This window comes from Phalacrocorax aristotelis, chromosome 1 (assembly GCF_949628215.1).
Source record: "Phalacrocorax aristotelis chromosome 1, bGulAri2.1, whole genome shotgun sequence".
In the NCBI taxonomy this organism is placed as follows: domain Eukaryota; kingdom Metazoa; phylum Chordata; class Aves; order Suliformes; family Phalacrocoracidae; genus Phalacrocorax; species Phalacrocorax aristotelis.
The window spans coordinates 160,241,395-160,382,603 of NC_134276.1; the positions used below are offsets into that span (position 1 = coordinate 160,241,395).

A 141,209-nucleotide genomic window follows, 5' to 3' on the forward strand; every position below is an offset into this window, starting at 1 on the left:
GCTGATTTAAGAGCTTTTCCAGGGCTTTTCCCAAGACCACCTCCACCTGGTCGTGACCCACATTTTCAACCCCTTGTTTAGGTGAGTACTAAAATCATTCCAACCCGACTTCCATGAAAAATAAAAGGAAAATTGAATTTAAAGCCAGAGAAGAGACCATTAGGATCCACTGATCTCACTCATGCACATGACAGACGATAAATGTCACCCTCCACTTCTTGCACCAATATGCAGTAGGATTAAAATGTCTTTTCTGGAAAAGGTGCTTGTCTGGAAGATGATGAGCTTCCTCAGCTCATCATCCCATTAACAACTTCAAGGACTCTTTAGCATTTTGAAGTATCTTATGAAGGTCTGGAAACCTTATGAAGCTAGAGCAAACAGCTGGAAGCTAGATTTGCTCACAGACAACCAGTACTGGAATATCCCTAGAACATGTAGACATCTTGTGTACACCAGTCTTGATCTCTACATTATGCTCTTCACTGTCCTTCTGGACTGGCAAAACAACCAAGGTGAAAGTCCAACACACAAGAATGCTGTAACCTACCACATGATATTCTCAGAAAAGGGGAAGAATCTTTCTTGACAGTTCGAGCCTTAACAGTGAAATTCATGGCTAAATATCTGCCAAGTTGCATGTCTGGACAAGTGGTTCAGAAAGTAAGTAAAATCCAGGGACCCCAAAGAGCATGAGATGGTAAAACTGAGATGAACATGACTGTAGAAAAGTGGTACAAAGAAAATGCAACATCCCAGACCAATTTCTGCCACTTTCTGTCAAAACAAATCTGAATAGACACCGGCACTCTGTTAGCCATGAAGCTGTAATACAAGTAATGATATATTTGCACGGCTTCTGCCAGGGTTAGAGCAAGCCAAAGCAGTAGGTAGGAAATCCAGCTCCTCACATGTGTTGAATATACCACAATGAAAACACAGGCTTGATATCATTTAACACCACATAACCCCTCAAACTTAGGAAGATGGCTCGGGCAAAGCTGAAAGTAATATTCAGTCTATAATCATGTGAGATATTTGACAGACAAAGCAGGTGCATAGTAAGATTTTTAAATGACTCATTGGAGGAAACCTTAAGCAAGAGACAATATACACAAGCACATTAAACAAGACAGCATCATGGTTTTTCCTATTCCCTTTTTAATGTACAAGCAAGCAATCAAAGAGAAAAAGATTCCTTAACTATTGTAATAATGCAGCTCCTGTCCACATCATAGGAACACCAGCTGGAAAAAGACAGATAATTCACCTCCATTTTCATTTGATAAGATCAGAAAATCAGATGAATTGTGATGGTGTGCAGCTTTGGGTCACAAGAGTAAAATCTGCACTGTTTGTTCTCTGCGGTCAGCATTGATTTACCCTCACTTGAACCGAGAGGTTATTTAAGCAGTAATTTCAGCTTCCCGCAACTCAGAAGCAATAAATGGATGCTCTTGTGGATTTGAGGCATTTTTACTAAGCACATTCATGGGGAGAAAACTGTTGATTATACTCCAAAGGCATCTGAAATAATAATTATGATAACAAAATGTCACAAGAAAAGCATGCCTTCTAATGGCTTTCTAGCACACCTGCTACTTGTTTCTCTTTTATCTCTCTGACACACTCATAAATATCCACCTTCCTCTTTTTCCTTCTTAAGGCTCCAGGAAGAGAGGTGGCAGGGTGGGGAGAAGGGAGTGAGATGCAGGCAGCGAGGCTGTTTGTGTCATCCCCGGTGACTGGGGTAAACGGTCCTTGTCATTCTTTAGTATGTGTTGAGCAGCTTCATGGCAATGGGAAGTGCTGTTGTACAAAAGATTTGGGAGTTCATTCCTTTTCCCCTGTGGGACCATTTGGCCTGTGCTGAAGAGCCTCCATCCAGTACATTGCTTGGTTGTGCTTTAAGTGGGCCAAGAAGCCCGGTCCAGTCTTGAAGTCACAGTTTTCCCCTGCCTTCAAGGGTACAGCAGGGACCACAGCCTAGTCCTGTGCATCAATGTGCCCAAGTTCATGTCGGGAAATAATTACCCTGCCAGTTGCTTTGTGGTTTGTGCAACCTGATTTCTTCCAGTCCCATTGCCAGAGGACACGGGAGGGCTCATCTACATGGGCCACGAGAGTCCACCAAGAAGACAGCAGCACAAACAATTCCCATCCAAGCAATGGGGACATGTTTTAGTGGCAGACTTGGTAGTGTTAGGTTAAATGTTGGACTCAATGATCTTAAAGGTCTTTTCCAACCTACGTGATTCTATGATTCTATAACACAGCCTGAGGCACAAGGAGCAGTCCTTATGCAGGCAGGCACAGACCCTTGCTAGCTGGGCTGCACCGCTTCCACAACCTAAACCCCAGAAACATTTTGTGCTGCATGGATGTAGGGAGCTCAAATAAATGCTGGCTCTGAGACAAGAAAAGAGACTCTCTTCATTCCACTGCACACTATATGTGCACCTTATTACCACCATCAGGCATAAGACAGCAGTGTCTGAGCACTGCACAAGTGTAGGATCCCCTTCCACCTACTGTCTCTAGACCAAAAATTATGCCTTGCACCAGGAAAGTAAAAATGTGCCTTATGTAGCTGAGATTGAGCTGTGAAAGTTCACAGAGTTGCCACTCCATCCCCAGCATTGGGACTACGCACCACACCACTAAAGGAGGGGGTGCACCTGACTGACTCCTGCTTCCTCAGTGCACCCATTCTTGAGCAAAGCATCCCTTGCTCATACTGTGCTAGGAGTAGTTCCCTGGCTGACTAAAACACTACAGTTTGCAGAACTGTCATTTTGGCACTGCTCACCATTGCTAAATTAAATTTTGAAAAGGAGAAAACAAAAGGGAAGAACATATATGTTGGTTCTTGGCATTAATCAGTGAAAATTACTTCACTTCAGTGGGATCAAATGAATGTAAAGGTAATTGAAATGCAATGGCCAGCAGGCTGACCACCTCAAACTCAACAGCAGTATAGCCTTTGTGCCAATTTAAGAATTATTTGGAAATTTCTCAGGGTTTTTTCATATGCACAACATTTGCATATAGGACCCACATAATATGCCAAGCCAACAGCCCTAAAGACTGCAGTCCTCTGTTCTGAAACAAAACAGATTCAATCCAGGGAATAGATGCTGCCCCCTCAGGGAGTCTCATCCTGTCCATCAGAGATACAGCTCCTCTAGATTATTGTATAGTTACTGACCACCACTGGTACAGGTGCTAGAGTAGTTTGAGCAAAGATGTTTATCCCCATGTCTGTATTTTACCACCTCTGGGCTTTAATCAGGAGTAACCAGCCTGTGGTTCTTGAGTCAACACTCGCAAGCAATTCAAGTGCAGCCCAAATGTGGGATCTATCCCACAACAGAGGCATGCCAGTGCAGTAGCTGCAGGTAATCCATATCCCCAGATGTGACGAGAAGTGGATTAAACCACCATAGCCCCATCCTCACGTCTGAGTTAGACTGGTCCCCTCTCACCATGGACAAATAGGACTCCTGGCCAGGCTTGGTCAACCTCCTAACATTTCTCTCAAGCTTGTCTTTAGGAAGTATGTATTGTCTACTGGCTCTTTGCCGGGGAAAGATGTTGATATGATTTTGTAGGGTCAGGAAAACTGGACACTGATACTATAGGCAGTATTTAGTGATCAGAATATTTCTAAAGAAGGTCCTTTGGAGGCAAGGGGACTGCCCAGTCACCAGTCCTGCTTAGCTCTTAGCCAGTGTCCACAGTGCTCATATATGAGATGCTAGTGTTTCTTTCCATGACTAAAGAGTCCACAAAGCACAGATCCCAAACACAGAGGCTCATGGATTGCAGGGGGTTTGCTGTGGCTGTCTTTATGTGGCCCAGCCTATGACGAGCAGCAGTGCTGACCTCACCCAGGTCACTGGTTCCTCTCCTCCACACACATTCAGATGCAGCCTTTGGGGATTTGAACCAGCACAGCTCACTGTTTCACACAAAGCCATGTCATCTCTCCTCAGAATCAGCTGGGTGTAGCATGAATGCTGTGTGTAAAATCAGGAAACAAGGACCCAAGGGCTGACCAGCATGACTACCGACGCAACAGTCTCATTTCATAAAAACTTACCGATGAGTGTGACTGGCACTTGATCACCTCCAGTCTCCTCTGAGTCTGAGCCGTGAGAGTGTTTTGTTTTTCATTCTTAATTCCTCAAGCCCAACCTATCTTGCAGTGAGTCTGCTTCTGAGATTTCTTGCTTGGCAGAATGAGAAAACTGGCTTGTTAAAACATCCAGACGCTGAGGGCTAACTGCACCGAGCATCTCCTGTATCTGTAATTCAGGCACAGAACGGTGGGTGCGACCACAGGGCATGGCAGAGCATGCTGATCATTCTGTCAGGAACAACTAAGGCTGGCAAATTTTAAGCCCTTGCTTCTGATCATGAAATGCCTGCCAACACATAAAGATTTTAGCACCTGCACTCATTATTCAGAATTATTTGATGAGCATTTTGTGCAAACATGTTTAACTGCACATGGATCATTCGTAAATCATTTGGTGTGACCTTCATTCAAGAGTTCAACATACACAGACTGCCAAGGGACCTGTCAACCACACCGCTCTTTTCAGCCTTGATTTCTTCAGGCTGAAAAAGGGGAACTGTTCCCAGGAAGGATCAGAGGAGAAGACAAGCGTAAAAGATCATGAGACATTTGGCTTTTCCGTGAGATAAAGTATGCCCTCAGACTGTGAAAGCAGGGTTCAAATTAGAAATATTTTCATCCCTTCCTGAATAAAGGATCAAGAAAGCCATAAGGCTGATTGATGGGCTGTTTGGAAAACTTTGCCTCCCATTTTCTCTTCATGGTCTCAAAAAGTAATTGCACTTGCATACATGAGGGTGATTGTCTTTGCAGTTGAATATCTCTTTCTCCCTGCCTCTCACATCTACTAATTGCTTTAGCACTGGGGGTCTGGCTAGAGCTATTAAATGGCCTGCAGTGCCGTACAGTCCCCTTTGCAACAGCTCCCACAGATGCACCCACTCTACCCCTCTGTATTTGCTTGTTTTAATTTTGCTCTTTCTCCTGCAGCCAGAAAAGGAGGAAAGAGGAAAGAACCACCTGTGACAGACACCAGTGATACTGCTTGATAAAAGGTGCTCCTACACCATAGTGATGGGTGAGAGGAACCCAGAGAAAATCAAATTTGACTGACAGCATCAGTGCTGGAACTCTCGCCTGCGGTATTTGCGTTATAGTGCTAAAGGTCCCATCTCTAACACAATAATATTTCGTATACCTGCCAAGCATGCTGATTTGAATGTATTCATCTCCCACTTTCTGTCACCACCTATCATGGTTCATCACAGTCACTGTTGCATTATTAATAATCCTTCCTCTGTGCATCTGTATGTTTGTAGCCCAGATGGAAAAGAGCCCCACCCGATCAACAGAAGTCTCAGTGGAGGGCACTATACGGGGATTTGGGAAAAATTCACAGGAAGTCTGCCCTGCTTCATCAGTTTGAGGAACAGTCCACCAGTAGTTAAAGCATCCTCTCCAGCTGGCCATGCACAATACAGGTGAAGGATGACGTGTCAGGGTTGAGAATAAGGGTTTACACATTTAAATGGTACTTATCAGGAAGCTATCCTGATAAGATCAGTATGTGAAGAGTGTGCAGTTGAATGGGGATTTTACCTCAGAACTCTGCAGGAAATCAGACAGATAACACTTTGCCCAGCCAAAGTGGTCACTGGGAAGACATCATGCAACATTTTACTGAGCTGACAGCATTGTCAATAGGATGACATTATCCCATGATTTCTGACTGCTGAGGTGGAAAAACTTATGTCTGGTGGCAGAGCAGAGTAATAAAGAGCCTCAGCTATTAGTCATGGCTGCTGTCAGGGAAAAAAAAAAAAAAAGAAAGACTAGCCAGAAGACCACTGGCATGAAAAGAACTGTTAGGGGCACTGACACATAATCCCTATTTCAGAAAATAGTGGGAAAGAGCAGTAAGTGCCCTGTGTTTCCCTTAACACTGGAAATGGCTGATGGCTCTCCAGGACACAGGGATGTGACCACTGATGTTTCCAGTGAAGACTCCAGTGCTAACAGACTCCTCTAACCCATGTTTTGACAGTGGACAAGCTCTCTTTCAAACAACCATACATGTTCTATTGCCATCTTCCTTTGAAGACAAGATTGTAAACAAAACCAAATCCCAGCCCTCAGACAAAAGTTAAAGCCCAGCTTTAACTTTTACTCTGTGTGAGGTATATATGGCACATTAGAAGGCTCTAATTTTATCTTTAGAGCCCAGCTGTCCAAATGGTGAGTTCTTCATCCTTGTAAGAATTGCCCTGGGCCTCATGTCACAGCAGATTTTCAGCTTTACCTGTCCATTGTTCACTATTCTCCCAGGCAGATGGAATTTCATGGCCAATGAATAATGAAACCATCTCTTTCCAAAGAACAAAACATGATGGTTACTACCTTGCTTAAGGAAAGACAAAGCCAAGATAAATGTGAGAGCTGAGTCCATGCTTCAGCTCTGAACCTAGATCCCAGTCACTCTGGAGACCACTCAAGAGCCACGCGCTGGGCTTGGCATGTATTTATTTCTTTGACAGAGGGCTCATCTTGTCAGTCTGACACTAATGTTTGATTCTCACAAGTGCTTTGCAAACCAGCATGTACATCTTTGACATCCCTCCCATCCATGCCTTGCGGTATTTCCCATCCTGTGCCCACCTTTCCACCCTGACTGACTCTTTGGCTGCAGAAACACCACTACGCTGCCTCTGCAGCCATCTTCTGCTCTGGCAGTGTCAGGTTGTCAGTGGTGGAACTGAGCACTGGTGTCCCTAGTGTTGTTGCAACACCCTGTCTTTGCTGCATCAGGGGAAAAGCAAAAGAAGAATCACTGGATAAATAAGAGTGCCCAGGATAACTGTGGACTCAGACAAATAAGCTCTGCCCAGTGGAGTCATATCAGGTTAAAGAAGGGCTGTCCCTTGCCAATCCCCTCACCCCTCTGCTGCAGCTGACAACCCTGAGGCACAGGGTGCACCAATTCATGGCTTAGGGCAGCTGCGAAGGTGAGTTTCTGTTAAGATCCCATCCCGGGAATGAGAGAAGCTGAGCTGAGGCTCGTGGTCCTTTCAAATGCCTCCACAGCAAGGCAGAAACCCCTCAAAAAAGAGTGGTGCACAGGGGTGGGCATGTTTAAACTCACTCTAGCTGCCTGCCATGCTCTGACAAGGACATGTCCATCCTGCCTCAGGAGCAGGATTTCTGAGGTTTTTCCCCAAAGGATATGATTCAATACCTGCCCTTTTTGCTTTGCCTCTGGTAACCACAAATGTTGTAAAGGGCTGTGAAATTAGTCTGGCCCCTTTAAAATCCGGTCACAGCTTTTGCCTCCACGACCTCAGGGAGAGGGACAGTAAATTCCATGGATAAACTACATGCAGCATTTTTAAAAGAAGAAAGATTTCTTTTTATCAGCTGTAAAGCTGCTGCCCTTTAATTTCAGTGAGTGACCCCTTGTTCCTATGTTGCAGGACAGAGTTTAAAAAAAAAAAAAAAAGGAAGGAAGGAACAATCAATTTCACTTTCCATCTTTAATCATTGTGAATGTCTCAGACAAGTCTCCCTCTAACTAGTCATCATTTCTGGCTAAAGAGTCCCTGCAACCTCTCATCATCTATAAATTCAATGACACTTCTATCTTCATTGACCTTCTCTGGACCTTTCAATTTCTCCTACATTTTTCTTCCCCTGACAAACAACAATTTCTGACCCACCATTGGCTCGATCCTTCCTGTCCTCCTCAGGAAGGGAGCCTGCTGCATTATTCAGCCAGTCCCTGACTATTGCTTCCTTTCTGCTTATTTAAAAGTAGGTACTAGAGTCTCTGTTTTCAAAGCAGTCCTTTATTTTAGGCAGATTGTCAGTCTGAGAACAAGTCGATAAAATCTCTACATAAACCCCAGAAGAAAGCTTTCAAAGTGAGTTATCCCTTCATTCCTACTACTAACATACATGCAGAGCTGGAACCTGATATTGCTGTTGACAAGCCTGGAGAGAACAGCAGGAGCAGTTTTCATTGCTATGGCATCAATGTGCTTTGGAAGCTGCTCATAATTTAGCTCTTTTCAGCTTATTTGCCCTTAAAGGAAGCTGTAGGTTTTGGGTCAGGCACAATATGGGTCACAGAAAACACAGTATCTGTTGCTAGCAGAGATTGTGAGCACATTGCTCTGTGTATTCTCATGCCTCATAGTCCCTCTGTATAAAATAGTCAATGATGCTGTTGACCTGCTTTGAAAAAAACATTGATGGCTGCTAATGAAGAGCTCTAGGAAAGAGCTGGCTGTTATCTCACCGGCTTTCCCTTAGCTTTGGACTGAGGGGCATACAGAAGAGCCACATCTCCAGAACATTACATCTCCCCATCCTCATGGGACATGAAAACAAGGACATGTTCTCCCCCCAGCCCTACCCCCTGCTGTCTTACAGCATGTAGCCCGAAGCATTGCTCAGACCACTGGTCTGTCTGAGAAAAACACAGGAACCTTTGTAAGCCTGCCCTTCTCCCTCTTCTCCCCAGGCTTCATTCAGCAACAAAACATTTAATGTCAAAGACACTGAAAGTGTCAGTGCTGGCTGTGGAGATGGCACCTACTGAAACAAATCAGCATCATTCGTATACTCCAGCTGCTTTTGCAGGCTGTCTGCAAACTTGCTCAGTGCTGCAACACTGGACTTGCTCTTTCATTTGAAATTTGCTGCAGAGCCCTGGCAGCAAGGCACTTATTTTTATCATGAAACCTAAGATGGTGAAAAGCAGCTAGAGGCTTCTGCCAACCCTTTGCTTTCATGTCCTTGCTAAGGCTTCCTTCTTCCCGCAATACTACTGCACTAACACTCAAGCTAACCCAGCTTAACTAGTTTCTGTTGCCAGCCCTCCACAGGACAGGTCTATCATAGTGCAGGGATTGAATGAGAACAGAAAGTTTCTTTGCTATGCCTGACACTCGGAAAAGTGGCTGAGAGCAATAATTATCAGGTGTTGTGCTGGCAACGGCTAGGAACAGTGACCTTCTGGAAATCCAGTGCCATATCCTTTTCGTTCTGTGAACCGCTGACCTTGAGTATAAAATAATCTGCCATTGAGCAACATTACAATGGAGTACATGCAACGTGGGCACCTCTGCTGATATTTGCCTGCCTTTGTTTTACTATTTATATCTGTAATTGTCCTGGAGAGAGAAATTAATTACAGCCTGTCTCCCCATCCAGAGATTCTGTTCATATTACAACCCCCTGAAAGAGCAACTCAAGCAGTTTCTGATTATCAGTGAAAGCCTCAAACTGGAATACAAGCTTCTTAATTAATCTCTCCCTCTCTCCCTCCTTTCGAGTGATGATTTCATGAAGTTTATGAAAAAAATAGAAGATGAAGAAGAAAGCAGCAGTGAGAGATCGAGAGCAGAAAACAATTTTCTTCCATTTAAAAGATAATTGCAGGAAAGAAGCTGGAGGTAGATGCTGACAGGAGATTTCAGACATCATGTGTAGCATTTCTCCTTCTCTAAAACAATGGTGGAAGTTGGACAGTGAGAACTGGGCATCCCATTTGCAAGATTGTTCACTTCCCCAAAGCTCTCAGGGTGTTTTAGTCCATTTTCCAATTGCAGAGGACATTTTGATCCAGATTTTCTAAGGAAATAGGATTCACACAACTATGGTCTTTGTGCAGATGTGTTAATGCACATGTGTCTGTCCGTTCAGTTGTCTGCCTTTCCTTCCCTCACTCTCTTGAGCTCACTGTACAATTTTAGCTGAATTTCACTGGCATCAGAGGCATAAATGAAAGGTTTTCATTAAAAAAAGGAGGACACCCAGGTAGAGGACAGTCCCTTTGTCCCAAATGATGGAAAGTCTGCAGGCTGAACTCACAGCTTATTAGACTCAAGACAGCCCACATGGATGAGAAGCCTTATAAATGCCCCGACCACAGGAAAAGTTTCGATTGGACTGAAAATTGACTGTGAGACAAAAATGTATTGAAACCAGGCCTCATTAGCTCCACTCATCATCAACGATTCACTTCTTTCCTCCTGTGTCTCTTAAAGACTCCCAGCAGGTTTTCACCACCTCTTGGGCCATCAGCAGTGTCTTCTCTGGGCACTGACTCCCATTCCTCTTTTCTGTCCTTAATGGAGAATGGGGATGGGGAAGGAGAAAACTGCCACTTCTGCTCCCGCCATGTCCACTTGCCCCTCCAGCTGCTTAGGCAGAGCAAAGACTCTGTTTTCCCTGTTTGTCTTGTAATTATATAAAAGGACAAAACTATGCTTTGCTCCCACCTTCCTCTAAACTGCTCTTAAGGGAGGGGATAATTATTTTCTTTGTGACTACTACCTCACAGATGACTTCCCTTTTACTAGGTTACTACTAATCTGCTAATCCACTGCCACTCACAAGGACAAGACCTTGTCAAGGCCCAAGGACAGTGATAGAGATCATCAAGGGCCAGTTATGGACTGCACAGCCAGCACGGCTGCAGGGGAGCATCACCATCAAAACTCAGGCACACACAGCTGGGGATGCTGGCAAAGGCAGCAGTCCTTGAACCCCACCTGACCATGAAGGTTGTAGATGTGAGGCAACACAGGAAAAGCAGGGGCTCCCTGTGTCAGAGCAGTGCCAGCAGCAAGGGGAATCTGCTTAAGGCTGTTGAGGTGGCTGAGTAGGTTAGTTTAAGCTCTATCACTGTCTCTTACTGGAGGGTTCACCACTTGACTGCTTGCTTTGGAGAAGAAGCATGCAACATGCAATGGAATGCCTCCTAAGGGGTTCCTGTACAAAGCCCCTGCTCAGCACTCAGATAAGCAGCTCGTGTCTGAAGGCAGTGTTTATTTCTGAGTTAATTCCTCTCCTTTAGAAGTTACAGAGGGATTTGAGTGGTTCATTGTCAGAAGAAAGTGAGAAGGATTCTCTCCCCATGGTGATACATGTAGCAACCCTAAAGGAGGCTGGGTGCTTCCTATCATACACCTGTCTGATCTTTAAGTCAGCAAGAGCTGTGCAGCTACAGTGAAGGGAAATCCATTCTCTGGTTTTGGAAAAGAGGGCCAACCTCACTGTTCATTAAAGCAGGAAGTGTGATTGTTTCTGTTAAGATAGTGTAAATAGGACCCCACATGAGATCATGGCCTCGCTGCAAGATAGATTAGGAAGAAAACAAACACGCATGTTGGGAAGACCACTTGGGAAAAGCAAAGACTGCTCACTACCAGCATTTCCTAGTAGACAGCCTACGGAGTAAATCAAGAGACCCACAGGCACATCAGAAGAAACCACAGGCATCAGTATTATAAGCCATCTCCTTAGTTGGTGGAAAACTGATTGGATCTGTACTTGTTACCTTGCTTTTCCATAGAAGCAAGGCTAATAAAAAAAGCTAATAAAACCATCAAGTTCCAGTCCCCCTGCCTTCACATGAGTGACTTCTGAACAGGCTGATTGTGAAACCAGCCAGGCTGAACAAAGAGGGTCAGAGACTGCTGTGTCCCAACAAGTAGAGTGAACAAAAGCTGTCTGAGTGGTGGAGAGAGACTCTTGAATAGCACAGCTTTCAAGACTGAGCTCAGCTTCCACAGAGATGAGAGGATCCATAAGGAAGTGACACCTGAGGACACCCCAACCATAAGGCCTTGAGGTGGAACTTATTGCCCCACAAAGCATAAACCCCAAGGACACCATGCTGTGTTGGCACTCACATCTCCTGGTGCCTTTTCTCCTGCCCGGTCCCTTCTGTCCCCTGCCTCCTGGAGACCCCTCTTTTGAGCACAGGGCCAAAGTCTCAGCACATGTCCATCCATGCCACCCTGCTGAATCAAGAGGAAAAACTTCATGAAGGAAGGAGAAAGAAAGGAGAAGAGGAAGGGCAGGAGGCAGCTACTTAGGAAAACTAGATAAGACCCAGAAGGCCTAGTCGGCAGCTACTGAAAAGGAACAAACATTACATCGCACCACAGTGAAACTGTACTCAGCTTTTCTCACAGACATTAATGATAGATGTGTTCAATACCCTGTGTTTCACTTCATTTGGCTCCCCTCTCATCTGCTAGCAAGGGATTTTGATTCATTCAAGCAAGAGTGGATGCACACCCTTTGGTATCTGATGGTGTTTTTCACCCAGTCCTGGGAGTCTGAGGCTGGACAGACCTTTGAGAACAGACATCAAAAGGAGGCCATACCACAGCTTCTTAGCTGACCAACAGATCTGCGAGCTGCCTTATCTTGAAGTTCACAGCACTGCAGCCATTCCAGGACTAATTGTCTTAACCTAAATGACACCAGGCAGGGAAGGCAAAGCCGGCTTCTATAAAAAGCAAATACTGTGGTGAATGCTGCAGCAGCAGTGTCACTGGGTGAGACAATGAGGGATGCCCAAGCATAGTGGAAAACACAATGGGATTAAATCATTCATGTAACACTTATCCTCTTTGAGTTGACATGGAAGAACAATCCATCTTTCTTTTCTGATCCTACCCTGAGCTGGCAAATAGAAGGAAGAAAGCATCTTCTTTTAAGCAGCATGATCTGATATGGACTAGAGCAATGCAATAAACATGGAGCCACAGAGTGAGCTTTTCAGAGCCTGCTTTTCAGAGCAGAACAACACTTGAAGGCAAACTTCATGGAGTTCCACAGACCTCACAATGCAGCTGTTTGAATGCAATGTGAGATGATGCCTGCAACCTGCAGCGTGGCTGACTGGTGTGGTTTGTGTTGCGTTTGAATGCATTACATTGCACTGCTCACTGACTCTTAATTTCTAGCTCTCTGATGGGTGGGCAAACAAAACAAAATCCAGTTTTATATATGATTACTATAAAAAAATGCTGTTGTGAGCTGTTGTTCTATATGTTAAGTAAGATGGGTTGAAGTGGACACAAATCAGCCCTGTGATCAAAGCTTTTAGAGTTCAAAACTTTATTTAACCATGTTTCCTAACAAGCTCTTGCTTTCACATCAATAATAAACTGAGTCCCTCAAGCAGCAGCAGTTAGGTCTGAAATCATAGACAATGCTTTTTTTCTTTCTGGGACGTATTGTACACTGAGAAGTCTTTGACTTGCCATGCATGTTGTTCCTTCACATTTCAACACTCGCTACCCCAGTGTCACTCCTCAGACCATGTCTTACCTTGCTTATTGTTTCCCACAGCCAACCTGACATCCTGCTTCATAAGGCACTGTGGCTTAGACCCGTCATCTCTTACCATGCACAATAAGATTTCGTTCCTTTCCCATAACACTGTTACACATGCCAGTGTTGTCTGCTTGACTGTGTGAATTTGGAAGGACTGTCACAGGAGCTGAGGTACACAGAACCTCAGAAAATTCATCTGTGTTCTCTTAACCCATTAGGACATTTTAACTGAAGTGCAAGATGGCAGACCCTCAAAGTTATTAATCCTCTGACACTCACTGAAATGAGTGGTATTTAAGCAACTAAAACCCAATAAGGATCAGAAACACCTTTGCACTCTTATAAAGCCTTTTGTATGCTTACTCATGATGTGGGCTACCAGACTCAGTCCTAGACTCTCACCTATTATAAATCAATGCCCTGCCGGTTTGCACAACCGAAGACCGGCGCCAGTGAATCAACAGCTTGTTTTTCTTAATCTGAGCTCTCAGTTAGAGTGAGGAGTCTACACAAACCCCTGCCTGTGTCTTTTGTAAAGCTTTGAAATATTAAATCAAAAGTCCTTCTATAGTCAACGCTTCCCTTCTCTCCTATTTTCCCTTTGCGTAGAGCAGTAACATAATATAGCATAGTCCCACAGCAGGAAGAGTTTGTGGCTAGCAGCTGGATAAGCCTCCAGTAGCAGCAAATTAAGGGGTCCAGTGCCTGAGGCAGAGAGAATTAGTTTGGCTTTTGAACATGGTCCAGCTTTGTTTTATCAACAACAATTTTTACTAAGCTCACATCTGAAGCAGCACAGGCATCGACAAAGTAATTCAACCACAGAAGCACTGACACAGGCAAAACTGGTAATGCATCTTGGAGATAACAGCCTCTGAATTTGCCCTCAGGACTGGCTTTCCCACCATCCACATTATGACCCTTCAGATGGGACTCACATGGATGCTCTGTGTATGCCAGGTGAATTACCATGCAGTAGGGGAACATGCAGGGGCTATTTGTGGGGCTGGGGGTGCTGCCAGTCCTCCCCCAAGCTGCTCCTGCACAGCAGCATAGACCTCAGAAATTTACACAGCCATGGGAGGTGAGGATGTGGTGCCAACCCACATCTGCTCAGGGGAAAGCACATTGGAGGCCTCCAAGTGGTGGGAGGCATGGGCAAAGCTGGGGTGAGAAACGTGGGCTATCAGGGGAGTCCTCACAGTTCTGAAGTGACAGTCCAAATGAAGGCAACCTTGCCTGTTAACCCTGGAAATACTGGGGATGCCACTGAGCCAGTGGGATTGATGTGATGCACCATGCAATAGGGGCATCTTTTTGCTTACAACATTGTCATGAGATGGGATATTCTTCTGGACCAGCACTCTCTGGAGCCAGAAAGCTGGCTGACAGGTATCACACAAGTTTCTTGTGGCTCTCTTCATCCAGAGTCACAATCAGATATGCCAGACCTTGCCGTTTCTGTGTTACACTTCTTCTGTGACTTGGTGCAGACAGGTCAGTTCTCAGCTACCTCATTCCCTGTTTTATACAAACCTGGTGGTATCCGTGCATCAGTGACAGTACTCTTAATTTTGCTCTGCTCCCAGCTATTTTTATCCTGAGCAGAGATTGCCACAAACTATTGCTAGTCCTTTCCTCCCTTTTCTTTCCCCTGCAAAAACAGGTTATGCTGCAACAGGAAAACATTCCACCTCAATTTGAAGATCAACTTCATGTCATAAAGGGAATAACAGTGGGTACAAGGCAGCTCCCAAGACCCCAATTCAGCAGTCCGTCTGTGATCAGCAAAGCATTTAAGCACATGTTTATCTGCAGGCTGATGATTATGTCCCTTAGATTTTCCAGAGCCATGCTTTTCTGCCTCTGGTTTATGGACCCCTAGAGGCTCATGAACTACTACTAAGGGGGCCTGAAAGGTACTTAAGAAGAGCAAGCTTCTCACCAGGAGGCTTGTTTTCTATGGAGAAGGTCCAGTCTCGTGCTCAGGGAATTAAGAGACTGAGGACCACTGCCTGAGAGCAGAACAGGTCTGACTGAGCCAGACCATGGGCTTTAACAAGCTGGGATGCAATCCCACCCAAAGGGCTGAGATCCCGACATCTCTAGGTATGCCTTCACAGAATCTTGCAAACTCATGCTAAGTTGTTCTGGAGCCAATCTGACAGGTAGCAGTCAGCTCCAGACTGAACATGGAGCAGTGAAGCACAGGGCTGAGTCTGAGCTAAGACACCATGTTGAAGGATGGGCATTAGCGCAGCCTCTGGTACAGGACTTGTGTCAGGTGGATTGGAGCAAAAGTATAACACATGGATATCTGCCTGCAACATACCATCCAGATACCTCCTTACACAGAAAGCTGTGGAAAGCCTGGCATTTCTCACCTTCCCCACCATCCGGACACAAATGACTCGAGCTGCTCATTTTTGCTGGGACAAAGCTGTATCAGATTCTTTTCTCACAATGCTGACCACGAAAAGGCACCTGATTTCAGCCTTGAGAGCATTGTGCCCACTTCTACTCTCACTTCTTACTCCCATGCAATGCCAGCAAAATAAAGAAAAGTGCTAGTGGTGAGCTAACCCAGGCCTATCCAATCGTACTAAGTAAACATCCCATGTCTGCCCTTTATCGATCCATCTACAAATGTGCATAAGAAATTAGGTAATTCATGCTGAGATTTACTAAAAATATGTCTAACCCACCTTGCATTTTAACTGGCTATTCAGATTACTTTCAGAAATCTATTATGTGCATTATCATTTTTATTTTCAGCACAAAGAGGATTTTCTTCCCAGCCAGTCAAGTTACTGTCTACTTTTATAGAATAAATTGCTATAAATTAAGTTAGCAGCAGTATAAACAGAGGTAATAGATCCCTGTCTCTGTAGTGGCAGCTGACAGCATTATGGAAATGCAGAATGTCTATTTCTGAGTTTATTCTGATGCTGATGAATTTGCACTGATGTTCGTCTCTCTCATTTCTCATTTTATCACCTCTAATGCAGTGATTTTTCCCCCCACAAGCTTCTGCTTCCTGAGGTTTGATTTAGTCAAGTAAATCCTAAAGCCTATTTTAAAACTGAGCCATAGGAAAATGCTTGGAGTTGGCATAGTGGGTAACACTTACCCTTTTGTTTGAATACCAAAACTTTGTTTCGAAATAATAAAAGTTGTCGCAATTGAATGCATTCAGTTCAATAAAAGTATAATCCATTTTCCCCTTGAAATATGCTCATAATAAAAGAGAGCATGTATTTTTGCTTTAAGTCGATTTCAAACTTCCAACCCCTGCTGGAGGACAGCATGGAGAAAGTGAAGTAGGCAAGAAAATGAGGAAAAGAAAGTTCGGAACCTTAAATCCGTGAGTGTCTGAGTGTGCAAATATATAAAATGGTCTCATTTCCTTGGAAGAGTCTCTGTCCAGGAAAGTGTTTGAAAACCCTGAGTTTAGAAGCCTCTGTCTGCCTTTTGCTGAGCACAGCAGCATTTTTTTTGATTTTGCAAGAGTTTGGTAAAGGTGGTTTTGATATTGATGACAAAAACCATTTCCTTTCCAGTAGGTTTGAACAAAGTTGTCTTGATCTGTTCCCAGACCTAAAACTCAATTTAAAGGAGCTCTTTTAGGAGGAATAAATGTGTGGGTCATTTTGGGGTGTGTTGGGGTTTTTTTTCTGCTAAAAGAAGTAACAAGGAGAATCATAATAACCTTTCCCTCTTCCTCCTGCCCTAGAGCTTGGCTTGTCATTGAAGCAGGCAGGGAAGGAGCTATTGGATCCACAGAGACCAGATCCTGACTACCAGAGGAAACTTTCTCCTGGTTTTGGTACTGACAACCAAATGGCTCCTGGAGACTGCTCAAGTTCAGTGAGGTTTCTTGGGAAAACAGGCAAAACAACACTGACACTGCCAGCCAGGCTGCTTTCCTGCCTGTGCACCCATCCGTGAGGCTGCTAGGGGGTCTCAGTGTCTAATGGCTGTAGCTGGAAAACTGCCTTGGAATTACTCCTTTTAATGGGAAATTCCAGAATTGGAAAACTTGAGGACTGTTTCTGACCAAAATTATTCTGAATTTTGTAATACTTCTGGCTATTTCTCTCCTCTTAGCATTTTGCTTTTACCATTTTACTGAGCAAAACCGACTGAAACGGTGGAACAACAGCAAACAGCACAATTAACAAGATTCCTATTTGCCTTTTTCATTCCTGAGCCATGAAGTCAACCTCTGCTGGTTCCAGAGGCAGTCTCTGCTCTTAGCCAAAGCTAAATTAGTTACCTTGTATTAACTTGGCAGCATATAACATACCATAAAAACGCAGCCATATACCAGTGTCTGCAAGCTATAAATTGGGGCAATTCTGGAGAAAAACAAGGCATCTGCAGAAAAAATAGAGAATCGTCTCTTAAAACCCAGCCTTCACGGAGGCATCAAATGGAGAACATAAATCTTTTGCTGAGGAAGAGGCAAGTACTTTCTCAGTAGGTATAGCTGCCATCGCATACACTGCAAAGCTGGGAACTGTGGTTACAAGGAGCACTCCAGAGCACGCAGCTGTGACCAGGAGTCCAGGACAAGAGAAGACCAGAAAAGACTCTGCTGCCATCTGCTGATTTTTACAGCCCTCTGAGCTTAAGGAAAGATGCTGTAAATCTTGCCAGGTAGCACTAGCTTAGCAGTGCAGGATAATACGTACATAAACTGTGAACTTAGCTGTGGTAGAGAGAGGAATACGGCGAAAAATTCAGCGCTGGATGTCTTCAAAATATAATGAACATTCAGAGCGAATGGAAGAATGTCATGTAGATCCACATTCAGGCAAAAAATATCGCTGAGACATTATTGCTGGCAATGACTGGAGCAGGAACATTTAAGAAACGCTGCAGTTGACATTTATGTGATCATTTGTCTCCCAGGAGCATTTCTTGACAAGTTCTCAGAATCCAAATCTTACTTCTGTTCTGGAACACAGCAGGGCTCTGCTTTCCAGAATGGCAGCGTTTAAATAAGAATGCTTTTGCAACTACAGTAATTACACTAGAGTTAACACAGGAATTTCCACCCTTGTTTAGAGCTGTGCTCCTGGACTCCAAGAAACAAGAAAGCAGGGATTTCCACTGCCTCCTTTTGTTGTATCGAAAAAAGCTTCCTTTTAGCAGTCTTTTCCTCTCCACTAAACTCTGCTTTCTTCTTGTTTCGTAAAAAATCAGCTATTAGTGGTCACCTCTTCTCCCGCACTGTGCCTTATATGGTGAACATTTCCTACCCCTTCTCTCTTCATCTCTTCACTAATGTTTCAATCTTTATTTATATGGGAATTTCTCCATGCAGACTCATCCTGGTGGTCTGACTCAGCTGCCCTCTCCTCCTCCTTTGAAGGTGATCTAAATTGAACTGAAAACTCCTGCTGAAAGCATAGCATCGATTTGTGTAATAGCACTGCAATATCCCACATCCCATACTTGGTGCATTTTGTTTCTCTTTAACCACTAATTTTGTCCATCCAGAGAAATTATTCATTTGCTGAATGTGCTGAAAATATGCAAATGCACTTAATAGAAACGGAAGAATGTCTGTTGCTTTTCTCCTTGCTTGATCTTAGACGCTGTCCTCATCCTCCCACCTACCAGAGCTTATAATTTACCAGTGCTATTTCCAGGACAAATATATCTAAAGAGTCCTAAATTTCAGCTTGGTAATAGGATTGCTAAATCAAAATACAGAATGATCCAAATAAATATATAGAGGTTTCAGCCCAACCTCACTCATTTTACTAGAACACTGCTGTGGGGGTGTTTTGAGCTGTGCTAATTTGCAAATTTCTTGGTAATAATCATCTTTTCTTCAGGTTCCTTCAGCTGGAAACTAATGCATTTCAAGGAGGAAAATGTGAAGAAAACACCAACAACTGAAATAGACTCAGTGGGGAAGGTTTTCAGATTTGCTTTTTATTTGGTCATTTATTTCTTCAGAAAAAAAGCAAGCAGCTCAACTAAATAAAATAGAAAACTCCTTGCTTATGAAATCCAGCAGACAATACAATGGTCTCTCAAGTGATGTGGTAAACGCTTCCATTGCCTGAGACATCTAACCATGAATTGAATTTAGGACCATAAAACGTACCGTTCTTTCTGTGCTCCAGGTGCAGCCCCAATACTCAATAGCCTTACCAGGCTGGTACTGTTAAAAAGATGAGTTATGACTGGGATGTACACCAACACAGTCTCTCTACTTCTCTCTGCATAGGTACACTGAGTGTTGCATCCTCCACAGAAATGAACAACAGCTTTTTTTCTTGTTTGGGACCCCCCCAGTCTGAAACCTTAATTACAAAACACCAAATTCTTCCCCAGGTTTCTCGCCAAAATAAATGTGGGGCACACAGACCTGTGTGCCTTATTGGGAACCAGCACTTCTTGGGAGAACAGTTTATCCTCTGCTGTATAGTGTACAACTGATCAGTACACAGCCCGGGCATATGGCAAGGATCTGGGGGTCACTGGGAGGCTGGTCAAAACCGCTTCTCAGACTGTCACAGCTTCAGCACCCCCAGACAATGTTGAAAATCCTCAGCTACCATCTGGACAGGTATTTAAGGAAGAAAAGAAGAAATTTCAAAATATTGTTGCATGGCTGCAGTGAGCTATGAGCTGAAGGAGCTTCCACTCTGATCCCACTCAGAGCACCTCAACTTCTTCTGTAGGTTTCTGATGCAGATTGCACAGAAAATGTCCTCTTTGCAAGTTTACACCATGTTTTTACTTACACTTCAGACCAATACTGTCTTCGTACAAAAAAAACTTAGGCTCAGCTTTAGGACTCCTTTGTCTGCTTGGTGCAAAGTATAGTTAAAATTCATTTTATAAAATTTTTATAAAATTCATTTTATAGAGGCCTTCCCCGCATTAACTCAGTCATGGCCCAGACTGCAGACTTCCCAGTTAGATAGGTCTCTTGTACCATGTCACAATGCCACAGGTCCTTATTTTTAGGTTTTCCAGTAACCCAGAAAAGTGAGCTTGAGTTAATATTTATTTCAGCTTCTGGCACAGTGAAAGATGAGGCTTCTTTAAGCAAGTTTGTTAACAAACACTAGTGCAACCACATGAAAAAGTCTCTGTATCCCTGAGTGGATGTATTTACCCCAAGGCCAAGGACCAGTTGCCTTTAGATAGCTGGGGAAAGGTGGGTTGATGGCTCCACGTAGCACAGTTTCTCTTTCCTTTGAGTGACAATTCCCAGAAAGGTCAGCACTCCAAGGTCTTTCTACCATGATGTGTGCCCCTGCACACATAAGCCAAATGACCAGGATAAACATCCTCATCCTCTCTCTAATAAATGTTATAATCATCTTCCATGTTCCTACTTCCGTAATTTCTTCTTGTTTTCCATCTGCAAATGCTCCAAGTCTTGTAATCTGTCTGGCACAATATAGCAAACAGTTAGTTTTTCTTTAAGACAGTCAAAACTGGTACACACCTAAATATAAATCAAATATAATCTCAGACAGATGTGGGTCAAACAGGCAGCTGAGCAGTTTATGGAGAGTGGTAAAAAGAGTATCTGTATTCAAGCAGCAAAAGGGTCATAACTGCATGTTCAGCATCCACTGGCACCTTGACTATCAGGAGAAAAAGTGGTATAGGGTGAAAAAGAGAAAAAGAAGAGAAGAAAGATGGTGCAGCCCTGCAGTAGCTAGGGCATGATGAAGAAATGAAGCAAAAGGAAGGTCAGTTCTAGTCCGTATACGATCAGCACCCCAAAACTGCCAGCATGACGGTGGTGGCCCACCCTGCAAGGTGATATCAGAGAGTGCTACCTACCTGAGACAACAGTCCCTCCTCCACATTACATGGGCTGTAGTTACAGAGTAAACCTAGAGCTGAGCAGGCTCTGTCCTGGTCCCCAAAATGCCAGGAATAAGCTGTATATGTCCTTTCTTTGCCATATCCCACTGTGACTACAGGAGAAATGATAATGCAGACTGACTCTTGCTGTTATCTTAACAGAAAGTTGTATCCAAATGTTTTAAGAAGGTACTCAGCTCTTCTATCCTCACAAAAAAAGTACTTCCTCTAGAGAGAGGGTAGTATTAGAGTCACTGTGTAAGACCTTGGTGAGACCTCTGAGCAGACTGTGTCCATTACCAGTCACCCAGCTTCAGGGAAGAATTCAATATGAACAAGCACAGAGCAAGGCTGTCAGCGTGGGGAGAGGAAGGAGGAGGCCAACAGCTATGTGGGAACTAGGAGAGCATGCCTTGTTTAGCCTAGCAAAATCAGAATTGAGAGGGGGTATGACGACTCTCTATAAATACATCAGAGCAAAAACAGCAACAAGAGACAATAATTATATTAGCTGAAAGAAAATGTTGGCACAGGAACAAATGGATGCAATCTAACCATGAATACATTTAGGCTGGTAATCAGGAGATGGTTTCTAACCAGCAGATGAAGGAGATTCTGGAACAGCCGCCCAGGGAGCATTGTCAGGGGATGAGACTTGATTGCTTTTAAGATAAAGATCGATCAATTTACAGTACGGATTGAATGACAGTGGGCCTGCAATAGCAGGGAACAGCACTTAGTGACCCAGATTATCTCATCTAGTCTGGTGACCCTGAAAACATTGCAAATTACCTGCTGCGTAAACAGCTGCAACATATAAAATGTCCTGCAACACCACCATATTCCCCCAATACATACCACTCTGCAATGCATGCAGGTGGACAAGGCACCTTTTGTTATTCCTTACCTGGTCCCAACACCAGTGCATCTTCTTATTGTCTTTGCCATGCCTCCAAACTTTGAGAGTCTGGAGTCCATGTGGAAACACATCACCTCTTGCGCATATTTTTGCAGCAGCTCCATAGATCACAGCACATCACAGTCATGAGGTTGACATTAGCCCAGCCAGCAACCCAAGAGTTTTGCAGGCAACATTGTCCTCTCTCTCTCTCTCCTCTGCAAACTCCGCTGCCGTTTTGCAGCTGTTCGGGGAACAGAGAAGTCTTCTGCTCCTCCCAAAAGTTCTGATCTCCAGCTACAACATCTGTAGCCAGAAGCAGAAGCAATATACAGGCTTGGTCCACAGAAACAGCCATGACCCATCTACATTATTTGAAGAGAAATTTTAGCAATATAATAATTTCTGCTACCCAGTGCAGGACAGATGCTGAAGCTGTGGTTCTGTCATAAACAGAAAACTGCAGGAATGAAGCAGCCCAGAGTTACAGGCATTTTTGTACAGGTGAAGGATCATGCTACTCTGTCTGAAAAGAGAGGAGCAGGTGAGTCTGGCCTGTACAGAAGAGGGGTATAATAGAGAAAGTCAAGATGTGAGAGGAGGAAATGAAATAAATCACCAGATCCAAGGGAGAAAAAGGAGAATGTAAAACAAGAATACAGCTAGAGCTGAATGCCTGATGTTTTATGGGACCAGGGTTGTGAGGAATTATGGTCAGCAGAGACCAGCAAGGTCCCCAGGGAGTAGGCATAGAGGGAGAGCTGAGCACTGAAAGCAGCATAGTCCTTGTATGGCTCTGTGAAACTCAGATTAAACCACTTCTACCACCCTGGCAGGTGGTGAGGAGGAGGAGACCAAAAATCAGTGAAAAAAGGCAAATCCAAGACTGACTGATTCTCTGCATTTAGCCTTTCCCCTATGCAGACTATCCCCAGACTGTCCCTTCCCCTTTGCCTAACCACACGCAGGAGCATGCTCTTCCTCTCCAGACCCCTCTAATCCTGCTGCAACAAACGGTATTGTTTCCTAACCAGATGGACGAGGACACCGTTCTCCCAACTCGCCTTACCTCTCTCAGCATGCAAGTACAGTGGGGGCAGCGGTAGGAGCAGGGGGAGAAGGTGTGTCCCCACTGTGACAGACCCTGTGGCTCTGGGGAACATCCAGGCTGTTCTACTGATGTTACAAATGAATGCACACACTCTTGTGGCTTTGTTAATGACTATATTCCCAGATGAAAAGGCAAGAAAATGAATGCATCCTGCAAAAAAAAAACCCACCAAAGATAAATGGGAATTAATTTAAGTAAATCCCCAACACTGAAACAATGCACATAACAGATCTTTTTAAGTTTTGCCTTTCTAAGGAAGGAAGTCTTTGTATTCAAACAAGACTCACTAGCCTTGTTTAAAAATAACAGTAAGGAAAATATACGGCTGAGGAAATTGGCACTCACAGTCCATTTCACCTAAAGTCCACTGTAACATTGTAGTCACTTTCTCCATATATTCATAGCCTTTTAAAATATATTTATTTTTCTTAGAACATATCCAAATGTAACAAGCCATGCGTCCTTTTTAAGGGCAGTTTGGTAGCTAGTAACATAAAGTGTTGTAGTGTGCAGAGAAGAGTAGCACTGCCTGTGCAAAAGAAAGCAGGTTTTCCATGGATAGCTGGGGATCAGAGATTTTAAATCAGGTCCCATTCCAGTTAATGCCAAATCATCTTGGAAAGGTCCCTTCCAACCCAACCTATCCTATGATTCTATGATAGCTGAGATAAAAATTACAGAAAAATGGGGCAGGAGCGAAAAGAGTTTTGTGAGTTGCAGTCTACAACAGGGAGAATAGATAATTGTTCATACAGCTCTGAGTGCCATATTTTATTCTATACATAACTTGGCTGTGGGTTTGTGCTCCTGTTACTATTCATTCCCTTTATACCATCGCACTTGAGAGCCTGCTGAACTAAGCACTAAAAGACAATGAAACAAAGAGAGGGCTACTGAATCTAGAAACTTGCACCTTAGTGCAGGCAGGGGAAAAGAGGCAGACAAGGATAGATCGTGGATATAATCCAGGGAAAGCAAGACCATGTTAGGTGGCGTCATGGGCGGTAACCCTTAGCACACAACTAATCTTGCATTAAGCATAGGAATGTATACACACATGCTAAAACATGCACTGGCAAGAGCATTTCATACAAAATGCACCTCACTGCCAAGAGGACACCTCAGGGAACATACCATGCACCTTTCTGCAGTTTCTCTCCCTGGCACGTAGGCAAAAGAATGCAAGGTGTTCTGAACAAAAGGAATAAGCAATATTCTCACAATAGTCTGAGACTGACTGACTGAAGCTGCACTTCAGGTCTTAAAAACTATGGGAACTGTCTGATTTTCTGATTCCCTCACTACAATGTCTTCTATTCAAGAGTAGAATGAAACAATTCCTTCAGGTGTTAAGGTCTTTAAGGGGCACTGACTCTTTTGAATTTCCTATCAGCGTCCTGACATTTTCCCCACCTGACCTGTATAATGTAGGTGCACACTCTAAAGGGATCCCTGGATTTTCTAGAAACACAAAAGGCTAAACTGTTTGACAGCACCCAATAAATGCCAGTGTTTTGTATTGGCTGGTTCCCTTTATTAGCTCTGAAGAAGGGGAATGATTGAAATTAGTTTTTCCAAGCATTTCTGCACAGACAAAAAGTGCAGTAGGAGGGACTACATGTTGTTGTTGTTGGTGTTGTTATTATTATTATTATTATTATTGTTCTGTGGGAGGAAAGGAGCATTGATAGATCTCACCACGGGAAATCTGAATGACTGGTGCTTCAGTGGCTTTATGTGCAAGATCCTGCTCTATGCTCATTTTTGCAAATTCACCTGCAAATTCATTCTCTCTCCTCCACATACAATCACTGACACAATCTAATACCTATGAACCATCCAGCACTAAAAACATAAAACTGCAGGGGAGCTAGAATACTTTCTCATTCTAGGGTGCAGAATATTAAACATACTAACCCTACATATTTACTAGCTATCATTATCAAATGCCTGCCATCATCAAATACCAGGCTAATTTAGGCTTTCAATTTTCAAAGCAATCTCTATCCCTGTTCCTTTAGGCTGCATCTAGCCTCTCCCAACCATGCCAATGGCTTATTTTGACTTGCTCCCATTCTGCCTCCACCTGACCCATAGGCCAAGTGCTCCCAGAAGTTAACTGATGTTTCCATACCGTCCATGATATGAGCAAGAAAGCTGAAGACTGTAAAATCCTTGTGACTGGAGCCATGTTTTTGTTGTACTGTGCATTGCTGAATGGGGTATGGATCAATCACTGGGACCCCTACAAACGTCATCAATAATTGGAGGTAAAGAGTTCAACTCTGGCAAGGTCCTGGTCATAAATTTGCAGAAGTACTTGTCTACCTGGTTAACTCCTCCCTGGGTTATAGGCTGGAGGGCAAGGAGTGATTTTAGAGTTTCACCAGCAGCAGACACACACGTGTACATGTGTGAGACCATCTGCGCAGGCCTTGTGTTCAGCCTTAGGGCTGGTGTGTTTTAGTCTTGTGTTACAGCTGCTTCACCTGCAGATGTTGACCTGTGCATAAAGGCTGTACCACTGACCTTGGATCAAACTATACTTTCACAGAGCATAACAGGAGTAGGCCCCTGTTCTCTTCTAATTCCTCTAGGCTCTACCGTACCACAAGTAATTACTGTCATCATTATGTACTTGCTGGGACACAAAAGCATCATCAGAACCAGAAGGCAAATCTATGAGCGCTGGGGAACGAGAATGTCTGTGATGGATCAAGCTTAACCTCGGGCATGGCTGGGAATTGTAGCCTGCAGACAGCATGTGACTGGAAGCAGCCTCTGACAAAGAGCCGTTCGACTGTCTCCCAGCATCTAAATAAAGACTCCTGCCATCAGTGGAGATGATGGGATTTAAAGTAAGAGTCAAATGAGCTTTGCTGAACATGGACCTCCTGAGAGCAAAGAAAGGCTAACCTGGCGGGAAAAAGACTTATCTTTTCTGACCAGGCTGTTTCTTGAGGTTTTTTACCTCTATCTTGAATCCTTTGAGGTAACCAGTGAGCCCTTGAGAAGGTGCTGGGGGTAATTTGCCTTTCTCTCGCCTGCCACCTTCGGACAGTGGACTGGAAGGGTGTGAGGGCTGCATGACGCCTTCTCAGGCCTGAGTGCGCTCTTTGGACACGCTTATCTTGGCTCCAGCTGGTCCTGACTCTCCACCAGTGCAGACCATCCACTCAGTTCCACAGGGAATCAGATGGGCTTACAGGAGATGTGCCCGTCCATGTGCATGCATGACTAACCTCAGGGAAGTGCTGGCTCTGTAACTGCTTAATAGCAGGAATTCACCATTTCCCATTGACCCATCGTGGCAGGCACAAACCTTCCAACAACCCACCCACGCTGCAAGCCCTGACAGCCCCGAGGCTCCTCTCTTAAACGGGTGACAAGAGAGAGGCAGGTGGGCGCCGGCTCCGCGGGGAGAGCAGGGCCGGGACTTTGAGGGGGCACCCGGGTGGGGTGCCTGGGGTCTCGGTGGGGTGACCCTGCTCAGAGCCCCGGGAAACGGCGCTCCCCGCCCCCGCCATCGATACGCTCGGTAATCCCGCGCCCCGCCTTCTACCCCGCCCTGCGGGTGCCACGTTGGAGGTACTCGGCGCTCGGCTGGCTGCCCCTCGGTCCCGGCGCCGGGCGGGTGTCCCTTGTCTCCCTCTCCAAGATGGCGGCCGCAGGCGGCGGCGGCGCGGCGGGAAGCGGCGGGGCTGAGTGAGGCAGCCGCGACGCATCCCCACCCTGCGGCAGCGGCTTGGCACCAGCGGGCCGGCAGTCCCCGCCGCCGCTGGGCGGCTCCGCCGCCGGGCCGCGCTCGGACCTGCTGCAGGGGTGGAGCCGCGGGCCGGAGCGAGGCCGGAGCCCGCTCAGGTGAGAGAGCGGGCGGGAGCGGGGTGGCCGAGACCGCTTCACACGGAGGCGGCAAGGAAGGGCGCGGGTGGCGGCGGGCCCGGGCCCTGAGGACGGCGGCGCGCATGCGCGGGGCTGGACCGCGGGGCGCTCCGGGACAGGCCCGGCCCGGGGTTTGCGGCGGGGCCGCTGTCAGCGTTCGTTCCCTCCGCCGCGCTGGGAACTCCCGGCGGGGCCCGTCCGCCCCCGCGCCTCCACCGGGGCGCTGGGAGCGGCGGCGGGAAGCGAGGGAGCCTGGCCCGAGCTGCCGCCCCTCCGCTTTCACCTGCCGCCGCCTGCCGCCAGCGGGGTGCGCGGCCTCCCGTGGGGGCCGGCGTGCGGAGGTCCCGGTGGGGGTCGGGGTGCTGCAGAAGAGCAACGCGTGGCCTGGTCCCGCAAGCATGTGCGTTGGGGAGCGGGAAACGTGGAGAGAGAACATCTCCCCTGAACCTCTGCGATTGCTGCTGAAACCGAAGCATTTGAAGCAGGGGAACCTAATTGGGATTTATAGGATGAGGCAAATTAAGGATATGGTTTGTATTTGCAGGGTTAGAGATCTAGGTTATAAACCCCTGTGAGCATTATCTACCAACCTTGATACCTGCCAAGCAGGTAACATTGTAAAAGAGAATAAAAGGTATGCATGTAGCTATAAACAAACCTTAGTTTCTCCAAGTCATCCATTCATGAGTGACTGTCTTCAGTTCTGTTTTGCTGAAGACTGTCTACATTAGGCCTTTGTCCTCTTGAGCACAATGCTTTAGTATCATGTGTATTCCCACTGAAGTCTATATGACAACTGAACGTGATGGAATGTTCACAAGATCTGGCTGGAGGTTTTGAGCCTACAAGTGGCAAGATGCTTTTTTATTGCAAAGTGCAGTGCTCTAGTGTGAGTACATATGTGGTACTTTTGTGTGCAAACATAAATTCAGCCTACAAATTGCTGTGCTTGCTACCAGCAATATGTAATGGTCAGAATACTGCCTTCAAACATTTTGTGGCAGATGGTTTCCCAAAACCTGAAGAAATAACATGTATTCCTATGAATTTAAACAGAAACATCTCCTGTGTACCTGCAAGCTTGATTTAGTTGGGACTTCGTTGTTACACTTAAGTAACCACTATAGTTGTACATTCTCGGTCTCAGCCAATTATTTATAAAACTGAGGTACACGCAGGGGAGTACAAGCACAATTTTCCCACTCCCAAGGTATTCAGTGTAACTTCAGTGTGGCAGGATTACTGTGACAGCTAGAATGAACAAGCTCCATGGTCTTTGTGGTTGAACCCTTACACATGTGCACACACAAAATCAGTTAGGTTCAATTGGTTTAATGTCTTATGAGCAGAAGGTCAATCTTTTCATGTTAAGCTGGTTGCTGACAGAAGAACAAAAGCTGTTTACTCTGAGAGAACCTGAGTGCAGCCATTCCATAAGGGCACTGTGCTGCTATATGCCAGCAACCATGGAACAGAATGACTCAGTGAGGAGGCCTGAAACCTGGGAGCTGACAGGGGTTTGGGTGCTGCGGAAGACCTAGTGAAAAGGAGTGCTTTCTTGTGTTCCCTCTCCTAGGCTGGCATCCAGAATGGCTGCAGTGGTAGTGTTGGGAAACACATCAGAAGGATGTACACCTTCACTACAAAATGTGCAATCCTTTAGTTAAAAATATGTCAGATAATTCTTTTGTAATACAGTGATTCCTGCCTGGTTCCTTCTTTTCCTTCACTTCATCTGAGATTCAAGGGCCTGGAATCTCTTTTTAAACATCCCACTTGCTACCTACAGTGGATCCTGACAAAAAATGGCTTTGACACAAGTTCGGTTGCAGTTTTGTACATCATGAAAATCAAACTCAGCTGTCTTCTCACCCTCTTCCTATTTTTGTAAATAAATTACTTCAGTGATTTGGAGATTTTACAAGGAAGAGGTGGTCTTTTATATCTTCAAAAGAATAGAACAACCTCCAATTTAATTAAAAAAAAAAATTCTGTCAAGCCTGAAGGGTGAACATGAACCGACCAGAAGGTAGACTCCTTTCCTTTCCCACTGTCTTCTAGAGAATCTTAATTTGGTTCAGAGGAAGTTTCCCATTTTACATTGTGATTCTTCTTTATGGGAGGGTTATTTTCATTCTTTGTTTCTCAGACCTTTTCCTGTAGATGGGAAGGGGGAAAAAAGCCCAGACATGGCAACACATTCTCAGGCTCCTGCAGAACCACCGTGGCTTATGATGACTCCAGGAAGAAAGAAGGTATTACTGCTTCATAATCTCAGAAGGAGTTGCTAAAAAAAAATGAAGTGTACCCTCTGCAGGCCTTGCCAGGCCATGTAGTCAGAGTGGGAAAGGAAGCTAGTATGCTGTGGAGCCCTTAAACTTAACCTGGCCAAGTTGCTGGAGGATCCCAAGCCCTTGACTTCCAGATATAAGGTACTGGGATTAGAACTGGAGAGAAATGGGTGGTATTTCCTAATGCAAACACCCTGACTGGAAACTCTGCCACTGCAGCCTTTCTTCTCCCTGCCAGGTCAATGGAATGGGAGACTAGGGATAGGGATATATTTAGTCATGGAAACATTTCTAGGTCCAGTTGTCTTTAGGAGGAAATATACAAGGGTTTGAAATGAAATCTTGAGTGATTGTGTTATAGCATTAGAACACTGAGCCCCATCCCTATGGTCAGAAAGTACAGACTGTTATCTTCTAGGCCCCTGTACTTGTTGGGTTTTGTGCATCACTCTGTGCAAATGTCCACGTCTGTCATTCCTTAGTGGGGTAGTTAATTTCTTCCTTTTTTCCCATTTCACGTAAATCTCAGAGTTCCTAGAGAGTGACCAAAGCATTGATGACATGGGGCTGGCAACTGACAGGATACAGTGAGAGAAAGAGTGCTCCTACAAGGGTCTGCTGCAAGGGGAAGATGAGATAGCAACTCAGGACAGGAAGCCCTCAGAGAAAAGGTTGAAGGTGTAAGGATATGTGTAAAGCTAGTGACTGAATGGGATGGATGGGTTTCTTGTTCTTTTTTATATGGAAATGCATGTAGAAGACAGCAAGAGTAGCTAATTGTGTCCTGTATTGTTCAGTAACTTTTCTGGGGAAAAGGAGGGGGTGAATCCCAATTACAACTGATTCCGATTTCTTTGGCCTCGGAAAATAGGATAGTAGGATTGATTTAGAACCTTGCAGGTTGTAAGATAGCACAAATAACTTTTTACACACACAAAAAAAGATTTTTAGAATTTACAGTTGTATAAATAGCTAGCAGAGGATGAATATAATGTTAACTGAAGCGCTGTTGTCTTCCTGATTCTGCAGACAGCCTGAAATGATGGCTCTTGAGAGGTATGAACTTTGCCTATTCACCTCTTTGGGGCCTTAAATCACATAGTGACAACTTAAGTTTCTTTGAAACTTTCCTCTTTCAGCTAAAATTTCTGATGTTAGCTCAACGGTGACTATCCTGTGATTATTTTTATTTATTTTTTAATCTGGAAAACAAGTTCTAGTTGAAAATTAAAATTTTCTTCTACCATGCAGATGGAATTCGGTGAAGGAGCTTCATTTTCAGACCATAAATTGGTCAAGAGACAAATAATAATCGGGTTACATGACATTACGGTCAATTTTTTGGCCTGTCATTTTAATTGTCACCTCTCTGTACCTCCTTTCACTTCTTTTATCTTTTTCAGTATATTAAACATGAACTGCTCACCTTCATTTTCAAGGCTTGACAGCCTATGCATGCTTAGTTATTTCTCAGCTGTATTAAGAGGTAGATGCCTGTCTTTTTTATCAACTCATCAGCTGATCTCGAAGTGCTGGCTTTCATTGCCCATTTCTTAACACTTTCAAACGTGTTTTTTCAAGTTTTTCTTGTCTCTTCCCCCTCTCGCTTGGGGGAGCTCCCTATAGAGAGAGATTTCAGTTTCCTTATAGCCCTGTTGTGCTGCAGTGCCTACAGCAAGCTTGATGCTGGTTAGGCGGCTGTTGTGCTGAGACCAGTCCTGACTAATACCATTTTTTGTATTCTTCCACCTATCTGTACCATGCTTTTTGTTTCTTACCTTAAACCTACACTGTGGGCTCTTGGGGACAGAGTATGTTTCCTCTGTTTTAGCACCTAGAATAATGATCCTGGTTTATATACCTAGGGTTCCTTGGTTATAGTAGTACAAATAACTCTTGGTATCTCCTACAAATTATTGACTGTGTCAATAGTCCATGTGAATCTTGTATTAATTCGCTCTTGTGTGTCAGCAGCTTTTTTCTTCTTATTCTAGGACAGTGAGCTTTTTCCAGGGACAGAACCTCACAAAAAGAAGAGAAAGCACTCCTCGGATAAGCTTTGCTGCAGCGGTAAGATAGTAATCAGGCAGGGGAAGGGGCTAACATCATGACTTTGAGGAAAGGATGCTGTTAAACCAGTGTCATCAAGCTTTATGGTGAGCACTTTATGGGGGGAAGGTACATCAACCTATCATAGGAGAAGTAATCAGAAACCTGATGCTGATCAGCACCAGGCAGCAAAAGATTAGGGAGTGATACTTTCAGAGTCTGGCTTAACAAGTTGCCATTGTTGGGATAGAGATCTTCCACCCCACTTTTCACTGACAAGTTGTAGTTTTCTAACCCATGCCTTCCTTTCTGTCATTTGCATATCTTTTTCCCTGTTGCATTACAAACTGTAATTTTACTTGAAGATGGTATTACTTTCTGTGAATTTATAAAAATAGAATGCATCACGGTGAAAAGTAAATGCTTTTGTGTTCAGTTTAAGTACAGAAACATTATTCTCACAATTAATAAGCTGGCCAGAAATGACAATTCTCTTCATAAAAGCTTAACAGGTTTAAGATTTATTTTTGGCCCAATGAAAAGAGAAAGCCAAGCTGAAATTTTGTCAAAATCTGTTTTCAGAATGAAAAAGCTTGTATTTTCAATATTCTCACCTTGGCTAAAAATGGCATGAAAACCTTGCACTTGAGATGTAATTTCAGGCTCAATAAGATACATTTGCATCAAAATATGTTCTTTCACAATAGAACACAGAGATTGACAAAACTTCATGAACTTTCCTAATCTGTCTTCCTGCCTTAAATTATTTGACCAACTCAGGCGTTACAGCTCCTGAATTGCATTAGTAAGGCTGCGCTGAACTGGCTCCAAGCTTCAGAGATCATCTCTTTAAGCCAGGATGCAAATCTGTTAGCTGTAGTCATAAGTCTTGCAGGATTCCCACGTCACTTCTTTTGGCTAGTATAATGCTGACTTTAAGGGAATCATCTTGATGTACATTTTCCTTGATCTTTTTCAGGTGTTTCACCTTCGGATCTACCATCAAAGAAGAAAAAAGCAGTTTCTAGCCCATCCTCAGCTGATACAACCATGGATTTGCTCAAGGCTATCACCTCACCTTTAGCCACAAGCTCAAAGTCTTCGAAGAAGGCCTCTGAAAAATCATCTTATTCTTCCTCTGGCCATTCTGAAAGCAAAAAGGAGCACCACAAGAAGAAGCTGAGTGGGAGCAGCGTGGAGCACTCAGTGGACGATGGCAGCTTCCACAAATCTAAAAAAATGAAACCTCTCTACGTGAACACAGAGACACTTACTCTTCGTGAACCTGATGGCTTGAAAATGAAGCTCATCCTTTCACCGAAAGAGAAAAGTAGTACAGCAGATGATGATTCTTTCTCCTACTCTTCAGCACCAGCAACTGCAAAGAAATCTTCAAAGAAACCAGCACGAGATGAGCAAGGCTCATTCCTGCTGGGTCATGAACTGCAGGGCTTTCTGAAGACATCCCGGAAGAAGCACAAACCACCTCCGGACCCACATCCACCTTCTGAGAGTTTTGGTGCCGACACCTCCCTTTTTTCAGAGGGCCATGGGAGCGAGTATGAGATTTCAGGTATGGAGGCACCGCCAGAATCTGGTTCCTCTTCTGGTGGGGAGTTGGAGGCTGGAGAGCTAGTGATAGATGACTCCTACCGGGAAATCAAGAAGAAGAAAAAGTCAAAAAAAAGTAAGAAAAAAAAAGACAAGGAGAAACACAGAGAGAAGAAGCACTCTAAGTCGAAAAAGAGTTCTGGGCATGCTCCTGTGGCAGCAGCAGAAGTAACAGTGTCACCACCAGTTCCTCCCAGTACCCCTTATGTTCTTCCTCCACCTCCTCCTGCTGGTTTTCACACAGATGGTCAAGGTGAGAAGAGGAGGAAAAAGGAAGACAAGGAGAAGGACAAAGCTGATAAATGGGAAAAGGAAAAGGAAAGAGAAAAGGAAAGAGAAAAGGAAAAGGAAAGAGAAAAGGAAAAGGAAAGAGAAAAGGAAAAGGAAAGAGAAAAGGAAAAGGAAAGAGAAAAGGAAAAGGAGAAGGAGAAGGAAAAGGAGAAGGAAAAGGAAAAGGAGAAGGAAAAGGAAAGAGAAAAAGAAAAGGAAAGAGAAAAGGAAAAGGAGAGAGAAAGAGAAAAAGTAAGGAAAAATAGAAGGGAAAATATAAATTGGGTGATGGGTAATGGTGAATTAGGCACTCCATTACAAAAGCATGTTAAATTGAAACAGAAGGATAACTAATACCGGGATCGACAGCTTCACTGAAGCATGTCTGGAAAAATGTGTCAGCCACTGCAATTTCTGTTCATAGCAAAAGGAATATATATCATTCTGGGTTTGTGGCACATGCAGTCTTTAGCCAACAGAGGTTCTTTGAAAGGTTATACTTAATGTGGTACCTGTACCAAGCATGACTCCATCATTTGCGAAGGTAACCAGTTTAGCTATTGCCAGGGAGACTTTTGGACCAGTGATCTAGTCCGTCATCACAGTTCCTGTAAAAAGGAATTGACCTCTAACCTGAAAAGTGAAGACGTTTATCCATTTACTCCTGTATTCAAATGAAGTTCTAATTCTTAGAGAGTACCACATTCCCGGTTTTATCATGTACTCATAAATTCAGTTTTCCATGGTTAGTGTGTAAAAATATGAGTAGGAGAAATGGTAGCTGGCATATGAATGAGTTTACAGGTGATGTAACTGTAGCCGTGTGAGATCGTAAGTGGGGAGAAGCAGTTTGTGTATGTTCAGATAGACAGGAGTTGCTTTGTGTCAGGAAGTGGGCAGATGTAGCCCAAATTTGTTCAGCCATTATTCTGTTCTATTTGGTAACTTTTCTCTGGTCATAGCTTGGCAACCGCTTATGCCTCTGCTGTCAGTGTACATACACTGTCTATTTTCCTGCCAATTTGAAGTGTTGTAAGGATGCAAGGAATGGAACAAAACATTATGATGAGGACTGAATTGTTTTGACAGATCTATGACAGGTACTATGAATAGTATGACAGATTTTTTAATTATTATTTTAACTTTTTAAACCGAGATATTTGAACAGAGTTGTATGTTGTTCCTGGATTTAACACAGCAGGTTGTTGTAACTTATGAATGAAATGCATTGATAGAGTTGTTGCAAGATAAGCCTTGTACTAAGACTGCTTCCATTTGGTTCCTGTGCTTTCATAAACACTAAATTCAGCCAGAACATGTAAAACACTGCTTTTTTAGGTTCCTGATCTAAGCACCACATCTTTCTTTAAGTCTTCAATAAATGTCAAATTCTTACTGAATTCGAGTAGGTCTCATTACAAATAAAAATCTTTTTTTCCTTTTCTTCTTCTGACTAGCCAAAGAAGAAAAATATGTCTGCCTATCAAGTGTTCTGTAAGGAATATCGTACAACTATTGTGTCTGAGCACCCTGGAATAGGTGAGAGAATAATCGAGTGTTGATAATCTAATAATGTTTTGGTTTCATTGCATTTTAACCAAGCTGTGAATCTGGATAAAGAAACGGCTAGCTCTTTCTTCCTCTACTTAAAGAGTTATCTTCATTGTGTCACCTTCCTGTATATACACGTGTGATTATATTCCTGGTATCAGCTTCTTTTTTCATTTTGAACAGTAATGGGAATGCATACTGGCAGTCATTTTCAGGACAGTGTGGAGAGTTCCAGTTGTGGAATGGGTTGCTTCCTATGCATGGGCCAATACATTTTCTATGTTCTGTTCATGATTTTATGATTTCGTTTGTTTTAAACATTTGTTTTAAACATTTTTCTTCTTTCCTTCTGCCAGACTTTGGAGAGCTAAGTAAAAAACTGGCAGAAGTATGGAAGCAGCTACCTGAGAAGGATAAACTGGTGAGTTGTGTGTGAGATGTTTTTGTAAAATGATTTCTGTAAACTACGTGCTTATGCCAGAACATGCTGGCAGCATTGACACCATACCTTGAAAAATGCTTACCTGCATCCCCAGAGTATGTAAAGGCGGAAACCTTGTCCTTGTGATCATAACAGCATCCATTTGCTTCTCATGGTATTGCTTCACCAGTTAGCTGCATAACATCATTCTGCCTCCAGGTCCTGGCATCAGGTAACAGAATTACCTAATGTTATGAATCTCTCTTTTCATACCTGGTAACTGCAGATCTGGAAACAGAAAGCTCAGTATCTCCAACACAAGCAGAATAAAGCAGAGGCCACCACTGTGAAGAGAAAGGCATCATCTTCAGACGGTGCACCAAAAATAAAAGGTAGTTGTTCCGTTTTATTTGTTCTATTCTTCTTTCTTGGACAGGGAAGGTAGCGTTGCCTGTGGAGTAAGGAACAAAGGTCCTTTCCTGCTTCACACCCCTACCTGATTTCTCACAAGTCTTGACATTTAACTCATCATATTACTCAAAAACAATGTTTCTGTGAGAGTGAGAATGATGTCAGCATTTTAAAAAAATACTTCCTTGTCTAATTTGTAGAATGGTATTGATTTTAGCAGTTTAGGGATTGAAATGTAAAATAAGAAGAGGCGGCAGGGAAGTTCTAGTGGGGTGGGATTAGTTTGCTGCTAGAGGAAAAAGGCTTGTTCTTGGCTTAGCATCTCTGTTTATCAAATCTCCCAAACCAAACCTCCCAAATTGTGTTCAGCAGAGGTAGGTGCTTTGTACACATAGAAGGAAAGTTTTGACTCCAAAGACCATAGGACCAGGTCCACAGAACTATTTAAGCATCTCATGCCTTTTGAGATTGAACTTAGTAAATAGGCCTGTAACCAAAAGAATAAAAGAAGAGAATATGGAATTTTAATTTGTGTGTTTCCAGCTTCTCCAACAGGAGTGATTTCCCCTCATAAGAAATCCCCCACTAGCACCGTGGTGGTGTCTTCTTCACCAGCCAAAGTCCCTGAGACGGATCCTATTGATGTAGCTGCACACTTGCAGTTGCTGGGTGAATCTCTGAGCCTCATTGGACACAGACTGCAGGAAACAGAGGTGAGTCTGTAACCAGCAATGTCACAGCGATGTTATGTAATCTGCACACAGGATTGGGGGACTATTATTTTATTTTACTTAAAAGTTTAGCCAATGCTTTTCTGTTAGGAAGAGAAACTAGAGATGGCGTGGCATGTTTCTTTGATGCATTGCTGTTTGTTCTCAGTGAAATAAAAAGCCTTGTTTCTCAGTAAATGCTAGGCATCAAAAAAAGACAGGTCCTTTGCAGTTCTAGGTCCTTGAAGGCAATTCTTAGTTCAATAGACTCTATAGTCTTTTCTTACTATACGTTTACCTTGGATCTGGTAGTTCCTTTCTATCTTTGCCAATCTCTGCAGAGAAGGCCTTTACCAAGATGCTTTTTGCATGTCCTGTTGTTTTCTGGCAGTATGATGTTGCCAGTGCTTTGGATAGAGGCTTACTATTGTTTCAGTTTACCTGGTAACGAAGATGATGTTTGATTTTTAGAATCACAGAATCATTTAGGTTGGAAAGGACCTTTAAGATCATCAAGTCCAACTGTTAACCTAACACTGCCAAGTCCACCCCTAAACCATGTCCCTAAGTGCCACACCTACCATTTAAACCACTTCAATAGTTTCCTACTGTTAGATGATAGTGTTTCTGTGCACGCACACACACATGCACACACACTTTCAGAACTCAGCCCAGCCTGTAAAGAGAACACATATTTGTCTCAAATCATATAATTGAATTTTGTGACTAATGTGATCATCTCATCCCACTATGCTTACTTGTTTTATAGGCAGTATAATAAACGTTCTTGCATTTTGTTTCTGGTGTGTCCGATTGAGAACATTATTCAGAGGAACAACTGGACTAAAATCTCTTCCTTTACAGAAAGGCACCTTGAATATTGTGTTTAGTTTTGGGCCCCTTAGTACAAGAAGGACAACAAGTTGCTGGAGCATGTCCAGAGAAGAGCAGTGAAGCTGGTGAAGGGTCTGGAGAACAAGTCTTATGAGGAGACATTGAGGGAGCTGGGGTTGTTTAGTCTGGAGGAGGCTGAGGGGAGACCTTACTACTCTCTACAACTACCTGAAAGGAGGTTGTAGTGAGGTGGGTGTCGGTCTCTTCTCCCAAGTTACTAGTGATAGGACAAGAGGAAATGGCCTCGAGCTGCACCAGGGGAGGTTTAGATTGGATATTAGGAAAAATTTCTTCACCGAAAGGGTGGTCAGGCATCAGAACAGGCTGCCCAGAGAAGTGGTGGAGTCTCCATCCCTGGAGGTATTTAAAAGATGTGTAGACAGAGATGGCACTTGAGGGCATGGTTTAGGAAACATGGTAGTGTTGGGTTGACGGTTGGACTTGATGATCCTGGAAGTCTTTTCCAACCTTAATGATTCTATGATTCTAAATTCCCTTTCCTGAAAGTGTATCGATGACAAAAGCATTTGTTAGAGTTAGCATTTCTTTAGACTTCAATAATAAAACAACTATTGTCGTAAGGACTCATGTAGTTAAAAAAATAGATGGTACAAAATGGCAAAGAAATTCCATTACAAAAAATTGTGGAATTAAGTGTTTAATGCAACCAACAACTTTCTGACCTTTTCTGTTGTGCCCTACTTCTTGTGAAAGAAACATAATTTCCACTACTCATCTCTAGCCATTTTTTTCTTTCCTTACTTCCAGGGAATGGTGGCTGTTTCAGGAAGTTTGTCAGTACTTCTGGATTCAATCATCTGTGCTTTGGGCCCGTTAGCATGTCTGACCACGCAACTGCCTGAGTTGAATGGCTGCCCTAAGCACGTTTTGGTGAGTTCCTTGTGGTTATTTCCATTCTAGCACTGTTAATTTCATTAGAGTCCAGCTAGAGTTTTTTTTGATGAATCAGTCGTATCATGTGATTATAATTGCAGTGCAGTAAGAAAAATGTCATGGTTATACGCTTCTATAGAGGAACATTTCTTGAAATTCTTTTAAGATGAAACTGTTGGACAGTACTGTGCAACTTTTTTTCTCCCAGTGGCAACTGGCCTAATATTTGTAGCATTGATTGCAGTGTGTGTAGATCCTGTTTTAGTGACTGAATCAATCCATCTGGATCAAATAAAAGCGCCTATACACATACAGTATTTTTGAAAGTTGTAATTTTCCATAACAATAAAAAGCACATTCTAGCTGCTCTGTGTCACACAATCTGTTTTTCCTTTAGCATAAAAAATAACTTGTGATCTCAGGATTCCTAACGTGATTGAGTAGGGCCTTTTACATGTGCCTGTAACCTTCTCCAAGGAAAGGAAAATAGGCTGTGTTTTAAGGAACTGCATAACTACAGGTTCTTTTCCACTTTAAACTACACTTAATATTGAGCCCTGTTTTAGCAACAGCTTGTGGCATATATGTAGCATAATATGGCCATAGGCTGAGATGCACCAGCATAAAAGGAATCAGGAGTCACACCTCCAACAGGAGTCATGAATAAAGCAGAGACGGAGTGGAGCAGAAATGAAAAATAAAGATATAGTCTCCAAAAGTTAAGAGATGAAAAACAAATCTGGCAGAGAGAACAACAAAAATGAGATATGAATTGGCACGTTACAACAGGGCCACCCAAACATTGGTTCGTTCTGAGAAAGGACTATTAACAACAACAACAACAAAGTCAGCAGCTTAGTCTGTGAGCTCCCACAAACTGGTTGGCTGCACAAAAGCTGAGTCAGTGGGGTGTTCCCATCCTAAGCCATGTAAAAACATCCTATGCTTTTTTTCCTTCTTGCTCGCCAAGTGCATTCAGAGCAATGACGCTACATGACTAATGGTGCACGTATTGGAAACTTGATGAACGCATTGTTATAAAGAGCAATGGAGCTTTAGGTGGATTAAGGCACTTACCCTTCACTCTGAAAACTGGTATTCAGGCTTGATAATAAATAAATTATTCTGATTTTTACCATCGGGTACATAACGACAGTGGTGTTTTAAGACATGGATAAGATTGTCAGCGGTCGTGTTGCATGTCGAATGCAACTTACCTTTTCAGCCAGTGGGTGGCATTGTTAAACTCTAGAATCGCAACTGGTGTAGATCCAGCTCCTCTGTCTTCAGCAATTAAAAGGTGTTATTTCTGGGGCCGCCTTCGGCCATCCAGCCACAGGCTTGAGCTTACTGAAATACTGCATTTGAAGAACATACAGATAATATATGGCTGGGTCTTGTATTCTGATGTGCACAAGGAGGACTCTTACTTTCGGAATTCTCTTAAAATTTGCAAAGACAAATGGAGGGCACTTCTTTTTCTCATCTGACACTCTGTTAGTGGGCGTCTTTGAGGGTTTTTCTCTTTACTTTTACACTACAGAATTTCATAAAGGACTTGTGAGTGTAAAGTCAAGTAATTTTTTTTTTATATGCTATGGCTTTGATCACTTTGCTGAAGTCCTTCATCTCTAGTCTTTCCTGTGATTGACATGATATGGTCAAAGTGGCTTGTTTCAAATTCAGAGGTAGGGTATGGGGTTTGTACGGAGGAGGTCACTTGAGGAAAGCCTCAAGTGTTTTCATTGTTTCCAGGTGCTTCAGCAATACTGAAGCTACCTTTATGTTTAGTTAATTTACATTTCCAAAAACAGGAAAATAAGCCTAGCAGTGGTGGTGATGACTAGGCAGATTTGGTTGTCTCCTCATATGGTAACTTGTAAGACAAGTGAACGTGCTCAGTACCCTCATCTGTGTCATTTTTTAGCGATTTTGAGTCATTTGCTGACACTAAAAATTACTGAATTTCTTTTCCCAGTCGAACACACTAGACAACATCGCCTACATCATGCCTGGACTTTGATGGGAAAGGATCCTGGGATGTACTCAACCTCTGCGTAACTGACTTGTGTACATACACGCTACGCCGGTACTCCCGAAGGGCTCCGTGTGTAGGGTTTTAAAGTTTTATATCTGTATAGTATATACATAGGATTGTAACTACTTGACTTTTGTTTTAGGAAAAGTTGTGAAGTTAAGCTGAGAAAACCCTTTTGTGTTGGTAGGTGAAATGTCCTCCACTCTGAAAGTACTTTGTACGAAGAATTCAGAAAGCTGTTGAGATACTCGCCTTAAATTCAGATCCTTTACTGGGAGAAACAGCCGGAGAATGGACTTCTTGATATAAAAATAAAAAACGTCACCATGAGACAGGTCATTGAAACAGGTGGCCCAGGGAGGTTGTTGACTCTCCATCCTTGATGATACTTAAAAACTGAATGAGCAGCCTGCTCTAGTTGGACCTTCTTTAAGCAGGGGAATAGACCAGACGACCTCCTGATATCCCTTCCAACCTGAAGTGTTCTGATACTCTGTGGGCAGGTAGAGATGATAATATAGTTTGGACCAAGGAATAGAACTGAACTCTTCACCAGCCCTATTTCTGTTTTGCAGTTTAATATTGACTGCTTGAGGGGAAGGCTGGATGGCTGTTCAAAGATACAGAGGTCTTTGCCTCTTGGTCACTTCTTCCAACCCCCCCTCTTCAGTCAGTAATAACTGAAAGTTGTCAGCATCAGCTGGCTGCTCCGGTAGCTGGCATTTGAAGTGGAAGATGTCAACGAATTTAATATTTTCTTGTGGATTTGCACCCAAATCATCATTACCACGATCCATCAACCAACTGCACCGGCTTGAGAGAATGAACCTCCTGCTCATTTTTCCAGGGCATGGTCAGCCTGCTTTGATGGAGAAGAGTGGAAATAGGAAAAACTTGGATTGCTTCTACAACCTCACATCTGTTTTGTGAACAGACAACTGGTTTCTGAGATTGCTGATCCCCCATCCCTCTCACCAGCAGTATTGAAAGAGCCACGGTGCCGCTGTGAGGCAGTGACTAATGACCAGTTTGAAGCAGTTACAGCTGAGTAAGGCACGTGTGGGTTGATTGGACCAATTCCCCTTCCTTCCAGCCACACACTTGGTGTTTGGTTTTCTGCTCCTAGAAGAGGAGCTGCAGGAGAGCACTTGATTCTCATATAGGCTTTTGTGTGTCTGTATGTGTGTGTATGTGGTGTTCATATCATATGTATTTAACTTTTACCAGTATCTGTAACAGATTTTAATTTATCCTGTGTATTTCTCTCTGTGTGTGTGTATATATATACATAATTTAAAAGCAAAAAGCCCTCCCTCCACCAACAGTGTGCAGAAAATATGAATCAAGTTTGCTTCACCCCGCTTCCTGCAGGAATCAACTATATGTGTAGTCGTAAGCATTAGCATTGTGTGTGGAAACCCCAGGAAGACTTTAAGTGTTTGTAGAAAGAGGCTATCTTGTGAAGGTAGGTAGAACAACTGGAACAGAATTTGACTCTAGCCTTTCCAGCCTTATAAAAGTTTTAAAATGACAGAATAGCACTTTTTAACTTCTGAAGTAAGTCTAGCTTCTGTTTCTCGGGTAGTTGAAAGTAGGCTGTCTCTCATTGTGGCTGACCCCCAAATTGTACTTCAATTAAATCCTCGGGTGTGCAGGAGCGTTTTTCTCCATATTCCTCTTTAGGATGTATTCCCCAACTGTACCTGCACAAGATAGTCTCTCTCTTACAGGGCCTTTCTCAGTGCAGTGTTAGGTTTTCTCAGTTAGTGGAGGAGGCAGAAGGTTCTCGGTTCCCAACCCAAGCCTCAGACCAGAGCATACACACGTTTTAACAACACATGACTAATCCCAGGGAGCCTGGAATTGGGAAGGGCCCAGGAAGGAAGCAGTCCGATCCTGCCCCATACTAAAGCATCTGCTGTTGGCAGCGGCACAAAATCCCTGGCTCCTACCAGCCCTTTGCAAGCGAGAGCGCTGTGGTGACGGGGTAGATCTGCTCTGTAAGGAACAGAAGGGGATCGGCTTTAGCTTTGTTGTCTGTACAGTGGAAAACTCTTGAAGAGTTTGAAAAACACCCACAACCCTGGTGTCGTGTATTTTTATTTAAAATTTGTACACTTTGTATAATCTGTATCTTGTGGTATTTGGTACTAGAGGGAAAACTTTGGCAAGACTTAGCAGTTTTTATATTTTTGTTATTTTCTTGCTGTTCGGTCCAGATTACTTTACAGTTACACAAAGAAACTTTTTTGTACTGTATTTACAATATAATTTTGGGGTTTTTTTAACATTTGGAGTACTGTCATTCATTACTGGCACGCACTGCTGCAGCTGTCATGAGCGCCAGCATTCCGGATTTCTCAGCAAAACACACCGATTCTAAACTCCTTCAACTCAGGCGGTTCGCAGGCGACTTACGTCGTGCCGTTTGTCCGCAACGTCGCCCAGAGGCTGTCGTTGGGGTGTCAGTTTGGGGCTCCCCCACGCTGGTCCGTGGGGGACCTTTCTGCGGGGCGAGGGACCACCTGTATGTGCCGCAGGTGCCATCGGGGGGCTTTTGCTCCCTTCAGGTTGGCGGCGTTACGGTGAGAGCGCTACGCGGGGCTCGGGGTGCGCGTGTTAACACGGGACGTCAGCCGTGACGGCGTCACGCGGGGATTCGAGGTGGTTACGAACGCGTCCCTGTTTCCAGGGTCTGAGCGGCGGTGCGGGGTCGGCCGGGCACCGCGTCGCTCCGTCGCCTCGGCCCCGCTCGGGGCCGGGTCGGGTCGGGGGGCCCCTCCCGGGCGGCGGCCGCTGGCGTCACGGCGGGGCCCTGGCGGGGGCCCGCCCCGCCCCGGCCTGGCGCGCGGGTCACGTGAGCGGCGGCGGCAGCGGTGTCAGCTGATCGCGGCGCGGCGGCGGCGGCGATGGACTTTCTCCTGGGGAACCCCTTCAGCTCCCCCGTGGGACAGCGCATCGGTAAGACCCGCGCCAGGGCACCCCCATGCCCCTCCGCGCTCGCCCTCCCTCCTCCCCGTGCCCCCGGGGGCGCCCGCCCGCCTGCCGGACCCCCTTCCTCCGGGAAGCCGCAGGCCCCGCCCTCACGGCGGGACGGAGAGGGCGTCGACCAATCAGGGGAGACCTCCGCTCTGACTGACGGGCATTGCCGACCAATTAGTGGACGCGTAGCCCGAGGCGACTCCGTCGGCGGTCCCGCCAGCCAATCCGGGAGCGAGGGGGTCTTGAGGTGGTGAGGCGAAGTTTCCTCTTTTAAAGGGGCCGCAGACTGGTTGTCCGAACCACGCCCCCTGGCAAAGCCGAGGTCTGTGATTGGCTCGGGGCCATTCCCGCCCGCACCTCTTTGGGGGCTTCGCGGGAGGGGCGGGGTCCTACCGGGGTGGGGGGGTGGGGGGGGCGGCACAGCGGGAGATGTTGATTGGCTGGGCTCCAGCTGCAGCAGCCTATCACATTCTGGGCGGGAAGGGGCCGCGGTCTCCCTGAGGTGACAGGAGGCTGCCAGGGGACGGGGGCTTCCGGCCGACGTGGCCCTGGGGCACCGCGGCTCACCTGGTCAGATCAGCGTTCCCCACCTGAAGGACGAACACCCGGGGGCACCCCAGGGGTGGCTGCCCACCCTGAACTGCCCAGCACAGAGCTCTGGGACAAGCAGGGCCTGTCAGGGCCATGCCCTGGCTCTGTGGAGAGCACCTCCCCTGCACCACGGGCCTTCTCACAGGGCTCAACACCAGCTCCAGCCGTGAGATCAACAGCAGGAGCATAGCGTCCGCTCTGTGACCTTGCGCGCCCATGGACACACAGTCTCTCTTAGTCCCTGTGCTCAGGTCAACTAGACAAACAAAGGCAAAGGATGTAATCTGAGAAAGTGGACTAAAGAGATATACAATTAGAAAGAACAAGACCGTCAAATCTACACTGGTCTCAAAATAAAGGTGCAGTTCTTAAAATACTTAGAATAAAGATTTTTTTCACCCCATTTTGTATTACCCAAGTGCCTTCAGGTTGTATGTGAAGGTCGATGTTGCCTGTTTAGACTCTTCAGCACATGCAACAGCCGTTTCTAAATTTATGCACTTGCTTAGTGTTGCTTTTTGTCACTTGTGCAGATCTTTGCTCTTTGCTGTGAACATCTGGTCCCTGATTCCGTAGTTTTTGGTGTGCTTGCATGGGTGAATAGGCTGCTGTGACTGGGGTGGGAAGGGAGAAAGCAGCTGCTTTAGGTAATGCTTTTATATGCGCTGCTCATTTTAGAGGCTGCCCAAAGCAGTGCCCAAACGGTGTGGGTAGAGGGCGCTGCAATGAGTCACACTCCAGTGTTGGGCAAGGTAGGTGAGACGCACTACAGCAAGGTGCAGGAAGGATCACCAGGGAAGGTTTTCTGTAACAAAAACCTCCAGATGATCTTTGACATCTTCCCAGATGAATATCACATGTTTCATCACGCTTTCCAGGAGAAGCCATCTCCTGCCCTTCCCAGAATGAATGCTCTTTGATGCCCTCAGTGAGCACGTCAGACACGTTTCTGTGTTTGGGTAGAGGCAATCTGAAGTTATCTTCAGATGTCACGGATCACTTCTTGCTCTCCTGATCTTCTGCTCAGTGTAGCAGCTGGATTGTAAGCGGGTTCCCTCTGGGCTTTGCTTTGGTTAAAGAAGGGATTTTCAAGCAACATACCATCAGCAAAGAAGAGGAAAAAATATTTCAGGGGTGTTGTCAAACAGGAGTTGAGAGTCCTTAGTACCAGAGGTATGACAGCAGAGAGATCTTAATGACCAGGGTTGGTTGGGGTTATGGGAATCCGAAGGGGTGGAAGAATTACAGCATATGAGAAAGGAACTCAGTGTGGAGGACTTGAAACGGCTGGTGGCTGAAAATACGAACGTTTTCTCCTTTTGAACATTGTCTATCAACATCCTGGGGACATGGAGAAATGCTATCTTCCCTGTTTAATTTGAGACGGGAACACAAATTACCCCAACTTGTTTGGTAGGTCCGTGGCAGCTGCCTGTTGAGCCCATGAGCCTGATCACCAAACGTGCATAGTGCTGCTGCTTTGGGCTGTCTGCAGAAAGCTAATAATGTATCCTTGTAAATTACTTGGGCAAAGCCATGTGTGCCTGATACAGCTTATAAAGTCTAAAATAGCTTTAGATGAAGGCTATGGAATAAAAAAAAAAAATCTGTGGCACACTGCAGCAATGTTCTCAATTTCCCTCATTAATATTAATCTAGTAAATCCCATTTATTTTGCTGACGAGGAAACCGATGCTTAGATAATCTCAGTGATCTGTCACAGAATGAGTCAGTTGCAGAGGAGTAGGTTTTCTAGCTTCTTACTCCCAGTCCTGAGATTTAGTCACAGAAGTTGCCTCTGTCCTGTGTTTGGACCATGATGTCTCTTCCCGAGTAAGATTAATATAGACTAGTTTGTTTGGGTTTTTTGGTATTTGTTTTTATTGTTTGGGTTTGTGGTTTGGTTTTTTTTTTTCCTAAACACAGTACGCCTGACCAGTGGGAAAATTGCCAGAGTGCTGAAGCATCGCAGTTTGGATTACCCCCTCAAGAGGGAGATCCACTGTGCCTCCAACTAGGAGCTAAGAGAAACTTCAAAATGAAAAATCTAAGTTCAGGGAGGTGCTTTGGGTGAAAGAATGGACAGGAAACCACCAATGCTTTCTCCTGACCCTGGAAGTCTGGAATAACTAGTAATTATAGCAATACTGAAAGGGACAGAGACAGGTTATTTCAGGGAGTGAGGTCAGGCAAAGGAGAGAAGTAACGGTGTAGCACAGAGATGAAGAGGATTTTTTATAGTTGGGGGTTGGTTTAAGTATGAGAACCAGGAAAGCTGAGGCTGTAAAGAGGGAGCAGGTAAGAGAGGCTCGTGGGTGAGGAAGAGGGGCAGATGGAACACAATATGCCAGAAAAATCCCCACAGCCATTCGCCTCCCACCTTGCAGGTGTCCCTGCACCCCTCTGTGAGTGGGGACCTTGGGAGCGGGTGGGCAGCAGTTATCAGCTGCTGTCAGTAACACTCTCCTCTTGGAGCCAGATGGGTCCCTGCAAGGCAGTGCTTCTCAGAAACTCCCTAAGAGTTTGAGCTGATCACAGGAACAGAGCAGAAGTTCAGAGACCCACAGCACCGTGTCAGCACAAGTCAGTGTCCATCACCATCCTTGAATTAGGTTTGGAGCCATATCTCTGTTCCCTCTAGAAGGCGTGCTGTCCCTTCCACCTTTGGAGGAGCCTTACAGCTGAATGGTGGAGTCCTGACTGAGCTGGTGCTGAAGTTTCCTTAAGGGAAGCAAAAGCATGAGTCTTAGCAAGGAGACTTTGTACAGGATACTGATTTGGGCCAGCGGGTTTATGAATTGAAGGGAGGTTGGGAGAAAGGACTCTTGCGTTGCTTTCTGCTGAACCTATGCTGCCTCTTGCAATGAAATTCTTGTGCCCTCAAACACCTGTTGAAATGGGTGAGAAGGTGCTTGATGGCTTTGCTTAAGAATTTAAAGCCAGCGAGACTGAGCACTGTAGGGAACGGTGATTAAGGGCCTGACTTGGAAGAGGAGCACACAGTCTCTGACAAGCTATGGCAGAGCATGTCATGGGCGAAGGGTTTCTGAATGGCGCCTGGCTGGTTAGGGATGCTTCAGATCTGTGATTGGGAGCAAAGGGGACAGGAGCCTGCGCAGTATCTGCTGTCCCCAGCTCCCGTACATCCCCATGCTACTGACTGTGCTGCCAGAGTGCTGCTCCAGGGACGGCTGGTTGGGATTGCCAGCCCTGCAGTGGGCTCTCCCCAGCCACAAGGGCAGAGACAATAAACTTGAAAAGAAGCAAAGCTGTGGAATTTACTCATGGCACAAAGCAATGTACAGCTCTGTTGTGTCAGTTATACCGAGCTCAGAGTTCTTTCTTATCTGATGATTCCAGATAACTTTTATAACCTAGCTGCAGTCATCAGGAGCACATCAAATGCCAGGCTGGAAAAGAGTCGATGCTCTGGTTCAACCCGTACCACAGTACTCAGCGGTTCTCAGTTGATCTGAGCAATTTGTGAGGCAGCAGACTGGAATCGGGCAAACCCCAGTGGTGACACACCCAGGAAGCTGGACTGGCTGCCAAAACAGTATGGCTTTGAAGCGGCCCTGTGAAGGGCCTGCTGCATGTTCAACAACCAGTTGGTTTCGGGCTTGGAGGGAGATGGCATTCATATATTCGCCAATAACCTCCACCGCGGCGAAATTCTCCATGGGCAGGTCAGGCTCAGCTCATTAGCACACAGCAGTAGGAGCTGCCTGATGAGCCCTGCGAGGCGCAGCGCTGGGCAGGCAGCCGTGCCCTGCCTCCTGTGCTCTTTTTTAGGGACCTGTCGCTGTCCCCAGCCATCCTGGGCTCAGATTTCGTGAGCAGCAGACAGCTCATGTGCTAATTATGGCTCGTGAAATGGGGCCAGCCACCCTGATCCTTCATGTGACAAATGAATAGACTTTGTTTTCTTCCCCTCTGCAGGCTTTAATAAAAGGGTAAAGTTCGGGATTTCAGAGAAAACTCCAACATATCTTACTAGGCTTGGACAGTTCCTTAGTGTTTGGGAGCAAGCAAGGAGGATTAAAAGGGCATTAGCTGGCCTCTCCCAAGGCCAGCTAGGCCAGGCCCTAATCTGTACTGGGTAAATTCAAGCGCTTTGTCCTTGGAAATGCCTCATGGTCACATTTTTCATATGCCCTGATACTTGCTTTGTATTAGCAAAGCAATTAGCAAATCCAGCTTTGTATTATTTTAAGCCTATGTTGCATTTATGGCAGGTTTGCTGCTTCCCTGCAGCTCTGCATTGACCAGTGTGTAAACTGGGGTGACAGTAGCAGGATGGCCACAGCGCTGTGGGGTAACAGCAGGGCGGTGTGTGTCACTTCTGAGGAAGCCCCTTTTCCCCGTAAGTGGCCAGCCAGATGAAGGAGCACGCACAGTTTGCATTCCTTTCTGGAAAGCAAACCTGCTGCCTGACCTTGGCAGGATTGGTACGTTTGGAGGAGGGGGGTGGGCGGGGGAGCAGGTTACTGCGTGGCACCAAGCATAGGGAAGCAAGGGAAGAGAGTTTGCAGATTCAGTTCACGTTTCTATACAGTGAAAATGAGGATTAGGAGGGTTGGGGAGTCTTTTGAATGGCAAAGACTTGATGGTTAAAGGCCGTTTTCATTTCATCCTTGGTTTCTTCTGTAGCTCAGAGCTTCCCAGCAGGCTCAGCCCTGTTCCTGAGTTGTGGTTTTTTTCCTTCCATGTGTGGCGTTTTTCTTCAGGGCTGAGAAGGGTGGATGTGGACTTCCTTTCAGTACAGCAACCCATGTGACTGAGTTGTGTTCTTCATTGCCAGAGGCAGCAAACAGTACAGAGAAACTTCTGGCTAGGCTGGGGTTCAAACCAAAGTGTGTCATGAGCAGGAGGTGCCCCTCAGCATGCCGGAGGAGAGCACGAGTAAAGGGTGGCTTTGTGACCACATCTGCCAAATCCATCACACCGACCTGAGCTGCAATCTGTCTGCTGGCAAGGCTGGCCATGTCGTATCACAGGAAGGAACCTGGAGCTCTGCTACTGTACTGAGTCCTGATCGCAAAGGAGCCCTGACGAAAAACATTTTCCCCCGTGTATTACCACAGCTTCACCCATCCATTGGTATATACCATGGTGCATCTGACATGCTCCGCTGTAGCCCACGGCCCTCGTTGTATTACTCTCCACCACATCAACCAATGCAATGCTACCTCCTGTGCCTCACTGAGGAAGCTTAGATATGCAAAGGACCAGGATTCCTATATAAAATTAATACTCAAAGTGACAAAATCCTGACCTGAATCGAGGGGCCTTCAGGATATTACAGTAGTAGGCAGACCTTCAGAAAGGTGGAAGAGCATCAAGAATGTTCTGCCACTCTTCTTCCCTTGTTTGCCCTCTTCCATCTGGCTATGGCCACAATGTAATCAGTGTAATTACAGTGTAATCAATACATTCTGCAGTCAATAGGAAAGGTGGTGGCTGGATTGCAATAAGATGCGGATAGGTAGCTTCACGCTGTGGTGTGTAATCTGTGGGAGGGACACACACGTAAGAGGCCGAATTGGACAGTGCTGTGAAGAGCCCTCTGTCTCACCCTTAAAAACGGGACATCCCAATACATGGTGGATGTGCTTACTCAGGCAGGAGTTTAAAACTTCCTTTTTCGCGTGTTATAGCCCTATCCCATTCCTGCGTGAATGGACATTTCATTTCATTCCCACAGAGGGATCATTAGCTGCTGGGTCAAAAGCATAAAAAGGCAGCTCTGCAGAGGAACAGCCTCTACAAAGGCATAGAGGACCCACAGCGGCAAGGGCCAGCTCCAGATTTTGCAGGGACGGCAGTTTTGAAAATGCAGGTCTGAGCTCTCCTGAAGAACACCTGATAGGTGCTAAACCGGTCTGGCCAGTTTTAATTCTCTTGTCCCAATGCTAAGTCAGGCTTTTTAAAAGGACGGGAGAGCTGAGGAGGATGGTTCTTGTCCTTTGCTGGCCATCTGCTGCGTCTCTGTGTTTCCCCGTGATCTGGAGAGTGCCTGGGTCTTGCCTACCCCGCTGGCAGTTCTCTGCTGGTGGTGTCCCTGAAGGCATCAATCAGTCAGTGGCTAGGACCAAGACGTGGCTGATTATAGGGTGGAGACACTGGTGCTCTCAGTAATAGCTGCTCCGTTTCCCAAATCTCTGCCTTGAATAACATCAAGGCTGACTGAGGAATTCCTAATTAAAGGGGACACAATCAAAGCTGAAACAAGATTGCTTCAACTTCAGCCTGCACTCCACTTCTGTCCATACTCCTCAGAGGCCAGAAGCTCAGGGGAGAGATGTAAATGTTAAAGAAGAGAGCCCTGCTTTGGCTGTTTATATTTGCTTGTTGTTTTTGTAGGAGCCATGTTAAAAGAAGGGGGTTGATTCTTTTGTCTCCTTAATTTGGTGCAAACCAGGAGTGGTGCCATCGACATTACAGCCGTGTCAGTGTGAGCAGACCAAACTCAGAGTTTCTGGCCCTGCAGCAACAAATCAAATAAGCCCCCATTCCTCCAGCTGCGGAGCTGAAGTCATGCTGAGCCCCCTCCCTCCACGTGCAGGACACCAGAGATCACACGGTGTGTGTTTGTAGGTTGGTAGCATGATTGGCATGGACAAAGTTGAGCAACCGCCCGCCCCAGCGCCGACCAGCTATGTGCTTTGCGGTGGTGACACCTAGCGGGGAGCACTTGGTGGCCTGGACTTTGCAGACAGACTCACCCCCTTGCGTGTTGTGGTGGAAGGCAGGGAGAAGGTGGCTGGGCTCTGGGGTGTTCTGACAGCTGAACAGCCCATGAGAGTACCAGGGCTGCTCTGAGCCTTGCTGTGTCTTGGTTTCTGTTTTCCAGAGAGAGCTACTGATGGGTCCCTGCGGAGCGAGGACTGGGCTCTTAACATGGAGATCTGCGACATCATTAATGAGACTGAAGAAGGGTAAGGGAGCTGGCAAGGGTATACATCCAGCAGCAGGTCGCAGCACACTCTGTAACACTACATCCCTAGACTGCAGTGGTAGCATACACTAGTGGGAGGTAATAAGCTAGGCTTCCCAACAGTCCCTTAGATGAGACCCTGCTAGGAGACCTAGAGACACAATAAAGCTGTCAGACCATCTGTTAGATGCTTCCCTGTAATCTTGTGAGCACTGGGAGCCATTCAAATAGACCTTTGGGGTCCCCAGAGAAACCTCAATTCAAGTCAGGCTGCCTCCTATCTCCCAAAGGCATATTTGCAATTTTTGCACTTTGGTTTATTCCTCCTTCATACTTCTCTTTCTCTCTTCTCATGTTATTGGTTGCTTCCATATGTGAAGGAGGTTATTCCTCCTTCATACTCATCTTTGTCTCCTCTGGGAATGTAAAAATCTGCTGTCTGGTGACTGAGGAGAGAGGAAAATCTCAGGCTGTTATTCAGTCCTCCGGCTGTGCAAGTCCTGCTGGGGTTCGCTTCTCAGGTATTTTCATGTACAGTCACTCAGTCATACGCAAAGTGGGTGGGGGAGCCCTTTTCTCCCTCTCCCTGTGGGGAGATGTTCAGAAATCTGCCAGACTTGTTACCTCTGGACTTGAGGATTTGCCAGTAAATTCAAGGGGGACTGCTCCTTCTCACAGTGGAGATGTCAAGAGCAGCATGTAAAAAAGAAGGTGCTACACAGAACCAAAAATGTAGGCTTCGCTCCTGCTGTCCTACCCCACAGTGATGCTGACAGAGGATTAGCAAGCCCAGTTTTCAGCTTCACAGTTGTATGAAAACAAAGTCAAACATCTCCACTCACAGATCTGTCACCACTTCTTTTCCATGCCATCCCCACGGTGCAAATACAACTGTCTCTGCCCACAGTTCTCAGTCCTGAGCTGCGGCCACTTGGTGTTTCAGTTCTGGGTGCCTGATAACACAGCTGTACCCTCCCGGCATGGCGGGCTCTCCCATTGCCCTGCTAATGCCCATCCATTGCAGCCATGCTGCCCCACGGGCCGATACACTCCTGCCCTCCTCATTGCCTCAGTGTCTCCACCCCGCTCTTCTCCTCCAGCACTGCAGCTCTTCCAGCCCAGCCTCTCTTCCTGTGCTCTGCCAGAGCATGTTGGTTCATTTGTGCTTGCTAAGAATACCACAGTGGGCTGAGACCACAGTGCTTCTCCCCTTTGAAAATGGTTAGGGAGACCCTGCTATGCTGCTGCTCTCTTGCCCACCTGCAATATAGGCAAGATTTTGCCACTGTATCTCCCCTGCTGCTTTTTAGCCTCCTTTCCTCCAGGGAAATGTTAAACAGCTTCTCTCTGAGCAACACAGGGATCCCGCAGCTCACTCTGCTTCCTGCTTCTAACCCATGCCAAGCTTTTTTGTGTCCTCCTCCACTTCAGTGTCTCTGCCATGGGATTTTGCTCTACCGACGAGTAGTGCATTTCTAGCTCTGCTTTTACTGCTGCCTCTGTTGTGTCCTGTACACCTTGAATTGTTGCAGACATCAGCACAGAGGCCTCCAATTTCAGTAACAGCGCTCATTAGCAGGACCCCGCTCCTCTTGCAGAAGCTGCTTTACCAGTCATTTCTTCAAGCCACCCTGAAGACATGGTGGGGAAGGTCACCTGCTGCATGAGTCATCCAGAGGCAGTGCCTGTTTTGCTTTTCCCCTCTGTAGATGGGTCTGAGCCTTCTGATGGTCTTCCTTCACCTGATTTCTCCTGCAGGCCCAAAGATGCATTCCGAGCCATTAAGAAGAGAATTGTAGGGAATAAGAACTTCCATGAAGTTATGCTGGCTTTGACGGTGAGTGGTCAGGGCTCTTAACTCTGTGATATCCTGCTGTAAAGCTGAGTACCTAGCTGAAAAGACACGGGTAGCTAAAGCCAACAAGGCGAACACACGTAGGCAGAGAAGGCTGTAGCTAATGCTTCATTGCCTTTGAAGGTCCTGGAGACATGTGTCAAAAACTGCGGCCATCGCTTCCATGTCCTTGTGTCCAGCCAGGACTTTGTAGAAGGTGTCCTGGTGAGAACAATCCTGCCAAAGAACAATCCACCTGCCATAGTGCATGACAAGGTGCTGACCCTCATCCAGGTGAGCCAAGAAGCTAAGCATCTGCTCCAGTTCAGAGAGAGTTTGTCTAAAGGTATTTGTACAGAAGACTACTGTAAATAATGATGGGCTGTACTGTCTCCTTCTCCCCAGTCATGGGCAGACGCCTTCCGCAGCTCACCAGACTTAACTGGTGTCGTTGCTGTCTATGAAGACCTGAGACGGAAGGGCCTGGAGTTCCCCATGACTGATCTGGACATGCTGTCACCCATCCACACGCCACAGAGGGTACGGGAGCATTACTGAAGAGAAGGGTGTTGGGCAGCTGCCATTCTGGAGCTATGAAGGGACTTCAGGAACTCTGGCTTGCATTTTGAGGGCTTTTGGGGAGTGAGAAGCTCCAGGACAGCCTCTTTGCTGAAAGAGCCATTTCAAGCAGATGGCAGGTTGCCATCAACATTCCTCTCCTAATTGCAGTGCCCTGTCAGCTGTGAGTGTCTAACACCTTCTCTCTGCTGCTTTTCCCACCTCTGTCTGTAGACTGTGTATAGCTCCGACTCCCAGTCCGGACAGAACTCACCTGCGGTCAACTCCCCTCAGCAGATAGAATCCATCCTCCACCCTGTTACCCTGCCCACCGGGAGAGGCACATCCAGCAACGCGCCCATCACACCCACACCAGAACAGGTGAGTCGGACACGAGCCCCATGCTGCTGATGATTCTCCCTGCATTTGGGGGATGTTTCACAAACACTGTTCTGGGACTGCTGTCCTCGTCCTTCCCCAGCCTCTGTCCTCAAGGAGCTGTTCCTCCAAAGCATAGTCCCTTGAGAGCATTGGTCACAATGATGAGCTGGTATACCACTAACACAGAGTGGTCGTGTTTTCCTAAGGCAGAGCTGCTTGCAAGTAGAGGGAAGATCTGGTTATTGGTAACTAGGGTACTGAGACACAGAGGTTTTGAGCGACGTCTTTATAGTACAGTACAACAAAAGCTTGCTCAGTAGATGCCTCCTTATCATCTTTGTTTATCTTGCCTCACTGCTGACTTTATATGAATCAACCCCGTCTGGCTATGTGGTTTCCAAAGGCCAGGGCTTTCCCTCTTGTTTCGCCATTGTTTCTTCTGCTTCCTCACCCTGACCTCATATGACACCATGTTCAGCACCAAACCTCCAGCTGTCAGTAGGTTGCATCCCCTTGCAGAACAGAGGCTAGAAACTGTTCTCAGGAGGCTCATTAGCAGCTTATGAAACCACAGGGATAAAGCTTCAATTGTACGCTTATCCCAGGCTTGCCTTTTGAATGGGAATTCACTTTTTTCCCCTCTTATGCTGCTTTGGAAATTAAATGTTTTGAGTGGCTGCCACACAGGAGCTGCTAGCTGGGGAGAGATTTGAATCATAACAGCAGCCCATGCTGGCTATTAAAAATCAAGGCTAGTGGCCAGAGGTCCTGGGTGAGGGCCTGGCATCTGTTACCAGCAAGTGATCTTGATGGTAAGTAATGGAGCTTCCTTCTGCTGCTGGAAGCTCCCAAGAGCTGAACCAAGGAGTGACAAATGAGCTCCTTAGTGGTCATTCCCTTCAGCTCTGCGAACATACACACACATGCGGTGCATCGCCATTCAGAGCTATCTCAGCTGTCTCCCCAGTCTTCCCAGGTCAAGCAGTTACTTCCCCTCCCTTTTGCAGATCGGGAAGCTGCGCAGTGAGCTGGAAGTGGTGAATGGGAACATGAAGGTCATGTCAGAGATGTTGACAGAGCTGGTGCCATCTCAGGCCGAGCCTTCCGACCTGGAGCTGCTGCAAGTAAGGAACGCTGGTGGGGCAGAGGGCTGGCACACACAGCTCAATTTAGCAATGCCTTGATGGACTGAGACATTATGCATGCCAGGCATGGAGAACAATTGTGCTGGTGAGTTTAGTGTGGGGCTTATCAAGGAGTGATGGGGTGAGGGAGACAAAGGGAAGGTGGAGTTTCAACAGCCAGGGGAAGTTGTACTGTTGAGGCTGGAATCATCTCACACAAGGACTTGCAGTCCCTGAGGGCCTTTCTTTCTGGATGATGTGTTACGCAAGAGGCATACAGTTATTGTCTGTAAAGTTCAGACTCAGTTTACCTCTCACACCAATATCTGTTGCCCATCAACCCTTGCTGACAGAGCCGGTAGCCTCTGGAGCCTGTCCCTGTCAGACTTCCAAATCTATGAGTGCTCAGCCTTAGCCTGACCTTTGTGGTAACTTCCCCATGCTGTGAGCAGGAGCTGAATCGGACATGCAGAGCCATGCAGCAGCGTGTGCTGGAGCTGATTCCCCGTATCCTCCACGAGCAACTCACCGAGGAGTTACTCCTCATCAATGACAACCTCAACAATGTGTTTCTGCGCCATGAAAGGTACCTCTCTCCTCCCTCTCTGCCCTGCTCTTCCACAAGAGTTTACTGCTCCTTGAAGGCCTTCTGTCCCACCCTTTTCATCTGCCCATGAGTATAATGCCCAGGATGTATCAGTCTATATCATCCATCTCTGAGAACAAGGACAGTTCTCAGCTTTTGCTGATTTATTGCTGCCCCTTCAAAGCTGCTGTGTAAGCTACTGATGGAATATAAAGACGTCCCTGTGGCATAACCCAGAAGAAGAAGGAGGAAGCTGGATGGAAAGAGCTGGTTTTCTAGTTCTGAGGCAGACAGGGACAGAAGGGACTTGCCTATGTGGGGTCAGCACCCCTTGTTTTTCCTTCCATTTCATCAAACCCATCTCATAAGATAGGATAAAGTCTGGAGAATTTAGTCCCTGTGTCTTTATGGAGAGCTGGGTTTGAACATTTTGGTTAGAAGTAGCTCTGCAGGATCACAAGAAGCTTCCTCACACCACCTCTCAGGAGACATCAACTCTGTGGGTCTTGTTGTGGTGTCTTCAGTCTTGAGGGAGAACCGGGCCCTGAGCCATGGCCCTCCTTTCCTAGTATGTAGGAAAGGACAGACCGTGCCAAACCTGATAAAAAATCTCTTGGGCTGTGGGTGAATAAGCACATACCACTGAAATGCATCCTGTCATCATTCTTGCAGGTTCGAGCGTCTTCGGACAGGACAGCCTGTTAAGGTAACTCAGAGCAACTCCCCCTCTGTGCAGCCTGATTTGCATCCTGCAGGCCCTGCTGTGTCCTGCTGAGTTGGAGAGTTTCAGCCAGCCCCGCTTACAAGCTGCAGGTTTTGCTCTCCCAGCCCAGATGCATCAGGCCACGCTGGTGTGCAGGATACTCCAGTTCCCACTGCTAGCCTCTCCTTCCCTGCCGGTGGGAGCCTTCCTCTCACCCAAAGAGCACGAGCAGACCAGCAGCAGTTTTGGTTTTCCAGTATTGAACACTGAGAGGACCAATTCCCATATGACCCTCCCTCTGTCCTCTGAGCACTGGCCCGGTCTCTGAAGAAGCACCTACCATACTTACATCCAGCAGAGCTGGGAGGCTGGCTACCAAGGTGTATTCTGCCCTGGGACTCTATTCCCAGCCAGCCCACTGGTCACTGTCCCCTTCTCACAAGGACAGGCTTCACAACTGATGGGTACAGAAGGGCTTCCCTCTTCAGTGTTAATGGGCTAGGACTGAAGGGTCAGGGCATCCGGGCATCAGAAAATCTCCACCATCTTTTTTTTTCTCTCTCCAAAGGCACCAAATGAGGCAGAGAACAGCTTGATTGACCTGGGACCCAGTACTCCTTCTGCAGTGAGACAGCCTGAAGTCACCAACAACCTTTCCTCTCAGCTGGCTGGAATGAGTATGTTGCCATGCAGTTTTCCCCTCAGTCCTTCTCCTGTGCTGTTCTGAGAATCCTTTCATGCTCTTGAATCACCTCCCAGAATTATTTAGTCACATGCATAAAGAAACCTAGAGAAATAGGGTGTATTGTCAACTAGTAAACTCATGCAGAAACTTGTATATGCCCCAAGGCACACAAGTATATGTCTCAACATATACACCTCATGTTGTGCAGGAGATGGGCATGACTTAAGAAGGACCTCAGCATTAGGCTATGGCTACGGACTGGGCCTTCCAGCAGGGCAGGGGAGAAAGTTGCTCCCTCTCCAATGCCTAGCAGCAGTGCAGTTGCCTCTCTTGCTCTGTGGTGTCAGGCTGACCACTGAGGTCAGGGAGAAGAAAAGCAGCTGAGCTGTGCTGCAAAAGAAGCCGTGAGCATCTTGGGCTCAGGAACAAGGATTTGACAGGTTGTCTACTCAGAAAGCCTGAGAATTCCTGAGGGGTCTTCAGGACATACCAACAACCTACACAGCACTGCCTGAAGCTCTCGCTGGCTGTGAGCACTTTCAGTACAGCTTGGGTGCAGCTACAGAATATTGGCAAAATTGGTTTTACAGACAAGACAGTGGAGATATTTTTCAAGTCAGGGTTTTTCAGATGACACCTGAGTCATGAATATCCACTCATCTCTCTCAGAGGTACTTGCCCAGAAGCACAGGTTATCCTCTTCCACAGGTTATGGAGCAATTCCCTCTGAGTTGTCTTAAATGGCCAAGAACATCGAGCCTTCAGCATCAGTGCAATAAGTTGATGCTGCTGCTGCTGCCTGAGACTGAGCTAAAAATATCTGCTGAGCAGGCAAAGAAACTGCTTCTGTTACTTACCCATGACACTGCACACACACATAGACTGCTGCAGCCGAGGGGCAGGATCGATGAGTGGGCCTAGAGCAGTTTAGCCTGTTCTGATGCTAGCTTTCCACCTAGAAACTCCAAGCCTATGAGCCTCTGTTTACCGCTCTGTGCTGCCTGCTCACCCTGCTCTCTCTCCCACAGACCTGGGCTCAAGCAGCGTGAGCGCGGGGCTGCACTCCCTTGACACCTCTGGCAAGCTGGAAGAGGAGTTTGACATGTTTGCCCTGACCCGTGGCAGCTCGCTGGCTGAGCAGCGCAGAGAGTGAGTGTAGCAGCCCATTCTGCCCTGTCCTGCCTTCTTGCAAGGGGGGAGGGCTCAGGGCAACTGGGGCTGTGTCCCCAGCCAGCAGCAGTTCCTGGGGCTGTCCGAAAAGGGGATTCGTCGCCTGGTGTGCAATGAGCCAATAATCACACACTCAGGAGAGACACTGCAAATTTATTTCAGGGTTGCACAAGCCTGGGTGCTTGGTGGTTTCCCACAACTCAAGCACACCAAAGCCAGCTACCTTATCATATTTATACAGTAATGGCCATACATGTTCTACTTATCTCATACATATTCATTCTAATCTACATAAGTTATGTAATTGGCACTGAGTTACTCTTCTTTGCTCCGCTTTGGTTTCTTCCATGCATGCTTTTCTTTCTTCAGGGGTCCTTGGTGATCTTGACGGATGGGGCATCCTAACTCCTGTTACATAGAAACAACTTATATTTATTTTCTCTTAGCGCCTGTCACTCATTTTTCTTCTAAAAAAAATGCTTGTCATTAATTAAATGGGTGAGCTGATGGCCAAGAGATCTTGGCCCTAATCTTAGATTAACTATTAACAATGCCTAATCAAAAAGGAAAGAGTCTATATTCACACTAACTTAATAATATACAATATCCCTTAGATTCATGCTAACTAAACATATACAACACTCCTTAGATTCACGCTAACACACCTTGTATCCAAGGGGGTGGGGGGGTGGGGGTTGTCCACTATCACTGGCAGACAGTAGGATGCAATAGAAATGCACTCTTCTGATGCACAGTGTTTCTGGGATGGCCTATGTTTTCCCAGTCCTTCTTCCTGTTGCTCTTGTCTCCCCTTCACAGTGTCCTCCTGGGCATGGGGAAAAGGAAGTGGGTCTCTGCATGTAGGGCCAGCGGTACCGCATGTGCTGGGGAGACTCAGTGTCTGGAGAGGAAGGTGTGCAGTGGGACTGGCTGAGTTTTCATGTCTGTCTCTGAACTCATGTCCCCTAACTTGGGTGATGTTGAATTTGGGAACTGCTAAATATCAGTGCAGCCTAATGGACAGAGTATTGAACTGGAGTGCAGGAAGGATGCAGTCAGTTGTGGCTTGCAAGGCAGGGCACTGCTCTGTGCTTCAGCTTTCCTGTTGGTGAGTCGGACTGATGTTTCTTCCTCCATAGTATGTTTGAGACCTCCTCATGTAAAGCACTAAGAGTTGGGTCTCCATAGTACTGGGTGAACCAAAGAGATCTTTTCTCTACTGCAAATAATGGATACCTGAATCCTTCTTCTGGGAGGAGCTGACAAGAGCTGTGCTGACTGGATCCCTTTGGCTTGAGAGACTGTGGCTGATCTCATGTTGCTTTGCCTGTCAGAGTCATCCACTGCTCTCCATCAGCTACCAAGCAGTAGAGCCCACGGCCACATGTCTGCCTCCAGCCCTCAAAGACCTGTGCTCCTGATCTCTATCCACTGGAGTGCCTTGCTCTGCAGCTGAGCAGTAGCAAGTTAAGGTCTCTTAAGGATGTCTCCTTTCATTCCTCTGCCTCAGACTGCAGCTGGCAAAAGTGGTGGGGAAACCCGTGGCCTACACACGACTTCATGTGTTTTGCCAATGGGTTTCCCCACCACTTTTACTGGGGGATGTGCTGTGTGAGGGCAGAGGCAGTCCATGACAAAAACAGTGGTGCCAACTGCACCCAGTCTGAGGCTGAAACCCGAGCCATTGGTATGTGCTCAGTACTGGAGGCTGTGGGAGATCTGGGCAGGGGTGGAATATATCCTCTCAGCTGTGGCGCAATCCTTAACAGACTGAGGCTTGTGATCTCTGCACAAGTTACCAGACATCATCTATTTATTCCTCACTGCCCTCCATCTGCCTGCACTTGCACTCCTGCCAGGTAGCCTCTACTCTCACTGGCTCAGGCATCACATTTCACTCACGAGCTTCTGCTCTCAGTGTCTCCCTCCGTCTGAGAAGACCTGTTGCCCTGCTACTCCCGGACAGGACGTGCTGGCAGGAGACACAGGCAGGGCCACTGGGGTTTGTTCCTGACCCCCCCCATGCTTAATGTGTGTCTCGGCGAAGCAATGCTTGAAACACCTCAAGCCTTTCCTGCCGTTCTTCCTCATCAGTGGCATGATAGCAGCATTGTACTTCATCCTTGATGCCATTGTCCACAGCGGCCCCTTCACTGATGAGCACTTCTTTGAGAAGTTTGAGCGCCAGTGGCCCAAGCCCCTGGCCCCCAACAAAAACAGCTCCACTTGATGGTCTGCTGGATCTGCGAAAAGGGGCCTGGGAGCAGCTGGAGAGGAGACTTGCGGAGAGTTTCTGGGAGAGGTTTCATTCTCCCAGCATGGGCGGACTTTTTTCCCCACTCTGCATGGATCAAATGGTGACGTGTGTATTAGCATGTATGGTAGCATCCTAGAGGGGACACAGAAATGGGATGAGGGAGATTATGGGTGACGTATGTCTGTGTGTGGAAAGAGGTTGCTGTAATAGTGCATTTGGAGACCCTGAAGCAACACTAGGCTCTTCTGATCATCCAGTCTCATCTCTGATGTAGCATAGACCAGTGAGTCTCTGCCACCATCAGTTCTGGAGTGGTATCAGTTAAAGAAATGTTTCTGAGCTTTGTTTGTTCGTGTGAAGGTAGGTGGGTGTGTAGGTGCTTGTTGCTCAAATCCTTTCTAAAGTAGCTGTAATCTTCTGGTCAGTCTGTGTTAGTTATCTCTCTTCTGTAGTCAACCCCAGAGAAAATTAATGTCATGGTTGATGCACCTAGCTCTCTAAGTCTGTGTTTTAGTCTGTTGGACGGTTGTTTTTATATGATGCCTTGTCATCCTCCCATCACGTGCCAGGGATGTCCTGTGGTATCCCACAGTGATGCTGTAGTGAGTAGATTAGTCTGTTTTGTGGTGGACTACACCTTTATCAGGGGTTTTGCGCACCTTTCTAGAAGCTCTTGCGAGCAGATTGACGAGATGAAAAGTTGTGCAGTCAAAGGCACTGAATATATATGTAGGAGTTCTTGCTCTTCCCTCTCAGGCTCATCAGGCTGTGTGTTATCTAACTTCATGCTTTCAGGGTAAAGTACGAAGATCCCCAAGCCTCCAAAGGACTCGCTGGAGCCCTGGATGCCCGGCAGCAGAACACAGGAACGGTAAGTGGCCACAGAGCTTTTAGTGCATCCCCAGGAATGAGAGTATCCTCCTTGCTCATCAGTGCAATAAATATGCTGTCTATTTGGAAAAAATCAACTGTTTAACATGACTGATGCTAACTCCCAGTCTCCACCAACCTGCATTTCCTACCTGGGCTATATACCTCATTCTTGAAGCCCCGGGGTGGGGAACTGTGGAAAGTCTGGGATTGACTCAGTCAGGAACAAGATGGCCTTCTTATATCTCCAGGGAAGTTTGCACCTGGGAATGTATGTTTTATTCCTCTTTAGCAAGTTTCCAAGTCCAATTGCCTTCTCTCTGCCATCAGAGAAGTAGGCCATCGGTACTAGTGTGTTCTTTTCCCCACTCTAAACCCACTCTAAACCCACTGCCTCCCCTCTCCCTCACCCTCTGCAACAGCGGCTTTCAGTGCAGACTCTCTCTCGACCAGGGGGAGTCCGGTACCTCTAGTGATGGAGGCCAACTGACTAAGTGGATGATGCGGCAAGGCATGGTGAGATCATGGAGTGCCAGCAGGGAGAAAGGAGGCTGGGGCTGCAGAACTAGAGGTGGCGCTGACACAGCACGTGAGGAAGCGCAGCAGACATCAGCAGAGACTGCAAACTGGAATGGTACAACCCTGGTCTGGGCCAGTAGTGGAGACCAGGGTTGGGAAGGAAGCAGGCAGAGCGTCAGCCCTTCCTCAAGACAACATGTCTGTAGGAAAAAGTCCTAGGAGTTCTGAGGCAAAGAGAGCATGAGCATGTGCCACTCTTGAGCTAGAGGATGGCCTGTTTAGGGGCAGGTGTCTGGGGAAGAGGCAGTCACCGGTGGCATCATGAGGAAGGCTGCCACCATTCATTCCCCCTGCAGCCTCTCCTGCTCAGCACAAGCTGCCCCATTTGGAGGAGAACACATTCTGGCTTTTACCCTGTTCAAGGCCTCCTCTAGCTAAAGCGTTTGAGCCTTCAGGCTGTTGAATTTGGTCTTTTGGCAGCAGGAATTCCTGGAATTACATCCCCTCAGGCACACTGAGGCTTTGACACACTCCCAGGTCTGAAGCTTGTTAGCCTGTCTTCCTGAAATGGGCACTCTCTCCAGACTGATGTCTGCTCTAGGAAGTCTCCTCACATGCTGTCCTGTTGGCTTGAATGCACTTTACCCCAAAGAGTTCCTCTCTGGGTAGACAAAGCCAGTTCGCTTCGACACTTCCCTAATTTGACACATCCTCTTCCATTGTCATTCATCCATCTGCCAGCTGTGGTAACTACCTGCACTTGCTCCCTGGTTTGGGGAAATCTGCCTGTCCTTGGTAAGAAGGCATTGCTCTTTTTCTTCATCTTGCTGTTTTCCTGAGAGCAAGGGAACTATACGTATTAGGAGACTAATAAATGAGTTCCCACAAATACTCTCTCACGCTTATGCTTGTGGAGCCTATAGCAAGGGCTGCTTCTTGCTCAGCTTTGTTCAGGAGCTTGTGATTGGAGAAAAGGATCTGGGGTTTTGAATCAGACTTGGTTTCCTTCAGGGTTATCTCTGCCCACGAGGAAGGTGTCTCTTTGCTGCATAAAGTGAGCTATCCTTGTCCCTACAGGAAGTAAAATTTCCTTTAATTGTAGAAGACTTCCTCTTTGATGGGTCTGTTTCTGTGGTTTGATGTGATGTCAAATCCTGCTGTGCTCCATGATCCTACCAGGGAATCACTTCTTGGCAGGTGCCTTCCCCCTTAATGTGGTGCTAAACTTGGCATGTCTGATATCTTCAGCATCACCGACTTTGACATCGGACTATCACTGGGTTGTAGAAGGGAGGAGGTGTGGAGAAAAGCATGTTTCTTGTTCTCTCGCTGCCTGACACAAGCAGCCAACTTCTACCTAGTGAGTCCTCACCAAAATGGAAAGCCTGGTCCAGTACTAATACCCCAAAGCCAACCACCAAACCCCAGATGCTTTTAATGGCACGTAGCCTGGAAATGATGAGTGTCTGGGTGTGGATGGGGCAGAGGAAGCAGGTGAGCGGTGGTATTGGTAGCTGGGAGAGCTTTGCAGTGGCACAGGCTGGATTTGGAAGGGCCTGAGCTGACTGAACGGTGGAGCAAGAGGGTTAGCTTTTGGGTTGGCCTTTCTTCTTGCAGAGTAGGCTTCCTGGAACATCCTCTCTTTTCTTGGCCTCACTACTCTCTTTCCTTCTGTCCCAGGTGCCAGTTCCCCAAGCCAATTTCATGGAAGACATAGAAAAGTGGCTCTCCACTGATGTGGTAAGTGAGGGGCAGCTTTCCAGGAGCCAGCAGTCCTGCCAGAGTTGTCTGCAGGGCTGGATTTTAGGCAGTGTCCAACAGTGCTGGCTCTGCTGAATGTGTGGCACAGGCTGCTCGGAGGAAGGAGGGGAGGAAAAGCCAAGGACACAGAGTTTGGGATACCACACCAGTTTAATTAGCTTTCCGGGAGGCTTAGCTAATGAGCTGAGGCTCAGGGCCACTCTAATATGTCGGTACTGCAGAAGTGTGAGGAGCACTATCCTGTCTCCCTCCCTGCAGACAAAGAATCACAGCTGTGGAGGTGCCTTTGTCTACCTGGCTTCTAACCATGCCCTTCTCTTCCTTCCCTAGGGAGAGTCAGAGGATGCAAAAGGTGTCACCAGTGAAGGTAAGACTTGTCAGCCAACCTTGACTCTTCCAGAAACCTCCCTCCTTGCTAATGCTCTGCTCTTCTCTTGCCCCAGAGTTTGACAAGTTTCTGGAAGAGCGAGCAAAAGTTGCGGACCGGCTACCCACTTTGTCCAGCTCCTCAGCAGGGACATCTGTCTCCCCTCCTGCTGCCAGCCACCATCGGAAGCAAGGAAAGGAAGATGATGCTATGTTTGCCTTGTGAATGCTATGGACTGGTGTGCTGGGGAGCAAGAGGCTGTGTGTGCTGTTTTGCTTGCCTCCGACCAGGGGCCAGCAGGGGAAGGACTCTGTCCCCTTCCTCCACTCTCTTCCTGTTTTCCCTTTGAGTTGTTTTTATTTTTAAGCTGCTTTCAGGTTTCAGATAATCTTTGTTTTGTTTAGGGATGTCACACAATAGACTTGTGAAAGGGGTTTTCAAAGCTGCTAGAGAATGTGGGAGTTCAGTGGGCTTTTTTTTTTTTTTTTGGTACAGTGTAGGCAGAGTAGAAGCAGCTCCCCATCCCCCTCTCCAGTGAAGCAGTCAGAGATCTTGCCCAAGAAACCGGAGAGGTTGCACTCTGCTGCTGAAGTCATTCCTGCCTGCCTCTTTCCTTGCCCCCTAGAACAGATCTCCAGCCTGCTGCCTGCCACCATTAGTCTGGAAAGCCTGGGGATGCAGAGCATTACAGGCGGCGGAGGAACACTAATGGTGGAGGTGCCCTGTTGCTCTAGTCTCTCTTGCACAAGTGCTTGTGGTATGCAACACCTTCCCACCCACAACCACTTCTCTTCCTTTCCTCCCCCTCCCCATCAGTTTATCCAGAATCCTGCCCACAACCCAAATGTTTCCGTTGCATGACAGCCAGTTACCAAAGCCCTTGGCTGCACACAGGCCTTGAGCTGCAAGCGGTACCCCAGCCTGACAGGGCTGTCTGCTATGGGGTAGGATGTGCCTTCAGCAAACTCTTTGCAGTTAATTTAATTCTCCCATCATTATTCTTTTCTCCCCTCTTTCCCCAGTGCAATCCCACCTCCCTCTCTCACTTCCCCTGATGCCTTCTGCTAAATCGTGCCGTGGTGTGGGGAGACTCTCTGAACCTCCGATCAGGCCAATGCTATAGACTCCCTCCGGGTAGCAGTGTGTGCTGGGGACGAAGAGCTGCGTTCCCTAAAGCAGGAGGCCCTTACATAGGCACTACTATACCAGCGAGAACATCCTGTTGCTGGGGTAGCTTGTTCAGCTGGTGAGCACAGAGGTGAAGCGAGACATCGGTCATCTCATGCCAGCAAAGCAGCCCTGCAGCAGCCGGGAGCTCCTCTGCACATGGGGAGAAACCCCCTTCTGAGGAAACTGCACACACTGCCCAGTTGTGAAAGGCAGCCAGGGAGGAGGGCACCAATACAGGGGCTCCTGCTCGTGGGATTTCTTGTTGAGTGTGGGAGAACTGCCTTTTTTTATTGCACATTAAAGGAGCAAAGTCTTGAGCCTTCCTTGAAGATATGCATGCTCTGTCAGTGCTGGTGTGGGGAGGGGAGGGGAGGACCCTGGGGGGGGAGAAGAGAGGTGCAAACATGCAGCCATGTTTGCTGTCCACAAAAAGGAAAGGGCACCGTGGTGCTGAGGCGAGGCACGGCATGGGGTTGAGGGTGCTGCAAGCCAAGGCAGGTGCTTGCTGCTTTTTAGCAGTCTCCTGGGGAGGTGACTACATCCCATCTCAAAATAGCAAGAGGGCAAGCTACCTCCTCTCCTTTCCCTCTCTGCCTTGTGACCAGATCCAAATACCCACCTTGTAGCCCATGAATCTCTTAAAGACATGTAAGAAATATAGTTGCTATAAAAGGGGTCTCTGGTATCCACTGGGCATCCTCAGTTGTCCCCATGCCATCCCCTGGTGTCCGGCTGACTGGGAGCTGGGGGAAGGATTCTTAAAAGGAGGTTGAACAGGTTGAAAGTGTCATTTGAGCCCCAGACTTGTAGGAAGGAGTTAAATTAGCTGAAGTTGTCCAAACCTCAACACCTCCCTCTCCCCATGTCTGTATTGCAGTCTCAGCTGTACCAAGCTCAGGCAAGAAGCTTGAGGATAAGAGCTGTGAGGAAAGTTGGTCTGCAGTTGGTGGCAGCAGGGCTGGAAAAAGCAGGGTTCTGGGTTTCCTCCTCTGTAAGCACTGTGGGACGGAGGGAGGCTTTGCGTCTTCTTCAGCTTTCCAAGACAGACAGCAGATAGCATCCCTGGAAAAATTAATCGGCATTTCCAATTCCATTGCATTCCCAGTGCCTCTGGGAGGAACCAAAGGAGACCCCCTCCTTTCTGAACCAGGTGGTGTTATATATTTAATACAACCCTCTTTAGGCAGCAGTCCTCAAACCAGGGTGTGCATGCTATATTTTGGAGGTGGTGGGGAGGGGAAAGCCCAGCCTAATGAGCCTAAAAGCCAGCTGTCCTGCCCCATCTTGCTGATGAGGCCACAAGTGGCTCTTCTGGAAGTTGCCTGAAGCTTAAGGGTCATGGCTTCACCTCTGAGCTGCTCCCCCTCCCACAGCTAGTTCTCCAGCAGGACTTCACTGTGCCACAGGACCCCATGCTCCTCACCTACGAAGGGCTTAGATCAAACAGAGCACGCAAAGCACTCTCTCTGAAGAGCACAGCCTAAGAGCCATGGGTTTCTGCCTTACCAACTGCATGAGGGTTTCATGTGGCAAATACCGGTAAATCCTGCGGAGTGGCACAGCTGCAGACTTATATCATGAGTCCATTTTTACCATGCTTACAGCTTCCTGGAATATCCTCCTTTTTTAATCTCCAAAGCATCCTTGTCCCAGCAGATGCTGGAAGTGAAACCTGGGTGGAGAGGCTGGGTTTGCCCACACAGTGCTGGCTCTGGCCTCTGCTGTCACCCCTGCAGCAAGCCCAGAGCAGAACTCAGCTCCCTGGAGAGGAGCCTTCCCCCACCCCAGCCAGAGCATGCAGAGTTTGCACCAAAGGCTCTGTGCTGGGAGCATGACCCACAGGCGGGCACTCAAGAGACCACGAGGGCCCATGAGCTACAGGCCAGTGCAGCTGCCCCACCAGCGCTGCAGACCTGCAAGGGCAGGTACCTCCTGTGAGACAGGGCTCTAAGCTGACACGCAAGGGTCTGAGAGCACCTGCAGCTTCCCTCCTGTGAGTCTCAACAGAAAAACAGAGAACAAGGGGGAAAGGCAGAACGGCCAAATCACAGAATCATAGAATCATAGAACGGTTTGGGTTGGAAGGGACCTTTAGAGATCTAGTCCAACACCCCTGCTGTGAGCAGGGACATTTTCAACTATATCAGGTTGCTCAGAGCCCCATCCAACCTGACCTTGAATGTTTCCAGGGATGGGGTCCTCCACTACCTCTCTGGGCAACCTGTTCCTGTGTTTCACCATCCTCACAGTAAAAAAATTTTTCCTTATATCCAGTCTAAATCTACCCTCCTTAGTTTAAAACCATCACCCCTTGTCCTGTCACAACAGGCCTTGCTAAAGAGGTTGCCCCCATATTTCCTATAGTCCCCGTTTAAGTACTGGAAGGCCACAATAAGGTCTCCCTGCAGCCTCCTCCAGGCTGAAAAACCCCAAATCCCTCAGCCTGTCTTCACAGGAGAGGTGCTCCAGCCCTTTGATCATTTTTGTGGCCCTCCTCTGGACCATATAAATATAAATAAATGCTAGGCTTCCCCTCCTGGAGCACCTGCAGGAGAGGAAGCAAGAGCAGATGCATGATGGAGCCCAGGCTGGTGGGTTTTGCAACTGTGGGGCCAGAAGGGTGTCCAGAGCAAGGGGCCAGATGCCCAAACCCTCTTGCAAGTGCCTGGACCCAGGCTGCCTGGCTCTGCAGGGAAGGGAGGGCTTCTGGTGACCAGTCAGCATTTGCAAGGGACACCAGCCTGTTCACACCAGTGATGTTTTGGACACCGGTTTGTGCCTCAGTGAGCACTTGAAGCTCTTGGGACCTTCAGCACCCTTGCTGCATTGCCTGCGGCTTCCCTTGAAAGCGAAATTAAGTCACCCCTGAATATATACCCCAAGCATGGGGAGTTCAAGCTCCTTCTTGCTGCCCCTGTGATGCCCTGAGCCCACCTCAGGGTAAGGACCCTTTCTTCACCCTCAACATGTTTTCTCCCTCCCCCAGACAGCCAGCACAGGAGCTGGCAAAGCCGAGAGGAGATCAACCCCGAGGAAGACTTGAGCGCAGGGGAATTGGCTCGCTGCTATTTTCATCACGGTGCAAAGAGGTGGGAAGGGTTTTTGGTGGCTGCCAAGTGTGGTCAGTTCGAAGCAACCACCAACAGGTGAAAATTCAGAGTGCTGCCCGTGGCCCTCTGGGCAAGCCTGCCCCCTCCCCACCATGCAGCCAGCCATGGTCGCTATGCTCTTTACTGCAGGCCACCAGTGCATAGACTTACCCTACAGGGATGACGTCTCTTTTTTTCAAGCAACTGAAAATATGAAGAATGGGGATGAGGGCATGGAATCTTTCCATGCCCAAGTTAGTACCATTGCACTTGCTATAGATTATACCTATAACAGCTTGACTAATTTTGCAAGGTTTCTTTTGAGGAAGAACTTGGAAAAAGAACCTGCCAGGTGTGCAAGGGATCATTTCAAGTAGAGGCCAGGAGTTTCGCATTGGCAAAAACTGCTTTATGATTGTCAAAAAAATAAAATTACATCACTCCAAAGAATTCCTTTAAATACCTTTCCCTTTTTACAAGTGTTTTCTAATGCTGCTATTTTAAAAAGAAATAATGCTGCCTGCTCACTTCTGACCACCAGATGGCTGTGGTCCCTCGCACTCAGCCTGAGCTCCACCAACTGCAGAGGACAAGCTCTTGCTTCACAGTGACGTGCTTAGCAGGCTATGCAACCACTGGAAACAAAACAAAACAAAGTTTTTTCCTTATTCTAATCGTTATGCTGCAACCGTTAGCCCAGTGCGGATTCACACGGCGACTGCTCCAGAGCATGCATTCAGGGGTTGTGACTGCATTGGGGTCAGGAAGGAGCACTTGCACTGTGCCTGAGCATCCATTAATAACCACACTAGGAACAGGAGCCACACCTGGACAGATATTTTGAATGACCCAGATCAGTTGTTTCTATGTAAGCTAAAGAAAGGCATAATGTCATTGTACCAGGTCAGAGTTGCTCCATGTTTCTAAAAATCAAATATATGCTAAAAGTTGATGAGAATTTCCGTAATGTTTGGGTTTTGTGGTTCTTGGCATACAGAATCACAGAATGGTAGGGGTTGGAAGAGACCTCTGGAGGTCATCTTGTCCAACCCGCCTGCTTGAGCAGGGACACCTAGAGCAGGGGGCACAGGACTGCATCCAGGCGAGTTTTGAACGTTTCCAGGGAAGGAGACTCCACAACCTCCCTGGGCAGCCTGTTCCACTGCTCTGTCACCCTCACAGGAAAGGTATTTCTCATGTTTAAGTGGAATTTCCTGTGTTCCGATTTGTGCCTATTGCCCCTTGTCCTGTTGTTGGGCACCACTGACAAGAGTCTGGTTCCATCCTCTTGACACCCACCCTTCAGATATTTATAAGTATTGATGAGATCCCCCCTCAGTCTTCTCTTCTCCAGGCTGAACAAACCCACGTCTCTCAGCCTTTCCTCATAAGGGAGATGATCCCATCCCTGGATCATCTTGGTAGCTCTCCCCTGGACTTGCTCAAGAAGTTATCTGTCCTTCTTAAACTGGGGGGCCCAAAACTGGATACAGTGCTCCAGATATGGCCTCACTAGGGTGGAGTAGAGGGGGAGGATAACCTCCCTCGACCGGCTGGCCACACTCCTTTTTATGCACCCCAGGATACCGTTGGCCTTCTTGGCCACAAGGGCACAGTGCTGGCTCAGGGTCAGCCTGCTGTCCACCAGTGCTCCCAGGGCCTTCTCAGCAGAGCCACTTTCCAGCAGGTCAGCCCGCAACCTGTACTGGTGCATGGGGTTGTTCCTCCCCAGTGCAGGACCTTGCACTTGCTTTTGTTGAATTTCATGAGGCTCCCCTCAGCCCAGCTCTCCAGCCTGTCCAGATCTCGTTGGATGGCAGCACAGCCTTCTGGTGTATCAGCCACTCCTCCCAGCTTGGTATCATCAGCGAACTTGCTGAGGTTACACTCTATCCCTTTGTCCAGGCCATTGATTAGTATGTTGAACAGGACTGGACCCAGCACAGACCCCTGGGGAACACCACTAGTTATGGGCCTCCAACCAGACTCTGCCCCATTGATCACAGCCCTCTGGCTCTGTCAGTTCTTTACCCACCTCACTGTCCTCTCATCTAACCCACACTTCCTTAGGTTGTCTATAAGGGTGCTATGGGAGACAATGTCAAATACCTTACCAAAGTCAAGATAGACAACATCCACTGCTCTCCCTTCGTCGACACAGCCAGTCACACCATAATAGAAGGCTATATCAGCATTGCATTTGTAGAGGCAAAAAAATACATGCTTCTCTTTCACCTAGTACTAACCTCCAAATAGTAAATGATTTTTTTTAAAAAAAAGAGCAATTAACAAAAATATCTCCTGATTTCCCATAACATCATCTCACAGATCAGCACAGAAGTATCCCATGCTAGAACACTGGGAAAGCTGTTCTCCATCCCATAGGACTTTCATGTTGCTCTGCCATGTCAAAACTTCCTCAAAGCTTATTTTGTATAATAAAATTCCCCCTTCCTTCACAAAACAAGAACAAAGCCACTTCTGCTTCCCTTCAGATCACTCTTAGTGGTGCTGCTTAGGGCAGATGGAGATGCTGGAAAGGGGTGTATGGCAGGGACCCAGTGGATAGCAGAGAGGGGAATTGTGAGGAAGGAAAACATTCCTGTAGGTGACTCATTTTTATCTGTGTGGGGGCATAAGCAAATGGAAGCAAAGAAGAGAGGAAAGAGACAAAAAAAAAAGGAAGGAGGATAGGAAAGTGTGCAAATACATGAGAGGAAACGTAGGTGCCTCAATGCTCGTGAGCAAGGAAATTAAGGTGGCTGGGTGAACAAGTGTCCCCTTTCTTTGTCAGTGACTGGTGAAACCTGAGCGAGGGAACGGGGACTTAGGGGCACAGGTTCACAAGCAAATCTTCCTCTTCCTTATCTGCCATTGTCCTTGCAAAATCTTGTGTGTGTGAGGGTGCACGGGAACCGCAGTGGGTTCTGACTGCGGGAGCGAGCAGATTCACTTCCCCCTCCCAGCAGGGTCACCAGAGGTCAGGGGGATGGAGACGGGTGAGGGGGCATAGGATCGCTCCCCGTGGGCAGGAGAAGTTTGCTGCAGCGCTGTCTCCATCAGTGTTTCTGTGGGGGCTGGACCTTGGTCCTTGCCAGGAGCCCCTGTCTGGGTGGCACAGAAGTGTTTTGCTCTGCAACAGCGAGGCTGGGGGCACAGCCCTGGCAAGGAGAGCCCTGGGGACACAGGCTCTGCAGCAGGCCTTTTCTCTGAGGGCATCAGTAATTCCCTCCCAGCGCTGAAAAGCTGCATGTGCCAGCTTTCAGGTGCTGTGTTTTCCTGGCCAATCTTGGCAAAAAAGTGTGATCAGGCACAAGGTGAATTTGACAGTGGGGTGAGGCGAGGACATGGCTTTCCTGCAGCTTTAGGGGAGGCTCTTTCTCCCACACAGAGCAGCAGGAAAATCTGTGTTTAGAAAAATTGCTGTGAGGCATTTCAGTGGTATTTTTAGTTCCCTGACAAAAATAATAAAAAAAAGGCCTTAAATACCAGGCCAGTCTCAGTGGGAGATAGGTGCCAATTTCTCTGAGCTTCTTTGTACAATTTCAGTCCAAATAGAGGAAAGCAAAAAAAGCCAGGGTGTGGGCAATCTGCTTCCAGCAGTGCCCCTCTGCCTGTCCCCATTGCCTCCAGGCAGGGACACGTTCTGTGCACCGATTCACACCATCAACCACCAGCTCCAGCAGAGCGATAAGGGGGTGGCTCACCCCGTGCCAAGCACCTGTGGTCCCTCTCACCTCTGCCAGACCACACCTGGCAGCTGAAAAATTTAATTCAAATCCTGTATTGCTCAGGTGCTCTTGTTAATGATTATTTAGCCTAAGAGCCTCAGTCATGGTCCCAAGGTCCTGCTGGGCTAGGCACTGCATGGGGAAAGGGGGTCTCGGCCACACAGAGCTGACAGTCCCAGCTCCCTGGTGCCCGGGATGCTAGGGAAGACCTCCGCAAAAAGTGGGATATTCTTGCTCTTTTACACTAGCAGCTGCGGTCTGTGAGCACCGCGGTGCATGGGGGTCTCCAACACTGAGCCCACCCTGCCTCTAAATGAAGGGCTTTGAAGAAATATCTGCCTGTGATAACCCCTCTTTTCTTATTCCTCCTTGTTAGCATGTAGCATCATACTTTCAAAACAAAGCTCTTTCAAATAGCAGCTAGGTCAGGTAAATTCAGTCTTGCCTGCCTGCCCTGGAACAATCTTCTGTAATAAGTGAAGAAAAATGGAGGGTGAAGGGCAGGACACAGGCTATGCCACAGGCACCCTCTATGGCCTTTAGTAAGTTGCTTAAATTCAGCACACCCTGCACACCAGCCTCTAAAATAGACTCCTCACACCCCGTATCTCCTGGGTTTGGTGTTTTCAACCAGCACAGGCAAAGTCAGGCACCCATCCAGCACCCCAGAAAGCAGCGTTCCCGTGCCTCGATTCCCCCTGTATGGAGTGGAGACTGTCCTGGTCCCAGGGTAGATGCCTACAGCATCCTCCATGACCCCAGGTCAGCAAGGTGGGCAGCTTTCCTGGCATGGGACACCCGCTTTTCTAACCTTTCCCACCCCCCCCATACAGCTGCACAGCACTGGGAAGCACAGCTGGAGGGGGAGCATTTTGCCACTGCCAGTGATGCCACATGTCCCGCAGGGACTCCCCACCCTTGCATGAGCCCCAAAACCCCACAGCCTGCCTTCCACTAATGCTGACTCGCCCTTTCCCCAGCGTGGGCGTCCTGCTGAATCAGGGTCATGCTGGGCCACCCCGTATTGCTGAGTAAAGGTTTCAGGCTGTGGCGGAGCGGCTCTTCTGCTGAGTCACGGTGGAGCAGGGTCCATGTGAGGCTGTTTATTGAGGGGCGGTTTCCTGCGCACCGCCCTGAGATTGCAGCTGCTGCTCTTGGCCCCAGTCCCACTTCTCGGGACAATCGGAGAACTCTCCAGAAACAGCCCCGGCTGCCCATGGTCTGTCAGCTGCGCAGCCCCGCGCAGGAGGTGGACACACGCCTCCCTGTACCCCAGGGGCAGGGAACCGTGGACAGGTGGTTTGGAAAACTTGGTGGGATGGGGTGGGGTGTTGTCTGGGTCTCACACTCTTTGCAGAATTTGATTTCCAGCTCCATCTCCTCCCCTCCTCTGAGAAAGGGGTGTGAGCTGTGGCACAAGGTCCTCCTTGTTACATACGTGTGATTTTCTAACCCAGATTTTCACAGTTTGTCCCGTCTCGCAGTCAGGGCACACTTTGTTTTACATTGTTGTAGCACTGAAACAAAGGAGGTGGCACAGTCTGAAACATTTGCACAAACGGGGTTTTTATTTGCTAACTGCCCTCCTTCCTTCCACACCTCCCTTTTGCTCCCAAAGCAAATCCCCAGCAGCACCGAGACCCTGAGGAGTGTGGTGGGCTCTGTGTGCCCTCCCCCAACATTTCAGTGTAGCCATAACCTGGAGACCTGCTTCACATTCAGGTCACTGCCTGACCCTGGGTCGCTGGTCGCAAAGCAGACATGTGCCTTGCAGGGTGCTTGCTCTGTTCTCCCTCCTGCTCCCTGCTCTTTTCCCAGCCAGCTCAGAGCTCTCTGCTTGCTCGTAGCTATGTGCTAGAGACACCCATACGCTGCAGCACATATATATCCATAAATCTATAAAAATATGTATTATAATCTGCATGTCCTATTTTTGTCATGCACGTTCATTTATGCCTGAGACACCTCCCTGTACCTCCCTCTCCCTCCACGTTGGTCCCTGGGGTTCTCATGTGCGGGGTTTGCCCAGCACAGCCGCGTCTATAAGACCCTCCCAAAGGTACCAGCAATGCCAGTCTGGAGGACAGCTGCAGTGCCTGCGCTCCCCATGGGGCTTTCCAGGCCATTGCACTCCCGACCTCCCTTTTTTCACCTATATCTTTGATCTAGACTTGGATTGTTTGATCCTTTCGGCTGCAAGCACAGTCAGTTCTGCCAGGGACAGGCTGGGCTGGGCAATCTCCCTTTGATAAATACAGATTAACCCACAGAGTATCCTCGTATACTCCAGCACTGATTCCCTTCCTCAGCAAGTGATTTTAATCCATTACTGCAACTTTTTGGTTTTTTTTTTTTTTTCCCCTGCCATTACACAGCAAATCCTGGTCACTGAGTCGAGTCAGCCTTCCGGGTGCAAACCAGGAGACTGCATTTTGCTGTGTCATGGTGCATTTTGCTGTGTCACAGTCCAAGACAACCCATTAACCCCTCTGAGCACGGAAGGCTGGTTTTCACTGAGTGGTTCCTCCCTTGCTCAGCCAAGCCAAGCCAAGCTGCCAGGAGCTGCATGCCAGACCCCAGCGTGGAACAGCGCTTCCCACACGGGTTCAGGAGAGCTGACTTGGCACTCCGTGTCTGCCTGTGTCACCAGACATTTCTGACCATAAATCTATTGACAGAACATGCTGTTAAGTCTATAAAGAGAAGAGAATCGCCCACTTCCCTGTCCCTGATGAAAACACCGACCCTCAATAACTTTCTGTTGTTAACCATTCATCTAACCCACCTCTTGATTAAGCATTTTCTCTGTGCAGATGGAGGCTTTTAAGCCAAGCAGGAACCATACAAATATCTTGGCTAAGACTACTTGATTCGTCTTTGCTAGAAATCTCCTGGGCAGTTTCACTGGTGCCCATACACATTGCCTCCACAGCGAGTAGCTGCGGCACCACCCTGCTGCTGCTCGCTGGAAGAGTAAGAGATGACAGGACTTCTGGCAGGCACAGGGGAGACCACCAGTCTGACACTTTGATGAGGTCCAACCAAAATCTCCCGGTGACCTGGATGCGGGCTGACCTCTGCTTTTCTGTGGCCCACTACATCCAGAGCGAGTTGCTCTGGGGGACAGGTTGTTCTTTCCACTAAAAGTACACACCTCCTTCCCCGTGCATTGCTCTCAGGTGTCTGTCGACTTTCCAAGATCTCTTCGAGGAAAGGGCAGTCCCTCACAAATCTCTGCCAGCACATTGGCACACTTGGTGTCATTAACCTTCCACACACCACATCGCAACAGCACAGCAGAAGCAATACGAGTCCTCGCTGCTGAGCACTGGATGGGGCCAGAAACACCCCAGGCCAGCAACTGCAAACATGATGACACCCCACTTTCAGTTCTCCTTCCATCTTGCTGCAGGACATTTGGGCCTTTCCAGAGAGCTGGGCCCAGTCTCACAGCTGCTCCATTACAAGTAAGCCTAATCAGCTAGAGATCAGACAGCATCAATCAGTTATGGGGCACAGCTTGCTTGCCTGCACCTGTGGAAAGCTCACAGCAGAGGTGAGCTGCAGTAGGGACCTTCTCTCTTGTGTCCAACCAAGAGAAGGTAACGCTCCAAGATCTAGAAGGAGGTAAATTGGCTCCATGTCCTGGGGCAGTGTGGTTATGAGCCATGATTTATTCCTGGGAAGAAGTATCCTTCCCAGAATGGCAACGACATGACTAGACACCCTCTTTTTCTTCCCCTCGGTCTCACATCCACATCTGCCTCAACCCTGGATGAAAAGGAAGGAGGAAGACCTTTTGGATACATCCTTCATAGTGCCTCCAAGCGTGCAGCCTCTTGGAAGCAGGCAGGCAGGCAGGGGACAAAAGCATTGTCCTGAAAGCAACCAGAAAGTCCTTGGGGAGGAACTGGGTGCATTACCAGAGCTGCAGAACAGAGATGAAAGGAGTGGCAGGGCTTGAAGGTTGGATTTTTTTTCATATTATTTCATAAAATGAATAATATTATTCATTTTCATATTCTCATATATTTCCTACTTCCCTCCACCAGAACTACAAGTTCAATCTGTGCTCCAGCTTCCTGTGTCAGAATAGGACTCACTGAAAAGGACAGAAAAAATATGAGCTTTAAGGAGCGATGCCAGAGGGAAATGCTCATTTCAGGGCCATCCCTGTGGCAAAATGGCATCACTGTTTTCAGGAGGGACTGGCCATGCATCCCTCTGCTCCCATGGACTCTGCACAGGAGTCCACTCTTGGGATATCTGGGGCCTTGTAATGCTTGCTTCAAGATTCACACATACTGAGATATATTTATTTTACCTTACAAAAAAACAAGCAAGCCAGAAGCAAGTTGTCTGCAATGGCATGGGGATAAGAGTGGAATGTGACAGCTTTTTTGCTAGCGTGCTCTGTTGCTTTAAAAGACAAAAGCAAGACAGGAAAAGTCTGGCTGAGTCAGGGTGGAAACGCTGAGTAATCCTTCCTGAGAACTACACTGCGTGCCAGATGTCTGCTAAAGTCAGAAAACAAGCGTGGAAGGATATTTCCTCCAACACAGCTTTCTAACCTAAAACACCAAACCCAGCTGTGGCCAGGTGTAGGTGCAGTGACAAGGAGACACGCAAGGCACACGGCTTGGATGGCAACACCCACCAGCAAAGCCACAGAGTGGACTTGCTGGAGGGGTCAGACAGACCGAACATGCCACAGTCCTTCCCCCTCCTCCCCAGGCTCTGTGTCCCTACCACCCCACACACGACTGCAGTATGGGGCTTTCTCACCCCCACAGCGGCAGGGGAATGCTGGCTATAAGTGCCCTGCTCTTTGGGTTGAAAGCAAAATTTGTGGTTTTCCAAAGTACAGCTGGCCAATACATCGTCCATCGGGGCTAGTCCTTCTTCCAGCACAGCTACAGTTGGAAAAGAAGGGCCCCGCTTCATCTGTTGGCTGCCCCACTGACCACTTCACCAGAGAAAACAGCAGAGCCACTAGCTACAGGCCAAAGCACCTTGTCCAACCCTCTTTTCCCAAAAAATAGAAATTATTTCCCTTTGAAAGTCTCTGCAGACTTCCTCAGTTTCCCCCAAGTCTTGTATGACATCTTTTCAGTCCACCAGCCACCCCAGCCTTCTGGGTATTTAGGAGATGGAGTGCTATTCTCCTAAATCGCCCTGCACAGAGCTGTGGTAACGGCAGGGGCCAGCTGCCACAGAAATCAGACAGCATTTTTTTACCATGCACAAGGCAGCATGCAAAGGACTTCTCTGTGCATAAGCGCAAGCACACCTGTGCTGGTCCTGTGCAAAGTGACAAGGTTTATTCACCAGTGCCCAGCACTGTGCAAGGGCAGTTCTGGCATTTGCAGTCCAGAGCTGGCGCATGCATGTGCCACAGCAGCTGGATTACCCTGGCTGCCCCCAGGGTCCCTCCTGTGCTCCCTGCTGTGAGGGGGGTGCTCCTAACCTGTAGTGCTGAGCTCCCCATCCCGTGGCCCACAAGTACCGTGTTACCTGAAAGGCTCTCTGAAGATGTGCACAGCCATGGGAAATAAGATGTTTATACCTGAGTCGTGCTAGGGCAGATGAGGACGGGGGTTGTCCCCAGGTAGGGTGCAGCGGGGACACAGACCAGGGTGTAGGGAGAGGGGGCTGCCCAACCTGCCCCAGGCATTAGCTCTGTAAATCCACCCCTTCTTGTCCAACACCGCTGCCCCCAGCACAATGAGCACCTCTTGCAGCACCTAGGCTCTGCCTGCCATGGGTGCTGCACTGAAAGGGTTACCGAGCCAGGCACACTTGAAGGAGAAGTTGCTGGATATCCTCTTCTTTGTGCTTAGTTATCAAGACGCATCAGGTTACTTCCTTCTGGTCCTTTGGGGCTGCAGGGAAGAAGAGGGTGACAGCCACGCTGGAAAGGGAAGTGCAGTTGTGTTGCAAGAAGTTTGTGCTCACACTGAGGTCAGCAGTTCGGCTGCTCACGTGGCCTGGCACTATAAAGCTGGATGCGAGAGCTGGGCTGCCCAGCTCAGAGCCTCGCTGTCCTGGGAGTAGAAGGGAAGGAGGAAAGCACGAGCAAGAAAAAACATCAGGGAAGCAAGGAGTGAAACGAAGTGGAGAAACATGGAAACTTCCCAGACACACAACTCCAAGAGGTGAGAGTGGGACGGGAACAAGAGCGAAAATTTTTGCCGGAAGAGTATCATGTTTCTCCCCTTGCTTTCAGGCATGCTGTTCCTGTTTCTGCTCTGCAGGGAACGGCATGCTCCTGCTTTCACCTCTGGATGGAGTCTGTCAGTCTTCCTCACTCAGGACAGCATTCGGGATGCTGGCACTCCTCTGTTCCCATCCGTGGCTCTCGGGAATGCTCTGCTCCTTTTCCTGCCATCCCATTTTCACCCTTTTTTCCTAGAGAGCTAAGATCCGTTTTGCCAGAGGAAAGTGACAGCACTGACATCTCTTTTGCTGCTCTTCCCCAGCATGTCCAAGGACCTGTCAGAACTGATGAAGGAAGCTACCAAGGAAGTGCACGAGCAGGCGGAGAACACACCATTCATGAGTAATTTCCAGAAGGGGCAGGTGTCGCTGCAGGAGTTTAAGGTATTTCATAGCAGTGTTTCTTGGTGATGGGATTTCCTTGCCAGGAAATACACTATTTGATCAGATGGGCTGCACAGGGACTAAATGGGGGAGGATGGGGACCGCACAAGGAAGGAGGTCCTTTGCATTACAGCTGTCTGGTATCAGCACCTCCCATACGAAACATGCTTTTCACCAAACTCCAGCACCCTTAGTTCTTACCAGCTCCTCTTGCAGAAGGCAGGGCAGGACTGCACACATCAGGATGTGCAGCCAAGCTGAAACAGGATAAAAAGACAAAGAGGTTGATGGGATTAATGCAATTGCTTTTCTCTTTCTTTATACATGCCTGCATGTTAATTATTGGCAATGATAGTTAATGGAAATATGACTATGTGCAGACACTTGAGTGGCTGAAATGCCAAAAAGAGGGAGAATACTAAATTTACAGCACTCTAAGCAGCTAGAGGTAGAAATAATGATGGAATAGTGAGAAAGTGAGGGCGTGGGATCACCTCTGGCACTCAGTTTTGCAATGTTTCAGTTGCGACTTGGGTTATACCAGAGCTGAGATCACGAACAATAATAACTGAAAGGCAGGCTGAGTTTGAGCAAGCCACGTCTGTTGCTAAGAGGCCTGTTGCTTTTCTTAAGATAAAAGAGAAACATTTGCAGTTATTAGTTTGCACCTAACCTGGCTAGATACGCAATTCCTGGGATCTGAGCCACATAACAAAGCCATGAGCAAAAACAAACCTCGCACCTGGGCCAGAAATTCCTGGGAGGCTATAGGATGTGACGCATGGGCTTGCAAATAACAGCTAGTGATCCAACCTGTGGTTTAATTACTCTGTTGTTGAATTGTTCCTTGGCAAATAAATCGACAAGAGTAGGAAAAAGACTACTTATCTCTGACAGGTCACATTCAGGATACTTAGTCAAGTACAAATTTAATCTCAGGTGCTGAATTCCTGCTGTTAGAAATGCAGCATTGGTTAGGCAGTGAACTTTGAGACAGACAACAACATAAAAAGTCAGGCCTTCAGGAATACAGCTCAGTATCTTAGAAGATATTTACATGCTGTCAGGGGGAGTCAGATGTGGCGTGGGTTTTAAAAAATAATGACAGTTTTCAAAAGCCATATTTTCCATTTAGGCACAACCCACCTCTGAAAACAACCAGTCAAATTATATTTTCTTAATTTCTTAGGCAATGTTCCCATATTTTGTTTCTTTTCCAGTAAGCTGAGTAACAGGTTGTTGTTTGAAACCTTCTATTTTTGTTTACTCTCTTGGCAAACCTATGTATCTACCCTGACACGTGACTCCCCAGAATCTTTGTTTCCACAACGAAGCGACTACCATTTTGCTTGTCAAAGTCCGATTTGCTGGCACAGTGGCAAAAAGTTGAAACAGCACCTCTTTTATGGCAGAACTGATTACTTTGTGGGAGAGTAAACTGCTTTCTCTCCTGTCATGAGTGTAATTCACCCCCCAACTGCAACCTGACTCACCTTTGATGCTGATAAGGAATTCCAGTGTAAGGAAGGAGTGGTATAAATGTGTACACAGCTCCTGAAAACAGAAAGCCCAGGGAAGGAAAGAACACAGCTAGATTGTCTTGCACCATGTGGAAAAGCTGGCAGATAGGAGAAAGTATCGTGTAAGCTGGGAAAAACAACAATAACAATGGTTTCAAAATAGAGAGGAGAACACACAGCCTCGCAGTACTCTCTCACAAAGGCATCTTTCAGAGGCAGGCTGTGCTTCCACCCCCCTTTTATCTTGTCTCCTCGGGGCAACCAAGGAGGCAACCCCACTTGAGAGTCTGAATGAGGAGAGCGGTGGTGCCTCAGTTACCAGGATGGTGGGACGCCATCAGGACAAATATGCTGAAAAATAAACAGGGTGTGTCATCATCTCACAAGGCCCCGCAAAGGGCAGCCACATATTGAAGCATTCATATTTGAACAATGCACCAGAAAATAAACCTTTGGGAATATGCTCTCTATTGACGAAGGGGATGAGGAGAATAGACCAGGCATGATTTAATAGGGCTCCAGTTTCCATTACATCAAGCTGCAAGACCTTTAACTTGAAAGTGAAGGCAGCAGCTTTTAAGGGCAGGTAAGACCAATATCTGCTGGAAAGGGCTTAGGGCTGCCTCCAGCAGAAGGGGAAGGGCTAAACTGCACCTTGCAATTCTGTTTTCCACATGGGAAACCTGCAACATCACATATGTGCATGACATACTGGGTGTGCCCATAAGTAACTTTTTCGTTAGTAGGATTTGTCCCCAAAACCTGAAGAAGACAGACAGATGCACCTGTAGCTCATGCCCTTCCTTCTCTTTCAGCTGGTTACAGCATCCCTGTACTTTGTCTACTCTGCTCTGGAGGAAGAGATTGAACGTAACAAGGACAATCCAGTTTATGCCCCTGTGTATTTTCCGGTGGAGCTGCACCGGAAAGCTGCCTTGGAGAAAGACTTGGAGTACTTCTACGGCAGCAGCTGGAGGGAAGAGATCCCCTGTCCTGAGGCTACTCAGAAATATGCTGAGAGGCTTCACTATGTAGGCAAGAACCAGCCAGAGCTCCTGGTAGCCCATGCCTACACTCGGTATTTGGGAGACCTGTCTGGGGGGCAGGTGCTGAAGAAAATTGCCCAAAAGTCCCTCCAGCTGCCCAGCACTGGAGAAGGGCTGGCTTTCTTCACCTTCGATGGAGTGTCCAATGCCACCAAGTTCAAGCAGCTCTATCGCTCCCGCATGAATGCCCTCGAGATGGATCTTTCCACTAAGAAAAGAGTCTTGGAGGAGGCCAAGAAAGCATTCCTGCTAAATATACAGGTAACAACCTGCCTGCCCACACCCTCTCTGAAACAAGATAATAACTACAGGGGGAAGGCAAAGCCGGTATTTCTGCTGTGGAGCTTGTAGGAAGTTGTGGATTAGGGCAAGCTAGTCAGGGTTGGAAGGCTACACTTGTCCAACCTGGGAGCCTAATAAAAGGCTGGTCTCTGAAAAGTTATTCTAATAGTACAGCTCCACAGGCCCTCTGTGGATGCTGACTAGACGCACAGGTACCTCGCTTTCCTTCCCATCATGAGATGGGCAATAGCCTTCTCCTGAGCTGCAAGCTTCAGAGAGAACTTGTAAAGAAACAAGGAGTTTGAAATATATGCGCTTGACCCCAAAGGCAGATTATGTTCTGTGTAAAAAGTGCCAGGAGACTTGGGCTGAAGGCTTGTGTCTTCCTCTACTTCCTAAAGTGCCTGGGGCAGGGGCAAGGGGTCCAGTGAAAGAAGAGGCAGACGCGTAATGAGACAGTGTTTCCTCTTCTCAGATGTTTGAGGCGCTGCAGGAGCTGGTGTCTAAGGGCCAGAAGAATGGTCACCCTGTGCAGCCAAAGGCAGAGGTTCGCGCAAGGAACATTAACAAACCACGTGATCACGGTAAGACACTTTTAAGGGCAGGTGTTTAACATTGCCCCTTGTGGTTTTGTTCTCCTCCCTTCCTCTGTTCTTGTTTGTAAAAGCCACTGAGGAATGAGCATGAGGTGTTTGCCCCGTCTCTTCTCCAGCCATCAGTAGGTAGTGCCAGATGTGGAACCAGTGTGTGCAAAGCTGCTTCTAGACATGACAGAGCACATGACATGTGGGGTCTCCAAAAATAGTGTCAATGAGGGAGCTTTACAAGAAGAGATTCCCCTCTCCTTCTCCTCAGTTTCAACAAGTGTGAGGTTCATTAGCCACATGAGTTTTGTCCACAAGAAAAACTGGCCTTGAGTTCACAGAAGCAAAGGCTGCAATTTTGGGCCCATATCAGCTGTGACGCCGCGATGCTGCAGAAGTGTCTTCCAGACACGCAGCCCTATCCTACACGGGCTGTGCTTATGGACTAAACCTCCCTCTGGTCATTTTCCTGCCTTTCAGAAGAATTTACTGAAAACACTTCTTGAAAGTGTGCTGGGTTTATAGTGAGCATTGTTCTGGACGGTGAAACGTAACCAGCTGGGAAGTGGGGGTGCACAGGCTACCCAGCAGCTTTGTAAAACTGAAAAAGCTCCATCTACTGGCAAAAACTGATCCTGACCGGGGCAAAGTCCGAGCAGCAGCTGCAGGCAAAGCAATTCCTTTTCAAGGAAGTCAGGCTTGTGACGGAACGAGGAGCGGGCTCAGATATTTAGAGAGGAGAGTGGTTTCCCTGATGACATGTGATTCAAATAAAAAAGCTCTTATGACCTACCCATTCTGAAACTGAAAGGGAGATTTTTCGGTGCGTACGGCATTGAACCACAGTTTTCCTGTGGCAAAGAATGAAAAGCAAACCTCACCTTGTGCATCTCAGGACAATGAAGCTTAAAGCAACTTCTCTGGGAAAGGCAGTAAAAGTTCTCTGTGAAACATTCCTGCTCCTTTCCCAATACATTCATAAAAGTAGGATTTTCAGAAAAGTTTGGTGTTGGATGAAGAATCCCATCCTAAAGTTGTACTGTGAAAATTATTTGTCTGGAGTGCTAAAGACTACCTTTTGAAGGTTATTTAATGCCTAACCAATTAAATCAATGAGATGTAGGGGACAAAATGCCTTTTGGCTTAAGTATTCGGCTGTCTTCTGCACCCATCAGGGGTTTGATGGAGCTGGGCAGTGCATTTAATAAGCCCATAAGGAGACAAGGGAAGAGGCTGGTACTCATGTCCAGGAAGAGGGGTTGTGAGCCTTCGTGATTCCCAGGCCAAGTCTGCTGCTTCCCTTCTTCACCTACACCGAGAGAGCAGAACCTGCTGCCGCTGTTTCCCTGAGCCCAACCGGGCTCTGAGCTTCTTCCTTCTCCCCTTGGCAACTCCCTGCTGGAGTCTGCTCCAGCACTGGGGAGAGCAAGAGTGGCATACCAGCAGCTTCTTGTCTCAACCTCTTCTCACTCGCCTTTTCTTTTTTCCCTTCCCTATTTGATTTAGGTCCAGCACCTGGGAAAGAAAGTGAGAGGACTAACAGGAGACGCACAGACATGATACCCACCACTCCCCTGCTGCGGTGGATCCTGGCACTCAGCTTCCTAGCCACGACAGTTGCCTTGGGCTTATTTGCTATGTGAATGAGCAGGACCTTCACCTTCTCTTCATGCCTTCCCTCACCCTGAACTAATCTACCTTCCCCAATCCTTGTGAGAGAAATTCCCCCTGACTGAGTACTGTGATCTGGCTCTGCCACTAATATTAGGAAACTCTTCTCCCCAGAAATCAGAGAGTGCTGTAAGGGGAGGTCAGGCAAAGTCTCTCCCATGCTTGGTGTAAGCTCTTCTCAGAGACTAACTTTATCACCAAAAACTAAGGGTAGAAAAGGCTAAAAACAATGGCCAAAAATTGACATTGTTTTACAGAGTGCCTGCAAAAATCCTACAGGAACAGAAATGCAGCTTTGACATCTGTCTTTCCTCAGAAATACGAAGCTCCCCAGAGCTATGTTTGCTCCATTTTTATACTGCTAGATAATACTGTGATCACTTTTTTCTGTGGAGCCACACGGCTCCTGTGGATTATAGACTGTTTTACATGACACTAGAGGGTCTTTGTTAATTCTTTTTCCAATCATTTTTGATTTTTTTTAAAAAAGCAGAGGACGGTTGTTGAACATAAAATGTCATTCTCTTGTATGGTTATAATTTATACACATAATAAACTTCAATGTAAAGTCTTCAGGCCTGGTGTTTCCTATTATTAAAGCCTTACCTGGGGAGAAAAGAGGTGTCTTTCTTCCTCCCAGTTTTATGTCTTTTGGAGCTGCTGCTTCCAGAGACATTACAATAGACAAAAGTGGGAGAGATCATCAGAGCCAGACTCTGCTCCCACTCAGTGCTAACAATAACCTGTTACAAGCTGGGGCAGGTTTCTTCAGCTCCTACCCACTGGTCTCTATTTCTAGAAATGGCATGAAATCCTGCGAGCAGATAAAATATCTTTAAGGGGTGGAAGCCATATGTAAGAGCTGGTTGCTATTCTATTAAAAGCAAAAGGTGGCAGGACCCTCAGCTGGTCTAAACCAGGACAGCTCTCCCTGACCACTACCAGCTAAGGGCTCCGTTACCAGCCTTTGCGAGAACTTCAGCATGAATCAGAAAACTGAGTATGTTTTCACCACCCAGAAATGAAATCCACACTAGGTTTTGATCCAATGAGGTAGCTAAATGGGAGACATCAAGCATGCAGCTGCATGCCCTCACCTAGGTAACAAACCAACCCAACTTACTGCCAGGACTCAGTACTCACGGGGCATTGCTACAGGCAGTCTGAACACACGGCACTGCTGGAGCAGACCATGCACACAGCATTCTTACTCCCCCTTTTGCTGAGGCAGATCTGGAGGTCTGGCTTTGTGGCCAGCCACTGTTATGGCCACAGGCCTTATCTGCTTCAGAGGGTCTTCTAACACAGGAGTCACGGCAGGAGAGGCTGCAGTTCAGGTAAGGCACAGCAGGTACCAACAAGGCCATTATCTATCACCTCAGAGTCCTTTCTTCTCTTTCTTCCAGAAAGCCTCTGTGATCAACCTGTCTCCATGATTCTGCCTGTTCTGGCTGTGACCTTAATCCCAAAGACATGCTTTCCTACTGATCTGTTTTAACGACCAGCACTGAACCTGGTCAAAGAGGAAGAACCAGAAGGCAGGTCCTGCTGAGAATAAGCAGTGGGAAAGAGGGACTGTCATTATTATCAGGCTCTTATCTACCCTATATCCCTTCAAAAATCCCCTTTAGTACTTCTCTATTTAGACCCATTTGCCAACCTCTGGTAGAAAAAATAGTTAATTCTTAAAAAAGATAGTCAGATGTTTGAAAAGCAGCAATATGAGGCTTGATAGGTATTCAAATACAAGAACTTACTGATTCATTCAAATTTATATTAAACTCTACTTATCCAGTCCCTCTAACCCAGCCCAACTAAATCATTATGTTCATTCAACCACGCTGAATAACTAAACATCCCAAACATGCGAACAAACGTCCACGAGCTGAGAAATGCACTCTACCACCTCAGCCTCTCTCTGCTGCCCAAAGTAATCGTAACTGTGACCTCAAAATTAGGAAATCTAGATTCAGACTGACATGACCCCTTCCCTGCTCATGGCTGAAGAGGTATGGTGCTTGAGGTATCTCACAGCCATTGTGCTATCGCACACTAAAGGACTCGGGACTGAGCCTAAAGAAGCGTTCAGCGGCGAAGCCTAAAGCTTTTCTTGCACTCATTTATGAATTTTATGAATATATCTGGTTTCTCTGCAACAGTCAGACGGTCTTTATTTTCCACACAGGTTAAAACCTCCCTTGCAAGGCACTATGCTTCCCTGCCTTCTTTTCATTTAGGATGCACACCACCACATTTTGGAAGGGCCAAAACGCTTACCCAACAACCCATCAGCCTTCCCCCAAAATTCAAAAGTCAGGAGAAGAGCACCCCAGAGAACATATATCCTGAGACAACAGCCTGTTTGCAGGCCACCAGGACGGCAGCATGGCCACTGCCATCCCAGTGGGGCCTGGGCCAGACCCCCTGCCTGCCATTTCCCTACAGTATGTCCCATCACACCCACTGGGTTTCCCTTTTGCTCTGACCTCTGTGGCCATGGTCTAGGGACACCCCACCAAGCCCTGCAGCAACAGGCTCCAGCTGCCCCCAAGGGGACTATAGCAGTAATTTATTTTATTCTCGGTAATTAACGCCACCACCTCCCCACCCCCGACCTGCGGCCGCCACATTTCCCGCCGCCGAAGGGCAACTACCGCCCTCCCCCCGTCCGCAATGGTTTTACCCGCGCCCCCCTCCGCGCACCGCCGCAATGGTCCCGCCCGGCCGCCATTTCGCCTCCCCCCTCGCCTTTCGCTCCCAGATTTCGCGCCAAACTGCGCCCGGCCGGCAGGCAGCGGAGCGCCCCGGCCAATCAGCGGCAGAGGCGATGACGCGCGCTTCCTCTTGGGGCGGGGCAGGAGGGCGGCCGCGGCCCAACCCGCGGCGGCGGGCTGCGGGCGGGCCAATCGGAGTGCGGGGCGGTGGCGGCGGCGCGCTCTGTGCGGTAGTTTGGTTTCCGCCGCGCGCTGCTTTTGCCGCGAAAAAGTTGGTGGCGGCTTCCCGGGGGCAGCGAGGTGAGGGGTGCGGGGGATTCTGCGGGGCATTGGGGCGGGGAGGAGGCCGGGGGCAGTGCGTGGGGTGCCGTGCAACCCGGGAGTGGGGGGAGGAGAGCAGCATCCCCGGGGTATTTGGTGCGGGGTGGGGAGGAGGAGGTGGTGGTGTTTGGGGCTGACCGTGCGCCCTCGCCCCTGCAGGGGAGCAGCAGTCGCGATGTCCGGCTTCGACGACCCCGGCATTTACTACAGCGACAGTTTTGGGGGTGATGCGTCGGTGGACGAGGGGCAGGTTCGGAAGTCGCAGCTGCAGAAGCGGTTCAAGGAATTTCTGCGGCAGTACCGGGTGGGCACGGACCGGACGGGCTTCACCTTCAAATACAGGTGCTGCTGTGACCCCTCTTCTCCTTCTGTGTCGTACCCGCTTCTCTTTGCATATCCGATCTGCTGTTAGCCTCCCTTCTGCTATGCTCGCCCTAGGTATATAATAACACATGTCAGGTTTTTTTCTTCCCGTAGGCCGTAAAGAGCTCATAGTATAAGAAATGTTGTTCCCATTTACCCTTATAGGAAAACCGAGATCTGGTGTTGTCCCAGATTTTTAGGTAGGCAGCCAGCCAGTGGCAGAGGTATCAATAGAGTGATCTGCATTGCCAAACTTGCACCTACTTCTGAAACTTGATGTCTGTCTTCATGTTCTAGTGCCTTCTGGTCTGGAGTTTTGTCTGCATCCATTAAAATCAGTGCAGCAATGTCCACATGTACCTTCTGAGGCTATGAATTCAGGTCCCTTGGCTGTGCTTGTGCATACGCAGCTTGGAGACACAACTGTGAGAGAACATGGACATGCATCATGCAAGGGCTGGGAAAATCTTTCACCTTTAATCTCTGAAGGTCATTCACTCTTTTTTAAGGGGGCTAGTGCTTGCTATGTTATTACTTTCTTTTTTTAATCATAGTTTAGGTGTAATAGGTGTTATCCTCTGTAGAAGCTTTCTAATTGCCTGTCTGGTTTTGTAACTCTAGTATAAAGTTTAGCACTATACATTGTCACTGCAAGCACTGGTGTCCCTGGTCCTACATTACGTTTCAAAGTGGGTTTGGGTGAAATATTTGCCCAGGTCCCCCCAGGCTTCTCTTAGTACTCTCCTGACTTCCCCGTTTGCTTTCCAAACCAAGGACTCCCTGCAGAACCTGCCTTCTCTGCTCCCTGCTTGTCATAAGGTCACTGTGGATGACTGGTACTTTCTGCCCTGCAAACCTTTGCCACTTACTGCCTTGCAGGGATGATCTTAAACGACACTATAACCTGAGTCAGTATTGGGTGGAGGTGGAGATGGAAGACTTGGCCAGCTTTGATGAAGATCTTGCTGACTATCTGTACAAGCAACCAGCAGAGCACCTGCAGCTGGTAAGGATGGAGGAGGCTGGCAACCTGGCACACTGACATTGTCATGTCATGAAAGCAGTCCTGACGATATGCTGTAATATACCCATAATAGCCTAGTTGTTCCCTTTGTAGTTGGAAGAAGCAGCAAAAGAAGTCGCAGATGAGGTCACCCGTCCTCGTCCTTCAGGAGAGGAAACTCTCCAAGACATCCAGGTCATGTTGAGATCAGATGCCAATGCAGCCAGCATCCGCAGCCTGAAGGTGAGGTGAATCTGCTGCTGTGTGTAGAACTTGGTGGCAGGGCTTGCTTGTGTGTGGGTGCAATTGCAGGGGAGCTTTCAGTACTTGATCACATAGTTCAGGATGTAAGTTGTGTACTAATTTACAAGCAGGGATACTCTGCAACTTAAATCTGGCTGCAGAGGACTGATTGCTGCTGCAGGGACATTATTGCTATTAGTGATCCTCTGCATCGAGTGTTCTGTCCTTTTCTCTCTTGTTTTGAAATCAGCATGGCTTAAGTCATGCAACCTTCCCTGACTACTCTAGAATAAGAGAGTGACACTGTCAGGAAGTGCAGGCTTTCTTGTTCTAGTACCTTCGTCCCGTGAATGTGGGAAGTGTGGCTAGGAACTGCGTTTCTTTAACATCTTTAGTTTCCCATCCATCCTCTAGCGATGGCTTTCTCACCTTCCCTTCACCTTTTCCCTTTCAGTCTGACCAGATGTCCCACCTTGTGAAGATCCCTGGGATCGTAATTGCAGCAACCCCTGTGAGAGCCAAAGCCACCAGAATAGCCATCCAGTGCCGCAGCTGCCGCAACACCATCAGCAACATTGCGGTGCGCCCAGGCCTGGAGGGTTATGCCCTCCCCAGGAAATGCAACACGTAAGGACTGACATGGGGGTGCATGCAGCAGGCTGGGGGGGAAAAAAAGGTTGCGTCCCCTCCTCCTGCTCCCCCTCTATCCCATATGCGCTACATGGAGTCAGCTCCCTGTCACACAAGGCAGAATCATCTGTGATGTTCTCTGCCTCTTCCCTTCATGTTGCCCTTGTGCCTGCGTGCACCTGTGGCAGGCAGGTTTTAGCTCCATCTGTTTGCAGTCACATTGGTCATGATGCTGCATGATCAGTGCTGCAAGCAGTATTAAGTGGCCGTGTCCAGGGAGCTCGTTTTATCTGTAGGGCGTTTCGCCTGTGGTACCTAAAGGTTCGTTCCTGCCTACAGCTGTCCCATATCGCTGCGTTAATACAAAATTAGGACAGCAGCTTAAGTTCCTATATTTTTCAAAGAAACTTACTGCTTCCACATCCCCCCTTCCCAGGGGCCTGTTTTGTGTTACCTTCTGTAGCCTTCAAATCCCGCTTTACAGCTCTTGATGCCCACGTGGACTGTGAGCATTGGGTTGCCACTGTGGCAGCTCTTGCAACCCACCACAATTGGTTGGTGCATCTTTGAGCTCACACCTGCCAGTATATATTTCCTGTGCCTTATCTCTAATACAGCTTTAGAGGTCTTTGGGATAGTGTTCATTCTTGCATGTGATCTGTACAGTGTCTCACTCCCAATCCTTGACTGCATGAGTGCCCCTGCACTCTCCTGTTACCCTCCCCGAAAGCCCTGTCCCTGCCTGCATGGAGCCAGTCATTGACAATGAGGTACTGAGACAGCAGCAGGACATGGAGGAGCTCCTTGTCTCAGAGAGCTTGTAGTCTAGCAGGGCAGATGCATCTTGAGAGACTGGGAGGTTGATGGCAGTCTTGTTACACTGTTAATTGCTTTCTCACCAGAAGCCTTCACATTTGCTTCATTCACAAGGTTATAAAGAAAAATGCCCTGCCATGTCGCTGAGTCTATACTCTTACCTTCTGTGTAATTAATGAATTACCTTCCTCCCTGTGTTTAGCTAGCAGGGAAGAGGGGGGGAGGCAGGGAGAGTATTCAGGCAAGTATCACCCTGTCTTTGGCTTGTTCTTATGCCTGCTTTTGGCAGCTGTTGAAGGTAAGACCGAGGGCTTGAGCCTTTGGTTTGGCCCTGTGTGACTGCCCTTCTTGCCTGCTGGACACTGCCCAGCGGAGTGGCTGCTCTGAGCTCTGTCACCACTGTCCCAGCTATAGGGGGGCTGCCAGGGGTGGCTTCTGAGTGCCAGCAGCCTTCCCTGATTGACCTCTCTGCACAGAGAACAAGCTGGCCGCCCAAAGTGCCCGCTGGATCCCTATTTCATCATGCCAGATAAGTGCAAGTGTGTGGACTTCCAGATCCTGAAGCTGCAGGAGTCCCCAGATGCCGTGCCACACGGGGAGATGCCCCGGCACTTGCAGCTGTACTGCGACAGGTACCAGCACAGTCTCCCCCCATCACCCTGCTGGGCTAGCAGGTGTTGCTGGTGCCATCCTTGCCCCTGCTACCACCCTCTGCTTTCCCCTTCCTCCTCTTAGGTACCTGTGTGACAAAGTTGTCCCAGGGAACAGAGTCACTATCATGGGCATCTACTCCATCAAGAAGTCTGCCCTGAGCAAGAACAGAAGCCGTGACAATGTGGGCGTGGGCATCCGAAGCGCTTACATCCGCGTGGTGGGCATCCAGGTGGACATGGAGGGCTCAGGTGAGGGCTGCTTTTGGTGCCTGTCTGGTCTATGTTGGTGGCTTGGTGTTAGGAGAGCCCCCCTCCCTGAGCAGGGTGGTTCATCAGCAAGGGCCGTATGAAAACACAGCCTGGGTCCTTCTCTGCTGCTTATATAGCAGAAGATTCAAGCCAGTCCAGGGGTCTAACTTACCCTGGATACTCACTCTATACTCAGGTGTCCTGTATGACTTTTTCTCAGTGATGTTAAATGAGGAGGCTTCAGCCTGAGTCCTCCAGGGTATTTAAGTTCTTTTATCATATTGATCTTAGTGGGAATCTGCTTAGCCATCCCTGAGGATCTGGGCTGAAGTTGACAGTTAAAATTTGAGCTATATTTTTAAAACATGGTCCAGACTCTAATTCTCCCAGTGATTCCTCCAGAGTTGCTATGCCCAAGATCTTTGTTTTATCCTACCAGACTCTAAGGACACAGCCTGCCTTGCTGGGATAGCAAATGCCTGTACTTTCCACCCTTCCCACCTGGTGGCACTTGGCGTGATTTTCAAGAAGGGGTTTTTGGTAGTAGTGGGTGTGGGGGGAGTAGTGTCATTTACTGTAAAACATCCATTTGTTTACTGCAGCTTCATTCTCCTCATCCCTGCACAGGACACAGTTTTGCTGGCTCAGTGACCCCTCAAGAAGAGGAGGAACTTCGTCGCCTTGCTGCCATGCCCAATGTCTATGAGACAATTGCCAAGAGCATCGCGCCCTCCATCTATGGCAGCACAGACATCAAAAAGGCCATTGCCTGCCTCTTATTTGGAGGCTCTCGCAAGAGGTGGGGAAAAGTCAGCCTGGTGGAGAGATTAATGGCACAAAGACCTTGTGCCATCTTCTGGCAGTGCTACCAACCACCTGCACTTGTCAGGAATGCCTGGTTATCAAAATGAAGGCTCACTGTCCTTCCTTTCTTCTTCCCACCCTCCAGGCTTCCGGATGGACTGACCCGCAGAGGAGACATCAACTTACTGATGCTGGGTGACCCCGGCACGGCCAAATCCCAGCTGCTGAAGTTCGTAGAGAAGTGTTCCCCCATCGGGGTAGGTAGTTTGAGGTGCCCATTAGTAGTGCAGCTTGTTTCTTCCTTCTGTTCCCTGCACTGCACCAAAGACCACACCGTGGCCACAGCAGATACCTGCCTGTGCATCCACAGCTAGACTGGCTGGCAGAGGTACAAACTGCCATTTCTGGTGCTAGCCTGGATGAGATGGGGTGCAGGACAGGGGACGAGGAATGGAAGGGAAGCAAGTAATGCCTTTCATTATGATATGAGCTGGGCTATTTGCAGACATCCAAAGACATGACTGGTGCTGTCGTTTATTATTGAGACTTGATCAGAGGTGAGGCTGGCTGGTCAGGGCAAATGAAGTCAACTGCATCTCAGGCACAGACCTCCAGGCTGAGCCCAGACAAAATTACATTTTCAGCTGTGTTTTCTTGTTGTCGCCATTAAACTTAGCCTCTGACCGCATCACTCCCTCAGGGGGGAAAACAAAACTAATGCAGCAGCCCACCAAACAATGAATCACTCCCTGTTCTGTACTTAATACCTGTACTTGTGTGTCTGCAAGCCCTCTGGTGTGTCACAGCTGCTTAGTCCAAGGCCTGCGACTAGGCAATAGTCTTGCTCTGTACCCAGCAGGTCTGCTTTTGGTATGTACTATGGGGTTTTCCTGGAGGGCTTTGTATTTCCTCCAGCAGCTCTGGGTTTTGCAGTGCCAGGGGTGCTTTGTCTTCCAGCTGGAGTGGTGGGCTCCTGGTTCCCACAGTGGCTGATGTGCTGTCCCTTCCTTATCCCACACGCCACTAGGTATACACCTCGGGGAAAGGCAGCAGCGCTGCTGGCTTGACGGCCTCAGTGATCCGAGACCCTTCCTCCAGGAGTTTCTTCATGGAGGGAGGAGCCATGGTGCTGGCAGACGGGGGAGTGGTGTGCATTGATGAGTTCGACAAGGTACCTGCAGAGCTGCCTGTGGGGGAGTGGGGAGGAATGCCCTTGGGCTGCCAGGTGCTCCCAGGAGAGCCCAGAGCTGCAGGAGAAAGGCTGACACTTCTGAGGCTGCGGGAAGGTCAGGGGATGGGGCTGCAAGGAAATTCTTATGTCCTGCACTCTTGAGCAGAGAGAGGTCCTTGCAGAGCTTTACCTCAGGGGTCAGCATCGGTGGGTGCGTAGCTGAGGTCAGGCAGAGGTGACTGATGGTGCCTTTTTTTCCTTTTTTTCACCACCTCATTTCTTCCACCTCGGATGAGAAGATGCGGGAGGATGACCGTGTGGCCATCCACGAGGCAATGGAGCAACAGACCATCTCCATTGCTAAGGTGAGTTGTGGGTGCGTGTTGCCCCAGGGGAGGAGCCTGACTTGCCGCTGGGTTTTCCTGAGAGCCCAGCAACCAGCCGTCATGCATCCTTTGTCAGAACTGCCTATTTTAAAGTGGCTTCTCCAGGCAGTGGTTTTGATGGTCACTGGTTTCTCTGATCTGAAACTGGTCGGCCCTGCCTGTAGGCTTTGGGTTGTCTTCTCTCAGGCAGCCTGAACTTCAGCAGGACTGAAGTGAGCTCCCTCTGCTCTGCCTGTCCTCTGTTCCTCTAGATACCATAGTTCTGCTGATAGCCCTGTATCTCAGCCTGATGTCACTCCTTTTTCGTCCTTCCCACTGCTCTCCACACCCTCAGGTCTACAGAAACTGCCTGACATCCTGCTGCCATGTCTTCTCTCAAATCAGAGTTTCTCTTCATTTCCACTGCTTAACCTTTTTTTTTTATTTTTTTAAGCACCTCTGCACCCTCCTGGTTGCTCTGGCTCACCCCTTAGCTGTTCAGTCCCTGGTAACAGAATGCCCACCATAACTTTTTCTTGCTGGTTGCTCTTGCCCTACTACCTCCAAACCCACACTTTAGCCCCCAGGGGGACTCAGCCCCAGCCACCCAGTTTCTGTCTCAGGTTGCAAACTTGGTAATAGGGTCTTGTGTGTCCTTGCCCTTGACATAAGTTTTTAAATGGAGTTACTCAGTTCTCAAGTCTCAGCTGAAGCCAGTCCTCCTCCAGAAGGATATGTGGGTCCAGCCCCATGTAGCTCCTGTGCTGACCCCTCTCCAATGTAGAATCATTACAGAGCAATCAAGTGTTACTTAAGGGGTTTTAATTAAATGTAAATGATTGAGGATGAGTCCTTGCAAACTGCTTTGGACCTTTCACTAAGACTTAATAACCTTCTAGCCCTGCTGTGACATGGATGTGGTCTTGACCCCATCCATTTCTCCGTCTTCCCCTCCCCAGGCAGGGATCACAACCACACTCAACTCCCGCTGCTCAGTGCTGGCAGCTGCCAACTCTGTCTTTGGGCGCTGGGACGAGACCAAGGGTGAAGAGAACATTGATTTTATGCCAACCATCCTGTCCCGATTTGACATGATCTTCATCGTCAAGGATGAGCACAATGAAGAGCGAGATATGGTGTGTTGAGGCATGTGGGTTCAGCTGGAACTCTTGATGCCCCGTTTTTAGGGAGGGGGAAGCAGTGGGTTCCTGTTCGCTGACTGCCTTCTGCTCTCCTAGACACTGGCCAAGCACGTGATGTCCTTACATGTGAGCGCCTTGACGCAGACCCAGGCTGTGGAGGGTGAGATCGAGCTGAACAAGCTGAAGAAGCTCATCTCCTTCTGTCGGACGTGAGTGAGAGGCATGATTTTTTGGCAGCACCCAGGCTGCACGGTGGGAGGCAGTGATGAGAAGCGAACCATGCAAGCGCTCTATCTGGGTGATCTTCTTTTAACTCATGTCTTGGAAAAAATGGAAGCAAAAGCAGCTCGCAATGGTGCCACAGTGTGGTCCAAGGAAGTGAGGGGTGCCTGGGGACACCCCTGCCCGGGGACCCTCCCTGGTGGCGTTGCCTCCAGCTCTTATCCCCCCCTTGCAGGAAGTGTGGTCCTCGGCTGTCGGCGGCAGCGGCTGAGAAGCTGAAGAACCGCTACATCCTGATGCGGAGTGGCACTCGCCAGCATGAGCAGGAGAGTGACCGCCGCTCCAGCATCCCCATCACCATCCGGTGAGCAGCCCTGCCCTCCTTGCCCCACCAAAATGCTCAGGGTTGGGGTTGCCTTGCTGGAAGTCACCTGGGGTAGCCCAGGAAGGTGGTTGATGGGGTGCTGGGGTTTGGGGGAGCCTTCTGTGAACAGGGCAACAGTGGAGGTGGCACAGGGAGAGGCAGGAGGTGCCTGGAGCGGGGTAGGTGGGGGGGTCAGGGGGAAGGAGAAGATCCCTCAGAGCTGCAGTGAAAGCAGAAACATCTCTGGCCACAGGCAGCTGGAAGCCATTGTGCGCATTGCTGAGTCCCTGGCGAAGATGAAGCTTCAGCCCTTTGCCACCGAGGTGGATGTTGAGGAGGCCTTGCGGCTCTTCCAGGTGTCCACGCTTGATGCAGCCATGTCAGGCAGCCTGTCAGGTGAGGGGGAGATGCTCTGTGCTGGGGGCAGGAGGGATATGCTGGGCCTGGCTGCTTAGGGAAAGGAGAAATGAGCTCCCCTCCCAGGACCAGGCTGGTAGGGGCAGGGGTTGCTGCCAGGCCCTCCCCAGGCAGGTGCTGGACCAGCTTTCTGAGCAAAGGCAAAGCAATGCCTGTGACAGCAAAGGGCTGTTGGGGCTGTGGGGCTGTGGCTTACAAGTGAGAGCAATGAAAAATGACACCAAGGGTCTCCACCTGTGCTGGGCAAGGGAGGGATGGTCTGGTCCCTTGTGGTCCCAACGGCAGAGTCCAGTGCTGGAGGTGGTTCCCCAACCTGTTTGTCCTCTAACCTCCTCCTTATGGAGGTGGAGAGAATGTTTCCTTGGGAGGCAGCATCGCACAAAGGGTTTGAAGGAAGCTCCAGCAGTCAGGTCTACGTTCAGTCGTGTCTGGAGCTCCACAACCTTTGATGGTAGATTTGCTCATGAATTCCTTAAAGTCTCTGAGACATGCAGATGTGGTGGGAGGCATAGGAGACAGGCACTGTGGCTTTGAAACTGACATCTGGGCAGGACAGAGAGCTCATGCAGCCTCTCCCTCTAGGGGCAGAGGGGTTCACGACACAGGAGGACCAAGAGATGCTGTCCCGCATTGAGAAGCAGCTCAAGCGCCGCTTTGCCATCGGCTCTCAGGTGTCAGAGCACAGCATCGTCCAGGACTTTATGCGGCAGGTGGGCTGGGGACCCTGTGGAGGGCTGGGCTGTGAAACCAGGGACCCCAGGCTGCCACTTGGGGGATGAAACCCATTCCCCAGGAAATGGGTGGAGAGCTGTTTAGTCATATTTGCTTTTGAAGTTTTGTGCATAGTAGCATGCAGTAGTGTTACAGAGTTTAAGGGGAGTGAGGTGAGAACTCATTTTTCTGCAAAAGCACTGAGGTTTGCGGCTGTTTGGGTGGGTTGGGGTCCTACCTTTGAAACCAGAACCATTTGGTTTGTGAGACTGGCTGCAGTCAGACCTGAAATAATGAAAGGGGAAAGGAGCATCGATGCCTGGTGCCACTGGGCTCCCTCCCTCCAGAGAGGCACAGCCGGGCTTTAGCAGTGGTTGCAGGTTCCCAGTGAGCTTTTCCCTGCTGGCTCGTCTTCCTCTGACCTCCTCTTTTCCAGAAATACCCAGAACACGCCATCTACAAGGTGCTGCAGCTGATGATGCGGCGGGGGGAGATCCAGCACCGCATGCAACGCAAAGTCCTCTACCGCATCAAGTGACCTCCGTGTCCCACCTGCCTGACACCTGCCCACATGCAGGCAGAGTTGCCCGTGGGGTCGGAGCCTGCTCCTGGAAGAAGATTTTCGTTGGGGAGCCAAACAGTCCGGGGCCTCCTTCTTGAACCAGGGTTTGGGGTGGTCACTGTGTCCTGTCAACATTACTTTGAACTCCAAAAGCTTTTAGTTTGTACTAAAATAAAAACTGGTATTGATAGCCCAGGGTCTTTGGCTGCCCAGAGGAACTGAGGGGCTATATCCCCTTCGGAGGCAGTGCAGGATTTTGGTTAGAAAGGCATCCCTCCTGCTTGCCCCATGTTACCCCTGCCTGGTGCCCATCCTGGGGCCTTACCTCAAGGCAGCATGCAGCCCCATAGGCAGCACCAGCAACCACGAGGGCAGAAATTTTCTCCTTCAGGGTTTGATCTGTCTATTAAGGTGTAAATCCTGTTGGTGCAGGCTTCCCTTTTGGGCTCAGCAGCGCAGGAGGCACCTTGCCTGGCCGCTGTGTGTCGGCTGCCACCATCTTCCCTGTCTGCTGGTAGCAGCGAAGGGAAACTACCTGCTGTTACCTGCTTCAAAGCTCCCCTTTGCTTATGCCTCCTTCCCCTCTCCAAAGGCTGCAGCAGGCAAATGCTTTATCCTGCAGCGTAAAGGGCTGTGTGAAAGCCTTGCTGAAGGCATGGGCAGAACCCCGCTGGCTTGTCCCGGTGAGGATGGGGATGTGGGGTGATGCCCAAGAGGTGTGTGCCCTCCTCCAGGTAGCCTCTGCCCTCCTCTTCATGTGCTGACAGCCATAGGGAGGGTTGTGCCACTTGCCAGGAGCTTCTCCTGGGCTCTCCGCCCTGGGGTATGCTTGTGCAGCCACTCGCCCTTCTGTGTTCACTGCATGACCTTGCACTTGTCAAACTGCAGGGTTTTGTCATTTCTACCAAAGTAATAGTTCTCTTAAGTGTCCTCCCAAAGACATAAGGTGCAGGTACGTTGCTGCCCTCAGCAGCTCAGCTTTGATGTGAGAGCACTGGTGGGGGACTCTGAAAGCAGTGCAGAGTCGGGCATTGCAGGTGAGCAAAGATGCTGTGGGTGCTGGCAAGGCTGCTGTTATGTCTGTGAGTGACTTTCAGGCTGAAGATGCGCCTCAGGAGAGGCTTCATTAGCAAAAGAAATATTTAGGGCCAGCAGAGGGTACCAGAGCCTTGAGGATGCTGGGTTGCGGTGTTGCACGCGGTTCTGCCGCCGCCTCCGAGAGGGGAAACCAAGGGGTCCTTCTGAGACTGGGGGGTGGGGTGCATGGTGCACCTAGGCTGGTAGCTGTCTTACAAGGGTCGGGCTCCCCTGTGACCCTTTGGGGCTGAACAGTATCCCTGTTTGCTTCTGTTTGGGTATTTTGAGAGGTGCACAATGCACTCTGGACGTAGCTGGAGCTGGTTATGGGGTTAGGGGTCCATCTGCACAGGATGGGGTGATGCTGGCCCTGACAAGACAGGCTGCACTTTGGAGAAACAGCCCCCTGCTCTTCATTCTGCATTTTTTCTGACACGCCTGACCTTTGTGAAGGGCTGGAGGGGAGAGGAGGCTGTCCCAAAGGCTCCCTGCAGGGATGAGTCCTTGGAAAGTTCATGCCAGTGATTTTATTGCCCCATATTTTTGCAGGTGCCAGACACCTCATGTGGCTTCTTGAAGCAAGCAATGCTGGGGTGAAAGTGGGCACCCTTCCTTTCCCTTTAAAAGAAAAAGAGACACATTCTCTCACCACACTGCTCCCTGACTGGGGAGGCAGCTTCCCTGAGCTGCCTGGTCCAGGGAGAGGATCAGCTCCATGGAGGAGGAATAGCTAACTGGAAGTGAGATTAACAGGACAAAATCTTCACCTGGAGCCTGAAGTTCCCAAAACTGCCAGTGTCTGTTTGAAAGCATCCTACCCCCCTTGCAAGCTGCCACACCCCTGGTCAAGCACTCGATATTTTGGCATCAGGAGCCCATTAGAGCAGAGTCAACATGGCCCCAAAGCAGCAGTGTGGTGTCGTGGCTGTTTCCCTGCCATATGCTGTAGCCCATGCAGTGCTGTAGTAATGAATCCTACAGGTCTTTCAGCCCCTGCCACCCCTCCCAGTACCTCTGTCCTTGCCTTGGAGATGCTGGCAGTGCCTGTCTTATCTATGGTCCTTCTTACACAGGTGCAGCAAGAGCAAAGCAGAGTATGGGGCTGGTACCCACAGCCTGTTGTTAATGCTGCCTCTGGAGGAGGCTGCAAGCCTCTGTTCCCAGGCTTGGAAAGAGCACGTGATGGAGGACAGCTGGGTGGGGAGTGTCCTGGGAAGGGGACTTTGGAGGGGTGCAAAGGACTCTGTTTCCATCACTCTTCTTGTTTCATCTCCTTCCCTCTTTCTCTTCGTCCCTCCCTCCTTCCTTCCCTCTACCTGCAGACCTCCCCCCAGACTTTCCCCGTGATCTTTGCTCTGTGCTGGAGCACTAATGTATGGCTGGATTTTGGGTGCTGACTGCCAGTGGTGGTCATGTGGTGTTCACAGGTTTTACAAGAGCCAACATCTCAAGGTACATCAAGCTGTACTGGGTGTTGGCAGGTGCGGAGGTAGGAAATTCTTTTTGTTGTTTGTTTTTATTTTTCTTTTTGGTTTGGGGTTGTTTTTTTTTTCCATGACACGATAGGGAGCAGAGGTATATTTCTGTGATGGGGATCAGAATGATTGATCTCTTCGTGCTATGAAATGTGTTGATTATATGGTACAAGGTTATGTAAGCGTACGTACGGCTTGAAACAACATTGTTTAGCAACTAATATATGCAGCTTTAGCACAAGAAGCAGAGCTGTGATGTGTACAACCGGTATTATCTTAGAACTTGAGATCATTGATTAGTGATGGCTTGTTTTGATCATTCCACTGTAGATGGAAATTTTGGGAGGAAAAGCAGTTCTCATTTGGGTAGACTGGTAGTGCTTGGTGGTAACTACTTGATAAGGGATTGGTGGTCCTCCTGGTGAAGATGACCAGATTTTTCCTCAAATGATAACTAGTTGATAAAAAAGTGGTCATTTTTCTGGTGAAGGTGTCTCTTCTTGGTCATCCCTGAGGTTTTGGCATGCTGAGACTTGTGACAGAGTCCCTGTCTGGGTGTCCTTAGATAACCAAAAATACTGTTCTCAAATCCAAGGCCAACAGGGAGAGTAAGACCATACAGACGTAGCCACTTCACATTTGAGTGCAGCATTCCTTTATCTAGACCACAGATCTGACCTTGTTCCTTTCTTAACTCAGTGCTGTGTCACTGGCACAGGAGAGCTCTTCCCCACCTTTGGCTTGTCTCTTTAAGAAGGATAGTTGGGTGAGTGTAACCTCCCCAAACCAGGCAGACACCAGGGATGCTCAGGTGCCTTTGATTCAAAGCTTGGTTTTGCGTACAATGGATTAGCCCCCGAAGAACTTGCAGATTACATGTAATTCTGTGTGAGACGTGTTAATCTGTGTGAGCGGAGGGAAGTTTCTCAATCCAAAGAGATCCAGTGCGCTGGGTCCTTGCCAGGTTTTTGGTTCTTCATGGGAGGGCTGGGTTGGTATTCATCTGGTATTCATCTGACCAGGCATCAAGAGCTGTGTCTGAGCAAGGTGCTCTCTGTGTCATTGCAGGGAAGTGAGTGCTTCCAGACATCAAGTTGTCCTATCCGAAGTAAATGTTTAACAGAAAATAGAGAAGCTGTGCCCTAATTGCATTTGTTTTCTCTCTGTTGACTACAAAATGAGGTCAGGACAACTAGATTGAGTAGGTGTTTTTGCATCATAGGCGTCTCAAACTGGGGAGATGATCATGTCCTTCCTCCCTGTGTGCTGCACTGCTGCAGCAGAGGAGAAGGGCTATGGTGAAGTCTTGCTTTGGGTGGCTAACTTTGGGGCAGCTTCACTACGTTTGATTCTTTTTCCTCTTACACCAAGCTCATCAGAATATCTCTGTGGAAGTGTCAGCGGAGATCCACTACTGCAAAATCCAGCAAAGCTGAGTCATCACATCTGCACCGCTCAGATCTCTTCAATCTCCGTGTAGGATGGGAGCTGTTGCAATGCAGCAACATAACCTCTGAGCGTGTTGTGAGTGTCACTTCCTCCATAAAATAAAACAAAACCAAACTGCAGGGTCCTGAGGACTATTGCTCAAGGATGTGAGATAAACACTGGCAGGCAGAATATGCTAACATGGGCAATGTGAGAAACGATCTGAGCTGATCCACCAGGCATTGACCTCGGATGAAGGAAGCTGAGGCTCCTTCCCCCTTTCTGCTACTGACTTACTGGGATCCTTGTCTGTCTTGGATTATAACCTTTTTGGAGCACAGACCATTTCTCACCATGATTTTGTGTCTGATCTCAGTGGCAGCGCCTACCTGCTGACATAAATAACATTAACACAACTTGGACCTCTCCTGCCCTTGCCAGGCTGAGAACTGATCTCCTGGAGGCAGGGAATTCCCTGTGCTTTGCTCTGGACAGTGCCAGAAAAAAACAAGACACAATGGGAGAAGTCTGTGGGAGGGAGACTTCACTGCCGCCATGCCATTCTGCCATGACATCACTGCGTGGAATGGCACACATGTGTCACGGCTCTGGGTGCCTGTGATGTGGTCTGCTGGGGATGTGTCTCACATTGAGTTTCAAGTCCTTCAGGAAGTTTGGCTAATGGCCTGTATCCCCTAATTCTGGGCTAGGTTCCTCCAAAATCCCAAACCACTCATTCTCCCACAGCTGTGATGTACAAATGCCCGCTAATGGTCTTTGTCCCATTTTGCCCATCCCTTTGCAACATCCTTTGCTCCTTCCTGCGCACCTCTGCTCCACGTCTCTCCCAGCAATGTCAATCGGTCCATTTTCTCCTCCTCCACCACACTGCATGCCTCATGCCTGCTCTCTCTTCTTCTCTGCATGGTCATTCCCTCCTATTCCCCTTCCTGACCATTGCAGTTAGTCCCTGGCCACCTTGCAGAGCACTTAGCACAAGCTGCCTACTTCTGTTTCAGGCCTGCCAGCTTCACAGGCAGGCAGGACACTGGGGTATAACATGCTGGATCAGCTCTCAGGACTGTCTGGTAGGAATGGGACAGCAAGGGTCACATTCTGGAGAAAGTCCCCTGGACCATCTGCTGCTTCTTGGCTGTTCCTCTCCTCCCTGCCCTCCAGCTTTCATCCAGCCAAGCTGCTCCACCTCTCCCTAGTCTTGATCTTTACCTCACCTCACCACCCCTTTTTGTTTCTAATACTTTTTTTTTTTTTTTCCTTTTCTCAGATTCTTGTGTGGGCAACTTGGCCAGAAAGCACACAGACCTATGGCTAGAAAAGCCAGGCAATACTAGTTTATATGCTGTTTGCACCACATACTTTTGGCCCCTCAGAATGAAAGCGGTGGCCTGCTTTGATCAAAGTGCCTATGAAATGCTTGCTGAGTGGAAATCAGGTCTATCCACAGCTGGCCACATGCTGTGTGCTCATCAGCATCCAGCACCTCTGCAGTATAAATAGGCATCTATAAATAGATATGTAGGTGTCTTTCCTTTCTGAAAATCCTTCACTTGATGGAATCTGTCAGGTCTCAAACTGCACCTGGTACTTTGTGGACTCTGTCACAACTGATTGTAATTATGAAGTTCAGTATATTGCTAGGACTGCGGAGTTAAACACACACCGCTCAAAATATTTATGAGGTTTCAGAGCAATGGTTGACAAGTCATCTAGTGTGCAGGTAATGTCACCACCCTAAACACTTGCACCATCATAAGGTGTGCATTCAATATTATCAGTTATCTTCTATTTGTGCTTTGTAATGAGGAGAAGTTTGGTGGTCTGACCAGGAGTGCAGAGACTGTCACCAGCCTGGGAGGTTCACCATCCATATGGGTCCAGCAGGTGAAGGGTGAGGGCCTGAGTTGGGGAAAACCAAAGGACACAAAAAGCGGAACAGCTTTCCCAGTGCCACGTGGCTCTCATAAACCAGTCCAGGGCAGAGCTCTATGTACTTAATGCTCAGTCCAGATCTTTTGGCAGCAGAGCTGCTGCAATGGGAGAACTACAATGTCTGATTTACCTGGATTCTCCTAAGTCAGGCAATTAAAATATCATGGTTGCCACAGCAGTGTCACTACTGCCACATTGCACTAACGTCACTTTACTGTACCCTGTTCAGATGCAGATGCAACTTACAGTAATAGATACATCAAGTGGGAAGAGGGGGAAGCTTCCCCAGTCTTGAGTTGAAGTGAAACTTGAGTGGTTCAGGTCAGAAGGCTCCTTTCGGCCCTGCTCACCTGAACTCCTGCATGACACAGGCCCTAAAGGTCCAGCCAAGGAGCCCAGCAAGGAAAGCGCTTGATGGGCCAAAGCAAATTCTCACTGGCTGCCTTCATTTGATGTAATATTGGTTTGCTTTCCAAGAGGGTGAAAAAGTAAGGACTCTAAAATGCCGATAAAAGCTGATGCCAAAGGACCTCAGAGTTTTCCCTGATGAACACCACCAACTGGTAGGAAGGCAAAGTGCAAAGCACGTGTATTAATGGCTGGGACTGCAAAAAGCAACCACATGTGGTCATGCAGAATCAGACAAGACAGATCCACACCTGTATTTCACATGACCTGGAAGGTGTATTGCCACAGTGCCTCTCCATGCCATGCTATTTGACTGCTTTCCAAAACCTCAGTGAAGAAGCTAGGACTTTTGCGCTTTTGTCTCTTGCACTGGAGAAAAGGGTAACGTTAGGTCAGAGAACCAGCTCAGAAGGAGAAGCCCAGCATTTGAGTCCCTGCTCTATGAGAAAAAACAGAAGACCTATTTGTTTGTGGCTCATGCTGCATGCCCCAAACCCAGAGACTCAAAATTTACAGTCATGACCCCTTCACCTTTCTTGCTCCTCAGAGGATGAAATGGTTTCCTGTTTATTCCAATGGGCAGCTGTTATATCCACAGGGGAGAGCAGTACTCATGGTTAATATGGCTGGTGTCCAGATACGTTTTGCAGAAGTTGCTCGTTTGTTTGCTGGGCCATCCAGCAGCTGCTGAATGTCCTGCCTTTGGGAATATGGGACCTCCAGGCAATTCTCAGATGTGTGAGCATGGGAGAGGACTCGCTTCCCCCTTACGAGGATCAGCAGGCAGGAAAAAGGTCCTGAGGGCTTCTTCGACCCTGCTGTGTGCTGAAGTATGTCAGGAGTTATAGGGCCTCCTTCAGCTTCTCCATCTGGTTCACCTGTGCCCCAGGGATGTTCTGCATCATGCACAGGAGAGCAGAGGCAGTGCACTACCTTGGGATCTCATAACCTCACCAAATGCTGGTAGACATGATGTGGGGGTTGCTAAAGCTGTGAGACACCCAGGACCAGTGAGGGAAACTCCCTGTAGCCAGTGCCCAGGCAAGAGAATTCTGGTGATGTGGGCAATCCCTGGAAATCACCAGAGAAATATTATCACCATGGGAGCCACTCCTCGGGCTGCTTTTGTGGTCACCTGCACAGAAGAAAGTGTCCCAGGATGCGGAGGATGCAGCTCTCAGGGAGTTCCCTGCCAGGCATACAATCAGCATAGGCCATTTTTTGCCTCCTCCATCAACATGGAAGAGGCAGTTAAAATCCAATGTCCTTGGGAAGGAAGCATTAAAAACTACTTAATACAGAAGAAAGACCAAGCCTGCTGCCTCGTGTGTCTGTATGCTTCTCTTTTGACATCACGAGCACTTCTTATGTTTGCTTTCCTTCTTTGCTTCTGCCTGGCAGGGCTGTGTTGGCTGTTTGTGTTTTTAAATGCCACGGTGACCCAGATTTGGAACAGGCAGGTGTTGATCCAGGCAGTGGGTCTGTATCTGACTCTGCTTATGCAGTCAGCTATGAATTGCTGAAATTGAAAGAAATCAAAGCCTAATCTCCAGTGACCTGTACACAGGCATCAGAGTCACCATCAGTCTGGAACTGGGGCACTGAAATACAGGCTGCAAAGTGGAGACATAGCAAGCTAGTCTAATGAATCAGTCATGCCCTCTGGTCAAGTAATAGCTGGTACCAACCCTGTATCTACTCATTGGTTTTGCTTTTCAGCAGCACTCACTGTTTGCATCTCAAGGCTGGGAAAGATGCTGGCTCACAGGCAGTGCAAGAGCCGAGGGCTTTGGAGAGCCCTTATTGAAGTGGTAATTTGTTTTAAACATGTAAACCACCTGCTTATTAAATAACAAAGGATGTAAATGATTCTGTTCTGGGTCCCACAGTGATCAGCAAGAGGTAGGTGAAATCCATTCAGCCCAACTTGCTCTAAATGAGCCAACTTCTCTGATTTTTCTGGCCACTTTTGCAGGCTCCCTCATGTGAGGAGACAGCAGAGCAAAGGGCTGTTCGTGCAGTTGAAGGCTGCCTGGCCAGTGCATGTGAGAAGACCAATGGGCGCTGGTGGAGGCAGGGGAAATACGGGGCCAACAAGGGCTGCTGAGAGGCAGGAGCGGAGATCTTGTGTAAAGCATGCCTGTACAATCTCACTCCTCAGTCCTAAACTGGTTCCTAGTCCCAGCAGTGACTTGGCACCTTGCAATCAGTAACCTATCTATCCTTTCAAACCCTTTGGTGGTAGAGAAGTCCGATCATCCCTCCTGCAGAGTAGGCAGCTGGGGCACAGGAAAACAGCATGTCTTAGCCCAAAGTGCACAAGGGTTAACCACAAAGAAGGATGGATGAAATCCAGTTTCTTCAATCCCAGGCTTTGCTCATGGGGATTCCTTCATCCTACAGATGCCACATCCACAGTGGTTTTTAATCCTCCTGAAATCTCCCCTGCTCTTCAAGAGGCAGAGAAATGTGTACCCTGACTTTTCACCTCTGTAATATCCCTCTCCTTCTATTGCTAGCTTTTTTGTTTTTTCAACTTTCTTCCATCTCAAGCCTTCCTCTCCACATGGGCTGAATCACAGTCTGCTGTGGGGGACACCTCTGCTCCACAAAAGGCCAGTGACATGGTGAATAAATCCCCTCTGAAGAGTTCTGCCTGTCTGACCTATATTTGCTGCTGCTTCAATTATGTCTCCTCAGCAACTTTAATGAAATGAGACCTAATTTTCCTGCTCCTGCCGTTGATACTGATTTGTGGCAGGATGGTCTTCCCAGTACTGATTTCCCATGCTTCACACTCAGTCCCTGCATTAGCAGCAGTGTGTCATGCTCGCCTCCATACTATCATCTAACCATCCTTGTCTGTTCTCATCCTGGCTTGTGCTCCTCGCCCTCTGCCCATTCCTGTGGTGTGTGCATGGCCTCATCCTGTGCACTTCCTCAGAGCCACCAGCTTCTGCTCAGCGCTTACCCAGCCACCCCTCCAGGGCCTCATCCACAATCCGTTTGCTCTTTCTGCTGGATGCAGCACGCTGCTGCCTCCCAAAGCTGCTTGCTGTGTTTGTGAGTCTGCTAGAGCCCATAGGCAGCCAAGTGATGGTGGTGCTGTGCCCCTTCCGTGCTTCCAGTCAAGAGGAAGGTGGGAATGACCCCAATTAAAGAGCTGTTATGATTGTTGGTGGTGATCACGTTGATTGCAGTGGGATTTCAGGAAGATTGTGGATCCAGGCCCTGCTGTCTGGAAAGAAAGGAATCTCTGCTTCAGTGAGTTTCAGCCAAATACATTGACAAATAACAGAGGTGAGGACTGTAATATGTTAGCGAGGGAAAATGTGATTGCAGTGCTTCTCTGCAGAAGGTAAATGGGTTTCTGTTTAAGCATAAGTTAAATATCAGAGGAATGATGATCTTATGAATGAAACACAACACCTCCAAGGGCTTATTCCTATATCAGCCCCGCTAATTTACTGTGTAACTTTCAGTAGTTCATTCAAGCCCTCTCTGCCTTGGTCACTGCTTGTGTCAAACAGCCCAGTGACAATTTCCTTTCTTGTAGAAGTCTTGTGAGGACTACGCACCTCCATGAGATCCTCAAGAGATGCATCAAAGGTAGAGTGTTTTTCATCAAGACCACATTTAATATCCCCAGTGATGTAATGTGGCACATCAGCTCACCTGTGCTAAGCCTGGAGCCTCCCACTCAGAGCCCTTCCCACCTGCCTTGCACAAAAGCCCGTGTCAGCCCTCTGCAGCCACTTCTCAGCACGGTTCCTTCCTCTCCCGCTGCTTCCCTGGGTATCTTTTTATCCTCCCTAACACCTCCTCCCTTGCCATAGCACACTGGTCTTCAAAGAAAAGACCTTGCTTCGGCACAGATGGGCACAGCCAATCACTTCTCTTCAAAGGGAGATGTTGCCTCAGCAACCAAAGTTTTGAAGTCAGGAAAAGTTCTGAAAAAAACCCGATTGTGATGGGAAATGACACTCAGGAACAAATGTACCATGTTGCCATGGCAGCCTGAATACTTGCATGGAACTTGGTGTTTTGAAAATATAAAAAGACTGTGCTTCAAGTGAGTTCAACTAACTTAATGCCTTTGTCAGGTAGCTGCACAATGCCAAGTGTCTGGTGTTTATGTTTTATACCTGGCACGTGAGTGACTCCAACGCTTCTGAAATTGAAGTAGCTTCTGCTCTCAATCCAACAGAGGACTATTTAAGACTGCAGGCTTTTCTGGGTTGCCTGGTCTGGTATTGATCTGTTGGGGTTATTTGTGTCATTTGAAGTCCATCAGTTCTTGGCTGTCTGGGTTTCCATGTCTGTGTTTTATCTGTTATTTCATTTGGTGTACTTTTATGCCACAGTGTCTCAGCTAAAAACAGCAGGTAATTTGTTCAAAAACATGGATCCTCTTCCTAGTCCCACAATAATCCATGCCTTACTTTTGAGCCATGAGGTGCATGAGTGGCTTTCAGGGGCCACAGTCTGCTTCATTCATGTGATTTTTCTCCATCAGGTAGATGCCTTCTCCTAATTATAGGGAGGAAGGGGAATAACCAGCCTGAGGGTATTCCTGTGCCTGTTGGGTGGACTGTCTTTGCAAAGCCAAAGGTGAACCGAACTCCCGTGAGAGTCTGTAAGACCATCCAGACCTGGAGTTCATCACCATTTCCCCTGGAAAGGCCTGATTCTCATTTGGCATCTACTTGGTAGGGCTCCCTGTGGCCTGGGAAGCTGCGAAGAGCAGAAGGAGAGGGAGAAACTGGATTTCAGTGATCTGTTGCTGTTATTCTTCACACTCAGTTGGCCAGCACTCTGGTAAAAGCAGTGTGGGTAGGAAAAGGGCTGTGACATGCAGAAGGAAACAGCCACTGGTCCAGTCCTGAGAAGATTAAATTCCAAATGGCTCACAGGAGGAGGGGGATTCTCATTATTTAACTGAGAAATAATCTGGGGCCCTGACATCAGACTTCATCACTTGTCCCTTGCTGGTGTACCCTTACCTGCTCTCTCAGCAGGGCAGAGCCAACCAATGCCTTTGGCAGAGTCAACCTTCCTCCGTTGGCAGGAAAACGCTCTCAGCTGAGGACCCACCATGCGGCAGGTGCAGCAAGGCCAGTGATGGACCTCCATGTGCCAGCCTGGCCTGGGTACCTCCACAGAGCACCATGCCATGAGGACTTCCCACCCTAGGCTGGGCTGCAGCTCAGAGATCACATTCCACCATCACTGGGGAAGAGTGGCTGGAGAGCTGCCTGGCGGAGAAGGACCTGGTGGTTGACAGCCAGCTGAACGTGAGCCAGCAGTGTGCCCAGGTGTCCAAGAATGCCAACAGCATCCTGGCTTGTATCAGGAACAGTGTGGCCAGCAGGAGTAGGGAAGTGATCGTGCACCTGTACTCAGCACTGGTGAGTTCAATCTGTGTTCAGTTTTGAGCCCCTCATACAAGCAGGACACTGAGTTGCTGGAGTGGGTCCAGAGAAGGGCAACTGTCCTGGTTTCAGCTGGGATAGAGTTAAATTTCTTCGTAGTAGCTAGTATGGGGCTGTGGTTTGGATTTGTGCTGGAAACAGTGGTGATAATGCAGAGGTGTTTTAGTTGTTGCCAAGTAGCGCTTACACTGGTCAAGGACTTTTTCAGCTCCCCATTGCTCTGCCAGGTGCACAAGAAACTGGGAGGGGACACAGCCGGGACACCTGACCCAAACTGACCAAAGGGATATTCCACACCATATGACATCATGCTCAGCATATAAAGCGGGGGGAAGAAGAAGGAAGGGGGGGGACGTTCAGAGTTATGGCATTTTTCTTCCCAAGTAACTGTTACACATGACAGAGCCCTGCTTTCCTGGAGATGGATCAACACCTGCCTGCCGATGGGAAGTACTGAATAAATTCCTTGTTTTGCTTTGCTTCTGTGCGCAGCTTTTGCTTTGCCTATTAAACTGCTTTTATCTCAACCCATAAGTGCCTCACTTTTACTCTTCCGATTCTCTCCCCCATCCCTCCAGGGGGGAGTAAGTGAGCAGCTGCGTGGTGCTTGGTTGCTGACTGGGGCTAAACCACGACAGCAAAGAAGCTGGTGAAGGGTCTGGAGAACAAGTCTTACAAGGAGCGGCTGAGGGAGCTGGGGTTGTTTAGTCTGAAGAAGAGGAGGCTGAGGGGAGACGTTATTGCTCTCTACAACTACCTGAAAGGAAGTTGTAGTGAGGTGGGTGTTGGTCTATTCTCCCAAGTTACTAGTGATAGGACGAGAGGAAATGGCCTCAAGTTGCACCAGGAGAGGTTTAGATTGGATATTAGGAAAAAATTCTTCACTGAAAGAGTGGTCAGGCATCAGAATGAGCTGCCCAGAGAGGTGGTGGAGCCACCATCCCTGGAGGTGTTCAAATAATGTGTAGATGTGGCATGTCAGGTCATGGTTTAGGAGGCATGGTGGTGTTGTGCTGAAGGTTGGACTTGATCTTAGAGGTCTTTTCCAACCTTAGTGATTCTATGATTCTATGATCCGTGGAGACCTTTTGTTTTCCCTTGTCCACTGGAGTGTATGTTTCTATTGCCCAATCCACCCTTGCATCATATCATCTGTGGTTCTGCTTCATCTTTGTTAGCCTCCTCCCAATTTCCCTGGGTGGTCCAGTGTTGGCTGCTGTTACTTGCAGGCTGTGTGGGAGTGATCTTATTTGGAGAGACTGTAGAAGGAGCATCGGGAAGCCTGCAGGGGAGCAGGGATTTCTGTGCTCCTTGGCAGGACCTCAAGCCACGTACCCAATCCCTGCAGATCCTGGGCTCTTTTCCCTGCGTCACCTACTCCCCTGGTCCACATGTACAGCTCACCCCAAACTGTTCCTCTCCAATTAAAGTATTAAGGAGATGGTTTATCTGAAGTGCTTTGGAGAGGGCGTCTCTGTTCTTAATTACGTGGAGTTGCAAAGGTTTCTAGTCTCTCATTCTCTCATTTCCCCTTGACAGTTTTATTATGGAAATATTTTTTACTCTGGGCTCTCTCCTTTGTGTTTTTGTGTGGAGCTTACAATAGGAGCTCCTCAGTGCTTGTTCTCAAGCAGCTCAAATAAGAGATTGGCTTTGGACAAAACACGCAGCTGGCTCCAAGGAGGCGAGTAGAGAAATGCCTACTGTTTCATAAGGATGCACTCTGCTCAGCCGCAGCTCCCCAGCCTCCAGTCCCCACACCTGCCTTTTCTTCTCTTGACCTCGACGTCTGCAGCAGACTCAAGGGAGAAGACTGGTCCCATGCTTAGTGCCATGTTCCTCTTTGCAGCTTTGCCCTCCCCATGCTATTTGGGACTGCAGGGCTATGAGGTTCATCACTCATGGGAGTGCCCTCTACCACTCTGCCTAACTTCTGCTTCTTATCTACTTTTTGTACAGGACCATGCCAATGGATGGAAAGGTATGGTACTTACTGAGAAGATGTGAGATCGGATCTGGGGAAGGGTGCGAGAAGAAATGGAAAGGATGTGAGGTCACTTCAAATATTTACTTGAAATGAAGTCCTTGATCTGAGCTCATTTGATGTCCGTGGCAGTTTTCCTGGAGACTGATTCCACAATTACACAATAAAAAACCTGTATAAAATCCATAATCAGTGGTACATTTGGGATTGTTCCGGTTTACTGGAAGAGCCCTTGCTTGCGCTCAAGCCTACAGCAATTCCATTCAGGAAGTTTATTTTGTGCCATGAGGGCTAAATATGTTTCTGAGATCCATACTTTATAAGTCTTAGAGGGACAGAAACCTCAATCTACAGAAAAAAAAGAAGGAAAAGCCTACTTCTGGCAAACATCATTTACTGAAATTGAAGTATCGCCCTGTCTGTGATCCTGCCCACTGTATTTTGTTGTTTTATGTGGAATGGGTCTGTCTTCTCACTGCAATATAAGGGTATCACAATCACCATATGAGGGACAGGGCATTGAAAGTAGATGTCACGGACCCCAGCCTGAGCTGGTCACCTGCCCCTGTGGTGGAGGTTTTCAGGGAGTGGGATCTGTGTAGGGTGTTCAGACAAGGAGTGAAGGTCTGTTTCATGTTATGTTAGTGTTTTCCCTGGCATTGTAGTTTGTATTAGTAGGGATGAGTAAAGCTGGGTCAGTGGGAATGAAGCAGAAATGGTTTCCTAGAGAAGTCCCAGTGGATTCGTGGTGGTTGCTTCGCTAACATTTTATTGGTCAGAGTTGACTCACTCTGTCCGGAAGGGACCTGATCAGCAGAGGCAGAGTCAGCCTTGCAGGACAGAACCTGGTATCATGGATTTTTTCCAGGATGGTGGAGATGGCCACATGCTGTTACCTCTGAGAGTTCCTCACAGTACCCTTAAGTAAGATTTATGCAGGTAGGAAGTGTTGAGTGAATATGCAGTTTTGGTGCATTGCTTGGGTTTTGCTGGTTTTGATGTGTGCAAGAGTTTGTGTGAGCATGTGCATGCATGCACTCATCTGTAAGCTGTAAATTACCATGCTCCTCAGGTGAAGGAAACTGTAGCTCCTTGTTCCCAAAGACCCCTCTTAGAACTGCCAGCTGAAAACACTACCAGCATAAATAACCAGGGAGACTTGCAATTTCCCACATCTCAAAATAGGAAAATGGCTGCAATTTCTCACAATACTGTGTTCTTTTTTTATCAGGGGCTCGTGGCTGAATGAATCCCTGCTTTCTGGTCTCAGCAGCTGTCACAAACCTCTGTTTATAGTGTGTGTATAGATGTGCAGAACCAGCCCCAGTCATGGGGCTAGGTCAGTCCACAGGCTTCCGCCACCCCTGGACTGCTGAACTGAAACTGTGGGAATTAATTATAAGGTCAGGGAAGGAGGAGAGGGAAGAGGGAACTGAAGGTCACACCGGATTCTGGCACCTGTGGGACAGAGGGGAGGTTGGCATTGCTGACAGTGCCAGGAAGAAGGAGGAAGGGCAGGTGAGGGAGGAGAGATTAGGTGTTTAGTGCTAGTGGTTGTATGCAGAAGGAAATATGAACATGGTCGTGGGAAACCTACATCAAGAAGGAAGATCAGGGAAAGGCTATTGCAGCGATGCCAGAGGAAAAGACAGTAGCTAGAGGACAAGAGTGGGGTGGTTGTGGGGGGAAGCAGAGAAGACACCAGTGAGGCTGGAGAAAGGGGGTCAGAAAGGACATGCTTAGGGAGGGACTAGGAACTCTGCAGCCAGTGCAGATTCTCAGTGGGGGCTGAGGCAGGTCCAGCAGACCAAGGCAGGGGTCATTGTGTGCCGCTGGGCTACCTACACCTATGCTGGCATAGGGTTGTCCCAGCAGTCCTGGGAGTGACAGCAGGACACAGGGCCAGTGCAGGCAGCCAGCTTTGGAGCTATAGGTCACAGACTGTCTTGGTGCAGCAGAGGGTAGCTGATGGGGCTTGGTGCGCTGGCTGGAGAAGAAAACTCAGGAGACAGTAGCAGAGACAGAGCAGCAGTGAGTAGGGTTGGGTTGGGGCCAAACACAGCTTGCAACCACTACAAAAAATGTTGCCACATGCTCACAGTAAACAGATGCCAGCTGTTGGCCAGCCACACACTTGCCCAAGTTGGAAAAAGTGCCAGCATGCACCAACATAAGCACACCCTGCCACTGAACAGCATGCTTTCTCCCCATCTTCCTCTACATAAAAGGGACCTCTAGTCCTTAAACACAAGGACACTGGTTACCAGGAGATACGGGCTCCTCCTGGACATTTGCTCTCCACCTAAAAGCTATCTGTCCTCCAGCAAGGCATGCTGTGATAACACTGAGGTAATAGCACTAAATACAGCCCAGCTCCTTGCAACCAGGGCAGAGCCTTTCTTAGGCCCCAGTAGAGCCAGAGTTGCACTCCTGCCTCTGGTGTGCACCCCTGAGGGCCTCTAGTTTGGCCCTGCACTGATCTGGGCTTCACGTGTGACCATTTTCTAACAGCTACTGAGAAATGCAATGGTAAAATGGGTTTTCCAGCAACTGTTCCCTCAACAGACCTCTCATCCCTAAAGAGAGGAGGGCCAGCATCTCCTCTTGGGACCAGTTTGCATCCAGCCCTACTCCCAAAAGCGCTATTACTGTGCAGAGGCAGGGGCAGCATAGCTCCTGTGTCCAGGGGAATGTGCAGAACACAAAGAAAGAGACACAAGCATGTCAATTAAGTTGACACCCAGGAACATCTGAAATCAGAAAGGAGGAGGGAAGCATTATCTCTAAGTACTGAGGCCATCAGGACAGACCTGGAGTACAGCAGAGTGGAACAAGCAATGACAGGTATACTAAAATAAATGACTCGGAAAAAGGTCGGTCATACTTGATTTGCCAGAGCCAATTTGTGGTGAGCGTGTAGGCTGTGACACGCAGCAGTGGCCACTTCCAGGTGATTCATTTTGAGGCAACCGTGAATCTATCATCTTGGGAACCATTGCCCTGAGAGCATTCAGCCAGTGACATCTAACCCCAAGGAGGTGGATTTCATCAGAAATGAGATGGAGGGGGGCGCAGGCAAGGGTCTTTGCATTGTTGGTAGGCAAAACTGGTCAGCAACTTAAAAATTTCAGTGAAATAAAATAAATAAGTTTGTTTGTTTGTTTGTTTGTTTGTTTGTTTGTTTGTTTGTTTGTTTGTTGTTTTAAACCTTCACATTCCTAACGTTTGCTTTGTCATAGAGAAAAGAAAAATGTCGGGATTTCAGAAGAAAAAAACCCCACTTTTTTAATTTTCAAGACTATATTTTTTCATGAAAACCAGGAATGCAAATTGGTGAAGAGGGCTATCTGTCTTGGAAGGAAGAAAACAGATAATCTCTAAACACGTTGAAGGAAAAGTCAGGTGGCTTTCCACAACAGTGTTTTGCCATGCCATGTCCCAGGTCTTTCTCAGTTTGCACAGAGGGTCGTTCCTTGAGTACCCACTTAGGACACCCTTTGGTAACAACACCGTCTCAGCAGTCTTCCTGGGACAGCCCAGAAAACAGAACAAAACGTTTCTTCTTATAAAAACAACTCCCAGACAGTCTCTGGGCACATTCAGTCTGGTTACATAAGTAGCTTTTGAGTACAAGATGTGGTTTGGTCATTACAAACTCCCATCTTTAAATAAATTTACATTGGTGCTTCATGGGGAATGTTTACTCCTGCTTCCCTGAGTTCCAGCCATCAAACAAATGGGCTTTGCCTAATGAAAAGCACTCTGCAGGAGTGTTCCCTTAGCTGGGAGGTGGTGGGGTCAGGAAAGGAAATAAATAGGGAAATAAGAGACGTATTTCTTCTCTGTGAACTGCAGATTTGTGGTAGGATCACCTATTCCACAGATTTGTTATACATGGAGTTGTTTGACTTCTGAGTTAAAAATCCATGAAGCAAACTAATTCATTTTAAGCTTCCCACATGGATCTCAGAAAGAACAAGATATTCCTTTGCATTACAGCACAACTGGGAGTCTTTCATTATTTCACTAATTTTTTTCTTCTTTCCCTACCCTAGCAGGGTGGGATGTGTTTCTGAAGGACACTATACTTCTTTCTTGCCTGAGCAGGCAAGTTCCTGCTTCATGGCAGAGAACAAGCCCAGCTGAGAAGAGTCAGGACCTTTAGGGGAAAGGATAGTGTTACCACACTGCAGAAAACCCAGATCTAGCAAGGGGGTGGTTACGGTCACAACCGACCCTGTAAGTGAAAGTTCTCAAATAAGAATCTCTAAGGTTTAAAAAGATGCTGGTATTGACAATTAAATGGAGTCAAACTGTTTAAAAAATATTCTCGAAGGTTAGCACTGGTGTTATAGCAGCCTCCTAACGGCAGTTCTCAGCCCTTTTCACTGGTGCACTGTGTTTGCTCTGGCTCTAGGAACAGCGCTGCTCCTAGTCTCAGCACAGCCGACATGACATGACATGACATGACATGTAATAGCATGACAGCAATTACAACTACATAAGCCATTATAGAGCGGTCGTATTCACAGCAATGAACTGCAAAATGTAACGGACACCTGTTAGCAGACCCTCTGTGCGTCATCCAGTGTGGTGACAGAAACGAGAGTCACGATTTCCAAAGTCGGTTCATGTGTTTCGTGTCAGTGGAGCTAAGGCGAATGTAAGGTAAAAACAGCCGTGGTGGTGCAAACCCAAGATCCAGCTTTCCTTTGCCTCTTCCAGCAGACAGTTTTGTGTGCATAAGGAAGAGTACAGCAAGCAGAGTAAATCCTGAATGGTTTTGCCGAAGGAGAACCCTTCCAAAAATCAGTGATTACAGGAATACCTGACCTGGGAGATGCCTCTGGGTGACTATGTTTAATAATCACTGCAGAACGCAGTTATAGCTACCACAACAGCTCGGCAAGAAGTTCCACTGTGCAATAACGAGCATTTTTTGCCAAGATTCAGAAAGTTCCTACTGCTGTCATTTTAACTACTTTTTTATACTTGACAGTTTTCAAAACATTGTATAATTATAGGAGAGTGAACTGGATGCAATTCTGTATGTGTTGGACTGTGAGCTGAATTTGGTGTTTCAGCTTAGACTCTTTATTGCTACAGAGAGAAATACTTCCAGGAGCTTGGTGATAAGCAAAAAAACCCCTCCCAACTGTAAAGGAAACAGAGAAAACAAATAACTCTGAACACTGTAATTATTATTTATAAGATGGGAATATTTCCTATTCCTGAGAAATAACGTGCAAAGATATTTTCATAGAACATTTTTGCAGAGCATCTCAGTGCTGAATTCTATGACCAAAAAAGGGTTTCTCGGTGTTTCTGAAACTGCTTTTCCCAAATGCAGGTAGCATACAGGATTCCCCAGTGACATTAAGTGCTTATTTGGCCAGTGAATACATGGCATGTCACAGTGTTCTGGAGCCAATTGATGTTCCTGCAGCCCTGCCTGGTACTGAGCTTACCCCTTCACACTAGCAAAGGTTACTGTGGAACTTTCACCTTATGAAAATGTTCCTGCAGTGATGGAAGAGGAAGAAGCTTAAACAGCTGTTGGGAAAAGAGGGTTATGTAGGAGTGAAATGTTTCACATAGCAAGCAAAATTTAAAAAGTAAACAAAACATTAGAAATTAACAAAACAGCAGAAAGAAAAGCAGAAATATTTTGAAATGCATCAGTGCATCCTCATGGAGATGCCCTTTATACAACCTAGTGCCATTAAGTTTGCTCTCTACTCACCATTTAAGGAGCTCCTTGCATTATCTGTACATCATTGCAACATTGATCCTAGTTTGCAATGAGTAATTTTGTTTGCTTTCAGTGAAAAGCTCCAGCCCCCTAGCTTGGTTTCTATAGCCATGTTCCTGTAACCATTCTTGAGATGGTGCCTGATATTGTTCCACTTATTCATTAATAACATGTGTTGTGGCTTAATCTGATGTAAACATTAACCAGGCTTTCACAGTTTTTAATAAACTTCACCACCACCACATACATTAAAATGAAAAATTATCAATGACCGCTTCTGCAAACCATTAATGAAGACACGCAATTTGGCTGATGAATCACAAGTTTGCTGTAGATTTAGGCTATGTTTGTGTCCGTCTCAGTGGAGTCTGTCCCCTTCTTCTCCATGGTAACTGCTCTGTCTCTGACATCACTAGCCAAAATAGAGCATGGAGGTTATAAAATCCCGAGGGGATGTGGGATGGGGAATGGTAGAAACAGAATGAAAATATAATTCAATAAAGGAAACTTCCTTAACACTTAAGTCACCGGCCAGTGTCCAGTGCATTGATCAGGCAAAGGACACCTGATATCTGAGAAATGGGGATATTATCATTTTGGAGATGGAAATTGGGTCAGGTTGTTGAGACAACTTGGAAAACAAAATAATCTCTGACTCCTTTTTGGACCGAGTCATGATGCATTCGATAGATATGATTTTCTTTCTTGGCATCAGAAATCCTCTTCATCACAATGAGGGTACAGAGGCCCATGTTGGGAGTCAAGAAAGCTCTTTGGCAACTGGGAAGACAAGACAAGAGCAGAAATCTCAGAGTAAGTGTACTAAAGCAGATGCCAGTGCTACTCAATCTTTATCACAATCTTTATCTGTGATCTGGGATGCTGCTTTTCTACCAGAAAACATCAGCTAGGTGACCATCTTAACTTCAATTAAAAAAAAAAACAAAAGAAGAAGAAAAAAAAGAGCAGACTTTTTGTGTTAAGAGAAACAAAGCTGACAAAAAAGACCAACATACCTTGAAAGTTCAAAATCAGAAGGGAAAGACAATGAACCCGAAGTTTCTCAGCCATTAACATTTCACAGTTCAAAGTACAATTGGGAATTTCCCACAGACCCCAGTTTAATGATCTGGAGCCATCAGTACTGTGCTTTGGGTGCCACTGGAGGACAGGAGAGCTTACAAGTTGTAATGCAGGGTGGAGGTAGACAGCAGGCACGGGGAAAGGTCGAGAGGACGGAAGGATGTTTAGGCTCATCTCTGTTCATTTGAACAAGGCTGTCAGTCCTGGGAGGGTTAAACGTTTCCAGAGGAATGGAAACTTAGTTCCAGCCTTGTCAGAGCTCTGACGCGACAACACATATAAAATAAACAGAAGTGGAGCGTTACGATAATGCACATACACCAGGTCTGTGCAATGTTGGGATCATTTTGGTTCACTTCACAAAGCTATTATCCCTTTTTGACTTGCATGGTTAGCCAATTTTAAACGTCCTGTGGACTGTTTCATTTAGGAGAAAAAAAGCTAATAATGGAGCCCTGTATATCCTTACTGCAGCCCTGTTTTATTTACAAAGAAGGTACACGAAACCCTTTTTCCTTGGACAAAACAGGAATGAAACAGCAGGAAACAGTTTCTTTGTTCACAATTCTGAGCCAGCATTTAGTCCCAAAATCTTTTTCTCTATGCTCTTTCATTCCTGAGTTTTCCCTTTCTCAGCGTGGGCTTTTTCTCTTTTTTTTTTTTTTTTTTTTTTTTTTTGTTTCCTTTTCATAAACCAGATGTATGTAGGGGTTTGTTTATTTTTACTTTAATAAAATGTCTTCTAGGAAATTTAGAAAGCAAATTGTCCAATGAACAGCAGAAAGAATGCAGAGTGAGTTCACATAAATTTGTACCCACTGTCCCTATCTCCATTTCCACTCAGAGCCCAAACAAGATCCGGCTGATATCCATTTGCAGTTTGGCTTGACAGCATACCAAACTCGAAAAATAACTGTTAAATGTACACTGTGACCTTTCCCTCAGCAAGTTCCTAGCTTGGATATCTTCACTTGGTCATTGATTTTCATGCAACTTGTAAGAATTTGTTATCTTTTTGACTTTCACTGTAGAAATTAGGGAGACTGATGGCCAGACCGCCTTGTCTCATGTCTTGTTTCCTTAGGACAGCCAGATGAAAAAAAAAACCAAAACCAACAACCTTTCTTTTTTATTTTATTTCAATGAACTAAAGAAAGAAATAAACAAAAAAAAAGAGGGAGGGATAGAGGGAGGGATGGAAGGAGGGAGGGATGGAGGGATGGAGGCAGGGAGGGAAGAATATGGGGAATAAAGGAAAAATATATTTTAAGCCAATGTGAGAGGAGAAAGGAAGAAGGTAACAAGCAGTTGAGGAGAAATAGAGATGAATCAAAAGTAATCTACACATATAATTTAGGTAAAGGAATTTTACTCTGCTTATTTTATAAAATGCATTAAAGCTGCCTTGCAAATACTGGTGCAATTAAATTGCGTTTCTCTATTGATGTCAAACATGAAAGAATAATAAAATTTAGCTACGCCATCTGCAGAAACAGCTGTCAAATATCTGCTGTCTCTGTTTATTTTGGTGAATCTGAATGAGTTTGGGCGGTTGCATGTATGCACAGCATATATATTGTTACATTAAGAGGACAGGTGACATGATGTGGTCCTTTCTTGAGCTGGTTTTAGCCAGGTGCTTAAACATACATGGTCCAAAATGCTTTTGGCTGAAAGGATGGATATTACACTGTGGTTAAAGACCCAGTGTTGAGTTTCGTACTGGTGTCCAGCAGGACCGAGGGCAGTGGAGGGGAGCTGTCAAAGGGGGGCAGCAGGTCCTGGCATGCATCCCTGGCTCAGCCCCAGGGAGCAGCCACTCAGGATGACACCTTCACTTGCTCCTACGACCAGGTAAGAAACTGCCACAGAGCTGGAAGGGGAATGCAAGCAATCATCACGGGGTGATTCAGACGTGAGCAAGGCGAGCCTGGAGGCGCAGATGTTAGCTGTGATGATGAAGAAATGGTTACGTGATGAAGAAATCTCACCATTCCTTTCCACGTCACTGTTTCACAGGTGGGCACCTGGAAATCCCAAGCATTAGACTCCCACTTCACCTTCTCCTACATCTCATGCTTTTGCCACACCATGACATGCAGCCTGAGCTGTGCAATTCATCACCATGCCACAACCACTCTGTGGGAAATGAGGCATATAGATATTTTAAAATCAGTGAGGAGACAAAGCACAGATGACAAGAATCCACCCAAGAGCCTAAACCCCCACTACCACTGCAGCTGGGATCCAGCTAAAGGAGCAGAGAGGGTTTAGGGGTACACTTCCAAGGCTGAGCAGGCAGCCTGGCTACTCCTTTAAGGTAAAGATGGAGCACCTTTTCTAGACAGATTGGAGAGCATTGCTGCCCATCTCAAAAGTGGAAAAAAGACATTTTGCTCTTTGGGATCAGCTGTCCTGCTCCTCTCCTGTGTGGGCTTGAGAGAAAACTTTTTTGAGGACACTTGGTTTCATGCTGATGTGGCTGGTGCACTGATTGGTTCAGAGTTGCCTGGAGGCCTGATCAGCTTCTTCAGGTGCCCATGTCCCATGAGAGCCTCAGGAAAAGGAGCTTCTAGCTGCTGCCTAACATGGCAGTCTCTGCCTTGTCCTGAGTTGAGCTGCAGATATGTCAAGTGACAAATGGGGGTTTGCGCCAGCCGTGTGACAATGAATAAACCCTAACTGTATGATTCAGATCATGCAGATGCTGTGCAATCTGAGCGAGGATGATGCAGGGGCTGATGTGTAGGTCGGAAGAAAGTGGAAGAACCTGTAAACTGGTGTCCTTCTTATGAGACAAGGAGGCAGGTGTTGATTAAAACACAGTGTTTGGTTTCTTCAGCAGTGCCTTCTCTGCTTCATACTGCCTGTGCCCTCAAGTTTGTGATCTGCTTCAGGAGATATACAGTGACCCAGGTTTCATAGTGCCCACATTTGATTTCAGCAGTGTGCCAGGCATGAGCCCATGAGAAAGATGGGGTGGGTATTGAATAAGTCCTACAAGAACAACAGATTTAGACATAAAAAGGAAATTACAAGGAAGGCAGTGAAATGATTTTAACAATGGAGTTTATGGATTCTCTGGTGATTTTTGGCAGCTGTATTCAATATTCCCCCATAGCAAAAGACACACACACTTCTGAGCGTGGGGTGGAAATGCTGTTGCTGCCTGGTTGGGATGAGCACTCTTTTGTTGCGGAGGGCCAGGTGGTACAGCTTGGTTGCAGAGAAGGTGCTTTGGGAGGCAGAGGATGTCTGCCTGCTGATAGGCAGAGAATGTGATATGATAGCGTGGCTCGCTGCCATTGGACCCAAGTTGTAGCTATTACTGCAGATAATTACAGGTGTTGCAATTTTATCAGTGTGCTTTTTCCAGAACTCTGTATCTTAGCACATTTCAAAAGAAGTAAGCAACCCACAATAAGCATGCTAATTAGCAAGCAGCACTGATGAGAGAGACCGAAGAGATGCTGGAGGAAAAAAATGCCACAAATCGTTCACAGGATCGGACACTGCTGCTCTCAGCCAAACTCACATCCTGCAGGCAGTCTCCTGGCTTTGTGGGGTGACATTTCTAGCCTTTGAAGCCACATTTTCTTTTGACATCTTTGTGTGCTGAAGATGAGCCCACGCTGCAATCCCTGATGTAACAGAAATGGATGCAGATGGGCTAGTACAAACCATACCTGCGGCAGAGCAGAGCAGAGCTGAGCACAGCCTGCAAACCCTGCGGCAGGCAGGCACCGGCTGGGGACGCGGGCAGCCCGGCTGTGCTGCTGTGGCTACACTGCTGGCCAGGCTTTGGCAGGCTTGCTTTGAGCAAGGATGTCCTTGAGCAAGCCAGGCCAGGCACATGCTCTGCACAGCAGGTCCCTGTTGGAAACCTGACTCCTGGGAATGCCTGTAGGCTGCTAGGACTGCTCCTGGATGAAGGAAATGGCACCTCACTTCAGAAACAAATCACACTCTTCTCTTTTACATTCCCACAAACCACACAAAATTTGTCCTTTTTTCCTTCTTCTTTTTCTGGGCTCTCTCCCAAGTGCTTTCTCAGAATTTCCATGAAAACTAACTCACAGCATAATGGAAATATATTTAAAAATACATTATATATTTTTTTCTTGCTGGCCTCAGCTTTTTTAAGGTGAGAATGTCATGATGGATGAAAGGGGAAGTTCATTTCCATTTTAATTTTAAACTGCAATGGAGTGGGTCACCCACTTCATTCCCTGAATGAGGCACCATGTGCTGAAAGCTGTTATTTCTAGGCTTGGCTGTATTAAGAAGTGCATTACGTTAGCTTCAAATCTCTTCACGTTATAATTAAACTCTAAGTGTGCCTACTGAGTGGGTTTGCAAAGGCTACTGTTAGCCTAGCAAAGCCAATCTCTCTCAAGTAGCTGCATCAGTAGCCAAAGGTGAAGGAGACTGGTCCAAAATTCTGTTTAAAATGGTGGAAATCAGGGCCCTGACTAGGACTGTGAAAGAGGTTCTTCCTTAGTGCGCCTTCTCATTGGGGTAAATACTGACTTTTCATAGTATTATGGGGGACAGGTAGAGGGGATTGTTTGGATCAAACTGAAGGAGAAAGCTTTACATCTCTTTTTCTCAACAACAAAAAAAAGTAAAACCATGAAAAACAGTGTTCAGATCATCCTGAAGCCTTTTTGCTCAGTCCAGGAGAAAACACTTCACTGTTGTTTTGTGAATCTTCTGCAAATCATACTTTTTTTTGTTTTGGATTTTTTTGTTTGTTTTAAACAAAAATGCTAGTCACCTATTCAATCAAAACCCACAGTTTTGAAATTCAGTGGTTGGAATGCTGTTTGAAAGTCTGAAGTCAGTCTGAAAAACTTGATGTGATTTAGGCTTTTCCAAAACTGGACATCTCATTTTTCACGTGTCTAAGTGACAATGCATGGCACTTTCAGAATTCCTCCATCTCTTCACACTCTTTCTTTTCCAGACAAAATTATTTGCTGATTTTGACCCAATTTTGCAAATAATTCTATTTAGTGTTTGTCAAAAAAATTTCCAGACAATCTAATTGTGCTGGGGTGAGAGGCCAGAAGACGGCAAGAGTTGCAGCAATGAGGGCTGTGTGAAGAAGGAACGGAGGGGCAGGGATGTGGATGGCTGAGCAGGGGCACAGATGCTAAGGGTCCTGGCCACTGTCGTCACTGGGGATGCTTAAATTCAGCAGATGGGGTGTCACAACTAGGGCACTGCTTGAGGAACAAGAAGTGGGAGGAGAGTTAACTGGAACAACCTAAATAAACCACAAGTGTAGTCTTTGGTGACGGTAAAGCCACACTGATTCATCCCAGCTCAGTAAGGAACTGAATGCAACAAAATTGATTTAAAGCAGACTCAGAGTCTATCAAGATGGTTATGCAGAGGTTTACGGTCAGCCAGCTGAGCAATATATCTTTGTCTGAGCTGGTCCAAATGGGAATGGGGAGTGGGCAAAGTACCAGTGCAGGCTCAGGGATTCTTTGCAGGCAGAGAGCAAAGCTGGCAGGCAAACCTTTTGCCCATTAGCCTGCCAGTCTTAAGACTGTGAGCTTTCATCCCCACTTGCAACAAGCTGGGCTCTGTTTGCATCCCTGGCCCTACATTGGCTGCAGAAGCCAAGCCCCTCATCACCCAGATGCATCCTGGAGCAGGTGATTAAAAGTGCTCTCTGTATGGTGCCCGGCAAAAAACCACACTGAAAGCACAGACAATGCCCTCCAAGTCCACCCTCCCTTGGATAACACCGTGCTTCTTCAAGGTAAAGCCTCTGTGTTCAGGCACTAGCTGGGTATCTTCAGAGCCCAGGGCATGGGCCAGCCTGCTGTGGCAAGGTGGCAGTGCCAGACACACGGCAAGCAGCAGACCATACCCGTGGAGGACAATAGGGGATGCCTCAGCAGGTGGTAAAGGAAAGCCAGGGCAGAAGCACACTAAAACACAAAGATCAGAAAATCTAGGAAAGAGTTCCAGGAAACAGCATCTTAAAAAGCCAGCACTCAGTTTTCCCTGCTTCCCTTTTTCTGGCTGCCCACCCCTCTATGCCGGCTGGGGAAGGGAGTGTCTGACAGGGTTATGCAGCACTGGGATGGATGTCACAGAGGTTAGAGCCAAGCGGATTCTACGGGCCCATGGGGACCTATCCTCCATCCTATTATTTACATGTTGGGCTGGCTTCCATGGTAAACGACTGTAGATCTGTTTCTCTTCATGTCTGTGTTGTTCTGTGATATTTAAGCAGAAGAGAGTTGTCCATGGGAAAGAGGACTCGCCCACAGGGCTGGGGGAAGCCCACATATTTTAAGTGTTCATCAAGTATACAGAAGATATCCAGGGATAAAGGAAACCTCACAGCTTTGGACTTGTGCAAGCAGAGATAGAGGGAGGCAGAAAACCAGAATGTGGTGATTAAAATGTGAAACTTGTAATTGACTCACTTTCCTTTGCTGCAGCCAGGTATCCCATGTCTTGTGTGTGTGACATAATAGTCTGTCTCTCTCCTTCACCATAGCCCTCTTGTGCCAGATGGAGCTGGACATCCTGGCTGTCTTCTTGTCCACAGTGCCTGGGTGGGAGAAGCACTGCAGTACCGCACTGCCGCAGGGAGTACACCGGCCTACACAGCTGCTGCTTCCCGCTGCAGCCCCTTCACTGTCCTCCTGATGTGCTGGATATGTCTCTCATCACATAACATGATCCCTCAAGCATTACGTAGGAGGATGCTTGAGAGGCTAGGGCCTTTTATGGAAAGGAGGGGGAAAAAATTATACTCATCTCTCAATGAGTTAATTGGAGAGAGTTATTAGAAAGCTGTAGTTTCTGCTCTGCATACAGGAATAATGGAGTAGATCCTCAACTAGAGTAAATCAGCATTGCTGCACAGCCAAATGAGCATCCCTCACCATGTATGGCAAGCTGTTCTCATGCAGTCTCCTCTGCCAGTAAATCCACAGCATCCCTCTCCGTTCAACGTGAGATCGAAATCTTTAAATCCCTGGTGGTTCCATTGCTCCAGTACCTCTCTCTGACTTTGGTTATGTCCTATATACTCTGCCCTTAGTCCACTGTTTCTCACAGGTCACTTTTCATTATACAAATGCTATTCCAGTGAAAACAACAAAACAGGTAAACAGAGAGCTCTCAGGTATGATCAGAAAGGAAGAATGATCCCACAGTGAGGGTCACAGCATGGCCACACCATGGTCAAGTCTCTGTTCTACGCTCCCCAGGCAAATCCCCTAGATTTTAACCCATAAAAATAACTTCCTGTCAAGATAGCAGCTGGAAGCACAAAAACCCAATGCTATAGTACTCTGGAGAGTCTCAACACCTTTGCTCAGTTACCACCTCATCCTACAAGTACTTAAGTGCAGTTCTGCCCTGCTTGCATGGTGCCTCATGTTAGGTAGGGAAAGTACTATTAGGAGCCTCTCACAAGCACCAGCTGGAACAAGGAACCAGGCTGTGTAGACTGTGTAGAGGTTTGTGTTATGCTGATCTCTTAAGGAGGAGGAGGAAGCAGCACTTGGCCAGATTTCTTGGCTTAGGGTTATCACCGAACACCATCACCTCAGTAGGAGAAGGGGACAGTGTAGACCCCAACCTTAGCTGCAATTGCTTGGAAATGCAGAATTGAAGAAGGATTAAATAGCACTGCTGTCTGTATTTACAAGCAGTGGATGCCACAGAAGAAAAAAAACTACTGGTAGAAACAGGTCAAGGTTAAAATTAAATATCTGAGCAATGTGTTTGTAAACAAAGTGGAAAGATCTGGTGAAAAAGGTAGACAAGATTTCATTCTAAAAACAACCAATGCTCCAATCTAGGTTAGCTGATTCCCTGGGCTAGTCCCTTTCCTTAAATTCACAAAAGCACTTTCTGCCACGACAGCAGCTGCAGGCACACACGCCCAGCACTGTGATGCAGTGGAACCAGGGAATCCCTTTTGCTGAAGGGGGAAAAGTCATGTCCCCCTGTAGCCTGTCATGCATACTTCTGACATGCATTGGGCTCCTTGGTTTGCTGATTTTACTTACTAAGTTGGCCGAAAATTAGCTCAACCACAAAATAAAAATAGCCAGTTTTCTGCTAATCTACTGAGCTGAACTGAGCTTTAGTATGGGAAGGCCAAGGGCTTGTGGATGAGCTGGCTTTTGGTTCAGAAGAAGATGGGACAAGGGCACTAAGTAGCACAGGGGTCTCTAGGATATATGGCCTTGGGGGAGGGTGAGTGATCAGAGGTCTAATGTACAAAAGCACATTGTACAAGGGGTTTGGTTCCACCCAATCACCTCTATGCAGGACCTTCATGTGTATGAAGGACATCCATTCAAGACCCCCTTCCCATTCTCACATAAGACTTCTGCCCTTCACACATGCCTTCCCCCTGAGGCTACAGTATGCGGCTTCAAGCTATTCTGTTGGGCCTGGTCATTTCACCTCCCTGCCATCCTGGGATATTTCTGCCACTGCTATTATCAGTGAGTATTAAGCCCTTTTTTCAATGGCAGACTGGATGATTTTTCTGTCAGCCCCAGACTGACTGACTGTTGCTGTCTCAAGGTCTTGACATGGTGCTTTCCATTCCTCCTTCCCGTGCATCTCCTTGGCTGTCTCACTTCCCTCAGAGTAACAGAGATGCAGAGTAACAGAGTTTCACAAGCTTTTAAAATTCAAGGACAGCCTTTCCTTTCTGAAAGGGCTCCAAGGCCATCTTATGCTGTGTCACCATGGAGGTTTTCATTCACAAGCCAGTAACAATTAATCCATATAGAAATGCATCTATTAGTTCTGTTTATTCCATCTCTGTGTGTATTTTCCAGCTCCTGCAGAAGGAGAATGGTGAGTGGGAGGAGGTTAGGAAAGAAAGGGGTTTTCAGTCATTTCCCTGGTCACAGTCTGATGTTTCTCAAGTACCCTCTGAGGATGCTGTTCTGTGAGTGATGTTTCTATTTTTCTCTACCAACAGCTGCCATCTCCCCTCCCCTCTTTCCTGATGGGACTAGGGCTCATTTGATCCTTTAGTACACTGGTTTAGAGACCAAAAGGAGTGGAGAACTAATAATTCTTTTTTCTGTGATCTAGCCCTGGGCTCTGGGTCACTCCGGGGACACAGGATCACCAGTGTCAAGGCAAAGGAAGGAACAAGAGCACCTGACTGGGGGCAGGGTACAGGACAACTTTTACAGAGACAGGTGGCCACTGAATTTGAAGACACACACATCAGATCATACTGGTCCCCATCCATTGATGGGGAACACTGCCCAAGGACCCTGATGCTGGCCTAGATGCCAAACTGTTAGTATCTTCCCTTCGCCTAAAACTGCTGAGCCTCCCTGACATACTTCTTCCTTTACTATAGATATTCACTGAAAATAGTCATATTAAAACCGAAGTTTTGTCTTTAGAAAAGGGTAATAATCAAACCCTCAACAAGGCAAGAGATTACAGGTTTAAGCGAGTCCTTACAAAAAGGACTGAAATTAGGGAGTGCTAATGCATCCCTCTGCCAGCCACTCATTCAAACCCAGCCTTGGTCATTAGTAACTGGAAGTGGTTCCTGCCTGCTGGATTTTTCATTGAGCTACATCAAAAGAGGTGAAATGTAGAGGATCCTTAATGCAATGGCCAGATGCCAACATCACAGCCCCCCGATACCATTTTCAATGGAATTGAATGCATCAAATGCATTATGAACAACACCTTTTTCACTTGGTCTAAGTATTTTCCTCCAGGGTCCTTTCCTGGTGGTAAGTGGCTTGCCTTACTGCTACCACAGCTGTAGCTTTTTTATGGATAAGTGGAAGATTTCACTCTTCTGGACTGCCAATTAGGTGGCTTTCACTACCAGCTAGAGCCTGTGGGACAATTAAAATAAAGTGCAGACTTTTGTCCTGCCTTGCAAAAGGAACTATCAGCTGTTCCACATGAGAACAGAGACTTCTCCCACCTCTTGCAGTCCAAAACATTGAACAGAATAACTTTCAAAATGTTAGAAATGTGTATTGATTTATCACAATTCTTGTTTCCCATTTAAAGAAACAACTAGTCCTTTCTTTTGTATGACACCTGGCATTTTATTTTAGTGTTTTTCCCTTTTCCTGGACCTCCACTCACAGTACTGGCACAGGTTAGTGACCAGTTTTAGCCTAGTTTTTACTTACAAAATAGGCATTTCTTCTCCTGCTATGTGGTGTAACTGTACAATTTTCTGTTCTCAGAAATGTAATAATGTTTTTAATAGGAGACTGACATTCAGGTATCAAAAGACCTTCTAAATTCTGATCAGACACACACCCCGCCCAGGCTACTCACCATTTATGGTCATTTGCAAACAAAAAGCACCTTCTCAAAGAGCAGCGGCCAGACTGCTCATGCCCTGGCCAGAACCCTGTCTGGTCAACTTTAACTGCAGTTTAGGTTGGAATATTCTTTTTCACTCCCAACCCTAAAGCTTTCTGCAGGCTGTTAAACAGATGCCACATTTCATACCAGATGTGAATTTCCTAAAGTAATTCCTGCTGTATATAGAGAGGACTAACCTAAAGCCTTTGAAGTAAGTAGTAAGACCTGCCTTTGACTTTGGATCACATATGTATGGGCTGTAAAGATATTTGCAAGTTCTTTGGGATACAAAGACCACATAGATGTAGAACATCACTACAGGCCAGTAGTCTGTGATTCATTTAAGATGGGAATCTGCCTGCTCTCTTCAATAGGAGATATATTTCAGGCTAAATCTGGATAGTAAACGTATTTTTCCACCCTGAAAAGTTTTTGTAATTGCAAATGTTCTCCTAGCCCTGCACTAATACAAATCTACTGGGGGGGTCTCTCTCATCAGTTTCAACAATGGCAAAAAATACATGGCAAGATGCTGAACAATGACTAACCTCCCCCAAGGACAGTTTCATCCCAAATGGTATAAACCTGAAAAAAAATCCTCAGTTTCAGTGGATCAGATCCAGCTTCATTTTAAAAAAAAAGCTTCCTTGGAAAGTTCCTAACCAGGAATTTTGTTACAGACAGTTCTAAGCAGAAGCTGCTACTTAGAAGGAGACTTGGAGGTATTTGGCCCCTGCCAGGCATTGTTTCTCAGTTTGATTAAGCTCTTAATCTTGTGTTTCCTCTGTGAGTATCAAGCTCCAGGAAACTGCCTTATTCAGATGCCTAAAGGGAAATAAGATTCAACTTCAAACAAACAACAATCATTGCTCCATTTTTGATCATAATCTGGGGGGAAATGTATCATGAAGCGCTGCGGCTCAGTACCTCCAAAAATCAACTTTGGGAGTCAGAATTTAAGAATCTGTCAGAGCTAATCACTTCAAATAATGCTGCAATAGAAGATTGGACTCGCCACAAGAAGCAATTGCAGCAGGAGATAAAAAGATTACATGCTGAATGATCTGATGTGAATAGGAAAGATACTATTCTTAAACCCTGAGCTCCCATGATGCAGTATTTCAGCTTTGGGCTGAAATGGTAAAGCTAAACTAGAATTATGCACTGATAACATCAGAGCAATCAGCCACTGGGATGGGAGAAGAATTCTTACTTCAAAAAGTAGGAATTTTTTGTGTGTGTTGAATTGCGATTATTAGTATTTAAATCAGCAGCAACTGGAGTCACTGAGTACAAGCCATACGGTGCTAGGCTTTATTCCATACATTATAATACACAGCTGTTGCCCCAAGGACCATAAATGCGTAAACAGACAAAACAGACATATGGTTGGAGGGGAACCAGGGAAGAAATGATCTGCCTAATGCTTAATATCAAATCAGCGTCAGAGCCAAAAATACAATACAGGGTCCTAGTGTTCTACCTGCTGCAGCCAAGCATCCCCCAAAGCTGTCTCCCCTCCAGGATTCACATTTTGCATTAAAGGAATCTCATCTCGATGAGGCTTTATCCTGGCAGAAATGGGGAGGGAAATGACAGCAGCTGTGAACATGTAAATCCCACGAGTTCTGCTTTCACCTCTGAAATGAAAAGCCTTTTGGAACGAAGCATGGAAAGAGACATTCCTAAGAGAGCAGGGGGCGAGTCCAGGTCTTCCTAGGATACATGTGGGCACCTTTTCAGGGAATTAAAAACTGCCCCACAGATGCTCAAACATCTGAAAAACAGTGGGTATAAGCTGCGGTGAAACCTAGGCTGGCAGGATGCATTCAACCCTAACCGAGCCGTGTTCAGGGAAGGTGAATTCAACAGAAAGCAGAAGGAGTTTCTTGGGAAGATTAAGGAAATGCTGTCATAGGAGGGGAGATTACAAGAGCCTATCTGGTGAGTCTGGCTCCAGCTAAACACAGCAGGACGAAAATATCAGGTTGGGAGAGCAGCCGCTAAAGCTGCAAGAAGATGTTAAGAAAACAGCAAATGAGGAAAAGTTTTCCACAAATGCATTTAACCTCAGAGCAATCCCTGCTGATAGGACTAGTGAGGGAAAAACCAGTGATGCTTTTAAAATGGAGTTAGGCGATCTTGTGAACTGGTTATTGCGGTGTGCTTCTCTGTGGAAAATGGAACTGAGTTAATTGGTCCTCCCAGGCCTTTGTTCCTGTGAAGATGCTGCTCTTCAAAAGATACTTTTCTAGAAAAAAGATATTAAAAAAGCTCAGAAATCTTGAAAGCCTCTTTCCTACTGCAACATCATGAAATATTTTATAAATCTGGGAATATCTGCTAACGTCTTTGAGAGGCTCTTGTGATCATCGAGTCACTTAGTCTTTTTTTTTTTTCAGCTGGACCTTCCACATTTTTAAGAATTATACTTCTAAAAGCTGAATCCTTTTTGCCAAAAAATCCCAAGCTCACCCAAAATGCAGGAAACTGAAAGAACAACTATCCCCATCTGAAAAGCAAGCTGGTAAACTGCAGTTATCCTAGAGTTTGTAACAGACATATTTATAGCAATCTTTTGACCCCTCTCAAGATGATTCATTTTTTGAGAAAGTTTGAAGCCTGCCTTTAAAGGATATTTTCCCTACCACATACAGCCATATCTGTTGCTTCTCAGAAAAAAATATAATACATTGCATTGGTATTGATATATTAATCACACACATGTGATGATTATTCTTGATAATGCAGCATAACAATAAAATACATAAAGCATTAAGGTAGAGGTCTGATTACATGTCATTCAGCAAGGGTTGAGCCACTATATTTAGATGCTGACTAATTTGGGAGAGCACTTATCCATCTTCCTGAAGGATTTCTGCAACTCCGCTTCCTGAGGTATCTGAAGTCTTTACAAGTACCTGGACGTTTCACCCCCAGTGGTCCTGCAGGGTTTGAAAGTGCTGACCTCCCCTGCCCCACACCTGCTTCCTGGGGCCCCCGGCTCTGCTTGCCATGGCAGCTTGCAGGTACAGCCCCTCTCTTGGCTTTCCCTAGGGTGGCAAAGCCCTGGATGCTTTGCCCTTACTCACTGGTGTCACCTGGACAGGGTTGAACTGAAGGAGATGTCCTGAGAAAACTGCATATGTGATGATGACACAGGTCTGATTTCTCTGTATGTTTGCACCATATGTCCTAAAATATCAATTTGACTTAACTGAGCCTGATTCTTAGTCAAAATATGGGCACTTTGCTTTTCTCCCACAGTGTATGTAGGAGGGGAGGAGTAGAGAGTTCTTGAGTAGGTGTAAATGCTCCCCTTCAAATTCCCCTTAACAGCCCCCCAGAGGGTATCTCTAGTCTGGAGCACTGTGTCCATCTGCAATGTAGCTCTAAGGAAGTATCCTTATCTAGGGGACCTGGGGTCCTCACGTCCGCACTACTGCTAAGACATGTTTGCTGGAAGCTAGAAAAAAAACACCGCTTACATCTAAGGTGAGGAGGCACAGTTACAAAGCCCTCAGGGACAGCAGAATTCAACTCAGCAGTGACTTTCTCAGATTGAAAAAGCTCCTCCATGTCTGGGACAGACCCAGAGACTTGTAGCCAAAGCCTTTTTAGGAGCCTGTGAACTGACAGTGAAGGCAGACCCATCAGTGATAAAAGCTGGAGGAGGCAGCAAGAGGCTGGCAGGGAGGTTGGCAAGGAGAAGCTGCGAGAGTGAAGCTAAGCTGAGAGAGCCAGGAGTCGCCCATCACTCAGCCCAGAGCTATAGCAACACAAAAAGACAAGACAATCAATCTTTCTAACGTACTTGGCTACATGATTGAGGAACATTAAGGACTGCATCATAAGGTTGCTGTACTTGGAAAGGTATTTCGAGCCCACAGTGTACTGAACCAGAGCGTACGGAGCAAGGCTGGATGGGAGGTTATTGATTGATTCTTACAGAGACAACTAACTCCTCAGTGTAGCAAGAAAGGACCACACAAAGATCCCACACACTCCTTTAATCAGGACCCAGGATCCAGGCAAAGAAGCACATCTGAATATCTCTGGCAAGAACGCGATCCCACAGAGCACAAAGACAGCATGGTGTGCACAAGGTTAGAGACGGCTGAGCCAGAGGACACGGGAACTCAATCTCTCTTCAGCACAGGGTCCCGTCTATCCCTGCTTTGTAACAGGTGGACAACCAAATAGCAGGATCATATTTGATTGCCCCCCTCAGAAATGTCAGGTCACCGCTTGCAAGGGCAGCTGGGTGAAATGAAAGTGATTTTAAAATCACCACATTTAACTGTGATTAAAGCTAGCAAGCAAGAAAGATTAATTTATGATTGTTATTCATGGGGGGTATTTTGCATTTTTACTTTTAAATTGCTTCTCTGAAAAAAAAAAAAGTTGCTTCTTTTTGGCTATTTGACAGTCAGGTTTGCAACTAGTTACAACCTGAAGAATAAATAAGGTATTTCTTGTTGCTAATCAAGAGAATAACGTGTGCACATGTTTAAACATGTTAGTATATTCAAACTGCCATTCACAATTCTCTAAATAGTTTGGGATTTTTTAATTCCTAATCTATGTAAAGATCAAGAAGCAGCTAAGAAACAAGAAAACTAACATTTAAGCTGATACTATTAGCTAAATTAAATGGCATTACATGTGATGGATAGAAGTCAATTATCAAAATATTTTACATTAAAACATATGGTTTGTTCTGCAAAGAAAACCTGCTAATGGAAATTATTTTCCTCCTGGAGTTCATTAGGATTGCAGAACTAATAGCTCTCAGCCTAATTGTTCCTCCTGGCTTCAAAGAGAAAAACAAACTTTCCTTTTTCAATGTCTATTCTGCTTCTTAGCTATGAGTGGGTTAATTGTTGGACTGGAAACCAAAGCAGAGAAAATGTTATATATTAAACTGCAAAAGGGATCTCAGTTGTCAAAGTCATCCACCACTTTGGTAAACTCTCACTCCTGGCGATTAGCCAGTTCAGCCAGTTTTTAAAATTTAAAGCAGTTCACCTCTGTTGACAACAGTTATTTTTAAACCTTGGTCCTTCACCTTTCTTATCCCCCAGAGAAAACAGGCCAGACCTTTAAGGCTAATAGCATCCTCCGCAGCCCATCCCATCTGTGTCCCCCGCTCCTCCCAAGCTGCAAAGGCAGCTGGCTAGGGTACAGCCAGGTACACCTGGCTCCTCTTGCATGGGGAGAGAGTAGGGGAAAGAGGCAGAAGATGCAACAGGCCAATGCCTGTAGAGGAGGAGATAGCTGCCCAGATGGCCCACCCTGAGTTAGACGCCTAAGCAATTCATTGGGAGAATTAGAGTTTGCAATTGATTTCCTCATGAACTAAACCAGTGCCTAAACTAGCCAACATGCATCTGAAAAGAGAGTTATGGCTGTATCACATCCTTCTCGGGTGCTCTGCTGACTGAGTCGCTGGGTAAATACTGCAAAAGATCAAGGTGCTCTAATACTGCTGCAGGAAGCGGATACAGACTGACTGCATTTTAAATCATGTACGTAACCATCACTTATTTTTGTTCTGAAGGCAACTTATGTTCTTCACATATGGGTGTTTTTGAATGCAGCCCCAAAATAACAAACTTCAGTTGGTTGGGAGTGAGAGTACAAAAGAATGAGCAAAGCTGTAAACAGCCAAATTTGCCAGGGAAATAAGTAGCAGTTAGGAAGTTCTAATCAAAGCCTGTTTCATATCTTTACAAGCATTATTAGACTCCTAAAGGAGGAAGTTTGACTTGGAAACTCCCACCCCTGCGATTTCCCCTGGCAAGTAAGTGTTGGGTGGAGGTTATATGGTGTCTTACCACCAAGCCTCAGATGCTAGGGGAGCACTGGTTAGCAGGTGCTGAGGATATCACCCCAAAAGCAGTTCCCACAGATTTGGAAGATGCATAAAACTGGTGTAGTTGCTGGGGAGAGTGCCCAGGGATCACCCCAAGGCTCACACCAGACAGTCAGTGCTCTGGGCCGGAGAAAGTGACAGAAAAGTTCCCTTGGCAGAAGGCAGCTGCAGCTACACTGTGAAGTTATCCACTCCAGAGAGAGCTCTCCACCCCCTGGCCATGCAGTACAGTGTGAGCTGTATCTGTCTTGCTGAGAGCTACTTGCATGAGAGTGGCTGCATCTACACTGCATAGGGCTTGGCCTTGACCCTCCTTGGGCACCCATGTGCACCAAAGACATTTATTACTCCTCTTTTGTTTACTCGTCCCCCACACCCCTGAGCTTTGGAGTCTGAAATTATGAGGGCTGTGTTGCAGCCCACCAGAGTGGTTTTTATAGCTTCATCCCGGGCACATATGTTGCATGCCTTGGAAACTAGTATAAGGGATGTGTGAGCATGCAGTGCCTGGGGGCACAATACTGGAAGACTGTATAGGGCTGAGGAAGCCAAGACTGATGCAGACTCTACCATGCTGCCTGAAGGGCAGGGCTAAATAGCCATAGAAGGACACCCAGCTTTTGCCTTAGAAGCAGCTGGTTTATTCACCCTAAAAGAGAGGCCAGAAGTGAGCTAACATACGTGCAGTGTGGATGATCCCATGACCAGGACTCAAGAGAAAAATCCGGAAAATCTGGATGCTATGGCAGTGTAGACATGCTCTCTGATGTCCTGTCCTGTGCAGTGGAGAAAGCTGACACACAATCACACCAGCCCTGTCCTACAGCTGGGGTGTAGGACACACAGAGTTCACAGCCAAAGCAGCAGACTATTCCCGTTCAGGCCTTGGAGTCCCTTTAAATGCCTTTTAGTACTGAAAACATATATATCTCCTCCTCCCCCCCTACCCCCCCGCCTCTGATGCTGCCTTGGGTGCTGTTAGGGCCACGCCTCAGTCTGTTCCCAGCACAGGGTGGCTATTAGTGCTTATACCAGGGCAGAATGGCCAAGTGAGCATCCAGCAATATATGCTGCACTAGCCCATGGTTTCCCCGCTGCTCTTTTCTCCCAGGTAAGCTGTATGCTAAAGCACCCTCTGCACAAAGACAACGTGCTATGCAGTGTTTGGGAGATGTCAAGTCCCATCTTCCCACACACAGATATACAGCTTTCTGAACTACGCCAGCACTGAACAGAGCTATTCCATCCGTCAGACTCTGGTATTTATTTTCATCTGTCAGAAAATAAATTCAAGCCTGAAGGCTCCCAGGAAGATCCTGGAGTCCAGATCCAGGCTTTGATCAGAAGGAGTAAAAGTCACAGGTATTTATATTAACATGTTTTGTGTATGTGGAAAACGTTGTAAGGAAACCAGAATTATCAAATATACAGCAGATTTTTGTGGTATCTTTAACGTGCAACTCTACATCCATGTTCATGTTCAGTCTGACTAATGTGTTTTGCAACCATATGGAGATGCCATATTTTGGTCCTTGCGTAAAAAATATGGCATCAGTAAAATGCCATATTTCAGTAAAAAAAATTATTGAGAGAATAGTCTGGTCTACCAGTGATGAATACAGAGAGAGGAAATTACACCTAACAGGCTTTATCAGTAAGGAAGAGATGGAAACTGGGGAAGACTGACTGATCCTCATGTCCCATTTAGGACTGGCTTCTCAGTCTCAGGTTTGAATCACCTCCAAGTTCTCCCTGAGCAAGTGTAAAAGGCACCCTCCAAAACTGACTCTAACCAGTGTCTCTGATGGTTCTGTGTATCCATGGTATATCTCTTCCCACAGGATTTTTGCTTAAAACCTCCCTTTTGAAGAACTCCCTAGATTGTATTTTTTGTATATTTTTTGGACTGCTGAGTGTAACAATGCACAGACCATTCGTAAGCCAGGCTTTGACAGTGATGCCAGGCTGCCATACAAGGCTTAGACTGTGGACTTGGGTTATCCCAATGGAAACCACAGCAATCTTTCACCACTGAGCAGCTAATTACCCACAATGTGTTTGGAGGCTTCACAGGTACAGGTGGGGCCAGAACTGCTTCTATAAGTAAACCATGTTAGTCAGTCTGTAAGTCCTGTATCCTGACTCTAACAGTACAAAAACAACCTCTTAGACTCTTGCAGTTAAGGTCTAGTGTAAACTGTGAATTACAAGATTGAATATCTCTTCCAGGGTAGATTAACAGGCTCTGACTCTACCCTCTTCTTTTAACTCAGATGGGGATTTGCAGCTGTGTAAATGAAATGAGAATTGCATCTATGTCTGTGCCAAGAAAATGTGCTAAATACACAAATAGGCTGAACTGAATATGATTTAATCTTCAAAGCAGACATGTTTTGAAGGGTTTGATTTAGTTTCCCTTCTAAAAGTCAAGGTTTTTCTGTGAGCCTGTATCTACAGAAAGATACTGTTTGTGGGGACCCACCAGCCCTTCCTTTGGCTTTGGGAGTACCATGACCCACACCAGTTAAAGCAAGGAGCAGTCTTTGTCTCAAGGCCCTAATAAAGGGTGGGGAAAGCTCAGGGGAGCTTACTGGGCAATTTTATCCCCTCTATCTCTAAATATGTACCCAGGACTAGGAGCAGACTCATAAACAAAATTCACCTCCAGCAAAGGAAAGACACTTATCGGTAGGTCGTAATGAGGTTCCCTCATGCTGGTCAAGATGGCAAAAAATGAGGAAGAGGCATGAGCCTACACAGTGTTCATGAGGAGGTGCATACCCAGCGGTAAACTGATAGATGCCTGCTATCAAACACTTATCTGTGGCTTGCCAGCAAAATGAAAATCCACCTGGGCAGGATGAGAGAAGGAAATCCTTTCAGTGGGTGGCACAGTGCAAAGGGATGTTGACATTTGGGAAGTGGACCCATAATCAAAAGCTTTACAAGATAGTATTTCTCAGATGAATCACATGGAGGGAAGCTAAGGACAAGGTGTTGCCTGCCCAGCCTGGATCAGCTCTGTGGTGAGGATGACTGTTCCTCTGTGCTATGGTTCTTTGCTTTCAAGAAGCCAGACAGGCCACAGCTCAGTCACCCATGTGCTCATGGCCTTTGCAGAGACACATTGGAGCTGGGCTTGGGGCCATTCTGGCAGCGTTGGTGGCTTCAGTTAAATCTGCCTGTTTATTAAGGTGACATTTGTCCAAACACCCTCCTGAGCTCTGCCATCCCTGTCTACACGGATGGTCTCTTTTAGCTGCTGTAGCTCTGGCAGACGATTCTGCAGCTCTCCTGCTACATAACGTACCAAAACAAACCTTCCCCACTGGTGATTCTCTAGTCTATTGTGCTGAGACTCCAGCTGGTGTCACAGCTGTCTATCACCTCCATCTCCTCTGAGGTGAAGGTGTTTCTGACAAGCTTAGAAGGATTTCAGAGTATAGCGCTGCTTTTCAGAGAGCGGAGGGGGGCCAACTGGGTTCTGGGAAATGTTTCTGCATTTTTGCTGTCTAACGAAGATTTTCATTTGGGAATGTCCCTGGTTTGTTTTACCGTTGCTAAAAATGCACAAGGAATTGCTGCTGACAGACTCATCTGGGGCCCACCAAAGTTGCTCCCTGTGCTGAGAGTTTCCTGTAAATGTACACATAGATGCATATGTAGGTGCAGTGCAAGGAGAGGTGAGTAAGACTGAGAGAAGCAGAGAAGGTTATATCCATATGTAGCAATATGCATTCTGGGGAGGTAGGATGAGCAGGAAGCAGAGGGCTGCCACCCTCCAAGGTGAATAGGAGCCTCAGCCCACCCAGGACATGGCATTTAGGGGAGTTTCTGCCACATTTGTGTTTGCACAGGGACTGTGTCACATCAGGTGTGTGGTTTAATGAGGGGGATCTACCTTCCCTTGTAATAGACTGGGGCACTCGCCAGCTGAGCTGGGAAGACTGGGCTGCAAAGCCATGGGAAGGCAAATGTATATCATGGGCTGCTCAGACCCTGGTGTGAGCAGCGTGTCCAGCTGGAGAGAGCAAACATCTATTGCTTATGTTAAAGGAAAAAAAGGAAGCAAGAAAAGAGGTTAATGCTGCTTAGTCTTGATAAAGCTTTTAGCTGCAAAATGTCATATTCTTCAAAACCCAATCAGCCAGTCATGCTTGAGGCTTTAACAGCTGTAACTTTAATTGGACCAAGAAAATGAGTTGATCTGCAGCACGAAAACACAAAACACAGCAAAAAAACTAATTGAGTTTGCATGGTGGGAGGGTCTGTGCTACATGGGTGTTGTCTGTCCCCACGGCATTGCCAGTGCGGACATTCCAGCCTCCCCCAGATGACAGAGCCCACTCTGAACTCTGCCTCCAAAATGCTTGAGATCCTAAGATGCAGCAATCACATCAAGTTTCTCCACGAAGAAATGCAGTCTTAATTACTGCTGTCAATCAGCTTGTGAGCAGTGGAACAACCAGCTCACCCAGATGATTAGCATTCCTGCTGCTGGAAGAGCACGAGTCCAGCCTCCTCGAGGGAGGCAAATGTTGGTTGACATCTTCCCACCTTCACCATGCTGCTGCCCCCTTCTGTGGGAGAAGGGCATGGTCCCCTTTGTCCATATCTGACAGCATCATACATCATCTCTCAGCCTCCTGCAATATTTATCCAGTGACACCAACAAGAATAGCTTTAGACCTCAGGACAGGGAGGGAGCTGCCCAGGGCCAGATTTTAGAAGCAAAGAAAACTCTTCAACAGCCAGATGGGTAGCTTCCCATTTTAAGCTGTGCATTCCCTATTTATTTTTCTGCACTGCCTCCCAACCATCTTCATAATGGCAGACTAGACCTGGATTTCTGCTTGTGAGAGTTCCCTCAGTGCTGTGTCTAACGGCTGAGATGTGCTGCAGTCTGCCCTGGGAGGACTCCAGAACTCTTTTCACAGGGTTGTTCATGAAAAGCAGGGCTGTGCATACCACTTGGGTTATTTAGGGATAAGAAAGCCTAGTGTTTATTGCAATGGTGTGTTCTTACAGAGATGTTCTTACCAGAGATGGAAGAGGATCTGAGACAGTAACTCCTTGCCAGAAGAGGACTTCTCCCTACAGGGCACTTCCCAGTGTCTGAGTCAGTTGAGTTATACAAGTGACAAGAAGCAATGTGGCTTTCACCACTTCCCCTGGAGGTTAGTCCAAACCCAGCCAGATCCCAGCATACAGAGACTGTCATGGCATTAGACTAAATGTTCTGCTCCTCAACTTGTGACAAACCGTTCCTTCTTTTTATGTCTGAATCCTTGGGGTGTTTGTGGACTACAGTTATGACCTCTATTAATGTCCCTGTTTAAGGTGCCTCCCATGCACAAAGGTATTACCACTTTCGGAGGGATAGATATACCAGTTGCTATTTCTTTCAACCAAAGGGTAACTTTCATCAGGCAAAGAAATTGTTAATGTAGTTGGGGATTTTTGACACGGTCCTGTATGTTTACCAAGGGGGTATGAAATCTTGCTTCCATGCACACAGCAGGCATCCAATGAGTAGGAAGAGCTTCTTTCCTCTTGGGTTCTAAAATCTTTTAAAGAGCATAAAGCACAGAGGCCTCTTTCTCCAGGCTCTCTTCAGGGCCATTCTCCCAATTCCTTTTCCAAATGTTGCTGCCTGTTTTTCACAGGCATGCAGACCTCCATGCAACAATAAAAGGCAAAAGCCTTTCATCTGCTTTTAGTCTGGGCAGAAAAACCTATCTATATTTGAGGCAGCAGATGCTCTTGTTTTAGTTACTCACTGCACAAAGGAGCTTATCTACCATCTATTAGGAAGGGCTTTATGCCTATCTTGTACATGAAGCTGCAAAATTCCTTGATTTGCTGAGGTACCACAAAGATCATGATTGTATCAACATGAGGTTGTTGATTAAGGACCTTGATACAAGGTCCACAACTCTTGCATCATCACGGATGTGATGGTCAGGTCACACTTCCAGAAGTTTGGGTTCAGTCTCTGTTCTAAATAGGCAAAACAGAGATGTCAAAAGCAGGTTTCTCCCTTTGCAGCTTTCTGTGGTGGATTCTGACAGGGTGTGACTGAGATGACAGGGAGATGTGGCCCTCTGGGAGAAGAGGGTGATCTCAGCTGGACTCCAGGCAAGGAGTCACAGGACACTCTACCATTGCCCAGGATCTTTCTAGAAAAGGACCTCACTTGGTTTCATTATTCCAAGAGATGGCTGGCCAGAGTCATGTAAATAGTAGGTATTGCCTTTCAAGGCTGTGACAGAAACCAATGCAGGCCAGACTGCTTGTGTTTAGTTTTCTGGCTGACATACATGGCCTGTGTAGCCAAGATAAATTTGCTGCCCGCTATTTCTCTCATGTGTCTCTTTAGCCACTGTGGCTTTGCAGATCTCCCTCTTATGGACTGCCTCTGTTTTTTGCTGTTTTCAACAGTTAGCATTTTACACAACTTGATCTTACTGTCTTCCCTACCTATACCTTCTCTCTTTAGGCAGCTGATGCAACCATGGCTGATGCTTTTGAACTTGGATTGGTGTGCATATCTCAGGGTTACTTGTGACTGCAGTCTGGGTTTCAGAAATTAAGTGCTTTGTTGGGGTCCTTTCCGAGAACTGGAGAAAGGCCAAGTATGTCCATTTCACTATGCAGCCATCCATCTCCCTGGAGTTTCATAATGATATCCATCTGTTCTTTAGCTTGCTTACGAGAAAGGATCGTGGGGTTACAATTAGCACATCTTGTTGAGACTGTGCTTAAAAATATTCACTGCCCATCTGCATGGAGAGAAAAATCCATTTCTGTTAATGAGGTTGTTTTCCTTCTGATGCTTGCTGTATGGAGTACCCAGCTTAGAACAATGAGTGTTGGGAGAACAGGAGAGCTTTACAGCAAGTGGACCAGTGCCTAACTTTGAATGGGACTGGCCACAGTCAACTGTGGAGAGTGAGAGGAAAGTTTTGAGCGCAGGAAAGTGGCAGAAAAGCATGAAGCAGGGGAATTATTTGTAATGTTCCCCTTCCCCATCCCCATCCCCAAATCCCACTGGAGACAAAGGCTACAATGGTACAGTGCTACGCTTGGGGTGCACTATCTAACAGGACTCTGTTAAGTTCATACTCGTTTGCATCCTGATGGCCAAAGAGGGACCATGAAGGGTGGTTTTGCAGAGCACAAGCACTGCACTGGCCACAAATTTGGATCTTCTTGTCTTACAGGGGCCCTTAAATGTCTCACGGCAAGAGTGCCAGCTGTTCCCCGCAGCCACTCACTCCAACTCCATCGTGCTTGGGTGCTTTATCCGTGATCGTCGTTTACTCTCCCTGACAATGGCAGACAACAGAAAGCAGCAGAGATGTGAAAGAATTTGGCTGTCCTCTCATTTGAGGGCAGCTTTGGTAATCAGGCCAAATTCAAGAAAATGGCTGGCATGGTGTGCTTGTAAATCCCTGCGTGAGCAGAGAGATTGAGGGGGGTAGCCACCAGGGAGAACAATGAGCAGCTCTCTGCCATCCCTCTGCCATCCCCAGCAAGGCATCCCCCCCAAGAGCCACCCGGCCCATTTTTAAATTTATCCCCTGTCAACTTCCTTCTCAGAGCTGGCACTTTCCTCCAGTACCAATGAAGCACTGTGAAACCTACTTACCGTGTCTCCCACAACTCCCTCGAACACCTGGGATTTGGCCTCCTAACCATGTCTGTACTCTGGCTTAGGTTGCTGCTGTTGCCACAGCGGGGAGAAGTGCAAAGCAGCTGTGGCTATAGAGACTCTTGAGAGAAACACCAGGCAGAAAACCATGCCTGGATGTGCGGTCCATGTATGCCAGCCAGCAAGCAAAGCGTAAGCTTGGCCCACGCTATGCATTGGTCTGTCACAGCCTCAAAAGGCAATACGACCTCTATATAACTCTGGCCTGCTGTGTCAGACTTGTCTTTCAGGACAGACAGTGGTCAGTGAAGAAGGTGGATGCTGTCTGTGTGTGTTAGCAAGGTCTGACATTTCAAATAAAGCTGAGGGACGTCTCCATCACCGCACAGATGCTGGCGATATTCCAGGACCCCTCTGCACTGCAGCTATGGGACAGTTAGGGAATGTGAAACCCTTAGCTTAAGCAAGAGTTAAAACTGTGCTGTAACATATTTCTTGGCTATTTATGACTTTGTGTGGTCTCAATGGAGTCAAGACTGAAACGCTGCAGTCTTAGGTCTACTTAGCTTCCTTCAGCAATAACCAGAGTGGAGGTAACGTTAGCTGACGTTTCATTCTTATGGCTACCCACAGTTTTTGTCTCAGTGTCATAACCTGGGGTTGATCAAAAAGGTCATCTGAAGGATCTTACAGACCCAAACCACCAAATGAGAGAACCTTTCAGTGCGGGCTGGCCTGCATGCAAGGGTTAGCTCACCCAGGTGCTGGTAAACAGACATACCATTCTTCCTAATTGTGAGCCCAGCAGGTCTGGGCTTGCTCTGGGCAGGCTCTAGAAGGAGCAGAGTTCCCTTCTGGAGGTGGTGGCACGAGGTATA

General features: G+C 47.2%; 4 protein-coding genes across 8 annotated transcripts; all 4 read left to right on the forward strand.

The window, feature by feature from the left end:
- Positions 1–26,675: 26,675 nt before the first annotated feature.
- HMGXB4 (HMG-box containing 4) lies at positions 26,676–42,374 on the forward strand. Of its 4 annotated transcripts, none has more exons than XM_075075916.1 (10): positions 26,676–26,928; positions 29,770–29,920; positions 31,235–31,310; positions 32,269–33,422; positions 34,628–34,709; positions 35,078–35,142; positions 35,429–35,534; positions 36,097–36,266; positions 37,926–38,048; positions 40,030–42,374. In XM_075075916.1, the coding sequence occupies exons 4-10, from the start codon at positions 32,340–32,342 to the stop codon at positions 40,072–40,074; spliced, it is 1,674 nt and encodes a 557-aa protein (XP_074932017.1). In that variant the 5' UTR covers positions 26,676–26,928; positions 29,770–29,920; positions 31,235–31,310; positions 32,269–32,339; the 3' UTR covers positions 40,075–42,374. The 4 variants fall into 4 exon arrangements, with proteins under 4 accessions (XP_074932017.1, XP_074932035.1, XP_074932009.1 ...); XM_075075934.1 differs by having other exon boundaries at positions 29,770–29,911; XM_075075925.1 differs by lacking the exon at positions 26,676–26,928 and adding an exon at positions 29,142–29,204.
- Positions 42,375–42,791: 417 nt separating this feature from the next.
- On the forward strand, positions 42,792–64,913 carry TOM1 (target of myb1 membrane trafficking protein). Of its 2 annotated transcripts, XM_075075944.1 has the most exons (16): positions 42,792–43,050; positions 50,516–50,600; positions 52,358–52,436; positions 52,578–52,727; positions 52,839–52,973; positions 53,226–53,372; positions 54,380–54,496; positions 54,949–55,082; positions 55,755–55,788; positions 56,354–56,462; positions 57,499–57,619; positions 60,693–60,768; positions 61,221–61,283; positions 62,967–63,026; positions 63,378–63,414; positions 63,491–64,913. In XM_075075944.1, exons 1-16 carry the CDS (start codon positions 42,999–43,001, stop codon positions 63,637–63,639), a joined length of 1,548 nt encoding a protein of 515 aa, XP_074932045.1. In that variant the 5' UTR covers positions 42,792–42,998; the 3' UTR covers positions 63,640–64,913. The 2 variants fall into 2 exon arrangements, with proteins under 2 accessions (XP_074932045.1, XP_074932054.1); XM_075075953.1 differs by lacking the exon at positions 61,221–61,283 and having other exon boundaries at positions 42,795–43,050.
- A 12,369-nt stretch (positions 64,914–77,282) lies between these two features.
- On the forward strand, positions 77,283–83,678 carry HMOX1 (heme oxygenase 1). The gene is made up of 5 exons (XM_075075963.1): positions 77,283–77,559; positions 77,884–78,004; positions 80,340–80,831; positions 81,328–81,436; positions 82,943–83,678. The coding sequence occupies exons 1-5, from the start codon at positions 77,528–77,530 to the stop codon at positions 83,077–83,079; spliced, it is 891 nt and encodes a 296-aa protein (XP_074932064.1). The 5' UTR covers positions 77,283–77,527; the 3' UTR covers positions 83,080–83,678.
- A 2,350-nt stretch (positions 83,679–86,028) lies between these two features.
- Positions 86,029–96,047, forward strand: MCM5 (minichromosome maintenance complex component 5). The gene is made up of 17 exons (XM_075075973.1): positions 86,029–86,121; positions 86,302–86,484; positions 87,385–87,511; positions 87,623–87,751; positions 88,206–88,378; positions 89,674–89,829; positions 89,933–90,099; positions 90,727–90,898; positions 91,049–91,160; positions 91,931–92,074; positions 92,374–92,439; positions 93,399–93,575; positions 93,678–93,790; positions 94,039–94,167; positions 94,421–94,563; positions 95,167–95,294; positions 95,732–96,047. Exons 2-17 carry the CDS (start codon positions 86,318–86,320, stop codon positions 95,831–95,833), a joined length of 2,205 nt encoding a protein of 734 aa, XP_074932074.1. The 5' UTR covers positions 86,029–86,121; positions 86,302–86,317; the 3' UTR covers positions 95,834–96,047.
- The last annotated feature ends 45,162 nt before the right edge of the window (positions 96,048–141,209 follow it).

Bases quoted from the DNA above. Each gene is read 5' to 3' on its own strand.
- HMGXB4 (XM_075075916.1), top strand. From the start codon at position 32,340: ATGGATTTGCTCAAGGCTATCACCTCACCTTTAGCCACAAGCTCAAAG. The intron at 35,143-35,428 runs GTGAGTTGTGTG...TGGTAACTGCAG, and splicing joins TACCTGAGAAGGATAAACTG to ATCTGGAAACAGAAAGCTCA. The intron at 35,535-36,096 runs GTAGTTGTTCCG...GTGTGTTTCCAG, and splicing joins CGGTGCACCAAAAATAAAAG to CTTCTCCAACAGGAGTGATT.
- TOM1 (XM_075075944.1), top strand. From the start codon at position 42,999: ATGGACTTTCTCCTGGGGAACCCCTTCAGCTCCCCCGTGGGACAGCGC. The intron at 54,497-54,948 runs GTAAGGAACGCT...TGCTGTGAGCAG, and splicing joins CCGACCTGGAGCTGCTGCAA to GAGCTGAATCGGACATGCAG. The intron at 63,027-63,377 runs GTAAGTGAGGGG...TTCCTTCCCTAG, and splicing joins AGTGGCTCTCCACTGATGTG to GGAGAGTCAGAGGATGCAAA.
- HMOX1 (XM_075075963.1), top strand. From the start codon at position 77,528: ATGGAAACTTCCCAGACACACAACTCCAAGAG. The intron at 78,005-80,339 runs GTATTTCATAGC...CTTCTCTTTCAG, and splicing joins TGTCGCTGCAGGAGTTTAAG to CTGGTTACAGCATCCCTGTA. The intron at 81,437-82,942 runs GTAAGACACTTT...TATTTGATTTAG, and splicing joins TAACAAACCACGTGATCACG to GTCCAGCACCTGGGAAAGAA.
- MCM5 (XM_075075973.1), top strand. From the start codon at position 86,318: ATGTCCGGCTTCGACGACCCCGGCATTTACTACAGCGACAGTTTTGGG. The intron at 92,440-93,398 runs GTGAGTTGTGGG...TCCCCTCCCCAG, and splicing joins AGACCATCTCCATTGCTAAG to GCAGGGATCACAACCACACT. The intron at 94,168-94,420 runs GTGAGCAGCCCT...CTCTGGCCACAG, and splicing joins AGCATCCCCATCACCATCCG to GCAGCTGGAAGCCATTGTGC.